Source organism: Dromiciops gliroides, chromosome 1 (genome assembly GCF_019393635.1).
Source record: "Dromiciops gliroides isolate mDroGli1 chromosome 1, mDroGli1.pri, whole genome shotgun sequence".
NCBI classification, from domain to species: domain Eukaryota; kingdom Metazoa; phylum Chordata; class Mammalia; order Microbiotheria; family Microbiotheriidae; genus Dromiciops; species Dromiciops gliroides.
Window position 1 is genome coordinate 491,758,486 of NC_057861.1, and position 144,179 is coordinate 491,902,664.

The following is a 144,179-nucleotide window of genomic DNA, read 5'->3' on the forward strand; positions in this document are numbered from 1 at the left end:
CCTTATTTTAATATATGGTGTAAGATGTTGGTCTATGCCTAGTTTCTGCCATAGTATCTTCCAGTTTTCCCAGCATTTTTTGTCAAATACCGAGTTCCTATCCCAGAAGCTGGAGTCTTTGGGTTTATCAAACACTACATTACTTGTGTCATTTACTACTGTGTTTCCTATGCCTTTCCTATTCCATTGATCTCCCACTCTATTTCTTAGCCACTACCAGATAGTTTTGATGACTACTGCTTTAAAGTAAAGCTCCAGGTTTGGTACCACAAATCCACCTTCCTATGCATTTTTTTCATTATTTCCCTTGATATTCTTGATTTTTTGTTTTTCCAGAAGAATATTGTTATTATTTTTTCTAGCTCTATAAAATAATTTTTAGATAGTCTGATTGGTATGGCACTGAATAAGTAAATTAATTTATGTAGTATTGTCATTTTTACTATACTAGCTCTGCTTATCCATGAGCAATTGATATATTTCCAATTATTTAGCTCTGATTTGATTTGTGTGAAGAGTGTTTGGTAATTGTGTCCATAGAGTTCCTGGGTTTATCTTGGCAAGTAGACTCCCAAGTATTTTATATTATCTACCATTACTTTAAATGGAATTTCTCTTTCTATCTCTTGCTGCTGGACTTTGTTGGTCATGTATAGAAATGCTGATGATTTATGTGGATTTATTGCTTTGCTAAAGTTGTTAATTGTTTCAAGTAATTTTTGTGTTGATTCTCTAGGATTCTCTAAGTATACCATCATATCATCTGCAAAGAATGATAGTTTTGTTTCCTCCTTGCCTATTCTAATTCCTTTAATTCCTTTCTCTTCTCTGATTGCTAAAGCTAACATTTCTAGTACAATATTAAATAATAGGGGTGATAATGGACATCCCTGTTTCACCCCTGATCTTATTGGGAAGGCCTCTAATTTATCTCTATTCCATATAATGCTTGCCGATGGTTTTAGGTTGATACTGTTTATTATTTTAAGGAAAGCTCCACCTATTCCTAAGCTCTCTAGTGTTTTTATTAGGAATGAGTGCTGTATTTTGTCAAAAGCTTTCTCTGCATCTATTGAGATAATCATATGATTTTGGTTAGTTATCTTATTGATGTGGTTGATTATGTTAATAGTTTTCCTAATGTTGAACCAGCCCTGCATTCCTGGTATAAATCCCACCTGGTCATAGTGTATTATCCTGGTGATCACTAGCTGGAATCTCCTTGCTAATATCTTATTTAAGATTTTAGCATCAATATTCATTAGGGAAATTGGTCTATAATTTTCTTTCTCTCTTTTTGCTTTGCCTGGTTTTGGTATCACCACCATATTTGTGGCATAAAACGAATTTGGTAGAACTCCTTCTTTACCTATTTTTCCAAATAATTTGTATAATATTGGAATTAATTGTTCTTTAAATGTTTGGTAGAATTCACCTGTAAATCCATCTGGCCCTTGGGATTTTTTCTTAGGGAGTTCATTAATGGCTTGTTCAATTTCTTTTTCTAATATGGGCTTATTTAAGATTTAATTTCCTCTTTAGTTAACCTGGGCATTTTGTATTTTTGTAAATATTCATGCATTTCATTTAGATTATCAAAATTATTGGCATGCATTTGGCCAAAATAATTCCTTATTATTGATTTAATTTCCACTTCATTGGTGGTAACATTACCCTTTTCATTTTTGATACTGGTAATTTGGTTATCTTCTTTCTTTTTTTTATCAAATTAACCAATATCAATTTTATTGGTTTTTTTTCATAAAACTAGCTCTTAGTTTTATTGATTAATTCTATAGTTTTCTTGCTTTCAATCTTATTAATTTCCCCTTTAATTTTCAGGATATGTAGTTTATTATCTAATTGGGGATTTCTAATTTGTTCTTTTTCTAGCTTTTTAAGTTGCATGCCCAATTCATTGATCTCCTCTCTCTCTTTTTTATTCGTGTAAGCATTTAGAGCTATAAAATTTCCCCTAACCACTGCTTTGGCTGCATCCCATAGATTTTGGTATGTTGTCTCATTATTGTCGTTCTCTTGGATATAGTTATTGATTGTTTCTATGATTTGTTGTTTGACCCATTCATTCTTTAGAATGAAATTATTTAGCTTCCAAATGATTTTCATTCTAATTTTCCATGGTTCTTTCTTACAGGTAATTTTTATTGCATCATGATATGAGAAGGATGCATTTACTATTTCTGCCTTGCTAAATTTGACTATGATGTTTTTGTGCCCTAATACATGGTCAATTTTTGAAAATGTGCCATGTACTGCTGAGAAAAAGGTATAATTCTTTCTATCCCCATTCAATTTTCTCCAGACATCTATCATGTCTACCTTTTATAGTAATCTATTCACCTCTTTCACTTCTTTCTTATTTTTTTTTCAGCTAGATTTATGTAATTCTGAGAGGGGAAGATTCAGACCCACCACTAGTATAGTATTACTGTTTAATTCCTCTTGTGACTCATTTAACTTCTCCTCTAAGAATTTGGATGCTATTCCACTTGGCACATACATATTTAATATTGATATTACTTCATTATCTATAGTACCTTTAAGCAAGATGTAGTTTCCTTCCTTATCTCTTTTAATGAGATATATTTTTGCTTGTGCTTTGTCTGAGATACGGATTTCTACCCCTGCTTTTTTTTACTTTAGCTGAAGCATAATATATTCTGCTCCAGCCTTTTACCTTTACTCTGTGTGTATCTCTCTGCTTCAAATCTGTTTCTTGTAGACAGCATATTGTAGGATTTTGTTTTTTGTTTTTTGTTTTTTTGGGGTGTGAGACAATTGGGGTCAAATGAACTGCCCAGAGTCACACAGCCAGTAAATGTTAAGTGTCTGAGGCAGGTCCTGAACTCAGGTCCTCCTGAATCCAGGGCCAGTGCTCTATCCACTGTGCCACCTAGCTGCCCCATAGGATTGTTTTCTAATCCACTCTGCAATTTGCTTCTGTTTTATAGCAGAGTTCATCCAATTCACATTCACCATTATTATTACTGTCTATTACCCTCCATTCTATTTACCTCCTTTGTACTTTTTCCCCCTTCTTTCACACTACTCCTCCTCACCAAAATTTTGCTTCTTACCCCTGCCTCCCCCAATCTGCCCTCCCTTCTTATTACCCCCTCTCTTTTCTTTACCCTTTTCTCCCTTGCTTTTGTCCTCCCTTCTATCAGCTCCCCCTTTCTCTTCCCATTTTACTTCCCTAAAGAATGAGCTAAGTTTCTTTATTCCAATGAATGTATATGCTATTCCCTCTTTGAATCAAATCTAATGAGAATAGGGTTGAAAGAATGTTCACCCATCCTTTCTTTCCCTCTATTGTGATAGATTTTTTTCACCTCTTCATATGATGTAATTCACCCCATTCTACCTCCCCTTTCCTCTCCTTCCCATAGACTCTCTTTTTAAGCCCTTAATTTTCTTTGTATCATCACATCAAAGACAATTTATATTTATACCCTCGGTGTAAAGTCCTTCTCTCTGCCCAAATACATTTACAATTCTTAAGAGTTATGAGTATTAGCTTCCGTGTAGGGATGTAAACAGTTTAACCTAATTGAGTAACTTTTTTTTTTGCTCTGTTTACCTTTTTAAACTTCTCTTGAGTCATATATGTTAAGATCGAATTTTCTATTCAGTTCTGGTCTTTTCATCAGGAAGCATTGAAAGTCCCCAATGACACTGAATGTCCATCTTTTCCCCTGAAAGAGAATGCTCAGTTTTGTTGGGTAATAGATTCTTTGCTGCAATCCAAGCTCCTTTGCCTTCAGGAATATTACATTCCAAGCCTTGCAGTCTTTTAATTTTGAAGCTGCCAGGTCCTGAGCAATCCTGACTGTGGCTTCATGACATTTAAATTGCTTCTTTCTGGCTGCTTGGAGTATTTTCTCCTTCACCTGATAATTCTGGAATTTGGCTACAATATTCCTTGGGGTTTTCCTTTTGGGGTCTCTTTCAGGAGGTGATTGGTGGATTCTTTCGATGATGATTTTATCCTCTGATTCTATGATATCAGGGCAGTTTTCCTTAATAATTTCCTGGAATATGGTGTATAGATTCTTTTTCTGATGATGGCTTTCAGGCAGTCCAATGATTCTCAAATTGTCTCTCCTGGATCTGTTTTCCAGGTCAGTTGTCTTTCCAATGAGATATTTCACATTTTCTTCTATTTTTCACTCTTTTGATTCTGCTTGACTGATTCCTGGTGTCTCATGGATTCCTTATCTTCCAACTGTCCAATTTTAATTTGTAAGGCATTGTTTTCTTCAATGAGATTATGCACCTTTTTTTCCATTTGGCCAAATGAATTTTTTATGGCATTGTTTCCTTCAGTGAGATTATGCACCTTTTTTTTTCCCATTTGGCCAGATGAATTTCTTAAGGCATTGTTTTCTTCAGTAAAATTATGCACCTTTTTTTCCATTTGGCCAGATGAATTTTTTAAGGAATTGTTTTCTGTAGTCAATCTTTGTGCTTCCTTTTCCAAGCTGCTGATTCTTTTTCATAGTTTTCTTGTTTTGCTTTCATTTCTCTCCCCATTTTTTCTTCTACCTCTCTCAATTGATCTTTTAAAATCCTTTTTGAACTCTTCCAGGAAGGCTTTTTGTTCTTGATACCAATTCACCTTCCCTCGTAAGGCTTCACATGTAGGCAATTTGAGGGTATTGTCCTCATCTGAGTTTGTGTTTGCTTCTTGCCTGTTGATACAGAAGCTCTCAATGGAGAGGGCTCTTTTCTGTTTCTTACTCATTATTGCAGCTTATTTATTTATTTTTTAAGTTGAGGTCTGCTCTGGGGGCACCAGGGTCCCTGTTTTGGGCTTCTTGTTCAGGGGTATAGGTGCTGTGTGACTGGCTTTTTACACTGAGGCCTTTATGGTGTGTGCAGTTCACCTGCCCTGCACTTCCTGTTTGAGTGCGCTAGGATCAATGTGCCTAGTAGCACCTATCCTGTTCATGGCCCTCCAGCTGTCAACTTACCCTCTCGGCTGGTGCAGGTAGGTTTTTCCACTGTCTTGCTGGGCCAGCAGATTTTTGAGCCAGGATCCAGGGGCCTCAGTTGTTCAGCTGTGGCCCACAGCTTTCTGCTGACTTGCCCCATCCCCTCAGTGCTGGGCTGCTGCACTGTGCTGGGCCTCCCTTTTGCCTGAGTCAGACCTACCTTTTCCTGAAGTCTTCTACATTATCTCTGGTTGGAAGACTGTGTGTCTCTGTCTCTTTGCAGGTTCTGTAGTTTCAGAATCTGTTCAGAGGCTTGATTTAATGTTCTTTTTGAGGGAACAAAAGGAGAGCTCAGGCAGGTTGCTAATTCCCCTCTGCCATCTTGGCTTTGCCCCCCTCCCCTTTTAAAGTAGATTTTCATTTTTTCCAATTACATGTAAAGATAATTTCCAACATTTGTTTTTGTAAGATTTTGATTTCCAAATTTTTCTCCCTCCCTCCCTTCCCTTACACCTCCTGAACCCAGCAAGCAATGATATGTTATGTATTACAATCATGTTAAACGTATTTCCACATTAGTCATGTTGTTAGAGAAGAATTTGAACAAAATGGAAATAAAACACAAGAAAGAAGAAACAAATAAGTGAACAACAACAACAACAAACAACAACAGTAAAGACGTGAAAATACAATGTTTCCATCTGCATTAAGACTCCCTTGTTCTTTTTCTGGATGTGGAGAGCAGTTTCAATTATGAGTCTTTTGGCATTGTCTTGCATCATTGTATCACTGAGAAGAGCAAAGTCTATCACAATTTATCATAACAAAATGTTACTGTGTACAATGTTCTTTTGGTTCTGCTCATGTCATTCAATATGAGTTCATGTAAGTCTTTCTAGTTTTTTTTTTCTGAAAGCTGCTGATTATTTCTTACAGCACAATTATAGTATCCCATGATATTAATATGCCACAACTTATTAAGCCATCCCCTAATTGATGGGAATCCCCTCAATTTCCAATTCTTTGCCATTACAAAAAAGAGCAGCTATAAATATTTTTGTACATGTATGTCCCTTTTCCCTTTTTATGATCTCTTTGGGTTACAGACACAGTAGTGGTATTGCCAGTTTAAAGAAAATGTAGTTTTATAGCCTTTTGAGCGTGGTTCCAAATTGCTCTTCAGATAGTTGGATCAGGTGGATTGCATGAATTCTCAAACTGTTCTCATATGATTTTCATTTCTTCCTCTGTCTCAATATTGTAGAAACATTCCATTACAAATAACTTAGAAATTGAAAGTATTTGAAATGGTGATATTAATTTTAAATTATTTTATTAATCCTCAAGATCAATGTTATATTTGAGTGTGAGCATTGGATAATGGATAGGGAATTGGTCTTGGAGACAGAAGGACCTTTTTCTTGAAATCCTATCTCACACACTAATTGTGTGATTGGAAAAATCTCTTAATATCTTTGTGACTTCATATTCTTATGTGGACTTTGTATTTTTTAAAATCTAAATCCTATCATCCTGTTCTCTCCCCACCCCCTACTCATCCACCTACAAAATTGTATGTATCAGTTCTGTCTCTGATAATTCTCTAGCACAAATTTCATGTATATATATATGAATAAACAGCAGTTACATTGTCATAATGCATTTGTGGCAACTGAAGGCCACATTCCTTTTGGTGTGGAGATTCATAGGAGAACTGAATTTTAGTTTTTCTGGAGGATAACCAAAGTGGGCAACAAAACAAAAAAAGAGCATTACTTTAGTGAAAAAATTCCAGATTGTACCTCTCTCTCTCTCTCTCTCTCTCTCTCTTTCTCTCTCTCTCTCTCTCTCTCTCTCTCTCTCTCTCTCTCTCTCTATATATATATATATATATATATATATACACACACACATACATATACATATATATACACACACGCACATATATATTCATATATATATATGAATTTAAAGAAAGTTATTATTACTCCAAGAATAAAATGTTTGTATTGCTAAATTTTAAATAATTAAAATTTAATTTGGCTTAACAAGGGGAAAAAATAGCTCTTGGGACAATTGACAGAGAGACAGGGGATTTCCATCAGTAGCTTTCAACATGGTATAGATGAATTTATTTTGACTGCCTTTCTCCTAATATCTAACTTGAAGTGTATGCAAAGGGGGCAGCTAGGTGGCGCAGTGGATAGAGCACCGGCCTTGGATTCAGGAGGACCTGAGTTCAAATCCAGTCTCAGACACTTAACACTTAGTAGCTGTGTGACCCTGGGCAAGTCACTTAACCCCAATTGCCTCACCAAAAAAAAAAAAAAAAAGAAGTGTATGCAAAGAAAGAGCATATGAGTTTTGTTGGGGAGAAAGGAATTGTGTGTTAGCATTTTGTAAAGTAAAGAATTGAATTGGGTATTTCAATAAAAGCTTTAGAAAGCCAACTAATGGCATGATCCCCAAAGACAAAGTCATGGAGAGCCAGGTGGTAGCCAGATGCAGAAGTAGGAATGGAGGTGGAGATAATTTACTTAATATTATCCCTAAGCTGTTTGTTTCTCTATAGAGCACTAATATTTTTCAGTCCTTGCCTCTCCTTCCATTTTTCCCCTATTTTGTCAAGGAGCAGAGGGGACAGTGTGACATGCTTGTGTGAACAAAAATGGTTATTCAATGTTGGATTCATAAATATCTAGATATACAGTAAAAATTTCTTTTTAATACAAGATGTATTTTTCCATATGTGACTATATGGTCTTGAGGGAATTATCTTAGAGACCACCTCTGACCTTTTATTCCTCTTATTTTTACTTTTATTTTATTTTTGAGGGTTGATTTTTTTTTTGTCAAAGTTAACAGCTAAGTCCTATAGTTCTTTGAGGTAATCTAACTTTTTCTGCTTTCAATATCAAATTGTCCCCATTTTAGTTAATATTTAGCAAGGAGATATTTCACTTACATTACTTCAGTCATTCCCTCTTCAGTTTTAATTGATTCTGAATATCATATGGTATTAGAATATCAATATAAATGTAACCCATGGCTTAAGAACACAGCTCTGATGAAATGCAAAATGGATGGTTTTGATTTTATTAAGTTAAAAAGGGGTTGTACAAACAGAAGTAATGAATCCAAAATTAGGAGGGAAGCATAAAGCTGGGAAACAATTTTTAAAGCCAGTATTTATGATAAAGGCCTCATTTCTTTTTTTCTTTTTTCTTTTTTTGGTGAGGCAATTGGGGTTAAGTGACTTGCCCAGGGTCATACAGCTAATAAGTGTTAAGTGTCTGAGGCCGGATTTGAACTCAGGTCTTCCTGACTCTAAGGGTCAGTGCTCTATCCACTGTGCCACCTAGCTGCCCCTAAAGGCCTCATTTCTAAAATGTGTAGGGAACTAAATCAAATTTATGAGAATGTAAGTTTTCCAATGAAGAAATCAAAGCTATCTATTGCCATATGAAAAAATGCTCTAAATCACTACTAATTAGAGAAATACAAATAAAAACAGCTCTGAGGTACCACCTCACACCTATGAGATTGACCAATATAACAGAAAAGGGAAAATAAATAATGTTGGAGAAGCTGTGGACAAATTGGAACACTAATGCATTGTTGGTGGAGCTGTCGACTGATCCAACCATTCTGGAGAGCAATTTGGAACTATGCCCAAAGGGCTATAAAACTGTGCATACCTTTTGACTGAGTAATACCACTACTAGGTCATTATTCCAAAGGGATCATAAAAAAGGGGAAAGGATCCACATATACAAAATATTTATAGCTGCTCTTTTTGTGATGGCAAAGAATTGGAAATTGTTGGGATGCCCACCAATTTTGGAATGGCTAAACAAATTGTGGTACATGCATATATTGATATACTTTTTTTGCTATAAGAAATGATGAGCAGAGTCTGGTCCCCTCCTTTTTGATAGAGGAGCTGAATTTCTGGCAGGCAGGATGGAGATGCTCTTTAGGAGATGCTGTTGGCCTTGGGACATTATCCAGTTGAGTCCACGATATGTTGGGGAAATGGCAAAGTGTGTCACCCACCCCTGCCTGGGGCTTGGATAAGGATTCTCTGCACAGCTGTTGGTGGGAGGAGAAGACAGGTACCTAAAGCAGTATCAAACAACATTGTGTGATTGATCAACTGTGATACATTTAACTCTTTTCAGCAATACAATGATCCAAGATAATTCTAAAGGACTGATGATGGAAAATGCTCTCCACGTCCAGAAAAAAGAACTATGGAATTTATATGCAGATTGAACCATAATGTTTCTACAGTGTTTTTTTTTTTGTTTGTTTGTTTATTTTTACGAGGTTTTTCCCTTTTGTTCTGATTCTTCTTTCACAGCATGACTAAAGTATAAATAAAAAACAACAACAAATTCAGCTCTAATTTCACGCAAAATTCACAAAAATTCTTACTCCTCATTATGCAACTTCTACCCAAGGTAAACCCATAACAACAACAACAACCAAAAAATTGACTCCTATCTCTACGAAGATACTTTCCCCTCTATCTGTGCCAATACTCCTGGCAGTGAAATTCATAAAAAGATTAAACAAAGATCAGGTTTATTTAAATAGTAACAGCAACTCAAACATTTCCTCCTTTTTTCTATGTAGAAACCTTCATTCTCTGAGATTCATAGTCCTGAAAGCTTCAAGCCCAGTACTTTTTCCAAATGAACTCAAAGTCTTTGGCTTCTTTCTGGGACTATACCTAGCATGCTTCAATTTGCATCCTGGTCAATGCTTTCCAGGCAGTGTCATTTATTTCACTGAGCTAGTGGCTGCTTTAGTAAATTTCACTGGGTAAGTTCCCAGCTGAGCTGTCCCCCTAGCCAGCAGCATTGTATCTGCCTCAGGCCAACTCTCATGTCTCATCATTTTAGTGAATTCCTCAGTAGTAAGAGAACTAGTACAAATTAAAGTAAAAATTTCTCTTTTCTTTTTGCTTTTTTGTGATAAAGATAATATAAAATATGTTTCACATGATTACCCATGCATAATGAATAACATATGGCTTCCCTTTTCAGGAGGTGAGGGAGGGGCTAAAGTGAGGGAGAGAATTTGGAACCCAACATTTCCAAAAATGTTTATTAAAAAATAATAGTTTAACATTACAAAAAGCAAAATAACAGTTTACTTGAAATTTTTGACGTGTCTAAACCCCAACCCCAACACACATACCATTCCTTCAAAAAATCTTTGTAGTTTCTTTTTTTTTTTGTATTGTAAAAATTAAAAATAGCTTGAGAGACAGTTTCTGGGTAATTTCATCATTTTATTAATCAGACCAGCAGGTTATTAATAAAAGGATGGCCATTTGGAATCTCTCTTAGAGATAAAAAATTTCTCCTAAGAACTGCTTTGGTTGCATCCCATAAGTTTTGGTATATGGTCCCATTATTGTCATACTCTTGAATGAACTTATTGATTGTTTCTGTTTTTTGTTTGACCCACTCATTCTTTAGAATGAGATTATTTAGTTTCCAATTAATTTTCAGTCTATCTTAACATGGCTTTTTATTCCATGTAATTTTAATTGCATCATGATATGAAAAGGATGCATTTACTATTTCTGCCTTTCTACACTTGACTATGAGAGTGTTTTGGTTTTTTTTTTTTTTTCCCTAATACATGGTCATTTTTTGCGTACATGCCATGTACTGCTGAGAAAAAAGATAAATTCCTTTCTATTCCATTCAATTTTTCCAGAGTCTGTCATATCTAATTTTTCTAAAATTCTATTCACCTCTTTAACTTTTTTTCTTATTTATTTTGTGGTTAGATTTATCTAGTTCTGAGAGGGGAAGGCTCAGATCCCCCATTAGTATAATTTTCCTATTTCCTTTTGTAACTCTTTTAACTTCTCTAAGAATTTGGATGCTATACCACGTTGTGCATATATGTTTAGTATTGATACTACTTCATTGTCTATGGTAACTTCTAGCAAGATGTATTTTCCTTTCTTATCTCTTTTAATTAGATCAATTTTTGGTTTGCTTTGTCTGAAATAAGGATTACTACAACTGCTTTTTTTTTTTTTACTTCAGATGAAGCATACTATATTCTGTTTCAACCTTTTACCTTTACTCTATGCGTATCTGTCTGCCTTAAACTTGACAAAGATTTTTCTTCACAGTAGCCCAGCAAAGGAAGTACCATACATTTTGCCATTATAATAAATCATCATAACTGTTTCCCTCCATCTTATTCCCTTCCCATGATATGTACTCTATTTTCAATCTTCTTTTACGCTATTCCTCCTCAAAAGTGTTTTGCTTCTGACTTCCCACTCCCCTACTCTGCCCTCCCTTCTTTCACCCTTCCCTTCTTATCCCCTTCCACTCCTACTTTCCTGCAGGATTAGGTAGATTACTCCCACCAATTAGGTGTGTGTGTTATTCTCTCCTTGAGCCAACTCTGATGAGGTTAAGGTTTTTGAGCTAATTCTGATGTGTATAAGGATCCTTCACTTCCCCTCACCTCCCCCATCTCTCCCCCCACTCCATACACCCTTTCCTGCTTCTTTCATGTGAGATTTCACCCCATTATGTCACTTATCTATCCCCTCCCCCAGTGTATTACTTTCCCCCCTAAAATTTATTGCAAAGATGTCATCATGGGGCAGCTAGGTGACAGAGTGGACAAAGCACCCACCCTAGACCCAGGAAGACCCAATGCCCAAATTTGGCCTCCATCATAAGACACTCATCAACCCTGACTGTCCCCCCTGCCCACCCCCCAAAAAAGAGGAAAAAAAATAAATGCCTTACCGATATCAATACCTCATAATCAATTCCCACCTGTGCCCTCTGTCTAAATTTATTCCTATTATCTGCCCTAATACTCAAAATGCTCTTATGATTTAGACTTATCATCTTCCCATGTAGGAATGTAAACAGTTTAAAATTTTAACATCTCTCAAAATTGTTATTCCTGTTTATCTTTTTATCTTTCTCTAGGGTCTTGCATTTAAAAGTCAAATTTTCTATTCATTTCAGGTCTTTTCATCACAAACATCTGAAAGTACTTTTTTTCATTAAAGTCATATCCCCCCCCCTCCCCCCGCCACCTCCCAAAAGATGATACTCAGTTTTGCTGGGTAGGCAATTTTTGGTTGTAAATCCAATTCCTTTTCCCTCTGGAATATCATATTCCATGCCTTTCAATCCTTTAATGAAGAAACTGCTAGATGTTGTGTTATCCTGACTGTGGCTCCACAGTACTTGAATTGTTTCTTTCTGGCTGCTTGTAATATTTTCTCCTTGACTTGGGAGCTCTGGCATTTGGCTATGTGGTAAAAATTATTTGTGATAAAGATTAATATTGAAAGTTTTAGCTGAATCATTTGAGAGGGGCCACACCTGGCCCACCCTGAGAGTGTGCATGTTTTTGAGGGACCTCCTCTTTTAGGGAAGAAAAAATGCCAGCTCCACAGGGAGGGATGCAATTTCTGGTGGGCGGGTTGTTAAAAAGGTCATGTACTTTGGTCTAGAGAAGAGTCTCTCGTGGTGCTCTGGTGAGGGGAGTTCGGGAAGCATGTGTTTGGTGTTCGGTCTTGCGTGTGCTGGTTCTTGGCCTGGCAGGCAGTTTGAGATTTGGTGAGTTTTATAAAGGAAAATCCTAAATTCCTTTAAACTAGCTTAATCTCTGGGATCGCATAGACTAAGCTTAGATCTAAGGCTATTCATATGTATTTCTACTTCCTTATTTCCCTAATTGGTTTCACCTTTGAGGTCTAATTAATTCCCAAGCATTAAAACCTGATCCTTTATGAACTAAAGTTCAGAGGCTCCTTTTCTTATTTGCCTGGGATATATATATATATATATATATATATATATATATATATATATATATATATATATATATATATGTGGGAAATTATAAAAGGGGGAAGATTAATGATTTATATATCCAATTTTGATTCTCACAGCTATAATATTCCTGGAAGTTTTCATTTTGGGACCTCTTTCAGGAGGTTATTGGTGGATTCTTTCCATTTCTATTTTACCTTCTTGAAGATGATGTCTAAACTCTTATTTTGGTCATGGTTTTCAGGTAGTCCAAGAATTTTCAAATTATCTCTCCTGGATCTATTTTCTAGGTCAACTGTTTTTCTAAGAAGATATTTCTCATTGCCCTCTATTTTTAAAAAATTCCTTTAGATTTGCATTACTGTGTATTGGTTTATCATAAAGTCACTAGCTTCCATTTGTTCAATCCTAATTATTAGGCAATTATTTTCTTCAGAGATTTTGTCTCCTTTTCCATTTGGCTTTTCAAGATTTTGACTTTTTTTCTCATGTCTTTCCTGCATCACCCTCATTTTTCTTTCCATTTTTTTTCTTCTACATCTCTAGCTTTATCTTCAAAGTCCTTTTTAAGAACCTCTATGGCCTGAGACCAATTCATATTTTTCTTGGAAGTTTTAGATGTAGGGGCCCTAACATTGCTATCCTCTTCTGAGGGTGCACCTCAATCCTCCTTGTCACTAAAGAAGCTTTCTATGGTTTGCAGCTTTCTCTGCCTGCTCATCCTGCCTGTCTTGCACTTGACTTTTAACTCCTTAATGTGGGGTCCTGATTCCAGGATATACTGCCCCAAACCTCAGGGTGTCCCAGGTGTTATGATTTAATGAGGGGCAGTTTCTTCACTCACATGGCTCTTTCTCTGGTCTGTAAGATAACCCCAGGCCAACTTGCCACTCCACCAGTCAGCAAAACTTTATGGTCTATAGTTGCTAGCTCTGATGAGCCTGCTCCCCTCCCCCAACTAGGCTGCTACCACTCAAGGTTTTTTTCCTGGTTCCCTGCTGGGGTAGGACATCCAAATCTCACCTTAGCTCCTGCATACACCCCGTATATCTCCCCACCCCCACCAGCCATTTAGGCCTCTCACCTGACCATGAGCTTAGTTCCATAAGATGTTGACACTGCAGCTGATTGGGAAGTTCAGGGGTAAGTTTCTCTGATGTAGCCTGTCTGGGTTTGTATCTGTATCTGTGCAATCATGGGGCTGGACTCTACACCCAGCCCTGCTCCCCCGTCTGCCAAACTTCCAAGGTATCATTGGCTGAAAAATAATCTCATCTGTCTTTTTTGTGGGTTCTGCTGCTACCAGATTTGTTTTCTGACTCTTCGGAGATTTTTTTGAGTAATTGTGTCAGGACATCTGAGTGTTTACTGCCTTTTCTCAGGCATATTGGCCCCCTTTTACTGCTCTAAAGGTTAGATTAAGTTTCTTTATCCAAATGAGTGCATATGTTATTCCTTCTTTGAACCAGATCATATGAGAGCAAGGTTGAAACGATGCTCACCCGTCCCTTCTTTCCCTCCATTGTAATAGTCTTTTTGTACCTTTTCATATGATGTAATTAATACCATTTCACTTCCCTTTTCCTCTTCTCCCCATATATTCCTTTAGTAACCCCTTAATTTTCTTATATCATCATGTCAATGTGAATTTATACCTCTGTCCTCAATTTATACTCCTTCTATCTGCTCAAATAGAGATACAGTTCTCAAGAACTATAAGCATTATCTTCCCCGGTTGGCAAGTAAAGAATTTAAACTGATTGAATAACATTTTACCTCCTATTTGCCTTTTTAAAGTTCTCTTGAGTCATATTTGAAGATCATATTTTCTGTTCACTTCTTGTCTTTTCATCAGGAAACCTTGAAAGTCCTCTATTTCCTTGGATGTCCATCTTTTCCCCTGAAAGAGAATGCCCAGTTTTTCTGTGTACTTGATTATTGTTTGCAATCCAAGCTCCTTTGCCTTCCTAAATATCATATCCCAAGCCCTCTGATCATTTAATGTTGAACCTTCCAGGTCCTGTGTAATCTTGACTGTGAATATATGATATGTAAATTGCTTCTTTCTGGCTGCTTATAGTATTTTCTCCTTCACCTCATAATTCTGGAATTTGGCTACAATATTCCTTGGAGTTTCCCTTTTGGAGTCTCATTCAGGAGGTGTTTGCTGGATTCTTTTAGAGACTATGCTATCTTGTGATTCTATAATATCAGGGCAGTTCTCCTTGAACATTTCCTGGAATATGTTTTTTCTTTTATCATGGTTTTCAGGTAGACAATAATTCTTAATCTATTTCTCCTGGATCTATTTTCCTGGTGAGTCATCTTTCTGATGAGTTATTTCATATTTTCTTCTATTTTTTCATTCTTTTGATTCTGATTGACTGACTCCTATCATCTCATGGAGTCATTAGCTTCCATATTCCCAATTCTAATTTATAAGGCATTATTTTCTTCAGTAAGCATTTGCACCTCCTTTTCTATTTGGTCATTTTCCACCAATCTGGCTATTTTTCTTTTTGTAAGGAATTTTTTTCTTCAGTCAGTTGTTGTTGTTGTATTTTTTTTTTTGCTTCCTTTTCAAAGCTGTTGACTCTTTTTTTCATATTTCCTTGTGTAACTCTCATTTCTCTCATTTCTTTTCCCACTTTTTTTCTTCTAACTTTCTCATTTGATTTTTTTCTTTTTTTTTGTGAGGCAATTAGGGTTAAGTGACTTGCCCAGGGTCACACAGCTAGTAAGTGTTAAGTGTCCGAGGCTGGATTTGAATTCATGTCCTCCTGAATCCAGGGCCGCTGCTCTATCCACTGTGCCATCTAGCTGCCCCCTCATTTGATTTTTAAAATACTTTTTGAGTTCTTCCAAGAAGGCTTTTTGGTCTTGAGACCAATTCTTTTTCCCCCTTGAGGTTTCACATGTAGGCATTTTGACAGTATCATCCTCATCTGAGTTTGTGTTTTGGTCTTCCCTGTTGCCAAAGAAGTTCTCAGTGGTAAGGGTCCTTTTCTGTTTCTTACTCATATTGTAGCCTATTTTGTGAATTTTAAAGTTGAGGTCTGCTCCTGGGGCACAGGGACCACTGTTGCCAGTTTCTTTTGCGGGGGGGGGGGGGAGGGTCAGAGCCTCTCTGTGGTTTGTGTATTCCTTAGTGCCCTGGGCATGCTCCCTGCTCTGGGATTTCTTGGGCTAGTAATGCCTTCATGGGTGCTTCTCTAGCTGTCTATTTGCCCTCTCATCTGTTGCTGAGGGTCTCTCACAACTGGATTGCTGCACCAATGGCCTGCTGAGGCAGGATCAAGGGTCCTTAGCTGTTAATCTGTGCTATGGCCAAGAGATTCCTGCTGACTTATCCAGACACCCTCTGTACTGTGTTGAGCTGTGATGCACTCACCTTTCTCCCAAGTGAGACAGACCTTTTCTCAAGTCTTCTAAATTATCTCAAGTTGGAAGACTGTGTATCTCTGCCTTTTTGTAGATTCTGTACTTCCAGAATCCATTTAGAAGCTTGATTTAATGTTATTTTTGAGGGAAATTCAGAAGAGCTCAGACAATTTCCTGGCTTCTTTCCATCATTTTGCCTCTGCCTCCCTGGAGTTTCTCTTAGACAAAAGACAATCATAGAGGGTGGGGCTCACAGTTTATAAAGCCTTCAAAGAATTCAATGAGAGGCTGATGTCACCCTTCATTAATTCACCCTTGGACAGAGAAAACTTCTCTATACCAGACTACTCCCATCCTATGGCTATCTAGACAAAAGGATTTGTTTCTACTCCAACTTGTGTAGAACACAATTGGCTTGCCCACCTTAGATTAAAATCATTGTAATGATGGGTGGGGGCAGACCAAGATGGAGAATTAATTCCCTCACATTATCAGTAATGTCCTTCATGAAACTGAACTTTTTAAAGTGAATAATTTGGAAGAAGGGGAGAGCTCTGAATCTCCCCAAATATTGGTTATTAATCATTACTTCTTTCAGTATCCTAGTAGAAGGTCTCTTTTTTTATTCTAATCTCCTGAGAGCCTAACACAATAACTAGCATATTTTATGCACTTAAAATTATTGTTAAATAAATGAATGAAGCAAGGGTAAAGGTCTGAGAGTCTTTATAGAAATTTTTAGGAATTCTAGCTTTTGATTGCTGGGTGCATTGATCTGACTATATCTGTCTTTAAATAAATGTTTAATGGCTGAACTGCATGAAGAGGGATTACTATATTAGTATTTTTGTGTGTTTGCCCTACAGTGATGGATGAATGAATTAGCAGCAGTAAAAATTAATCATGTAAAATTACTTGAAGGCCTGCATATGAAAGGTATTATGGAAGTGTCAAATACTAATATTTTTACAACATATCTCTCCATGATTATTAGATGACTTATAGGAACACAAACTTCTTGATTTACGAGGCTAGAGTTCATCACTAATGAAATTCCCTTGTGAGACCTTGACTTGTCACTTAATTTTGGAATGGGAATGTCAGTTTATAATCAATCTTCTTGTAGGTAAGCTTATTTCTGAAAGTTTGTGTTAAATAAACTGAGCAATCCCTCTGTTTCCAAACAGTAATTTCTGATCCTTTTTGTTGCATAATGAAAGATAAAAGGATGAGGGGAAGATGGAGAGGAGAGAATCTGGTTAGAAATGTAGAATTATCTCCTCATCTCTATCCCTAGCTTATCATTATGATTTCCTATTTTATGAATAAAAATAAGGTCCTCAGTGTTGTGAAAATATGTCTCTAGATAATCCACTTGAGACTAAATGAAAATCAAAAGTATTCTCTCATATTTCTTTTTAGTTTTTTTGTTTGTTCATTTGTTTTATTTAAAGTTTTGTTGGAAACATTGAAGGATTTCCTGATGGAAAAGAAAGCTGGCAATTATGAAAGCATGATTACGAACAATAAAAGATGACCTCAGCAAATACATAAAAAATGCAGATCTAACAGATTTGCTATAGGCCCACTGATTTCTTGTAAACTGTTAATATAATTTGAGTTACCTTCCATACCATAGTGCACTTGGAAGAAAATGGAGAGATATGACATATTGGGAAGCAGAGAATTTTAACTAATACTGAGAATATTTGTAATACTCTAATATAAGGTGATAAACTTGAAATATTATTGATGGGATTCTAAAATTTTTGAACAGAACTTCTTTGCAATAGATGCATTTTCTTTGAATATGTTATAGTCATTCTTAATGGAACTGTTTGTATTACCAGCCCACATTTGATTCACATATATTTTAAATTTTCTCATTTTGCAAAGGGCTGTCAGTCTGATAGAGGATAGATTGAGACTTCAAAAGGATTATGCCAGTTTCAGAACAATTGAAGGATTGTTTCTTTAAAATCTAGGGATGACTTGGCAGAAAGCCTTATTGTAGAATTGGCTCTCATTTATCCCCTATCAAGGCTTGTCGAGGCTTTGTCTCTGAAAGATGACTAGCACTGGTATGATATGAAAAGTTCTGAGAATTAGAGACATGTTCTATTCCCTCTTTGTTTTAAAGATTGTTTTAATTTCTCTTATCACTTTGGATTGGAGATAACTTGACAAAGGTGCTGGCACATATTACCATCATCACTCCTTTACGTATTTTATTCCATTAGTGCTCAACTCTGTTCCATTGCATATAGTTATTTGATTTTTTTAGTTTCTCTAAAATTTGAAGGAAATTATATTCTAGTTATATTTCTATTTATAATGACTTTTCAACATTGCCCTTCATCATATGACCAAATATTTTTATTGCCTAACACAGAATTGAACATTATCTGTCCCTAATATAAATTCTACTTCCAAGAAATGTTACCTTAGAATTACATGTTTTTAAATTTATGAGAACTTTTAAGATAATTTAGTTCAATACATATTTCTCCACAGGTGCCTTCTTCAGCATCACCAACAAGTACTCATGCAACTTTTGCTTAAAGATGGGGTTGGAAGGAAAAGAAGAAAGGAACACTCATTGTCTCCTTAGGCAACTCATTCAATTTTTGCATGGGCTTTAATTTTAGGAAACTTTTCATTATATCTTCTGAGCTTTAATTACTATGATAATAGACATAGTATGAATACCTTTTCCATTTATATTGCTTTATAATTTCCATAATTATTTTACATTTTTAAAATTTGCTGGGGAAGCATTATAGTATCTAGAGAGGTGGCCTTTGAGTCAAGAAGACTCTGGCACAATTCCTTTGATACATACAAGGTATGTGACCATGTATAAGTTAATTCACCACTCAATGCCCCAGATACATAAGTAACTCTCTAAGTCTTTAAGATTTTTAGATGAGGTTTCATCTACATCAATGAAGAGAGTATATCACTAGTAGTTCCTTACACTAGTGAAATTGGAAGTCTGAATATGTTGTTGCTTATTTGTTTTTCAATTTTGTTGGTTTGGAGAGCACTAACGACATCATATTTTAATGGCTTGACTTGTTCCTGAATTAGATGTAAGTAAGGCAGAACTACACAAAGTCATCAGTCTCACTCTCTCTTCCACAATCTTGGCAGTCCAGTGGCAAGATAACAATCAGCGTGACTGACAATGGCTTGGGATGCAGTGAATGACCTTGGTGTCTTCAGTATCTGACTAAGCTATAAGCATTCCACTGTACATTTGTTAGTTGCCTTTTTGGCCTCTGGGACAAATTATTCACACCTGCCCATTCAGTTGGAGGAAGTTTTCATATGCTTGGGGTAGACATCCCCCTAACTCACCAAAGAATGGGAGGCTTGTTGGTTGTCCTTATCCTGATTGAAAGGTGTACACCAATGATAGATTGTGGAGCCCTGAATAGGACTCAATAATCCCTTACATCAGAGGTGCTAATCCTCACTGAACACTCCATACACCTCAAGTCTAGACTATATCATCATAAAACCAAATGCTGTTATGATATGCATTTATGTATTCACCACCCTCCTTCTGACCAAAAGGAAACATCTTGACATATTTTATATCAATTCTTTAGGTATTCACAACTCTTAAATTATTGTGGTTGCATCTCATCTTTTCTGTGACACATTTTATTCTTTTGGCCATCTCCTCTCGTTTGCTTTTCAGTTATTTGGCATCTACATTTCTGTTATTCCAAAGTCTTCATCCTATAATCATGATTCTTTGTTCTTCTATTTAACATTTTCCTTTCTCAAAAGCTCTATTTTTTATGTCACACTTATTTGATAAGTTTTGGCTAGCTTCAAAAGCCTTTGGCTAAGTTGCTCTTGTCTTATATCTCATTTCCTTCCTTTGGACAAATGTTGCTTTTCTTTCCCTAGAAATTCCCATGTTTATCCCATTTTTAAATGTTTTTTATTCATTTCTTCAAATGTTCTTCCCCTGCTTTTATCCTGTGTGCATGTTGAAGTTACATTTTCTGAAATAACTATAGTCTGATTCAAGGGCTCATTCACTTCAATAAACATTTAGTAGGACTTGCTATATTAAAAAAGACACTTTCATCTCTTATCTCTACTAATGTACCTCTTGTTTATGTCTAGGAAAATTAAGTTATCTTTCATATCAATTTTCTATCAAATAAAACCTGCAATTTCTTCTTTTTATTTTCACTCTCTCCCCTTCTTCCTCCTTCCTCCACCCATCCACTTCAGAAGGTGTCTCTTTACCTTTCTATATTCACTTGGATGTACTTTAGCAATATAATCATTCTTCTTTCCCTTTAATTATGTTTCCTTAAAAATAGAAATAACTAGGCCAGGTTCAATAAAAGATGTCCTTGAACAGTTTCTAGAAACATGCTCTTTTTTAACCTGAAGGTTAGAGAAAATTAACTTTTGATAGTCGGTACTCTGTCCTTATTCCCTATTAATGACATAATGCACTTAATCCTTGAGCCGTGTGTGTGTGTGTGTGTGTGTGTGTGTGTGTGTGTGTGTAAACACTATATGTATCTATGAGTTTTAGGTAAAATGCATGTATAGTATTATGTAACTGGTGGTGTCTGAATACAGATTGAAGCATAATTTTTTTAGTTCCTTTTTCTAAAGTTTTTTATCTGTTTTCTTTTACAACCTGATCAATGTGGAAAAGTTTTGCATGACTACACATGTATAACTTATATTGAATTGCTTGTGTTCTTAAGGGGATGGGGAGGGAAGAAGGAAGAGAAATTGTAACACAAAGTTTTAAAAATCAATGTTAAAAATTGTTTTCAAATGTAATTTGGGGGAAAATGAAATTCTAAATAAATGGGAAAAAAGGAGTTGGAAGACATGAAGGAAAACATGAAGATCAAAATTCAAATTTGTCATGAAAATCTTGAGGGTATATGAATTTTAATTGAAACTGGAAAACCTTTAAAAACAGTGAATAACCTGGAGGAAGAAGAATGATTGTTAACATAGCTTTAACATTAAGTGAGAAAACAAAAAATAATAGAGTAAAAGATGGCAACTGTGAAACCTAACTATCTTGATGGAAGTAAACAGGGAAGAGAAATACACTATGAGAGAAGGAAAAGGAAGGATAAGGAAAATTATCTCACATAATCAGGGTGTGGCAAATAAAATTATATGTAGTCACCCGATTTCTGTCCCAAGTTTAGGGAAAATTAGTTGGGGTTTTTGTTGTTTAAAAATCTAAATATGGGGCAGCTAGATGGTGCAGTGGATAGAGCACCGGCCCTGGAGTCAGGAGTACCTGAGTTCAAATCCGGCCTCAGACACTTAACACTTACTAGCTGTGTGACCCTGGGCAAGTCACTTAACCCCTATTGCCTCACTAAAAAAAGCAAAAACAAAAACAAAAAACAAAAGCAAAAACAAAAATCTAAATATGGGTTCTAATCTGTTCCCCCCCAGTTTTGGGGGAAAAACTGGCTAATATCACTGATAAATTCACCAAGTTTAGGTTTTTAAGTGTTTATTAAAAGATATAAGATAGTAAAGACAGAGAAAGATTAAGAACAGATTCCTTATAGCATGGAAATCCTAGCCTTTCCTAATCACCCATGTGCAGTCCTGTCACCAAGCCCATGTCTCAAACTAAAGAGGCACATTCTGTTCACTAGCCTCAACTTGCTACTTCATCTCCTCCTCCCAGAAACGGGAGGCTCTTCAGGTTGATTGGCTGAGAGTGGTCACAGCCTCTGAGAACAGTCTGTCTCAGGTTTGACCAAATTAAAATTCAAGATCTAATCACCTCTAAGTGGGCACCCAGTAGTTCCTCATTCACATCCAATTCAAACACTACTAAGTCAATCAAGTCAGACCCCTGGGCATCTACCAAACTCCATTATTTTAACACAAGTTCTAATATCTTGCTACTTAGAAATTAGAGACTACTGCACCAGTTTGGGGCATTAAACATTTATTAAAGCATATTAAATATTAGTAAAGAGAGCCCACATGGCTTTGAAAGATAAGCAAGCCTAGCTAGGAAAGAGAAGAGAAAGCAAAATGGACACAACCTGCCTCCTTGAGTCTCCCAGAGCCAAGAGGGCAATCAGTGAGTGTAAGTTCCCTTAGGGAAGGACCAGAGGTGGCCCTTACATACTGCTTAAAGCTAATTGGCTAGCATCATTCAAATCTATTGGTTCACTGGATTTAAAGGTAGTTCACGCAGTGCATGCTTATGTCAGAGCCCAGAGAACAGATTCTCTGGCTGGAACAAGGCTTTCAGGTGTGTATGGTTCTGAGTGAGGTAAATTCCTGACTCTGGGCTGGCCTTAAGAAAGGTCAGGCCGGGGGGGAGGGGGGGGGAGGGAGGCTAGGTGGCGCAGGGGATAAAGCACTGACCCTGGATTCAGGAGTATCTGAGTTCAAATCCGGCCTCAGACACTTGACATTTACTAGCTGTGTGACCCTGGGCAAGTCACTTAACCCCCATTGCCCTGCAAAAAAACAAAAAAACAAAAAAAGAAAGGTCAGGCTAGGATCTCTGGGTTAGGCCCTCCAGTGGGGGCCTCTGGGAGACCCAAAACCCCATTATTGTCTCACAAGGGTACATGAATATATATGTGTATGTATGTGTGTGCATGTGTGTGTGTATGTATACACACACAGAAACACACACACAAAGCAGGAGTAAGGGGCAAAGGGAATATCTAACATTTAAACTACCTTCTCATATGAGCTAGTTAAAAGAAGGAAGAATCTACACACATTTGGGTAAAGAAATACACTTCACTCAATGGGGAAACAGGAGGGAATGGAGATAAGGGGTCAAGGAGAAGTAGAGGGCAGATTAATGGAGGGATTAATCCTAAGAACAATGAACTATGGAAATAATTTATAGCAATTTTTAAATTGGCAAAGAATGGGAATCTGAGGAAGAGTCCATAAAATGGGGAATGGATGAACGAACTATGATACCTACAAGTGTTGGAATATTTTTGTGCCAAACACTTAATCAGCATTAATTTGAACCAGTATTCCAGAGGACTAATAATGAAACATGTTACCCACCTCCTGATTGAGAAGTAAAGGACTCAGAATGCAGAATGAAACTTTTTTTTGACAAGATGAATGTGGAAATTCACTTTGTATTACTATACATGCTTGTAATGGTTTTTGTTTTGTTCTCTCTCTCTCTCTCTCTCTCTCTCTCTCTCTCTCTCTCTTTCTGTGTGTGTGTAGGAAAATGAGAAAGTGGCTCTTAGTTAAAAAAAAACCACATTATTACAAAGAAGTAAGCCTCATTTGACTTTTAAATAGTTACATGTAATAAAACAATAATCTGAAAACACACAAAAATGGGATTCAGCTAAAGCAAACCTAAAACAAAATGTGTAATTCTTAAATAATTAACAAAAGAAAATAAGACCAATAAATTAAGCATGCAACTATAAAAAACCTAGAAAACTACAAAATTAATAATTCCAAACAAATGTGAAAGTAGGAATTTTTAATATTAGAAAAGGGAAAAACAAAAAAGCTCAGTTGATAAAATTAAAAACTCCTTTAAAGATCAATAACATAAAACATTAGTTAATCAGTTTCCCCCAAAGACAAAAAATAAATAAAAAATATGAAGCACAAATTCACATTAAGAGGAAAGATAATTAATATTTTTCAAGATATTTTCCATAAATTTATATTCAAACACAACAGAAAACATTCATGAAATGGACAGATATTTTTTTCCAAAAAATCAAATACTCAGACTAACAAAGCAGCAATCAAAAGATCTAAGCAAATTCAAAAATAGAACTTAAGCAATCCAAAGATGAGATGCCAATGAAAATTTTGAATAGAAAGGGGAAAAAATACATGAATAACATGTATTTACAAATTAATTCTGTCAAACATTTAGAGATCAAATTACTTCTTTACCACATAAGCTACTCACAAAAAAGAGAAAGAACATTATCAGTTTTTTCTATGAAATAATTATAGTCCTAATAACCAAACAAGACAAAGAGAAATAAAATAATGTAAGCATAGTATAATATAACTAATTAAAAGGCAAAATATTCAATAAAATATTTGCAAAGTTGCTAAAGCAATATTTCAACAGTATTCTGTGACAGTTTGAATTAATAATGGCAATGAAATGATAAGTCAATACAAGGAAAAACTAAAAGCAAAGAAACATTAATTACATGTTTCTATCATTAAAAATTCTTGGAAATATGGTATTTATTAGTGTTTTTAAAAGGAAAATAGATAGAAATAATTGGACCCCTCCTAAATATGATCTAAAGCCTAGCTTCTTATACTGTTGGTCACAACCCCATATGGAATTGTATAACAATGTAGGGGTCGTGAAAAATCTGGCAAAAGCAAAAAGTTATATGTACTTATTTTATATACCTATATACCCAGGGTCATGTAAAACTTTCTCAGGTGACAAGGGATTGCAAGTAGTACCAGTTTACAAAGCCCTGCTCTAGAGTATCAAAAGAAAGTATTATTTGTTGAAGAGGAATCAGAGAGCTCTACAAATACTGTCTAAGGAAAAGAAATCAAATATGTATTATGTCTCCATTATTATTTTACATAGTATTAGAAATGGTAACAAAACAGGAAAAGAAAATTTCGTTGATAGAATAAACATAAAGAAAGGTAAATTATATCAATGGATACTATTTTTTTACTTAGTGATAGCAAATAAATGAAAAAAAATAAGTACAATTAATAACTTCAGAAAAACATTGCAATATGACACCCACAAAGCATCTGATTTTCTATATTAAAACTAACAAAAACCAGAATGCAGACATAGGAAGAAAAAATGTATTTAAGATAAAAACTAAAATTCATTAAATATCTCATTCTTCACCAACCAAGGAAGACAGGTCTTCTCTAACTATAGGTATGAAACATTTTTTTTACACAAAGAAAAGAAAATATAAATCATTGCAAATAAATTCCAATTAATTGCCTGGTTTGAACCAGTATAGTAAAAATAATGATCATATCTAACTTACTCTGAATATTTACTATTGTACCAAATTATGAAAATAATGTTATAGAATTAAACAAAATAATACCTAAAGGCCTCAGTAAGATTTCAAAATGTAGGAAAAACTCAATCTCAAATTGTACCAGAAGTAAACAATTATTGAGTATTATCTGGTACTTAACAAAAATTTGAAAAGTTCACCATTTATATATTTTATTTTAAGAAATTCTAAGGTGGGGACACCCAGAATTGTGGGCACCTTGAATTACAGCATGAGCTTAGTTGGGAGCCAGTTGTGTTTGCTATGTGATTAGGACCAGGGAGTGACAATAATCTTGTTAGGAATGTGGAATTTTTATTATTTATATATCCAAATAGCTAACATCATTTCCCAAATAGCTGTAACTCTTCAGTACTAAATTCCTGCCCCCTCCCCCACTCCCTTCTCTCCTCAATACAATTGTCATCTTCTTCTTTGTTTGGGGACTAGAAGTTTACAACTTCTTCTCCCAGCCATACCTCTGTATGCTGACTAATTAAGGAACCAGTTCCTGCCCAGGAGTTTAAGTCTAGGCTTCTTCTCCTGGCCATAATTCTGTATGCCAAATAATATGCCAAATAATAAAAACTTTTACTTTCAAAAAAGAAATTCTAAGCTGAAGAATGACCTACATTTTAAAATTCATACTATTAAAAAAATAAGAGAGAAGAAAATGTTTCTGAGAAGGTGAGAGTTGCTTGACTTATGTCGGTTAGACATTGCCTATAGTTCCTCAAGTGCCTGTGGGTATTTACCTCTGAGACACTTTCACAGAGAAGTGGAACAAAGAAGCAGAAAAGTAGAGGTGCACATTCAGCTGATGAAATACCAGTATAGAAGATTTGGGGGGTTTGAATTTTGGACTGTCCAAGTGTATAGCTGAATAATGCCTGGCAGCCAACACATCTTGAAGAGATGAATGAAAGGCAGTTTAGACTGAGATTAGAGGAAGACAGTATGTCCAGATTTGGGTGAAGCATGAGTAGGCTGAGCCCAGTCAGAGCAAGGGACTAAGACCCATGGAGACATGGGGCAGATGAAACGCACAAATACAGTTTATAAGATCTTACAAATTTCCCCTTTGGCTTTGGAGCAAGGGTTGAACTTTCTACCTATTTTTTCAATACTTATTTCATGCTTCTCCATCCTGGTCAGAGGAGAGGTGTGGACAGATTTCTGTGGAAAAATGTTTAAAAATTTGCTCTCTGAAAAAAAAAAGTATTCACAATATACTTGAAAATCTAATCTATAGAGAGATTTAGGGGCAGAGCCAAGGTGGTGGAAGAAAGGGAGTAATAGCTCAGCGCTCCTGACACAATTCCTCTGGAAAATTTCAAACACAGCAATAAGACAACTCCTGGAGCAGCAGAACCCAAAAAAGATGGGCTGAGATTATTTTCCAGCCAAAACCAGTTTATAAATTCAGCAGGAGGAGCATTTCATGTCTGGCTGGGAGTCAAGTGTAATTCCAAAATTTTGCTTGCACAGATCCAGCCCCAGGCAGGCTGCTCCAGAGAAAATTACCCCTGAGCCTCTGAATCAGATGCAGAGCCAGCTTCTTCTGGAACTAAGCTCACCGTCTGCTTAGAGGGCTGAACAGTTGGCCCAGGGTGGGGGGAATATAGGGGTGTCAGCAGGAACTGAAGAGGAAGTTGGCTGTCGTACCCCAGCAGGGAACCATGTAGAATTCTTGAGGAGTGGTTGCCCAGCTGGGGGAGGGGTTCTGGCTTGTCAGAAATAACAACCACAGCAAACAATAATTTTGGGGGGGCCTGGTTAATTATCAAGTTGGCCTGGGGTTATTTACAGACAACATCATAGGCCAGGCAAGTTAAGAACCTGCCCCTCCTTAAATCATACCACCTGGGATCCCCTGAAGCTTGGGATAGTGTAGCCTGGAAGCAGGGTCCCACATTGAGAAGGAGTTAAAATTCAAGTAAAGGACAGGCAAGATGAGCAGGCAGAGAAAGTTGCAAACTATATAAAGCATCTTTAGTGACAAGGAATATCAAGGTGCATACTCAGAAGAGAATAGCAACATCAGGGCTCCTACATCCAAAGCATCAAAAAAACAAAATATATGAATCTGTCTCAGGCCATAGAGGCACTCAAAAAGGACTTTGAACATAAAGTAAGATAGGTAAAGGAAAAAATGGAAGGAGAAATGAGAGTGATGCTGGAAAGTCAGGAGAAAAAAAATGAACAGCTTGAAAATTCATATGGAAAAAGGAGATACAAAAGCTCTCTGAAGAAAATAATTGTCTAAGATAATTCTTTGAACAAATGGAAGCAAGGGACTTTATGAGAAACCAAGACACACAAAAAAGCAAATCCAAATGAATAAAACATAGAGGGCAATGTGAAATATCATCTTGGAAAAACTGTTGATCTGGATAATAGATCCAGGAGAGATAATCTGAAAATTATTAGACTGCCTGAAAACCATGATCAAGGAAAGAGCTTACACATCATCTTCCAAGAAACTGTCAAGGAAAATTGCCCTGATATTCTAGAAGAAGAAGGTAAAATAGAAATGGAAAGAATCTACAAATCACCTGCTGAAAGAGATCCCAAAATGAAAACTTCCAGGAATATTATAGCCAAATGCCAGAGCTCCCACGTCAAGGAGAAAATATTGCAAGCAGTCAGAAAGAAACAATTCAAGTACTGTGGAGCCACAGTCAGGATAACATAAAATCTGGCAGCTTCTATGTCAAAGGATCAGAGAGTTCAAGGAATATGATATTCCAGAGGGCAAAGGGATTGGGATTACAACAAAGGATCACTTACCCAGCAAAACTGATTATGATCTTTGAGGGAAAAAATGGAACTTCAATGAAAAAGAGGACTTTCAGGTATTTGTGATAAAAAGACCTGTACTGAATACAAAATTTGACTTTCAAATGCAAGATCTTAGGAAAGCATAAAATGGTAAACAGGAAAAAGAAATCATAAGAGATATTAAAAGGTTAAACTGTTTACATTCCTACATGGGAAGATGATATGTCTAAATCATAAGAGCTTTCTGAGTATTAGGGCAGATGATAGGAATAAATTTAGACAGAGTGTACAGGTGTGAACTGATTATGAAGGGATGATATATGTAAAGCATTTTTTTGTTTATATATATATATATATATATATATATTCTTTGGGGGGGGAAGGTCAGTTTAGTGAGTGTCTTGTGTCAGATGCCAGATTTGGGCTCCGGTACTCCTGGGTCCAAGGCGGGTGATTTGTCTACTGTGTCACCTAGCTGTCCCATGATGACATCTTTAGGGGAAAATTGAAGGGGGGAGGGATGCACTGGGGGAGGAGAAAGGGGAGAGGTAGAATGGGGTGAAATATCATAGGAAAGAAACAGGAAAGTGCTTATGGAGTAGAGGTAGAGATGGGGGAGTGGTGGTGAAGTGAATGAGCCTTCCACTTACCAGAATTAGCTCAAAGACTTTAATCTCCTCACAGTTGGCTCAAGGAGGGAATAACATACACAATCAATTGGGTGGAGTAATTCTGCAGGAAAGTAGGAGGGGAAGGGGATAAGGAGGGAGGGGTGAAAGAAGGGAGGGCAGAGCAGGGGAGAGGGCATTCAGAAGTAAAACACTTTTGACGAGGCATGGGTTAAAAGAAGATAGAAAATAGAGTAAATATCCTGGGAAGGGAATAGGATGGAGGGAAACAGTTAACAATAGTAATTGTGGAAAAAAAAAATTGAAGCAGAAGCAAGAGTAATGGAAGAAGATGATGAGGAGGATTTATGATGATGTTGGATTGATGATGATTTGAGGAAGATGAGGATTGCTTGATGAGGATTGACTGAGAATGATGATGAGCATTGATGAATGATGATTCATTTATAATTTACTGATGATGATGACAAAACAAATGCTATGTCCTTTGCTCGGCTATTGTCAAGAAATTTTTGTCAAGTTTAAGGTACTATATAAAAGTTATCTATTACTGTTTTTGCAATAATCAAACACATGGGTTTATTGTATGGAAATCTCTCTTTAAAATACTTTATAAATATGTAGTTTACTATATAAATATGTAGTTTACTATAAAAAAATGATGGGTGGGATGAAGACCTGGAGGAACCTGCATGAACTGATTCAAAGTGAAATCTCCTGTATACAAAATAACAGTAATATTTTGTGATTGTCTACTTTGAATGACTTGATTATTTTCAGCAATGCAATGATCCAACACAACTCTGAAGATCTTATGAAAATTCCAATCCATAGAGAGAGAACTGATGGTATTGGAATACAGATTGAAACATAACATTTTTGCTAGTTACTGTATGTAAAAGAAAAAAATGATGAGCAGGATGCTATCAGAAAAAAAAAACAAAAACATGGAAAGACCTACATGAATTGATGCAGAGTGAAATGTACAGTACACAAAATGACAGCAATGGTGTAACATGATCTGTTGGTTATTTTCAGCAAAGCAATGATCTATGATAACTGAAGGACTTATGAAAATTGCAATCCATCTACAGAGAAAGAACTGATTGTATCTGACAACAGATTGAAGTATAATTTTTTGATAGTTCCTTAATTGGAAGTTTTGTTTTTGTCTGTTTTCTTTCACAACCTGGCTAATGTGAAAATGTTTTGAATGACTACTAACGTATAACTTATATTGAATTGCTTGAGTTTTTGAGGTGGGGTGGTTTGGGGAGGAAGGAAGAGAAGTTGGAATACAAAGTTTTTTAAAAAAGTGATGTCAAAATTTGGTTTTACAGGTAATTTAGAAAAATAAAATTCTAAATAAAAATAAATTTATTCTATCATATTAGCATTTTTCATTCTTTTCTTAAGTCTAGACTATCAACACCAAAAATAAAGGGCTGATTTATAGAGTTTTCTGATTTCTGTAGTAAAATTATTTAATGCTGAAAATTGAACAATTAGCTCTCCTGAATCAGCTCTACTACAGCCCTGGGTGTGTGTCTGGGGTTAGCTATTTATCCCCTCTAAGATAAAGTTAAAGCAGTTAGCATTTAGCAACCATATTCCTTTAATTGCTTATGATTTCTATGCCATTTTACTTACTATTTTTAAATGAATTTATTTTACTATGAATACACAAACTCAGTAGGAAGAGATTTTTTTTAAACTGTAGGTTAAGCAGGGGCCAAAGTCAGTAAAAGTTTTTGCTATGAATAATTATTTTCTGTAGTTCACACATGTTCTAATCGTACCCAGAGGTTTATGAAAAAAGAGCCAAAAAACTGTATAGTTTTAAAGTGTGTGTGTGTGTGTGTGTGTGTGTGTGTCTGTGTATTGTGGCATCTAAGGCACCACAGAGAAAGCAACCAATGCAGATTTAAATCTACAGGTGAGAAGGGAAGAAGAAAAAAATTCAATTACAATCACCTTGTGTTCAGTTTAGTATTCTGCCTCCTCCAGTATTCCATTGCCTACTATAACACCATATTCATATATCACACTAACCTTTTGCTTTATCATCCCCATTGTTTATCTCAGAGTTAATGGAATGGTAGTAGTTAGACACTGTACTGGTGTGGAGGTCAGGGTGGGGAGGGTTTAGAATTCTTCAGAACTTTCTTTACTATTTGTTCTCTTCATCATTTTTATTTTCCACTAGACTCAAGGAACAAATAACAATAATTTAAATAAAAAGTGCATTGTGCATTGGTTGTGGTTACAGGTAGAATAGAAATGAGAAAATGATATGTTGTGCAATTAAAATTACTCCAAACTGACTTAATTTTATAAGCATCTTATTCAGTAATAATGCTCTTTCTGATCCCTACTTTTACCCATATCTTACCCAAATGTGATCAGAACTCTCTCCTTCCTAAAAACAAAATAAAATAAAACAAACAAACAAAAAACCCTTTCTCTTGATGATATTACCTCACATCCAGCATGCCCTTCCCACCATGTATGGTCATATCCAACAGCTCTATCCTGGGACCTCTTCTCTTTTTATATGGGTTTTGGGACATTGTTCTTTTTCTTTTCTGTTTATTTCCTTAAGTTCCTCTGTTGTACTATAATCCAAGGCACTTTTTGAATGAAGGCATCAAAACAATTTATAATCATGTGGAAAATGCTCTATAACATTATTGATTAGAGAAATACAAATTAAAACAACCTTGTGACATTATTTTATACCTATCAGATTTGCTAAAACAATTGTAGGGAGGTGCAGCTAGGTGGTGCAGTGGATAGAACACTGGCCCTGGATTCAGGAGGACCTAAGTTCAAATCCAGCCTCAGACACTTAACAATTGCTAGCTGTGTGACCTTGGGCAAGTCACTTAACCCTAATTGCCTCACCAAAAATAATAATAAAAAAATAATAAAATAAAATGATTGTAGGGGAAAGTGATCACTCTTCTCCCTCCATATGAGAAAAGATACTATCTTCATCCAGAGACAGGACTGATAATTAGAGAAAGGAATTATAATACATACACATATATACATACATACATACTCACATACACATGCATTTATCCATGCACATGCACATACACACATAAATATATGTAAGTATATACATGCATATATACATAAATATAGAATTTCACACACAAACATATATAAGCATAAATGTGTACTTAAATATAAGTATCCACACATACATGACTATTTGTGTCTAATGGTAGCCATCTCTAGGGCAGGGGGAGTGAAGAAAAAATAAATTTACATGACAATTTTATTATATATTTGAAGGGAATAGCAAGTTGTACATAATAGATTTACAGTTTCATTTGCAATTATTTTTATATTATACTGTTATATAGAAATGTTATGGGCTAAGGATAAATCAGAAGAAGTTTCCGTGAGAAGCAACACCAAAGATGACCAGATAACTGGACAGACAAATCAAGGAATTAAGGGATTATTAAAGTTTTTATTGACCACCTAGATGTTAGGACAGACACACCTAGGAAATAAGGGGTGGTAAAATTTTATAGCCGGAAAGTCACTTAGGTGTGGCTACTATATGACTGGATCTAGGAGACAAAGATAACCCCAGAAGTCAGGAGCATCATTCAAAAAAAAAAAGTCTCCCTGACTTTCAGGAATATTACAGGTATCCAAGCTTTCCCCATCCCACCTCCAAAAGGAACTTTCCACTGTCAAATAATTACCCCATCTAACTTCTATAAGAGCTTTTTCCTTCCTTATGTTCTGGGAGGAGGATGGTTCTAAACCACCTTCTCCCCAGAGGTAAAGTCTTTGACATATCCCTTGGTTACTTTCTCTGATGCCAAATAAAAGACAACTTTAATTCTAATTGGAATTTGTGTGGGAGTGTAATTCTTTACAGAGGAATACCTAAGGACCTTCACATTTCCTCCCATGACAGTAATGCTTGTTTTAGCCCATAAGTTAAAAAATTTAAAAAATAAAAGATTCAATGATAATTTTTAGGAAATTTGGTCACAACTCCCCTTAGCTTCTTTCTATTGCCTCATATAAGAGCCTCTAATATATTTTTTCTTTTATTTCTACTGCATTATTGACTTCTCTTTCATATATAAATATTTACACACATAGGGCTTAGGGCAAAACTGACAAGAACTGTGCTTTATTATTATAAAAGATATATTATCTATTATTATAGAAGAATGAATAGATGGGAAGGGGCCAAGATTTTAAAAGCTTTAAATTCCATACAAAGGAATTTATATTTTATCCTAGTGGTGTGTCAAAAGATAAGTAACTTTGCAATTAATTAAAAACTTACACAGATTTTTGTGAACATAAAGGAAGTATCCCATCAAACTTCTATTAAACAAATATGGTTCTAATACTTAAACCACAGGGAAATAAAGCAGAGAAAGAACAATGTACATAAACAAGAGGTAAGAATGGGTGTATCTAGTATCTTATTAACTTTACTGTTGTTTACACCAGACAAAGTTTGAACATATTCACACACACAAAAGGATTTGGTAATTACAAAAACATCAGCAAAGTAGAGAAACAAGAGGCAGTAGGGAAGAAAATAATAATAAAGGCAGTTTATGATAATGATAGAGTTGCTTAGGTGAATAGTCACACACACAAAATAAAACAACTTTGATGACTGAAAATAAAGAAGTGAATTAAGGGAGAGCAAGTAAGAGAAAGAACCAGTGATCTGAGGCCAGGGTGGGTCAAAAAAAGAAAGTGCACAAAAATAGTACAACACCAGTTAAATTATAGATCATTAGCATTGATCCCCTTCCCTTTCTTTCCCTACTGTTTTGTATAGATGGTATGGGGAAGGGAGCATACAGAGAGAATGAGTTATAAAATGAGTCATTCTAGTTCATGCCAATATAAAAATACAATGATACCAATTAAAAGAATTAGCATCATATTAATCAAATGATAAAATAATAGAAAAATATTTGGGCAACATATTAATCTCAAAAAATCTCAAGAGAAACAGTGGGGGAAAATATAAAAATGAAGAGAGCATGGTCATATCAGATCTGAAATAATATTATAAAGTAGCAGTCAACAAAATTATTTGGTCCTGGCTCACACATTAAATATATTAATATATAGTAGCCATTGGAAAACACTGTAAATTTACATGGATCATTTTCATAAATTTGCCAATGTTTTAATTCCAGACATATTTTTTCTTCCATTTCCCCTAGTATTTATTTTTAAAACTCTCATTTATAAAAGTATTGATTTGGGACTTTTTGGCAGCCAAGGGAAATAGGCATACACCCCAAACCAAGTATATTGTCATCAATCATATATTTTAAAACTTCTTCCTGTAGTCCTACAATTCTTTGCTTCTAAAATGAATAAAACCTATCACTCAGGAACATGGTTTGTGTAAATGTCTCTTGAAGTTTGTCAATCACTTTCACAAAGGTAGGAATATGGCCACCAAGTGAGACAATATAAGTGTTCATTCAGTATTACTTTTTCTCAGTTCTCTGCTATTGTCCCAAAATAATTACTCAAAGTTTTCTAAAAGGTCTATATTTCCTTGATATATTCTATGCTTGACTTCAAGAAATTGGAACTAGAATAAAATGTTCAAATTACCTACTGTGTATACAAGGGCATCGTGAGATCTTGAAACCATTAACGGCCTATTTCTACCATAAGATAGTAGAAATAAAGTCAGAGAAGAATAAGAAATTCTTTCAAAATAGTTATTTCACACTTCTTTTATTCTTTATTTATGGTCAGCCTTTGGGCCTTTTGTGCCCTTTTAATTCTCTTTAAGAAAATTCAGCTTTCACATTTATCTCTTGGTTTTGTATATGCACAGGGAATAATTATCTCTGTCAATTTCCTACCTGAATTAGCACTATTAGACAATTTGGCACTTTTCACTCTTTACTTCGGGGTAAGAGAATAATTAAAGGCCATGTCATAGCTACCTTTATTTCTCATTTCTTAACATCTGGTGGAGACCATAGGCAAGGAGATAGGGCACATTTCAAATACACTGGGGAGGAGGTACAATGAATGAACAGGGAAGGGGGCATGAATGAAACTCTCCTTTTTAGATTTCAACAATAAATTCATTTTGTGGCTTAATAGAGGTCACCATTCTCTAAGGTTGTCAATTCAATGTCATTACTGAAGGCAAAATTCACTTAAAATGTTAAAAGAAAAAAAGAAGGAATAAAATTTCAGTCCCTAGTGTTAGTAGTACAAAATGCCAGATCCCCATCCAGTCTGAACCCTCTTTGACAGAAACACCAGTGACCTTTTTTCCAGCTTTCAGTTGAGTCATTATCTGCCTTTCAATTGACAAATTGGCTTCTTTGGAGCTCCTGACTGAAAATAGGGAAGTTGAAGAAAGTTCATGTAATCTTAGAAATTATGATCAGTGTCATTTCTATCCCTGTCAATTGACAATTTTCATTATTTCTAGAAATGTCACCAGTTCTGGCAAAAAAATCTGACTCTGGTTTGTGTGTGTGTGTGTGTGTGTGTGTATTTCTGGAGGTCAGGAAATTGCCATGTTTCAAATAAGACATCATAGTTTTCTCTCTTTTAAGATGCTGAAAAATTACAAATTTCATGAGGTCAGTGATATTGATCATTAACTACACTCTTGTATATGACTATTTTCTGAGCAGAAAAAGGATATGTTATTTATAAAATAAGGAAAGGTCCCCAAAATAATTTTCTTGATTATCTAACCTATTCTTTAATTATCTTTATACATTAAAGTAACAATTTTCTATTGGGGATAGGTAAATAAGTTTCCCCCACTATTTCCAAGATAATGCATACATGAATGCACACCTACACATACAATCCCAATTCATTGCTTTATCATGGCTTCCAAATGACCTCAGGTTGTGGATGATTGTGTCTGCAACCTCTGGTAGGCCTGATCATAGTCCCAGTGAATATAGTCCCAGTGAGTGTCTATTGCCCAAAGACCAGTATAGTCAGGCAGGGAAGGCATCATTCTTAGAAAGTTGGCTGGTAGAAGATGATGAAATTTTGCACATATCATCTCAAAAAGCATTCAGACAGGAATCCAAATGGCTTGTGGTTAGTATTATCCATCCAAGAGATGTTTGATACAAAAAATACAAAATAACCTTTTTCTGGGACAGATACTTTCCCCCTTTTTTTGATGAGGACCTACCATGAAGTAACAGAGCTAATATATATCAGAATCTTGGATGACATCCATTCCTTGAACCAAAATGTCCTAGATGTAATTATTTTGCTTTAGCTTAGAAAATTTGGGGGAAAAACCAACAAACAAAAAGAACATTCATTTTGCACCTGTGATCATTTTGCATTTTGGGTTCCTGTTTGCAAATAGCCTCTTGAAAAGTTATTTGGAAGACTGAAACTAGACATGATTTAGGCATATGTTAGAGATTCAAGTCTTATGGTTAGCAGTTTTCTTAATGTTGATATTAAGGTTCCATACAATTCAAGTATAATTAAATTATAATCAAGAGGACTCACCCCCATTGCCATTCCTACATTTATACTCATTGACTCTGTTGAGTATATATTCCTAGTAAATTGTCTGAAGCTGCTTCTATTCCAGTGAAACATTTGTTCTGGACATTTCCAGTGGGCCATGTATGCTGCTTCAGTGTTGAAAGATTTCATTCACTGGGATGACACAGGAAATCTTGGGTAGTTCTTTACAACAAATATAAATATGTGTGCATATGTTTCATGTACATGTGTATATGTGTATATGCATATATGGCATATAAGACACATAGAACAAGAGGGGAAGAGGGGATATGGCCTTCTTTATGCATGGTGTTATTCTTTAGTCTCTAATGAATGAAACTATAAGGCCAAAAATTTAGAACTAGACAGGTCCTTAGAGGACTTCCAATATAGCCTCCTCATTTTAGAGATGAGAAAATTGAGGTTTACAGTGGCTAAGTTCTTCACTAAAAATCATAGAGATAGCAAGTAGGAAAGTCAAATTTTGAACCCAACTTTCTCCCCCCTTTTCTACTATGACCTTTACTTTTTAAACTTATTTTATTCATTTCATTAAATATTTGTGAATTATATGTAAAACATTGAACAATAATGTTTAAGAAAAAATAATTGGGTTCCAAATTTTCATTTAATCAATCATCCCTCTCCTTTTCTTTTCTTTTCTTTCCTTTTTTTTTTTGTGGAGCAATGAGGGTTAAGTGACTTGCCCAGGGTCACATAGCTAGTAAGTGTCTAATGTCTGAGGCCAGATTTGCACTCAGGTCCTCTTGAATCCAGGGCCAGTGCTTTATTCTCTGAGCCACCTAGCTGCCCCCCACCTCCTCTCTTTGAGAAGACAAAGCACTTTGATTTTAATTATAGATGCAAAGTCATGAAAATTATATTTCTATATTAGCCATGTTGCAAAAGAAAATAAAAAGCCCCAATCAAATAAGGAATATAAAAGTTGGATTCAATCTGTGTCCAGAATTAATTAGCTTCCTCTCTAGAGGTAGGTAACACTTTTCATCACAGATTCTTTGGAATTATCTTAGATCATTATCTTGATCAGGGTAGCTAAGTGTTTCACAATTGATCATTCTGACAATATTTCTATTAACATATACAATGTTTTCTTGATTCTGCTCACTTCAATTTGCATGAGTTCATGTAAATTTTCACAGGTTTCTCTGAAAACATCCAGCTCATTTCTTATGGCATGATAATTCTCTGACATAATAACATACCACAACTTGTTCAATCATTCTCCTGCTAATGGCTCTCCCCTCAATTTCCAATTTTTTAATAAGACAAAAACACCTGTTATAAATATTTTTTTTTGGCAAAAATAGGTCCTTCCTCTTTTCTTTGTTCTCTTTGGGGTACAGACCTAGCAGTGGTATCACAGAGTCATAATGCATGAACAGTTTTATAGTTCGTTGGGGAAAGTTGTAAATTGTTCTACAGAATGGTTGGACTCATTTTTGGACTACTCCAAAAACAGTACATTACTATCGCACTTTTTACAATCCACTCTATTACTTGAAATTTTCCTTTTCTGTCATGTTAGTGAATCTAATAGGTGTGAGATGAAATCTCTGACAATTTTAATTTGCATTTTTCCAATTAGTATAGATATTGAACATTTTATATGACTACTGATAGCTTTGATTTCTTCTTCTAAAAACTGTTCATATATTGACCACTTCTCAATGAGGTAATGACCCTTATTTTTATATATTTGACTCAGTTCATTTTATATTTGACAAATGAGGCCCTTATCAGAGAAACTTTTTGAAAATATTTTGCCCACTTTCTTGTTTTCTTTTAAATTTTGGTTGAATTAATTCTGTTTGCATAAACAATTTTTAATTTCATGTAATCAAAATGACCTATTTTACTTCCCATAATCTCCTCTGTCTCTTGTTTGATTATAAATTCTTCCCTTAATTGTAGATCAGAGAGGCACATTTTTTAATGTAATCTTGTTTACTTAGGAATATCACCCTTTATGTCTAAATCATTTATCTGTTTTGACCTTGTTTTTTATATATTGTGAGACATAGGTCTGTGACTGATTTCTGCCAAACTGTTTTCCAGTTTTCCCATCAATTTTTGTGTAAATTTAGTTGTTACACAAAAGGCTTGAATTTGTGGATTTATCAGATACCAGATTACTATGATGATTTACTACTGTGTATTATTTACCTAATCTATTCTACTGATGCTCATTTCTATTTCATAGCCAGTACAAAGCTGTTTTGATGATTATCACTTTATAATATAATTTAAAATCTGGAACTACATTGCCGCCTTCCCTTACATATTTTTTTTTACTTATTCTCTTGATATTTTTTACCTTTTGTTTTTTCAGATCATTTTTGTTAATCATTTTTCTAACTCTATAAAATAAATATTTCATAGTTTGATTGGAGTGACACTGAACAAGTAAATTATGTTAGGTAAAACTGTCATTTTTATTATATTAGAACAGCATGTCCATGAACAATAAATATTTGTCTCTATATTTAGATTTGTATTTATTTGTGTAAAGTATATTTTATACATTTTCCAATTATTTTAAATGGAATTTCTCTTTCTACCTCTTCCTAACCAGATTTTGGTAATATATAGAACTGGGGATTATTGTGCGGATTTATTTTATATCTTGGAACTTTTTTGATATTTTTTCAACTTGTTTTTAGTTGATTCTCTAGAGTTTTCTGTTTCCTATCATATCATGTGCAAAGAGTGATAATTTTGTTTCCTCATTGGCTTATATCATTCTTTCAATTTATTTTCCTTGTCATTACAATAGCTAAAATTTGTTTTGGTGGCTCTTTTCTAGTTTTTGTTTAAGTGCATGTCCAATTTATTGATCTTCTCTTTTTCTTTTTTATTAATGTATGTATTTAGAAATATCCATTTTCTCCTAACTAATACTTTGGCTGCATCCTGCAAATTTTAGAATCATAGTGAGGAGACCAAATTTAATATGTAGATAGTTAATTGGGTGGCTCACTGTAATATTGGGGTTCAGAAAATAATGAGGGACCTCTAGGACTGAAACTCCCCCCCCCCAGAACTGCCTTTTTGGATATTTCTCCCAGGTCAATAAGAAAGGAGCTTAACAGCCTCTTTTCCACAAACAAATCAGGTTGTATTAATCGGAATAAAATACACAGCAAATTTGAAATTAATAAACTCAAAGATAAGGAAATAGGGAAAAAGAAAAATGGATAATCCCCCTAACTATAACAAAAATGCTATACAATCCCTAAGCTCACTTCTAGCTCAGATAATTTCAAAGAGCCAGGCTTATTAACTCATCACCTGGGGTCTGTAGCTTCAATGGGAAACAGCTACAAAGCCAGGGCCCACCAGAGAAACTGCCAGGAAAACCCTCTCTCTCATCTGCTTCCACCAGCTCACCTGACTCTGGAAAGAGACTGAGTTTCCCTCAATGAGCATTTACTCTCCCTCCCCCAGAAAGGGAGGTCCTTCAAACGGCTTGCGGAAAGTGGTTTCTCCTGCTGACATCAGCAGCATACATCACTCAGGAAAGGCCAGGTGTGGCCCATCCCAATCAGTCTGCCAAATTCCATTATTTTACCACAATATCTTATTTTTGTAATTCTCTTTAATGATATTTATTGCTTCTATGATAAATTATTTGATATTTAATTTTTACTTAGCTTTTCATCTTTGTTTTCACAGCTCTTTATTGTATATATTTCTTATTACATTATGGTTTAAAAGGATGAATTCAATATTTGTGCTAGTCTGCATTTACTTTTGCAGTTTCTATGCCCTAATATATTGTCATTTTTTGTGAAGGTGCCATATAAAGCTGAGAAAAGTTATTCTTTTCATTTCCATTCAATGTTCTCCAGAGGGTCGTCACATCACATCTTATTTTCCTAAGATACTATTCATATCATTGGCTTCCTTCTTGTTTATTTTGTGGGGAGATTTATCTAGCTCTCATAGGAGAAGGTTACGGAACTTCCCTAATTTACTGTTCCTATTTATTTCCTCCTGTATTTCAATTAACTGCCTTGAAGAATTTGGATGTTATGACATTTGATGCATATATATTTAGTATTGCTATTACTTCATTGTCTATGGTTCCTTTTAGTAACGTATAGTTTCCATGCTTATGCCTTTAATTAGATATCTTTTTGCTTTTTCTTTGTGTGAAATTGTGACCTCTTTTTATTTCAGCTAAAGCCTAATAAAATCTGGCCCAGCTCCTTACTTTTACTCTGTTTCTCTCTATTTCATGTCTGTTCTTGTAAACTGTTTCTGGTTTCCAATCTATTTTGCTATATACTTCTGTTTTATGGATGAGTTCATTCCATTCACATTCATAGTTATGAATGCTTCTTGTGCATTTCTCTTGGCATCTCTGTCCACTTTTGCTCTCTCTCTTTCTCTGTCTCTGTCTCTCTGTCTCTGTCTCTGTGTCCCTCTCTTGCACACACACACACACACACACACACACACACACACACACACACACACACACCTTGTGCTGTACCTTCTCTGAAATCAGTTTTCCTTTGGACCACCATCTTCTTTTATCTACCATTTATCACACTACACCTGTTTCTCTTTTTCCCTTCTCCTTCTATGTCTATATTGGGTAATATAGATTTCTGTTACCAATTGAATAGACTTATATTCCTATTTTGAAACAATTTAGATGTGTATAAAGTTCAGACATTGCCATTTCCCCTCCCCCTCTCCATTTTTCCTTCAATGTAAAAACCCTTCCTTGCTTACCTCTTTTATGTGAGATAATATTTGTTATTCCTCCTCTCCATTTCCCTTTGTTTCTGGGTATACTTTTTTCTTGCCTACTCATTTTCTCCCTTCATCCCAACATAATCAACTCTTTCCTACATTTTCTTTCTATGTAAAATCTTAATTCCCCTAATACTAATAACATTCTTAGAAGACATGTTTAGGGGGTAGCTAGGGGGTGCAGTGGATAAAGCACTGACCCTAGATTGAGGAGTACCTGAGTTCAAATCCAGCCTCAGACACTTGACAATTACTAGCTGTGTGACCCTGGGCAAGTCATTTAACCCCCCTTGCCCCGCAAAAACAAAACAAAACAAAACAAAAAAGAAGATATGTTTATCATATTCTCATATAGAAAAGTACACATTTTAAGCATATTGAGTCCCTTATGTTTTTTCTTTTATATTTAAAATTATTCTTTAATCTTGTATTTGAAAGACTTTTATTCATCTATCTTTTTATCAAGAGTGCTTGAAAGTTTTCTATTTCATTAAATATCAATTCCCCCCTCAGTTTTGTTAGGTAGGTTATTTCTGACTATCCTCTCAACTCTCTTGCCTTCTGGATTATTTTATGCCAAACTCTGTTCTTTTAACATGGCAGTTGCAAAATCTTGTGTGATTCTGATAACTCCACAGTATTTGAATGATTTCTTTCAGGCTTCTTCAAGTATTTTCTCATTGACCTGGGAGTTGTGGAATAATAATATTCATGGGAGGTTTTTTTTAAATTTGGGGATCTCTTTCAGGGGGTGATTCTTATCTTTTTTCCATAAAAGTATTTTATTATTTTCCAGTTACATGTAGAGATAATTTGCAACATTTGTTTTTATAAGATTTCTAGTTTCAATTTTTTCCCTCCCCCCTTCCCAAGACAGCAAGCAATCTGATATAGGTTATATAAGTACAATCACATTAAACATATTTCTGCATTAGCCATGCTGCACAAGAAGAATCAGAGCAAAAAGGAAAAAATACAAAAAAGAAAAAAATAGAGATAGTATGGTTCATTCTGCATCTAGAATGTAATCAAAATCATCCATTTTGCATTTCATAATATTCTCCATCTCTTGTTTAGTTGTAAACAGTTCTCTTTCCATAAATATGAGAGGTAAACTATTCCTTCCTCACCTAATTTACCTATGGTATCACCTTTTATGTCTAAACTATGTACCCATTTTGACATTATTTTAGTATAAGGTGTAAGATGTTGGTCCATGCCTAATTTCTGCCATACCATCCTCCATTTTTCCCTGCAGTTTCTGTCAAATATTGAGTTCTCTCCCAGAAGCTCGAGTCTTTGGGTTTATGAAACAGCAAATTACTAAAGTCATTTACTACTGTGTCTCTGGTGCCTAGCTTATTCCATAGATCCACTACTCTATTTCTTAGCTAGTACCAAATAATTTTGATGACTGCCACTTTATAGTAAAGCTTCAGATTTGGTACTGCTAACCCACCTTCCTGTGCAATTTTTTTTTCATTAGTTCCCCTGGTGTTCTTGAACATTTGTTTTTCCAGATGAATTTTGTTATTACTTTTTCTAATTCAATAAAATAATTTTTAGGTTCTCTGATTGGTATGTCACTGAACAAGTAAATTAATTTAGGTAGAATTCTCATTTTTATTATATTAGCTTGGTATATACATGAGCAATTGATATTTTCCAAATTATTTAGATCTGAGTTGATTTCTGTGGAAAGTGTTTTGTAATTGTGTTTAATAGAGTTCCTGGGTTTGTCTTGGCAAGTAGACTCTCAAGTATTTTATATTGTCTACCATTACATTAAATGGAATTTCTCTTTCTATCTCTTGCTGCTGGACTTTGTTGGTTATGTATAGAAATGCTGATAATTTGTGTAGATCTATTTTATATCCTGCAACTTTGCTAAAGTTGTTAATTGTTTGAAATACTTTTTTAGCTGATTCTCTAAGTATACCATAATATCATCTGTCAAGAGTGATAGTTTTGTTTCCTCCTTGCCTATTCTAATTCCATTAATTCCATGTTCTTCTCTTATTGCTAAAGCTAACATTTCTAGTACAATATTAAATAATAGAGGTGATAATGGACATGCCTGATTCACCTCTGATCTTATTGGGAATACCTCTAACTTACCTTCATGACATATAATAATTGCTGATGGTTTTAGATAGATACTGCTTATTATTTTATCCTCTGATTCTATATCAGGGCAGTTCTTCTTTATAATTTCCTGGAATATGGCATATAGACTCATTTTATGATCCTGGCTTTCAGGCAGTCCAATAATTCTCAAATTGTTTCTCCTGGATCTATTTTCCTGGTCAGTTGTCTTTCCAATGAGGTATTTCACATTTTCTTCTATTTTTTCATTCTTTTGATTCTGTTTGACTTATTCCTGGTGTCTCATGGAGTCATTATCTTCCAACTGTCCAATTTGAATTTTTAAGGCATTGTTTACTTCAGTGAGATTATGCACCTCCTTTTCCATTTGGCCAAATGAATTTTTTAAGGAATTGTTTTCTTCAGTCAATCTTTGTGCTTTCTTTGCCAAACTTCTGATTCTTTGTGCTTCCTTTTCCAAGCTACTGATTTTTTTCATAATTTTCTTGTGTTACTTTCATTTCTCTCCCCATTTTTTCTTCTACGTCTCTCAATTGATTTTTTTTTTGCAGGGCACTGGGGGTTAAGTGACTTGCCCAGGGTCACACAGCTAGTAAGTGTCAAGTTATTGAGGCCAGATTTGAACCCTGGTCCTCCTGAATCCAGGGCTGGTGCTTTATCTACTGCACCACCTTGCCACCCCTCTCAATTGATTTTTAAAATCCTTTTTGAGTTCTTCCAAGAAGGCTTTTTGGCTTGAGACCAATTCATCTTCCTTCTTGAGTCTTCATATATAGGCAATTTGAAAGTATTTTCCTCATCTGAGTTTGTGTTTAGCTATTCCCTGTCAACACAGGAGCTTTATTCAGCCCTCAGAAGTCCACTAGGACCTTTAATATTCCCATTTTATAAGAATATTTTCTGCTTTCCATGGTCACTTCCTTGATTCTCCCTTTGCCCCATCACTCTCCTACTTTGAGATTCACACTTTTAATTCTTTTTCATTCTATGCACATTATGGCAGCTATTTTCTACTGGGACCCAGGTTAATCTCCTTCCTCTTTTAAGTTTAGCATGAGTTTGTTGTTTTCCTCACCTCCTCAATTGCTACCCACATCATAGGGGATTTCAACATTCTTGTTCATTTTCCCTCAAACAATATTCTCAGTTCCTCAATTTCCTCAAATCCAATAACCTTTTCATCCACTCTATCTCAAGCCATGCATAGAAAAGATCAATCCTTTGATCTCACTATTATCCATACATTCCCTGATCAAAAACTCTTACTCTTCCTGATCATCCTCTTTTATCATTCCATCTCTGCCTTTGCTTCATGCCACCCATGCCTATTTTTTCTTTTACATTATAACTTATTAATCTCTCCATCTCTCAGTATGTTTATAGGTCTTCCCTCTGCTCTAACTTCAATTGCCTCCCAATATTACCCTTAAAATTAACAATTCAACCCTGTGCTGTCTTATACTGTCAAATTCTTTACCATTTTCTATTATTATCCCTCAGCACTAATCATATCCCAAACCTGGCTCGTTCCAGGGATCATCCTCCACTCCTCCAACTCACTTGCTGCTAGAAGAACTAGAAGAAGTCATTTCAACAAAGCAAACTGCATACACTACAGATTTATGTTACTTTCTCTCAACTGGGCCCTCATCATGGTAATGTGCCCCCCCCCGCCCCATTTTTCTAACTGATTCTTTATCCTTTTCCAGAAAGAAACTATTTGAAACCTTCTTTCTTTTTTCAATTCTCCTTTACTCTTGCCAACTCAACTAAGAATCTTGCCTTCTACTTACTAAGAAAATTAAGGCCATTTTCAGTGAAGTCCCTTTTTTTACCCATTTCTTCATTTTAGAATTCCTTGAAATTATCCCCCATTCTCTACTATTTAAATAAAGTCTTTGATAAGAAGGTGATATTTCTTCTTGTCAGGGACAATTGCTCTTCTTCATATGTACCTGATCCTAATACTCCTACATTTTGTCAGAATCATGCCCACTCAGTTATCTCCTGTCTCTTTCCTTCAACTCTCCAATCTCTTCACTCTACTAGTGCATATGGTGAAGCAGGGAAAAGTGCCAGGAACAGTTGCCTTAGAGATATGTGTCAATAACTTCTCTACTAGGAAGTGGGGGAATCCACTAGCTCCTTTTGCTGCTATTTCAGTAATTCTCTCTGGGTTGAAGTAGAATTATAGTGTTGTAGCAAAATTCATGATGAATTTTTCTTAAGTAGTCATGACTTCCATTATGATTCTCTGGTGATCCATAAAAGAGAAACCACACAAGCTCTAAACTGGTTTGAATTTCATAACAAAATTCAAAGCTTAACATTAAGAATGGAAAGTTATCTTTAAAAATAAAAAAGAATTGCTTTTAATTAACAACACATAACACAATCATATTATTAATTATGCTGTATATTTTTAATGCATTTCTCATTTATAAAATAAAATTAATTCACATTTACATAATGATTTAAGGTTTCCAAAGTGCTTCACATATATTATAGTACTTGATCTTAATGACTTTGTAAATGCCACAGATAACATCATCTACACTTAACAGATAAGAAAATAGCTTGGAATGTAGGAGTGGTTTTTCCAGGGTCACATAGCTTTTAGGTATCTTAGACAGGAGCAGGCTTCATAATATAATAAAAATTAAATATTGGTGTGCACAAAACATCATTTGCAAATATTGTTAACAGTGTGCTATAGATATTGGCAGGCAAAATGGAAGAGTAGCAAAAAGAAGTTTGGCAATCTTTCCCTACCAACAAGCTCCTCTGAACAGATTTAGGAAATGCACTAGACCGAATCCTTATGGAAAAATAAAAAACAATTCATTATCCAGCCTTGGTCTGTATAGGCATATAGACTGAGTGGTCTGTGGACACTAGAAACAGTATTTGGTAATGATCCAAGTAGTCATGGAGAGCCTATGAACCAGGTAAAGAAGAAGTATCCCACTCATATAGTAGAATCAAGTTCAGGGTACAGTAATAAGTGCCATCTGGGAGTTGGCTGTGTGGATAAGATCTCTATGTCTTATTTCCAGGTTTTAGCCCAATGTGAAGCCTTTGTGAAGTAAAAGGATTTATTCCTATGCTAAAAGGAAGTCTAGAGCTCTGTCACTATGAATTAGCTGAGCTTTACAGTTAACAGTGCCTGAGGTCAGCATCAGGGTAATGTTGCTCAGACATAAACCCTGTTCAGAATTTTGGAGAGGTCAAAACTTTCCTGAGTTGTGGGCAAGGAGTAACAGAAATAATGACTCTAAAATATATACAAGCACAACTTGAATTTCTAGAAGAGATTAAGTAATTATATGTAAAGAGTTATTTTTTAAACAAATGAAATGAGACTATTAAAAGAAAATCATTGAGAAAGAAATGACAACTTTGGAAGAAAGAATAGGAAATGGAATGAACTGGTTTGCACAAGAACCTTGTCCAAGAATTAAACACCATGAAAATTTAATATTTAAATTTCCTTGTTCTAAGAATTCTGGGAAGTTTTCTTTCAAGATTTCTTTAAGTAGCATGACAGGTCTGGTTTTGGTCATTGTTTTCAGGTAGCCAAAAAATTTATACACAAACCTATATAATACATGTATTTATATATCTACCAAGGAAGGGTAATACAATGCTTAGAATTTAGGCCTAATGTGATAGATTATCTTATACATGTATTTTTTGTATTTATTTTTGTTTTGGGAATGGATGTCAGGGTGAGAACATGAAGGGACTGGCTCCTTGCAAAGGCCCATCCATTCACATATACTGCTAAACTATGAAAGGTACAGTTTGGGTGACAAAGTCTACTTTGTATTTTTTTTTTCTTTTATACTGCCAGCCCTTGTTGAAGGTTCTTGATATCAAGCACAGATGGTTTTTGGAACTCGATAACCTCTTCCTTCCTTGACATGATGAATAAGAAATCCCTTGAGATATACACTGTGATTCTCTAAAGGACAACTAGAAAATTGCAAGAAATTTGTCTTGTAGTCTGATGAGCTAGTAAGAATACATATGAATGTATTGTGATGACAGTCCCAGTGAGAGAGGAAAAAAAATCTCTAACAGTGAATTAGGAAATAGGATCCCAGGTCTGAACTAGGAAAGCTCACAATAGTTTGTGTGGCTCCCTCCTAGAGTTGCTGTGCAACATACCTCATGCAGTGAACAAAAGAACACAAGGAAATGAAAAGGAAAGGTGTTTATGGGAAATAAGCTTAGATCATTTAGATATGGTTTTTTAACAAAACAATAACAGTAGCATTTATATAACACCACACTCTTTACATGAATTGGAGGTAGGTGCTATGAATACCCACATTTTCAATGGAAGAAACTGAGGTAGAGGTTTAATGAATTGCCCAAATTCTCACCACTTAGTAAATGTCTTAAGCTGGATTTGAATTTCCTGATTGCAGGTCCAGCACTATATCCACCTAGATGATCTGTAGAATATACCTAGTTGTACCCACCTTAAGAAAGGGTGGGGGTGGGGAAGGAGTATAAAAATCACATTTCTAAAAATCAGGTTTTTCCTTCTTGAATTTTTTTTCCATTATCAAAAACAAAACCCCAAACAAACAAAACAAAGAAACACAGCTTATATATTTCTAACTTTGTTTTTGCTTTGCTAGTGTCCCAGGAAGGAGTGGCTTATGATATCAAGGAATGTATGTGGGAAACCTTTACAATTTTCTCCTTTCTATGTTGTTTTTTCCCCCTCTGTCTTAAACAATCCTTAAAACTTCCACTGTAGGAAAAAAAATTCTGCCTTCTAGTTCTGGTTTCCTTCCTCTTCCTCTACTTGCCAAGTGGAAAGAACTATAATTACAAGGGTCTTGAACAACTTATAACACCCTAAAGTGGCAGCCAACCCAAGTTTTAACAGCAAGAAAGTGATATTTTAAAGGGTCCTAGAGCTTAGAGAAAAAGTTCTGAGAGTTTGCATTTCCCCCCATTATCACTAATGAAAGTTTCTTTATGAAATAATTCCAATCATTTTCCTCCTTTATTGTCCAGGAAGAGAATGTATCACTGCCACAAGGAAAAAAAAAGATGCAAAAAATCTTTAGGGACTAATGTCTTACCTCAATGTGAATGCCTAGTATCTCCCTACAGTTCATCAAAATATGAATAAATCTACAGGGAAATAGACATCAGAGGAAGCAGAAAGTATATTTTTATTTCCAGAATTAAGAAACAAGGTCATGTTTCATCCATGGCATTCTTTAGGAAAAGAAGCAATGAATAAGAGATGAAGAAGAGAATGGGAAGTTTGTAGCAAACAATATGATATATTTAGTACAAATCAAAAAAACATAGACATGGTCTTTTAAGGGAGTCATAAAGAAAAGTGGGGAGCAGGAAAACCCAGAATAAGATGGGATGAGATTATATTCCAGCCAAAGACAGATTAAAGGGGCCTGTGCTAGGCTGTAAGAGGAGCCCAACTCCTACATTGTGCCTACACAGAACCCAGGCAGGCTGAGTCAGAGCCTCCAAATCAGCTGCTGCACCAGTGTATCCTTGAACTAAGCTTATGGTAGGGTAGGAGGGCTGCAAGGCTGGAGGAGGTGGGGGGGGGGGGAATACCGGGTTGTCTGTGGGACCTAAGGAGGAATTCAGCAATCCCACCTGTTAAGCGTAAAATTCTAGCTAGTCTGTCTAAAATATCTAATGAGTGGTAGCCAACAAATTATAAGCAAGAGTTAGACTTTTAAGCATTTATTAAGGAGAATAAGATTTGGTAAAGAGAGAAAGAAAGGCCTACATTCATCTATCTATTAAAGGGAGAGTACATTTCTAGCTCCCTTCTCTGCCAGAGTCCTCAGGAAAGGGCCCCAGTCAGAGTGCCAGGCTCCCCCCCTTCTTCCTCCACCAGCAAACGTCACTTCCTGATGCCAAAGAAAAGACTCCTGGTCTTGCCCTCAAAGACCTTCACTTCATGGTGGAGCTTTTCTACAGTAAGTCTCCAGCTGGTGGCATCATTCCAATCATTACACACCCCAGCTGGGATTCAGGTAGAAATCTTGAGCAGTGAGAGGCCAAGGTGAGGAAGGGACACAGGCTTGACAGAGCTAAGAATTACCACAGCACACAAAGTTCTGCTGGTTGGTTAATTAGTAAGTTGGCTTGAAGTTATCTTTGGACCAGAAAAGAGGCTAGGCAAGAGAAAAACCTGCCCTCCCTCAAATCAAAACACCTAGGACCCTATGAATCTTGGGACAGTGTAGCTTGGAAGTAGGGTCCCACTGTAAGAGGGAGTTAAAAGTCAAGTGACAAATGGCAAGATGAGCAAGCAAAGAAAGTTGAGATATAGTGAAAGTTTCTGTAGTGACAAGGAAGATAGAGGTGCACCCTCAGAAGAGGATAACAACCTCAGGGCCTCTACATTCGACACTTCCAAGAAAAATTGAATTGGTCTCAGACCATGAAGTGCTCAAAAGGGACTTTGAAGAGAAAGTAGGAGAGATAGGAAGGAAGAATAAGAGAAGTGGAGGAAAGAATGGAAAGGTGAAATGGGAGTTATGCAGGCAAGTCATGAAAAAAAGTCAACACCTAGAAAAGGCAAATGGAAAAGGAGAGCTCTCTGAAGAAAATAATTACCTAAATTTAGGATTGAGCAAATGGAAGCTAGTGACTTTATGAGAAACCAAGACACAGTAGAGCAAATTCAAATGAATAAAAAAAAGGCAATATGAAACACTGCCTTAGAAAAACAGTGTCCTGGAAAATAGATTCCAGGAGAGATAATTTGAAAATCACTGACTACCTGAAAACCATGACCAAAATAAGAGTTTAGACAGCATCTTCCCAAGAGATTATCAGAGAAAATTGCCCTGATATTCTAGAAGCAGAAGGTAAAATAGAAATTGCAAGAATCCACCAATCATCTCCTGAAAGAGATCCTTAAAGAGAAAACCTCCAGGAATATTATAGCCAAATTCAGAGCTCCCAGGTCAAGGAGAAAATATTGCAAGCAGCTAGATAAAAGGAATTAAAATACTATTGAGCTACAGTAAGGATAAAAAAGATCTATCAGCATCTCATTAAAATATTGGAGGGCATGGATATGATATTCCAGAGGGCAAAGCTACTGGGACTACAACCAAGAATCATGTAGCTCAGCAAAACTGTATATAATTTTTCAGAAGAAAAAAATGGAACTTCGATGAAAAAGAGGACTTTCAGGCATTTGTGATAAAAAGACCTGAACTTAATAGAAAATTTGACTTTCAAATACAAGACCCTAGAGAAGCATAAAAAGGGAAACAAGAAAAAGAAATCATGAGGGATATTAAAAGATTAAAAACTTTTCATTCCTGCATGGGAAGATAATACTTTGAACTTATAAGAACTTTCTCAGTTTTAGGGGAGTTGAAAAGAACACACTTAGACCGAGGACACAGGTCTGAACTCAATATGAAGGAATGATATTTGTAAAGCATTTATTTTTGTTTACCCTTGGTTTTTGTGTGGCAGGCAGGTGGGGTGGCTTATGTCTGGGACCAGATTTGGGATTGGGGCCTCCTGGGTCCAGGGCTTGTGCTTTTTCCACTGTGGCACCTAGCTAATCCATGATGACATCTTTAAAATAGCATTTAGGGGTAGGAGGAATGCTCTGGAGGAGGGGGAAGGGGAGAGGTAGCTCACAAGAAGGAAACAAGAAAAAAGCTTATGGAGGGGAGGGGCTGTGGGGGGAAGGAGTGGGGGAGTGAGTGAACCTTATTATCATCAGAATTGGCTCAAGTGGGTATAGTGATATATTTTGCCCTGAGGGAGAGTGGGAGGAGAAGGACATAAGAGGGCTGGAGAATAGGAGAAGGAAGGAAGGGAAGATAGGGGGAGGGAGTAATAAAAAGCAAAACACTTTCTTTTTTGGGTGAGGCAATTGGGGTTAAATGACTTGCCCAGGGTCACACAGATAGCAAGTATCAATTGTCTGAGGCTGTATTTGAACTCAGGTTCTCCTGAATTCAGGGCTGGTGCTCCATCCACTGTGCCCCCCCAGCTCCCCCCCCCCAAAAAGCAACACTTTCAAGGAATATGAAGATGTTCTGTATAACTGCACATGTATGAGTTATATTGAATTGCTTGATTTCATAGGGAGAGCTGAGGAGGGAGGGAGGAAGAAAAATTTGGAACACAGAATTTGCTCAAAGACCTTAATCTCATCAGACTGGGCTCAAGGAGGGAATAACATACACACCCAATTGGGGGGAGTAATCTATTTAACCCTGCAGAAAAGTAGGAGAGGATAAGGAGAGAAGGGTAAAAGAAGAGAGGGCAGAGCAGGGGAGGGGGCAGTCAGAAGCAAAATATTTTTGAGGAGGAATAGGCCAAAAGGAGATAGAAAATAGAATAAATATCATGGGAAAGGAATAGAATGGAGGAAATAGCTATGATGATTGATTATAATGGCAAAATGCATGGTACTGTGACAATTGGAGTGATGCCCCCTGCTAGAGAGATACTGTAAGAAAGCTCTGCCATGAGGAGAAGGCATCTGAGGGGAAACCATGTGGCATAGAAGATCAGTTCCTTGGCATCAGGAAGTGATGTTTGCTTGTGGGTACTGTCGATCAAAGCTACCAGCCAATTAGCTTGGAGCTGTGTGTGTGTATGGATGGGATGTTTCTGGTTTTCAGAGGAGGCTTGTGGGACAACGAAGGGGCAAAATTCTCTCTCTCTCTCTCTCTCTCTCTCTCTCTCTCCTCTCTCTCTCTCTCTCTCTCTCTCTCTCTCTCTCTTTCTCTCTCTCTCTCTTTCCCTAGAACTTTGTGGGGAGTGGAGCTAGAAATGCTGGCTCCCTGACTTAGATAGATGTAGGTATCTAGGCCTCTTTTTCCTCACCAAACTCTTATGCTCCTTAATAAATGCTTAAACGTCTAAATTCTTGCTAAAGCTTCTAATTTATTGGCAACCACTCATTAGATTTTTAGACAGTATAGCTAGGATTTTAGCCACTTCACAGACAGCAAGAATTCAGGTTGTGACCACGCCCTATTCTGTACCTACTTTGTTGGGTTATTGTGAAAGAAAATTATTTGTCGAGTTTAAGGTATTATAAAAAGGTATGATGAACAGGATGCTATCAGAAAAACCTGGAAAGATCTACATGAACTGAAGCAGAGTGAAAGAACTGATGGTATCTGAAAACAGATTGAAGAACATATTTTTTGACAGTTCCTTATTCTGAAGTTTTGTTTTTAATCTGTTTTATTCATAACCTAGCTAATGTGGAGATGTTTCCATGACAACTCATGTATAACTTAAAAAAAAGGAAAAAAAAATAAAAGGTTATATTTTTATTTATGTGGATTCAGAAAAATATCATCAAATATGAACAGAAAACTAGGTGAAGGAAATATTTTTCATAGCATTATCTAAAAGCCATCAGTTAGCCTAGGGGACATTACACTTTCCCTTTTGTGGTGGGAGGGAGGATAGTTCAGTATCCATCCATTTGCCTATTTATTCATCATTTCACCCTTTCACTCATTTTTCATCAAATGCTGAAACATCTATTTTTGAAAAAAACATTGTGATTGAAATATAATTAAGAAATAAACACTGAATTTCAGCAAATACAGGACATTCCCTGTGATAATTTTTTCTCCCAAAAATCTAGTTAAGAAATGAGCAGGATAAGGGCAGCTGTGTGGCACAGTGGGTAAAGTGCTGTCTCTGGATTCATGATGACCTGAGTTCAAATCCAATCTCAGCACTTGACACTTACTAGCTGTGTGACACTGGGCAAGTCACTTAACCCTCATTGCGCCATAAAAAAACCAAAAACAAAAAGACTTCATATATATATATATACACACATGTATATGTATACGTATGTGTTTATGTATATATATGTATATATGTGTGTATATATGTATATTTATATATACACACATACATACACACACATACACATTTACACATACACACACATTATATATATATATATATATGAAATGACTAGGATTAGCACACATGAAAAGGTTGCAATTTGCTTCTGAATAAGGAAAGTTGGAATTACTGAGATCAAAAGCCTATCAAATCATGGAGATACTTTTCAAGTTATAGAAGTCCTGAAGTAGATTTTTTTATTATCCATTTCCCAGAAATACTTTCTCTATAAGTCACAGAAGGATCAAAAGAAGATTCTCTAGGGACTGGGAACATCGCTAAGAAGAAAATTTTCTTTTGAAATTATTATGTAGATTACTTAGTTGTAAGGGTTTTCTTTTTTCTTTTTTTTTTCTTTTGAGAATTACTAAGAGGCTGAGGCAAGATGGCAGAGGAAAGGGGGTGACTAGCCTGAGCTCTCCCCAAGGCCCCTCCAAATACCTTCAAATAATGCCATAAGACAATTCCTGGAGCACCAGAACCCACAAAAGGACCAGGTGAAATAACTTTCCAGTCAATGCCAATTTAGAAGGTCAGCAGGAAAGGTCTGTTCTACCAGAGTGAGTGTAGCACAACCCAGTGCAGGTCACAGACCCAACACCAACACTGGTCCAATCCCAGCGAACCAGGCTTTGGAGTCTCTGAAATAGCTGTGGCAGAAGCTGAGGGATGAGGCCTACTGGACAGTGAGGGGGTCCAGAGTTTGGCCAAGGGAAGATTACAGGGGTCTCTGCTGGTGCTGAGGTGGGACTCTGTTGTTTTACCGATGCTTGGATTCAGGTTTCAGTCTTTGGTGGAGGGCCTAGGCTGGGAAGGAATAGAAGCACACAAGGGCTTGCAGCCACAGTAAAGCAGTACTCTGTTTCAGATTCCAGTGCCGAGAAGGAGATTGAAGATGAGAGCACAGGCCAGGAGAGTTGTGAACATACTTCTCCTTAAATCACACCACCTTGGAAGAACTAAGGACTTATGAAGTCCTAGAATTATCTCAGAGAGCAGCTGCTCAAACCCTTTGAAGTTTGGGAGAGTGTGCCCTTCAACCTGGAATCAGTGCCCCACTTTAACAAAGAAAATTCAAGAAATAGGCTGAGAAAATGAGCAAACAGAGAATTACTGCTTTAGAAAAAAAATAAAGACCTTAATAATAACATTTTTCACTGTAGTACGAATTTGTAAAGCATTTTGCATACATCAACTCATTTGAAATTTGCAATAGACCTTTGAGGAAAAGAGTATGGGAATTATTATTATGATTGTCACCTATGTCTTGAAATTAAGGTGGATTGGCCATTTGTTGGGTATGCTATAGAGGGTATTCAGTATAAGCATAGGTTTGAGGAAATGCCTCATGAGCATCCTTCATTCACTGATATTTTGTGATTTTATAATTCTTTGCAGTACAGAAAATATTTTGTCCACTGTGCCCTTCTATTTGATGCCTCTACATTTCTAATACTATGTTTCCCTCAGGATGTCATTCCTAGTGCAGGAAGTCTCACTTTATTGCTTATTCAAAAGAATTTATCTCCATGATAGATACCAGATCATTGTTTTTTGTCCTACTGGCACTTATGGTTTTTATGCTACCTGTCCTCATTGATCCTACAATCTAGGAGGGATTTTGTCATTTTTAGTACGTTAATAACAACTATACATCTTCTTGTTGTACTTCCCTCTAAATTATATGGGATGTCTCAAAATTCTGTGTAGTTTTAATTTTAATAGCTTAAAATTGCACTAAGATTTTTGAGAAAACCTCTATAAAAGAGAGAATTTGACATTTCCATGCCATTATGTACTCCTTATAATGCATCTACTATTTTATGCCCTACAGGGTAATACTGTTGTTGCATTCCTTATGCAGAATCTCCTTCACAATTTGTTCTCCCCCAATTAGAACTGACACTCAGTTTGGGAGATTCAAAGCAGCTGACTACTATTTATCTCAGAGTTCAATAGGTAACCATAAGAGACTGTTTCTACTATTGTCTTCCACTAGTTTGTTCCTTGTTAAAAAAATAATCCATCTTGCCAGTCCAATTGTCCTCCACTAATGTGTTGTTCATTAAAAGTAATCCATTCATGGGGGCAGCTAGGTGGTGCAGTGGATAAAGCACTTGCCTTGGATTCAGGAGGACCTGAGTTCAAATCCATCCTCAAACACTTGACACTTAACTAGCTGTGTGACCCTGGGCAAGTCATTTAACCCTCATTGCCCTGCCAAAAAAAATAATCCATTCATAATCAATTAGTTTTCATTAAAAAAAGTTTTTGCTGAGAAGGTACGGTGGAATACTGATGAAATTCTTCTTATTTGTAGCTCTCTTCTGAGTAGGCCATTCACTTAGTGTCCTGGGATTCATGTCTTTCTAGAATCCATAGTCAGAAATCCTTTCCACCACAAGAAGCCAATATCCATTTGCATCCCTTTTCTTTAATCTTTTTCCCCACCCCTAATATAGCCACTAATGCTCTGGTATTTCCAATGTTATTGCTGAATGTCACAATTTGTGACATTCAGCTTCCACTACTAATGTCCCCTCTGGTAGAATCTTTGGATCTCCTGAACTCAAATGGTTAGCTGGAAATTACCATCTCAAAATACTTTTTTTGCCTAAGACAGAAAGAATAAGCAAAAAGGGGAAATAGTAGCCTTATGCTCATTGCAGACATGAGCAAATGAAAGAGAAGCCTGAGATTCCTCCTCCATTCAATTTTTCAGACAAATTCCTAGTTGGACTCCCTACAAGAGAAAAAGGAATGAAAAATGAACATGTAAGTCTCTTTAATTACAGATCACTAACTTTTAAGAACAAAGAGCATAAGTCGTGCATAGCCAGAAGCAGACCTACAGTTTCTGTTGTCCTCCCTTTCTATATGATACACTGAAATCAGGCAGAGAATATCAAAATATTTAAGCATGGTTTGTATCATCCTCTAGGGAGGGCATATTTGAATGTATTCCTTGACTCAGTTACATTTAGAATCATAGAATCACCATGGACATGGTGATCAGTCTGTATTGACTAGATGATCTACATGATTTTTAATCTGTAAATGAAGAAAAAGTTTTAAACAGCTTAAATGACCTGCTCAAGAGCAACACTATTAACCTGATAACTTTGGGAAGTTGTAAATCTGAATGCATTATGTTAAGTGGACACTCTTAAAAAACAATATTAGGCTATTTATTGTGGAACTGACTATTGTTCCACTACTGTGGATACTCTATTATTGTGAATGCATGAAGTGTGTTATAGGGTATATAAGGAGAAAGAGTGGACATTGATCAAGTAGTAACAGACTGGTAACTATTATGGAGTCTTATAGCAGCTTCAGTTTTTTGGATACAGGAACTCAGTGATTTTAGAGGTTTTAGGAGGAAGGTGACTTGATTTCCAGAGCCTTTCTAAACATAGGAATATGTCTATGTTTCTCTCCTAGAATTCAAATCCTAGAAATGGCCGTGAATGTTTTTTTTTCTTTTTATAAGGATTTTGTGTAATATGACTCCATTTTGTGCCTCCATGCTAAATGTAGGGGAGTAGATCTCAGGTCTCTAAAATTATGTAACTTTGTGATGATTTAAATTTCTGGAGATACTTTTGGATAAATCTTTAATAAAACACCTGTCTGAAAACCCTGTCCTACCTCTGTGATAGTTGGATAGTCAATGAAAATACCATGCAGAAAAGAAAATTCAAAGAAGAAGAGATTTAATACAACTAGTTGCTTTAAGGAAAGATTTTTTATTTTTTTGTGGGGCAATGAGGGTTAAGTGACTTGCCCAGGATCACACAGCTAATAAATGTCAAGTTTCTGATTCTGGATTTGAACTCATGTCCTCCTGAATCCAAGGCCAGTGTTTTATCCACTACGCCACCTAGTTGCCCCTAAGGAAAGACTTCTTAGAGGAGGTGGTGCTTGAACTGAGCCTTGAACAAAGTTATAGATTCCAAGAAGATGAGATGGTGTAATATATTCCAGGCATGGGACAGAGGAGATGAGCAAAAAAAAAAATAGAGATGGGAAATAAAAAGTAAAGTTTAGAAATTTCCTACTGTATCAATTTGACTGCAACATAGAGTAATTTAAGTAAAACAATATGAAATTTCTGGAAAGGTAGTTAGGAACAATATTGTGAAGTGCTTTTAATACTTTAGTAAGCACTTAACTCTCACTTGTGGCTCAAAAAAGCTGTAGTATGCACAGTGGCCACACCCTGGTAAAACATGGGCAGAAAGGCTAAATCAGGTGGAAGGTCACCAACAGGCATCAAACCCATTGGCAAGATAGATGGATATCTACCCCAAACATGTGAAAAATTATCCTTGTGGTATAGGTGGATGAGAACAATTTGTTTCAATAGTCATAAAGGTGGCTGAAGCAGGTTCTGTGGAGTGCTTAACATTTGGTCAGACATGAAAGATATCAATATCATCCATTGAATCCTGGGCCATCATGATCCATCTTGATTTTTGTCTTGCCACTGGGCTTCAATGACTCTGGAGGAGAGAATGAGGCTGACAACACTGTGCAGAGTTATGCCTCACTTAACTATAATTCATGGGCAAGTCAAGACATCATCTTATGATGTCATTGGTCCTCTTAGAAAACAAACAATAAACAACAACAACAAAATGCTTTATGAATAACAAAGGAGTTGTATTTTATTATACTCTCAAAAAAGTATCACTGACGTTTTTGAGACAGGAATGAGGTCAGACATGTTGTTTAGGAATGTGTGTTTGGCAATTGTGTGAAGGATTAGAGAGAAGAAAAACTAAGCTACTGCAATAGTCCAGACAACAAGTAAAACTGATTCTGTAAATGAAGAGAAAGGGGTAGATGGATGCCAAAGATATTATGGAAATAGGATATTTTGCTACCTATTGGTTCTGATGGGTGAGAGAAAGAGAGGAGGATATAAATTTCATGAGAGCTTGGACTGTATGATTTTTGTCTTTAAATCTTCAGCATGTGTCACTGTGCCTGTCATAGAATAGGTACTTAAAGGACCATAGGTTTAGAGCTAGAAGGAATCTGAGACCACCCTTACTTCACAGATGACAAAAATAAGCACAGAGAAGTCAAGTTACTCTCCCATATTCACATAACAAGTGCATGAGGCATGATTTCAACTCAGATTTCTTTACTTCAAATTCAGTTCCATATCCACTAAACCATACTTCTGAATAATATGATTCTGAGATTATGAACTTTGGTGACTAGAAAGATGGTAGTGTCCTCAAGGGTAATAGGGAAGTTGGGTAGAGAGTTAGGTTTAGGAGAAATGATAGCATTTTAGAGTCATTTGACATTTTTTTAAAAGTTAAAATTTTCAATTACATGTTAGTAATTACATTATGATAACTCTCCAGATAATTTTCTATGAATCTCCTTCATCTTTATTAGAAGTAAATTTTTGTTGAAAAACTAAAATAAAAAGATAACAGTTTTTTAATTAAAACAGTGCTGGTTTGTTATCTGTGAAAATCATGGGATTTATTTGAATTTCTTTAAAAACATAATCATAATCATTTTATACAGACAACAACAGAACAAGGAGAATTCTGTCCAAATCTAAAAAACAAATCATGATTTAAGATAATTCAAAAGCATCCAGGGATTTTTTTACTGTTCTATTTTTATTCAGAAACATTCTTTATTATTAATGGATCGTTTGTTAGCCAATTAGGTATTTTTCCCCTTGTAGATAATAAAAGTGGGTAAGCCTATTTTTAATTTGATTGGTATCCTCAATTCCCATATTTACTTAAATCCCCTCTGTGTTTTGTTCTATATATACATTCATGGTTCATCTTTTAGCTTTCTTAAAGATAATTGACTTAAAATATGACTTGAATGTTGTTGGGGGGATCATTGTTTCTTGGCCTTATAATTCATAAGGCAGTTTTATGATTGAAAAGGCTATTATGATAACAATGATGACAATTAATTTTAATTACATGGAATCATAGACTTTTTGAGAATTATTAATGTCTAGCCCAGTGCCTGGCATGTAGAAAGTACTTAATAAAAGTATGTTGAAATTAAATCTATATCCCAAAAGACTGTTGACTTTGAATACACTGATATCAAGTGATAAAAATAAAAACTTAAGATATTAAAATTTTACACCTGCAGAGTGGGTTTTTTCAATAAGCATTTCAGACTTTCATAGTGTTCTTTCTAATGGTAGATATCTAATTCTTAGGCAACAGAAGACACATAATAGTTGGAGCTGGGGTAAACTATTTACTGAATTCAATGAGTTGATTGTGACTAAGCAAAGCTTTTTATTCTGTGAATATTTTATTCAATCTTAGACTGCAGTCCTATCCCTAATTCCTAGTCTTCAAATGAGATACTTCTCAGGATAGATGTTCTTTTTAACCATTTTAAAAAAATTTTGAGGTCCAATTTTCCCCCTCCCTCCTGAGTCTACTCAGTCATTGAGAAAGTAAGTGATATGATACTTATTTTATATGTAAAGTCATAGAAAACATATTTCAACATTAACCGTGGGAGGGGAAAGCAAGAAAAATAATAAGCAAAAAATATGATTGACCCTGCGGTCATAATTTTTCAGTTTTCTTTCTGCAATATCATTTGTAACTGGGAGTTCTTTGGAATTGCCTTGGATCATTGTATGCAAAAGAGTAACAGGTCTTTCATAGTTGATTCTCATTACAATATTACTGCTACTGTCCAAAATTTTCTCCTGGTTCTGCTCACTTCAATTTGCACCAGTTTACATAAATCTTCCCAGGCTTTTCTAAATCCCTTTCCATTATTGTTTCTTACAGCACAAGAGTATTTTCTATCACAATAATATACCAAATTTGTTCAATTGATGAGCCTCCCCTCAATTTCCTTTTTTTTTTTGTAATCACAAAAAAGAGATGCCATAAATATTTTTGTACATAGGGGTTTTTCCCTTTTCTTTGATCCCTTTAGGATACAGATGTAGTAGTGGTATTATATTAAAAAAGGTATGCACAGATTTATAGTCCTTTTGATATATAAACTATGCTCTCCTGGACATAGTTTTAAATTTTTTGTGTCAGAATGGTTGAACCAGTTCACAATTGTACCTACAGTGCATTAGTTTACCTATTTTTCACATCCTCTCTATTGTTTGTTATTTGCCTTTTCTGTTATATTAGCCAATTTCAGAGGTGTGAGGTAGTATGCAGAATTATTTGAATTTACGTTTTTCCAACCAATAATGATTTAGAGAATTTTTATATGACTACTCATTGCTTTGATTTCTTCTTCCAAAAACTGCCTATTCATATCCTTTGATCATTTATTAATTGTGGAATAGCTCTTATTTTTATAAATGTGGATCAATTCCCTATATGATAAATAAGACCTTTATTAGAGAAAGAATACACATTTTTTGACCACAGGTTCCTGCATTCCTTTTAATTTTGGCTACATTGGTTTCATTGTACAAAACCATTTAATTTAATGAAATCAAAATTATCTATTTTAATCTCCTCTGGAACTCCCTATCTCTTTTTTGGTGATAAACTCTTCCTTTATCAATACAGCTGAAAGAATTTTTTTTCATAATATTACCCTGTTTTACTTATGATTGCACTTTTTATATCTAAATCATTAATTGTTGAAATGTCTGTTTTGTGTGAAGAGTATTTTGTAGTTATGTTCATATAGTTCCTGAATGTATCTTGGCAGGTAGAATACCAAGTATTTTATACACTTTGCAATTATTTTCATTGGAATTTTCTTTCTATCTCCTCCTGTTGGGTTTCTTTTCCTTTTCTTTTCTGTTTTTTTAAAATTTTTTTAGTATTATTTTTTTTTGCAGGGAAATGAGGGTTAAGTGACTTGCCCAGGGTCACATAGCTGGTAAGTGTCAAGTGTCTGAAGCCGCATTTGAACTCAGGTACTCCTGAATCCAGGGCCAGTGCTTTATCCACTCACTGTGTCACCCAGCCACCCGGGGTTTCTTGATAATATATAAAAATGCTTATGATTTATATGAGTGTATTTTTTTCCAATTGTGCAATTTTGGCAAAAATGTTAACTATTTCAACTTTTTTTTATTTGATTGTCTGTGGTTCTCTAGGTATATCATGATATCATCTGCTAAGAGTAATAGTTTTGTTTCCTCATTTCCTGTTCTTCTTCAATTTCTTTTTCTTCTCTTATTATTCTACCTAGCATTTCTAGAACAATATTGAACAATAATAGTGATACTGAATATCTTAGCTTCACATCTGATCTTATTGAGAAGGCTGCTCATTTATCTCCATTATAGATATTGTTTGCTCTTGGTTTTAGACAGATATTATTAATCATTTTGAGCAAAGCTTCATTTATTCCTTTGCCTTCTGGTGTTTTGAAATGAATGGTTGTGGTGCTTTGTCAAAAGTTTTTGCCTCATCTATTGGTGTGATCATGCGATTTTTGTTGTTTTCATTATTGATCAATTATGCTTATTGTTTTCTGAATAACATAACAGACCTGTATTCCTGGTATATAGGTTACTATATCATAGAGTATGATCTTTCTGATATATTAGTTTTTTCTCCTTGGTAGTTTTTAATTTAAAGATTTTTGTATTGATATTTATTAAGGAAATTTGTCTATCATTTTCATTGTTTTTGTTCTTTCTGGTTTAGATATCACAATGACATTTGAATTGTAAAATTAATTTGGTAAGAATCTTTACCCATTTTTTCCAATAGTTTATATCATTTTGCAATTAATTGTTACTTAAATATTATAGAGAATTTACTAGTAAATTCATTTGGTATTGTGGATTTTTACTTAGGAAGCTCAGTCTCTAAAATTAGGGAGTTTGTTCATTTTTTTCTAAGCTATGGTTACTTAAGGGTTCATTTCCTCTTATGTTAATCTGAATAATTTATTTTTTATAAATATTTAGTAACTTCATTTAGACTGTTCACATTATTGGTATATAATTTCCAAAAAAAGCCTTAATTTCATCTTTTTTGGTGATATAGTCACCATTTTCATTGGATTATTTTTTACATGAAATTAACCAGTGGCTTATTGATTTTTTAAAAATAAAACTAGTTCTTATTTTTATGTATTTGTTAAATACTTCTACATTTTTTATTTTATTCATTTCTACTTTGATTTAAAGATTTTCTATTTTAGAACTTAAATGTAGATTTTAAATTTGTTCTTTTTTCAAGGTTTTTTTAGTTGCATGCCCAATTCATTGATGTCCTCTTTTTCACAGATATGTGTTTGAAAATTAAAAAAAAAAATTGTCCTAAATATTACTTTCTCTTCATCTTACAAACTTTGTGATGTTGTCTTATTATTATAATTACCTTTAATGAAATTGTTTATTATTTCCATGATTCTTTTTTTTTTTGCTTTTTCATTTTTTATGATTACTTGGTTTTCAATTAAATCTAAATGCATGTTTCCAAATATTTGAATGTAATTGTTCTTGTGTTATCATCCCCAAAAGTGTATGCATTATTTTGATTTTCTGTAATTGTTTGTTACATTTTTACCTTCTAATATATGATCAATTTTTTGAAGATGCCATATACAGCTGAAAAAAAGGTTAAATTTTACAGTCTCTTCCTGATGATTTGGCTGACCCATTTAAAATATCTGGATTGAGAATGCCCATATTTGCTGCTGCCACTCTTGTGGCCATCTCTATGTCCACTTTTTGTGCTGTTGTAGGTCTCCAGGTTTTCCCCAACCCCAGTGTCACAGAAATATCTTGCCAAATTTTTTAATTATCTTAGGCTAGAAAATATATCACCATGACATTTTTTATTTTTTTTTATTTTATGCTTCAAAATTTGATTTGAAGTATTATTTTAAAATTGCTTGAAAAAAATAAAAAAAATAAAATTGTTTGAAGAAGAATGTTGGAAGACTTTGGCTTTGTTGTTGCCTCTTATCTGCCATCTCGACACCACCCTGCTCCTATGTAACATAAGTATTTTTCTTTGCAATTTTTACCCATTACTCTTACCTGAAGGGCCATGCAGAATAAATCCGGTCCTTTCTCTACATTATAGGATAAAAAATATTTAAGATGATGATTTCATTTCCCCTGAGTAGTCTCATCACTAAGCTAAGCATTCAGAATTCCTTCAACCAATTTTTATATGGCATGTTTCCCATTCCTTTCACAAGTCTAGTTTCCTAAGATTTAAATCACTTCCATTTTTTTTCTTTCCTAAATTCAGCACCCAAACCTGAACACAGGACTTCAGATGTGGTGTTAGGCTGCAACAGAGTATAGGAAAATTGTTCTATTGCTCATTCTAGGCACAATTATAATGCCACCCTATCATATCATTTGGGGTCCGTATTATTTTATTGATTCATTTTGATTAAAATCATGTAAAACCTAGTTCTTTTTAAAAATTCTTTTGTAGATTCTTGATGGAAAATGATCTTCACATCCGGGAAAAGAACTATGGATTCTGAATGAAGATAGAAACATGCTATTTTTACTATTTTTGTTTTTTTTTCTTTCTTGTGCTTTCCCCCTTCTGTTCTGATTCTTCTTTCACAAGATGACTAATGTGTAAATATGTTTAGCATGATTGAACTGTATAACCTTTATCAGACTGCATGTTGCCTTAGGGAGTGAGGAGGGAAGGAAAGGAAGGAGAAAAATTTAGAACTCAAAATTTTTAAAAAAATGAATATTGAAAACTATCTTTACATGTAATTTAAAAAAATAGTATTATGTTGGAAAACAAAAATGAAATAAACTAATTTTTTTCATTTCTTGTGTTTTTATGTTAAACTCATTTCTGAGTACATCTCCCACTTGTGCCATGCTTTAAATATTTTCTCATAAGAAAAATTTCAAAAGGAAATTAAAAAAATAAAGCCCAGCAAAAATAAAGAGCATAATACTTGTTTCTGAGAGTAGACGAAAATTTCCACAAACCTATCCCCTTACCTCTGAATTAAAGGAAGGAAGGAAGAGAAATGTATTTGTTTAGCTCTTCTCTATGACCAAGTTTGGTCATTATAATTGCATAGTTTTAAAAATTTGTTTTGTTATTTCTTTTTCAATTTATATTGCTTCTCTCTCTCTCTCTCTCTCTCTCTCTCTCTCTCTCTCTCTCTCTCTCTCTCTCTCTCTCTCTCTCTCCACAGACGTATATCTGATTCAGGGTGATGCATCAACTGCTTTATTATTTGCATTTTTTCTCTCTATTTCCTTTATTATTTGCTATGGTAATAAATAATTATTGTTCATGTACCATAGTTTGTCTAACCATTTTCTAATTAATGGACATTTACTTTTGTCAAATTTCAGTCCTTGCCATCAGAAAAAACAAAACAAAACACTGCTAATCCCCTCCCCCAAACCCAGATATGTTGGTTAATGGAGGGGGTTCTTCTCCCTCTTAGACCTCTTTGGGGGTCCATGTCAAACGGCAAGACCTCTAGGTAAAAGAATGTTGATAAACTTAGGGACATTTTCCTCCCTAAATCATAGTTGCTATTATATATTTGACTATAGTTTATTTTCTCTGCCTTTTTAAGGAATCCATAATGTGGTTTATGGTCTTTCTCTCCACCATAGCTTCTTTTCTTTGTTAAAAGAAATCAACATGTGTGTTAATATCTCCTCAAATGTTCTAGCTTCCCATTTCTTCAATTGACTTACTTCACTCCAACACAGCTATACAAAAAGCTATTCACACCATTTGTTTTGCCATTTCCTTCCATTGTTCTACTTCCAGGATCAAATTTTGAAATTCTTTTATTGAAATATAAGTTTCTAGGATTGTTATCTCAACCTAAATCTTATTCCTCCTAAATTTATTGTTTTCAGAGTGACCTCCAATTCTTTCATCTCACGATTTGTTTAGGTCATTACCTTTAGCTTTGTGTTCCTTTCTTCCCATTGTTGAACATCTCAACAATCATTTTAATTCTACATTTTTTTTACTTCTTGAATCTCCTGCTCCCCAGTCTTATCCTCTGTCATGCTTTGCTAAATCCAAACCCTGTATCATTCACATTTCCATCTGTAACTCTCCTCACATTCAGTTGAAAAGAAGTAAGAAAGTCACAGAAACTTGGTGACAAAGTCTATTAAATATTTATAGAATTCTTTTATTCCTCCCTAATTTATTTTCTATCCCACTCTCCCTAGAAGCTGTTCTAAATCCTTGTTTCTCTCCTCAATCCCCCTAACAGCTGAGGATCTAGATTTGTACTATATAAAGAAAAGAATCAATTTGCTAATATCCTTCTCATCACACAATCCCATTCAAATCATTCCACAATCTCTTCACTTTTACTCATCTCCTATCAAGAAAGAGCCCTTTTCCTTGCCAAAACCAATTCCTCTACATGTATCTTTGATCACCTCTACTCCTATATTCCCTAACATATTGCCCCCATAATCAGCCTTTTTTTCCCCTTTATCCTTAATACGCCCTATATGCTTCCTAAACACAAAAAATCTTTATTTCTCAGACAAGAGCCAAGGAAAAAACAAACAAAAATAAAAACAAAACCTGTCTTTATTCATTGCCCTCATTATTAAAAACTCTACAGTGTGACTTCTAATCTTACCACTAATTTGAAACTGCTCTTTTCAAGATTTCCAGTGTTTTTTGATTTTCTAAATCTGGTGGCTTTTTCTTAGTCCTTATGTTTTGACATCCCTACATCATTTGCTAGCGTTGAATTTCCTCTTTTTTCAGATAGTATCACCTTCTGAGTTTTTGTTACAGTGTTCTCTCAATTACTATCATTATAATATGTAGATAAACGTCATAGCTTTAAGCTAATTTTATTTACTACTTTACTGCTAAAGGGGAATCATGACCTACAAAGATAGATAAAATCCACACACCTAGAACCCTGCTGTAACTGCCACCTCTCCTCCCTTTCTAAGACATCAAGTAGCAAGATAGGCTAATTGCCCAGAGGTCTTGCTACACATCAGAAAATAAATGTAATTGTGTAGTTTTTTCTTAATCATTTACACATTTTTTTGGTGAGGCAATTGGTGTTAAGTGACTTGCCCAGGGTCATACAGCTAGTAAGTGTCAAGTGTCTGAGGCCGGATTTGAACTCAGGTCTTCCTGACTCCAGGGACAGTGTTCTAAACAATGCACCACCTAGCTGCCCCTAATAATTTACTTATTTACATGATTTTTATTCTTTTTATGGAATGTTTGCAAGTTGAATATTCTGCTCAACTCTGTTTTGTTTCTTCACTTTAAAAAAAAAATAGAAATGCCGCAAAATTCTCTTTGGTTGAAGAACAAACTAAACTTGGCTTTGAAAGATGTTATTTTTAGTTATACCATGATCTATTTTGCTTTTTGGTTAATACTATGTCATTCTCTTCTTTGAATTCTCATGACTACAGAATAGCCCCAAAGTACAAAAATTGGAACTATCAAATTAGCAAAAAGCATCTTTCCTGAATTATTGCCAAAGTATTATTTGACAATGAAACTGTAAAATGTAAACACCGTCTCACAGAGATTTAAGTACTTTTTTTTTTCTCTTACTGCAATCTATGAATTAGGTATATTAGTTCTTGGATTTCTTTATTCAATATTCTGGGTATTTTTCTTATTTTTTAAAAAATTTAATCAAAATTTTTATTAAGAAAGATAATAGGTTATTAATAAAAAGTTGGTCAATGGATTTTCTCTCTCAGCCACAAATTAAAATGGCAATGGACTCAGAGTTTATATACCCTTCTAACTGTTGAAGATCCATTATACAGCTTTCAAATCAATCAATCAATCTATCTATCTATGTATCTATGTATCTATCTATCCATTTACTTATTTATCTGTTTATTCATTCATTCATTTATTTATTTGTTTATCTGTTTATTTATTTATTCATTCATTTACTTGTTTATTTAATTATATGTGTTTTCATTCACCCATGCATTTATTTATTTGTTTGTTTTTTTATTTTTTATCTCTTTTATGGTACCAACCTACTTATGGTATTACTAGGTCAAAGACTATTCATGGTTTTACAGCCTTTTGGCCATAGTTCCAAATTGTTTTACATAATGTTTGAATTGGTTTACAACTTTACCAGGGATGTATTAATGTCTCATTTTCCTCATGTCCCCTACAACATTTGCCATTTTACTCTGATGTCCTAGTATTCAATCCAATAGTTATGAGGTAGTACCCAGAATTGTTTTGACCTGAATCTCTCCAATCAATAATGAGTTAGAGCCACAGGTAGCTTGGAGTATTTCATATGCAAACTTCATGTCTTTTGATCATCTCTCAATTAGGGAATGACTCTTATTTTAACAAATTTAATTCAGTTTTCTATGTGTTTGAGAACTGAGGCCTATCAGAAAATCTTGCTTCAATTTTTTTTTCTCCATTACTATTGCTAACTCTATTTCTCTCCATCCATTTCCCTTCCCATAATATTTACTCTATTTTGTATATTCTTTCACCCTATCTCTCCTCAAAAGTATTTTTCTTTTTACTGCCCCCTTTCCTAATTTGCCTTCCATTTCTTCACCTCTCCTCCCTTATCCCCTTCCCCTCCCACTTTCCTGAAGGGCAAGATATAATACTATACCTACTTGAGTGTGTATGTTATTCCCTCTTTGAGCCAATTCTAATGAGAGTAAGGATCACTCACTCCCGCACACCTCCCCTATCTTCCCCTCCACTCCATAAGCTTTTTCTTGATTTTTTTTTAATTAACATTTTTTTAAGTGAGGCAATTGGGGTTAAGTGACTTGCCCAGGGTCACACAGCTAGTAAGTGTTAAGTATCTGAGGCCGGATTTGAACTCAGGTACTCCTGACTCCAGGGCCGGTGCTCTATCCACTGCATCACCTAGCTGCCCCTTTTCTTGCTTCTTTTATGTGAGATATTTTGCCACATTCCACCTTTCACTTTCCCTTTCTCCCAGTCCATAAGTCTCACTCCTTAATTTTCTTTTTTAAAAGCCATCATCCTTTTGTATTCAACTCACACCTGTGTCCTCTGTCTAAATATACTCCATCCAGCTGCCCTAATAATGAGAAAGTTCTTATGAGTTACAAATATCATCTTACCATGTAGGAATGTATATAGTTTAACCTTTTAATATCCCTTATGATGTCTTTTTCCTGTTGACCTTTTTATGTTTCTCTAGGGTCTTGTATTTGAAAGCTGACTTCTCTGTTGAGCTCAGGTCTTGTCATCAAGAATGCCTGAAAGTTACCCTGAAAAATTATAATCAGTTTTTCTGGGTGATTATTGGTTGTAATCCCAGTTCCTTTGCCCTCTGGAATATCATATTCCAAACCATTTTATCCTTTAAAGTGGAAGTTACTAGATCTTGTGTTATTCTGACTGTGGCTCAACAGTATTTTAATTGTTTTTTTTTTTCCTGGCTGCTTGCAATATTTTCTCCTTGACCTGGGATCTCTGGAATTTGGCTATAATATTTCTGGTAGTTTTCATTTTGGGATCTCTTTCAGGAGGTGATCAGTGGATGTTTTCAATTTCGATTTTACCTTCTGCTTTGAGAATTTCGGGGCAATTTTCCCTGAAAACTTCTTGGAAGATGATGTCTAGGCTCTTTTTTTGACCATGGCTTTCAGGTAGTCCAGCAATTTTCAAATTATCTTTCCTGGAACTATTTTCCAGTTCAGTTGTTTTTCAAATGAGATATTTCACATTTCCTTCTATTTTTTCCTTCTTTTGGATTTGCTTTATTGTGTCTTGATTTCTCATAAAGTCACTAGCTTCTATTTGGTCAAACCTAATTCTTAAGCACTCATTTTCTTTATTGAGCTTCTGTACTTCCTTTTCTATTTGGCCAATTTAACTTTGCAAGCTGTTAAACTTTTTTCATGATTTTTATCGAATCACTCTCATTGCCCTTTCCATTTTTCCTCTACCTCTCTTACTTTATTTTCAAAGTCTTTTTTAACACTTCTATGACATGAGACCAATCCCTATTTTTCTTGGAAGCTTTGGATGTAGGAGCTTTTAATTTTTCATCTTCTCCTGAGGGTGTGTTTTGATCTTCCTTGTCACCACAGAAACTTTCTAGTGTCAGCATTTTGTTCTGTTTGCTCATTTTCCCAGCCTATTTCCTTACTTTTAACCCCTTCTTAAAGTGGGGCATTGCCTCCAGGGTACACTATCACAAGTTTTAAAGGGTCCAAAATGATATGATTTAAGGAGAGGCATGTTCACCACTCTGGTCTGCAAGCAACCACTGGTCTGCTTGTCTTATAAACCAGAACAGAATCCTGTTTCACTGTGTCTAAAAGTTCTGGTGGGTCTGTGCCCCTCCCCAACCTGGGACCACTACCCAAGACTGTGACACAGATCTGAGCATTGGCAAAACAATACAATGCTGTCTCAGGCCCAGGAGAGACCCACCTAATCTCTCTTTGAACAACTACTCAACCCCCTCATCATCTGTGGGCTGAGTTCCAGAAGCTGCTGCTGCTATGGCTGATTCAGAAGCTCCTGAGGCCTGATTCTCTGGGGCTGTATACTATTTTACGGGTCAATTGTTTTGACTTGTATCAAATTCATGTGTAACTTTAAAGTAAAAGAAATAGAAGTCAAACTCACTGGGCTACAATTTGGAGACTCCTTTCACCAGGTTCACCTAAAAAAAAAAACCTGGGAAAATACTGACCTTTCTTCAGCCTTTTAGCTCTTCTCACATTCTCTAACATTTTTCAAAGAACACACACAATAGCTCAGTGATGAAATCTTCCAGTCTTTTCATTTCCCTAGGATCAAGTTTACCTAGGTTGGTTAACTTAAAGTTGTTGAAACCAGCTGGATGCCACATGACCATCTGCTCACTTACCTTGATTTGTCACTTTCTGCTCAATAATTTATTTTGTATTTTCAGTTCAAATAGGAATATAAATTATTCCTGAAATAGAAAACAGAAGCAAAATTCAAGCTAAGTAGATCAATTTTGTTCCCACCTTCTTTACAATTACCCCAATCCATCCCCAAAATATATTTTTTTCTATATCCCAATGTATGGGGAAAACACCTTCTCTTCTTGTTGACTTAGCATACTTAAATATTCTAAAGATCCCTGTTACTATTTTGTATGAACCTCTCTGTTACTTGCCTTTGTTTCTGTCTTCTGTAGAAATAGTTTGATATTCAATGGATTTCTGTTCTTATAATATTAATAATAATAACTAGAATTTTTATAAAACTTCAAGGTTTGAAAAGTGATTTGCATACACTATGATTATTATCTCATTTGATCATAATGAGAACCCTGTTAAGTAGGTGCTATAATTATCCCCTTTTTGAGGAAAGAAGAAATGAAGTAGCTTAGGCTGGAATGTTTTAATGACTTTAATGTAGTCACAAAGATATAAGTAAGGATTTGAACTCAAACTGACTTCAAGCCCAACATTCTATCCACTATACTATATAGTACCTGCTTCCAAGTTCTCATCAAAGTGAATATTCTTTCTGATCAAATAAGTCTCATTTCATCCTTATCTTTGTAATAATTGGAATGACACCACCTACTGGAGACTTACTATAGGAAAGCTCCACCATGAGGAGAAGGTCTCTGAGGGCAAGCCATGCGGTCAAGTTCCTTGGTGTCAGGAAGTGATGTTTGCTGGTGGGTATCAAGGGTTTGCTGGTGTCTATCAAGGCTACCAGCCAATCAACTTGAGAAGCCTCCCATTTTCTGGGAGGGGACAGGAAGGAGGAAGGAGGGCCTGTGTGGAGAGGTCTATGTCTTTTGGGTTCCTAACTTGGTGGTGATGGCAGGAAAAGTCAGAGAGGAGCTGAGGAAAGATAGTATTGTGAGGTTGTAAGAATTCTGTTCTCAATCTTTCTCTTTCTATATTTCAATAAATCCTTAAAAATCTAAACTTGTTTTATCAGTGATTTTAGTCAGTTTCCCCCAATACTGGGGGAACAGATTAGAACCCACATTTAGAATTTTAAATTACACACCTTCACATCATAAATGCCTCTTGTTGACAAAATACAGCACCCATTCCTCTTTAAAACACTAGAGAACATAGGAATAAATGGAGATTTCCCTAAGATGATAAACAGGATCTATCTTAAAACATCATCATGCATTTTATTCAATTGAGATGTTACAAGCATTCCCAATTATATCAGGGGGGAAACAAGGATGTCCCTTATCACCACTATTATTCAATATTGTACTAGAAATGTTAGCCTTACCAATAAGAAAAGAAAAACAAATTGAAGGAAATAGAATAGGCAAGGAATAAAGGAAACTATCATTCTTTGCAGATGATATGATTCTTAGAGAATCATAAATAATCAACTAAAAAACTAATTGAAACAATTATCAACTTTAACAAAGTTTCAGGATATATAATTTTTATACTTTTATTTTTAAACATATTTTACATTAGTCATTTTGTAAGAGAAGAATCAGAACAAAAGGGAAAATGCAAAAAAGAATAAACAAAAACAACAACAAAAGTGAAAATACTATGCTTCAATCTGCATTCAGACTGCATAGTTCTTTTTCTGAATGTAGAGAGCATTTTCCATCAAAAGACTTTTTTATTGTATATTTATGTATGTATGTATGTATGTATGTATGTATGCATTTATTTATTTATTTATTTATTTATTTATCTAAACTCTTATTTTGGTCATGTTTTTCAGGTAGCCCAGTGACTTTCAAATTAACTCTCCTGGATCTATTTTCCAGGTCAGCTATTTTTCCAAGGATATATTTAATAGTGCCCTCTTTTTTTTTTTATTCATTTGGATTTCCTTTACTGTATCTTGGTTTCTCATAAAGTCACTAGCTTCCATTTGTTCAATCCTAATAATCCTAATAGGCAATTATTTTCTTCTGTGAGATTTTGGATCTCCTTTACCATTTGTCTTTTCAAGCTGTTGACTTTTCTCTTGACTGTTCTGCATTGCTCTCATTTCTCTTTCCATTCTTTCCTCAACCTCTCTAAATCTTCCTTCTATCTCTCCTACTTTTTCTTCAAAGTCCCTTTTGAGCACTTCCATAGCCTGAGACCAATTCAATTTTTTCTTAGAAGCTTTGGATGTAGATACCCTGAGGTTGCTATCCTCTTCTGAAGGTACACCTCTATTTTCCTTGTTGTTAAAGAAAATTTCTATAGTCCTCAATTTTCTTTGCTTGTTCATCTTGCTGTCTTTTACTTGACTTTTAACTCCCTCTTACAGTGGAGCTGTACTTCTAAGCTACACTGTCCCAAACTTCAGAGGGTGCCAGGTTTATTGGTTTGTTCTTTCATCAGAAGATAACCTCAAGCCAACTTGCTAATTAACCAGCCAGCAGAACTTGGTGTGTTGTGCTGGTTCTTATTTCCAACAAGCCTGTGCCCCTCCCCATCCTGGGCCTCCCACTACTCAAGATTTCTTCTTGGTTTCCCAGTGCAGTGGGATAGGTTAACTCCTCCTTAAGTCCCACAGACACCCATGTATTTTCCTCCACCACCCTGTCCTGCCCCCCCCCACCCCCTTGGCCAGCTGTTCAGCCCTCTCACCAGACCCTAAGCTTAGTTCCAGAAGACAGTGGTCCTGTAGCTGATTTGGAGGCTCCAGGATATGTTTCTCTAGTGTGACCTGCCTGGGGACTATGTTGTCATGATTGTGGGGTTAGATTCTTCTTTCAGCCCAGCACGACACCCTCTAAGCTATCTTTGACTGGAAAATAATCTCAGCCTGTATTTTTGTGGGTTTTACTGCTCCATGGGTTGTTTTATGACTGTTTGGGGGGTAATAGTCTTAGGAGCTCTGTGCATTTAATGTTTTTCCTCCACCATCTTGGCCTTGCCCCCTCAAGTTTTTGACTACTATTGCATATATATATATAAAGTATTTTATGTATTAAATCAGCATCTGTATGACTCAGCAGACTAAACAACTCCTCCCAAAACCCAAAACAAAACAAAACAAATCTGCTTTATATTTCCTGAATGTGTTGTTTCCTCCATTAAGATTTAACTTCCTTGAGGTCTAGGGCTATTTTAATTTTTCATTTGTATTTCCAGTTTTTAATTCAATACTTGGACCAGAGTAAGTGCTTAGAAATGCTTTTACTCAATTGCTCAATCACTCACTCTCTCACTTACTCATTAACTCAGTCGATCATTATTTCATTAAAAAATAAAAAAGATGTATGCTTCAAAGTATAAAGGTCAGTGGGCCAAGCATGGTAGCAGTTGCCTATTATCTTTGCTACTGGAGGCTGATGAGGCTGATGGATTGTTTCAGTATAATTCTGAGCTGTAGTAGAGATAAATATTGGCTATCTACACAAAGTCTAGAAGAAATTTGCCGAGGTCTGGGGAACAAACAACCATCAAGTTACCTAAGAATAGAGAACTCATCCAGGTTAGAAAAACAGAAAATTGAAACTTCTGTGGCAATCAATATTGGAATCAGGCTCATTAGTGGCCTCTCCACTTCCATTCTGGGCAGAGTAGGGAAATTCAATCTCATAAACAAACAAACAAAAAAGTACAGGTCAATGAATTTATGTTGGATTATTAAAGAGGTGGTTTATGAGCACTTAAAAAAGGAAGCTGTGGTCAGTAAGAGTAGATTCACTCAGGACAAATAAGGCCAGGAACAAAGAAACTTGTAAAAATATTTGGGGTATGTGTGTATGTGTGTGTGTGTGTGTCTGTGTGTGTATCACACATGTATACACATACACACAGATATACATACATAATATATATCCAATTTCTTTGACTTCTTTAGGGTGTAGATATGGTAGTTGTCCTTTGGATTGTGAGCTTCTAGAGGGCAATGACTGTCATTTGTCCTTTTGTATATGCAGTGCTTAGGAAAGTGCCTAGCACTGAGTAGATGCTTAATAAATGCTTATTGATTGAGTGACAAATCTCCTGTTTTGATCTGATTGCTAAATTGGGGGATCAGAAAAAATACTATAGATGTTACTTGGATTTCAGTGAGGCTTGTGATAGTCTCTTAAAACATCCTTTAGTAAGAGATAACATGGTATGATATATCCGTTTTACATTGGTGTAAGGAAGACCTAGATTAAAGTCTTGTGCTTGACAAACACTAAGGAATCATGTAAAAAGTATGTTGGTGGATTAGTCTCTTTTTATTTTTAATAATTTTGTTTAAATATTAAAATTAAATTTTAGGTTTTAATCAGTTTTGTAATGTTAATTTTCTAGCTTATTGTTAGTTGCATACTCAATTTATTGGTTCACTTTTTCATCTTTTATTGATGGAAGTGTTTAGAGATATAAATGTTCCACTAAGCATTTACTGAAATACAACAGAAAACCTCTGGTGTAGTAATCAATTGCTACAATCTACAACTCTTTGAAATAATTAGAGTGTACCCAAAATTTGTGAAGGCCACTGAATAAATGAGTAGTACAGCAACATAGTCAGTATACATCTGCAGTAGGATATGAATTCAGATATTTCTCACTGGGAGGCCTCATTTTGATTCATATTTTCTGGAACTTGAAATATGAGCTTGCTACTTTTGAATTGTGTCAAGATAGTGGAATGTGATAGATGAGATTTAGCAGATACTCATTGGCCCACCTGGAGACTGAGTTAAACTGATTGAATTGGATAAGGCAACTGACTGTTGACTGCTTACTAGATTGTAAGCAAATCTGACTGGTACTTAAGGGTAGTTAAGAAAGTAATTGTTCTCAGAAGCTAAAAAACTTTGAACTTTACATTGAAACCACCTTAGGGTCCAGTGAAACAATGAATTTGAATGACACTTAACCCTCATTGCCTCACAAAAAAAAAAAGTTAGGGTCTAGGAAATTTACTTTGGAAAGTGTGTGGAGGATATATTGGAGTGAGAAGAGACAAGGCAGGAAAAGAAAATAAGGGACTATTAAAATAAGAGAGAAGTAGACTAAGAAAGAAGAAGAATCCTAAGGGAAAGCTGTAATTGTACAGATCGAAAGGCCTTTGTTTTCTCTTTGCCAGCACTGAGGCTGGATCCTGTTGTTTTGCCCATATTTGTTAGGATCCAGATCACAGTCTTGGGTGGTGGTCCCAGGCAGGAGAGCAGCACAACCAACCCAGAGCTTGTGGCCACAGTGGAATGTGACTCTATTCATAGTTCCAGGGCAGAAAAATAAGCCTGCCACTGTTTACAGAGCAGAACACAGGCCAAGAGAGTAGTAAATATACTTCTTAAATCATACTACCTTGGAAGAACTGAAAATTGATAAATCCCTAGAAGTCTCTCTGAAAACAACTGCACAAACCCCTTGAAGCTTCGCACAGTGCACTCTCCACCCTGGAATCAGTCTCCCACTTTAACAAAGAGTTAAAAGTCTAGAAATAGGTTGGAAAAATAGTAAACAGGAAAAATATGCTGACCCTAGAAAGTTTCCATGGTGACAAGGAAGATCAAAGTACAACATGGGAAGAAGATAACAAAGTCAAAGCTACTACAGCCAAAGCTTCCAGGAAAAATACTAATTAGTCTCAAGCCTGAGATGTACTTAAAAATGACTTTGAAAATAAAGTAAGAGAGGTAGAGGAAAACATGGAAAGAGAAATGAGAGTGATGCAAGAAAATCATGAAAATAAAAGTCAACAGTTTGGTAAAGGAGATACACAAAAAAATACTCAAGAAAATACCTTAAAAAACTGACTTGGCCAAATGGTAAAAGAGGTACAAAAAGCTAATGAGGAAAAGAATGCCTTGAAAATCAGAATTGTCTAAATGGAAAAGGAGATACAAAAGCTCTCTGAAGAAAATAACTCCTTAAAAATTAGGATTAAACAAATAGAAGCTAATGAATTTATGAGAAATATGAGAAATCAATACACAATAAAGCAAAACCAAAAGAATGAAAAAAATAGAAAGCAATGAGAAATATCTCATTGGCAAAACAACTGACTTGGAAAATAGAACCAGGAGAGATAATTTGAAAATTATTGGACTACCTGAAATCCATGATGAAAAAAAGAACCTAAATATCATCTTCCAAGAAATTATCAGGGAAAATTGCCCTGATATTCTAGAAGCAGAAGGTAAAATAGAAATTGAAAGAATCCACCTATCACCTCCTGAAAGAGATCTCAAAAAGAAAACTCCCAGGAATATTATAGTCAAATACCAGAGCTCCCTGGTCAAGAAGAAAATAATGCAATCAGCAAGAAAGAAACAATTCAAGTATTGTACAGGCACAGTTGGGATAATACAAAATTTAGCAGCTTCTACATTAAAGGATTGTAGGATATGGAATATGATATTCCAGAGGGCAAAGGAACTGGGATTACAACCAAGAATCACCTACCCAGCAAAATTGAGTATAATCCTTCAGGGGAAAAGGTCAATGAAAAAGAGTATTTTCAGGCATTTTTAAAGAAAAGACCTGAGCTGAATAGAAAATTTGACTTTCAAATAGAAGACTCTAGAGAAGCATAAAAAGGTAAACAGGAAAAATTAATCATAAGGGATCTTAAAAGGTTAAACTGTTTACATCCCTACATGGGAAGATGATATTTGTAACTCAAGAACTTTTTCATTATTAGTGCAGATGGATGGAGTACATTTAGACAGAGGGCACAGGTGTGAGTTGAATATGAAAAGATGAAATACTTAAAAAAATATTAAGGGGTGAGAAAAAGGGAAAAGGAGAGGTGGAATGGGGCAAAGTATCTCACATAAAAGAAGCAAGAAAAAATTATCCAGTGTAGGGCAATATGGAGGAAATGCTGGGGAGTAAGTGAACCTTACTCTTATCAGAATTGGTTCTAAGAGGGAATAACATACACACTCAGTTGGGTATCTATCTTACCCTGCAGGCAAGTAGTAGGGGAAGGGGATAAGGGGTCATGTGATAGAAAGAAGGGCAGATTGGGGAAGGTGGCAGTCAGAAGCAAAATACTTTTAAGGAGGGATAGAGTGAAAGAAGATAGAGAATAGAATAAATATCATGGGAAGGGAATAGGATGGAGATATATATAGTTAGCAATCATAATTGTGAAAAACTTTTTGAAGCATGTTTTTCTGACAAAGGGCTCATTTCTCAAATACATAGATATGTGAGTAAAATCTATTAAAATAAGAGCCATTCCCCAATTGATAAATGTTAAAAAAGATATGAAGAGTTTTGAGATAAAATAATCAAAGCTATCTATAGCAATATTAAATAATGCTCTAACTCATTATTGATTAGAAAGATAAAAGTCAAAACAATTCTGGGGTATTACCTCATACCTATAGGATTGAATAATAGGAGAACAGAGGAAAATGACAAATGTTGTAGGTGATATGGGGGAAATGAGACGTTAATGCACCATTGGAGTCGTAAACTGAAAGAACAATTTGTAACTACGGCCAAAGGGCTATAAAACCATGCATACTCTTTGACCTAGCAATATCACTATTAAGTTGTATCCAAAAAAGAGATAAAAACACCCAAAAGTTAAAGGACCTATATGTACAAAAAATATTCATTCATGGCAGTCCTTTTCTAGTGCAAAGAATTTGAAATTGAGGAGATGCCCATCAATTGGGGAATGGCTGAACAAATTGTGGGATGAGATTATGATGGAAAACTTATGCTACAAAAATGATGAGCAGAATGTTCTCAGAAAACCTGGAATGACTAATATGAGCTGATGCAAAGTGAAATGTACTGTATACAAAGTAACAGCAATATTGCAAGATGATCTGCTGTGAATGACTTAGTTATTCTCAGCAACACAATGATGCAAGGCAACTTTGAAAAACTTATGAAAAACATGGTCCATCCCCAGAGAAAGAACTGATGGTGTTTGAATACAGATTGAAAGATATATTTTTTGTTTTTTCTTAAGTTTTTTTAAAATCTGTTTTCTTTCACAGCCTTACTAATATGGAAAGGTTTTGCATGACTATACATATATAACTTATATTGAATTGCTTGAGTTCTTAAAGGGGGGGTGGAAGGAGGGAGGAAGAAAATTTGGAACTGTGATAAAATAATGGGCTTTAGTAGAAACTCAAAGAACCACCTGGAGATTAATCTAAATTGATTGTATCAAGTGAGAGTGATTGACTGCTGATTAGTCTACTTCAAAGTTAACTAGATTGTAATCACACCTGGCTAGCCCTTAAGAAGGTATGGTTCTCAGAAGCTAGACCGAATTTAACTTGAGAACACCTTCAATTTCAGTGAACCAATGGATTTGGAGGACACCAACCAATCAGCTTGAAGCAGTGTGTAAGGACCGCCTCTGTTCAAGACCTATAAAAAGCTTCCACAATCAGTTTTCTAGTGAGTTTGTGGTTGAAGCAGGCTGGTGACTGAGGACTTGAGGAGGAACCAGACAAGGCTGGAACTCTAGACTAGGTAGGCTTTCTTTTTCTTTACTTTCTGAATTCCATGTGAATAGTATGCTTTTAATAAATGTTTAATGGCCAAAGACTGGTACTGAAGCTTTTTAATTTAAAGCAATCACAAAATTTAGATTTTAAACATCACAGAACACAACATTTTAAAAAAATTGATGTTAAATATTGTTTTTACATGTGATTGGGGAAAAATAAAATTCTAAAAATATGGGGGGGGGGAAAGTCCTTTGTTCTCTTTTGAAAAGACATTGCAAGATCATTACCCTTGCAATTACTAAGGATTTTCAAAATACAGAGAAATCCCATGTGACTCATGCCAATAGCTATTTTTATTACTTTGTATACCTTATTATTTGTATAATTTGTAAGGTATTTGTATACCTTTTTTATTATTTTGTAGAACTTTACACATATTTTTACCTTATATACAGAAAACTAACTTTGAAAGTTTCCCATTGTCTCCTAATTTAAAAGTTCAAAATTCTGTCACCCTAGGCATGAATAAAAACCACCTGAGATCACAGATAACAGACTTTCTATCTCTTTATTATTGGAACTTGAACACCAAGGGGATATGAGAAGTACAGTGCTATGCCCATTAATCCCAAATAATGAATTACAAAACTAAAAGATCCAAAAATGTAGATCTGAGTATGGATATAACTTGGAGTAAATTACAGGTGACAGGTAAAATATAATGCACCAAAGTTGTTATAGAATTCTGGAATCTTATTGACAAATAATACTTTTATTTTTTAAAATCTATATTGACTCTAAAGGAAACTGGTTTAAAGCATAAGGGCAGGTGTTTGGCTGTTGTTCAGTCCTTTCACCTGTGTCTGACTCTTTGTGACCCTACTGGGTTTTTCTTGGCAAAGATAAAAGAGTGGTTTCTCATTTCCTTCTCCAGCTCATTTTACAGATGAGGAGACAAAGGCAAACAAGGCTAAGTGACTTGCCCTGGGTCACACAATAAGTATCTGAGGCCAAATTTGAATTCAGGAACATGATTTTTCTCCACTCCAGCTCTAGCACTCTATCCATTGTGCCACCTAGATGTACCAGGTATTCAGTACAACTATGAAAAAAAAATTCAGTATTCTATGTAGGCACAATATTAGCATTTTATCTATAGTATACTCCCTCATATATCTTTTTAACTTATATGGGGATTCAAACCTTTCATTTCACTCAGATACATTTTTTTTCCTATCTCCATGCCTTTTCTCAGAGTGTTTCCATGGTTGAAATATATTCTCTCATCATCCCTCCTCTTAGATTCCCTAGTATCCTTTAAAGTTTAGTCAAATTCCACAGTCTTCATGAGTCTGTTACTAGTTCCCCTAACTGTGCCACATAAAATTTCTTCATATTTACTTGATTTATATTTTATATTGACTTTTGTATAATATTTTATCTACTCCTAATAAGAAATAGACTCCCCAAAGGCAGAATTTGTCCATTTGTGTCTCTGTACCCCTAACACCTAGCCTAGTGTCTGGCATTCAATAGTTCCTGATAAGTGTTTTTAAATAAATAATTTGATAGGTACTATGTATAAAGAATGAGTTGGGCCCAGAAATTAAAAGAAAAAAAGAAATGAAGGATATGAGGGATGGAAGGGGGGGGGAGAAGAGAGAGAGGGGAGGGAGAGGGGGAGAGGGGAAGAAAAGGAATGTTGCATTAATGTGATTTTGTAGCATTTTCAGTGATTGTAAACTTTTTCCTGAAACAAAAGTCCATTGTATTCAGTAACAACAAAATAATGTGCATGTGATTCACAGTTCAATATTATTTCAGGAACTTGAAACAAGACATAAAATTTTAAGGAAAATACTTAATTTTTAAAATAAAATTATTTGCCTTTGTTACAAATATTAATTCTATCCCAGCCAATGAAACCTTTATTTCTCATTTCTGCACAGTTCATTGGTCACACTAATTTCTTTAGTCAATTTGCAATAAAAGTCCCTGTGTTGGTTCTAACAGGGTCAGAACTTAATAACCAACATATGTCTTTATGTGTTTGACTACAAGTTTAAAAAAATCAAGTACAGAATATGCTTCTTGCACAGTAACAAAGGTTAGACATAAGAAATGAATACCCCTAATAAAATAAATCTATCTTTCAATTTCTGCTTGACCTAAAAGAAAATTATATCATAAAGATGTTAGCCATTCTTTGAAAACATAATGAAATACAGAATAATACTGTTCAAGGGATATATATTAAAATAGGTTTTAAATTTCAAAACATTAAATTATAATTCAATACAATTTGTAAACCATTTAAATTCTCATTTTGAACCAAATGAAATCAGTAGACAAATAATAATAATTCTAGGTTTTGAATAATAATGAATAATAGAACTGGGGCATGGGAATTTAGTATTTTTTTTAAAAAAATCAGTGTAGAAATGATGTTCACAAAAAAAGAGAAAAGACATTCATATGTTACTGCATTTGTTAGATAATCTTAACCAAACATTCCTAGTAAGTTCCAGGTCATAAGACAGTATTTTTAGAGGAAATCCAGATATTATGACTGCCCTTTTAACTTGAGTGCAAATTTTCTCCCAATCCAACAGGCAACTTAGTAGTTGACACTTGAAGGAATCTAATTCTGGATTAATTTTTATAACCATTAAGTAGAATGGGGAAGATAAATAAGCTGACCTGTCAATCATACTGACTGCATACCTGAGGAGTTTGCTTTCCTTCCTATTCCTATTCCTTTTGTATTAGAGAGAACTTATATAGCTTTCCAGTTCCTTCTAGAATATGCCTTTCCTTTTTCAACAATATGAGAAGGTTGCCTTCATGGAAGATTGGCTTTCTTATCAAGTCCAGTATGATCTGTGACACTGCTTCCTAGAGAAAAAGGAAACAAAAAAAGAATCACTGCCCTTTGCCTTGATTTTCTACCTCCATGACTAGGTTTATGTGTGTAGGGTGTAGCTAGTACCTATAGTTGTTCTTTCTTTCTCTAATAAATAAACTCCCATTTCAAACCACCAGCCAGTTTATACTAGTTGCTCAAAATTGGATTTATACACATTTCATAATTTAGATGTTCTTTCTGTTTACTTTCTAATCTCTTCAATAGTCAAAAGCAAATGGAATTGGCTTGGTTTAGACAGCTATTAGGTTAGATATAGATTCAAATCAATAACAAGAAACTCAAGAACTTCCACTTAAAAAAAAAAAGAGTTCATACATTAGACCCCTACTTTGTAGCTAAGGAAGGCCTTGCTTTACCTACCTTCTCATTCTCTCAGCATAAGTAAAAGGGGAAGTAATCAAAAGCAACTAAAAGACTAGTGACTTTCTCTGTCCTCTCAGGGTACCACATTCCATTTTCACCAGAGATCCCTGAATTTTACCATGTGGTGAGTGCCAGCAGGCCTTGGACTGTCCTTTTGCCACATTGAAATTTGGCCTGCACTTATGACTTCTCATACAGGGGAGTGAGGAGTTGCTCAGCCCACAGCTTTATCCCATTTTCAATGAGTATCAGTGTCCTTCTGGTCCACAGCTAACCCCGATCTCCACCATTCTTTACTATCTTCAAGGTCAAAATCTTTCTGGGGTTAGGAGGCAGGAATATCGCTATTCCATGCCCCCCACACAGACACACTTAAGTTGTCCAAGTTAAAAAATGTGTTTTCTAAATTTCCAATCTGCTGATCTTTGGGAGGAGAGTGGCTACATTCCTGAATATTTATTGAGTGTATTCCTGTGTGTGTGTGTGTGTGTGTGTGTGTGTGTGTATTTAGCACTCTCATTCCATACAAAAGCAGTAGCTGATATGGTCTCTGGTTTTAAAAATCTCATCAGGGAGACAAGGTACACACATGGGACAGTAAGTTTAGGGATGAAAGGAGACTGAAACAACCGTTGTGCTCTGAAGCTTTATAGTTGATTGCATTCTCTATTCTCTGATTCAGATCCTTAACACCTAGAACTTTCATTTGGTCTTAAAATAATGCACCTGTGTGCTTGTGACATTCACAGAGAGTTCATTTACCTTTGCATTCTAGCTAATTGAGCATGTTATTACCAAATTACAATTGTACATCAGTAACTACATGCACTATTATCCTATTTCAGCCTAGAGATGTCTCAATTTGGGAGCCAGAGGTTTTGTTTGCAGACATTCCTCTTCAGACAACCTAGAGGGAGAGGGCTTCGGCAATATCTTTTATTAAAAGGACTTTCCACAGTTTTTCTTTTTTCTCTCTTTTTTCTTTTTTCTGCCTCAAGAAAGCCCCAAACTTTAATGTCATTTAGTTTAATTAGACACATTCGCAGTTGAAAAGTCAGCTGAGTCGAGGCTTGAAATTCTTAACATCCTTATTAATGATGACTCCATAATCTAATCCTATTATTCTAAGCCTGCTGTAGGTAAAAACAGTAAATAATATCTAAATAAGTCCTTAAGTAATGGGTAAAAGGTCCCTCTGGGATTATATTTATTTTATAACTGAAAAACAAATTGTCTTTCTAGCTTTCTGTCTCTATGTCCCTGTCTCCTCTATCTCTCTGTCTCTGTCTCTCTGTCTCTCCTCCTCACCCCTCATCCTCTCCTTTACCTCCCTCTCTAGAACTTAAATTATTACCAGCATGACTCCTATAATGAGTTCAGAGTTGGAATACCTAGCATGACTAAAAGTATAACTGAAAAGGACTCATGTAGAGCTAATCAATTAATCAATTTTTTGAACCACCTATCCTTTCACCTAGGACAGAATACTTAAGCCTGGGGAAACAATCACAATTGGAGTCTGAGGGTAAATACCAGCTGCTTTTCATTCAAGAAGCATTTATTAAGGGTCTACATGTGATAGGCATTGAACTAAATGTCCAGTGCTGGAGATACAAAGCCAGAAGTTAAATAATCCCTGACCTCAAGGAGCTGGCTTTCTAATATAGGCAGCAGCATATGGATATATAGTATACATGGATACAAAATACAAGATAATTTGGTGGGAGGCCATTAGCATCTGGGGAGATTATGAAAGGCAATCCTTGAGTCCAATGAGACATCTAGAGAATAGTGTCTTCCTAGCTTTAATACCCTGCATTAAATTAATTTATTTTTATTTAGCTCCCTTTGTTTATTTCTATCTCTGAGGCCAAAATATTTCAGAAATTGATCTCTCATTACAATGATCAAGTGGAGATATAAAACAATCCTGAAGAAAAACTGTTTTCAGTTCAATTTGGCCTTAAGCTGCTATGTGTTTTGGAGAATACTTCTTTCTGGTTTTCCACACATCTATTGGCATTTGTAGAATCCCGGTACAAGTAATTGTTTGTGCATGTAGTCATAGGTTTTTTAAAAATTAAAGTAAATTGATAATATTTTAATGTTATTTCTTTTTTAATTTTAATTTTAATTAATGGAATAAAACATGCATTTCTATAACATAATACAATAAAAAAATGATTGCACATAAAACTGCAAATCTACTGTGCACAACTTACTATTCATTTAAAATAGACAACACAATTGTCATGTAACTTTTTTTCCCTCCCCCCAGCCCTACAGATGACCACCATTAGACACAAATAAGTGTGTGTATATATATACTCGCACATATATACATATGTAAAATTATTCTATACATACTTCTATTTAACAGTTCTTTCTCTGGATGTAGAAATTTCTGAATATTATTTCTGAGATTTTTAAAAAAGAGATTCTTAGTCTCTTCTAGTAATTGCTGCTTACTTCTACAATCTATTATCTTGTATATCACTCAAAAGGCAATGAAGAGTCTGGGGATGTGTGAACAGTAAAAACACAAATGATAATGAGTTTTGAAAAAGAACTAGAATAAGGAATCTTGTCAAGGTAAAAACATACAATCAAAAAAATGATGGGCTGGTCATGTAGTGAGGGTGAAGGATAACTGATGGATAGTCATGGTCTCCATTAATGTTAAAAGAAGTCCCCAGCATGATGGGTGGATCTCCTCTAGTGAACCAATAGAAGGACATAACAGACAGATATAGTTGGCTGTGATATGTATTACTGCAGGAAACCTCCACATAGATGAGATCACAGATTCATTCACTTGAGTATGTGGGGAAAGGACCATACTCTGTTATGTGCCCTGGGAACTATAAGAATACATGACTGGAAATATGGGCTTTTGCCCCCATTTTCCCCTTTCTGTGATCAGACCCTCCTTTCCTAAACCTCCTTCTTGTATTCCTTAACTCTGTCTCAGGAAAGTAACCTTATTTCAATACTCACACTCAGGCCTGAAGAGCAACTAGAATCATAACCAGCACATTTAGCTTTGGGCAAAAATATGATGGAAGATTGTTTTTCTTTTGTACTGATACCTGAAAAAATGAGATTACTATTTCATACCATTCATTAATAAAATATTTTGCTTTTAACATACCTTCTTCCAGTTTGGGATGGATGTGCTTTCACAAAATCCAGACTGATTCCAGAACAATACCTATCTTTTTAACACCAATAATCTTCTAAGTGGTGCTGTATGCCTATAAACCATGGAATGCCACAAATGCTGAAGAATTATATTGTAGGTGATGCAAAGGAAAATGAAGTATAATACAGCAGAGCTTTGAATTGCTGCAAACATTGTGGAAAGCAATTAAGAAAAATGCAAATAATGGGTCAGCTAGGTGGTGTAGCGAACAGAGCACCAGACCTGGAGTCAGGAGGATCTGAGTTCAAATTTGGCCTCTGACACTTACTAGCTGGGTGACCCTGGGCAAATCACTTAACCCCAGTTGCCTCATAAAAAAAGAATAATGCAAATAAAGTGGTAAAAATGTGCTACTCTTTTCCCCATAAATTCCACTACTTGAAATGATCAGGAGGAATGCATTGAAGTGTCAAAGAGTCGAATTAGGTTTGCTGTCGGAAAAAAAAGAATAAAAATATGAAAATTGTCCAAAAATTAGAATTGGTTGCTAAAATAGCAGTGGGTTTCCTCTCCTTGAAGGTTTTCAAGCAGAGTATAGAGGGCCCCTTGGTGATTATGTAATAGTGGGGAATCTTTTTAAGTGTTGGTTGAAGTAGTTTGGTAGTAAAGTCTCATTCACCTCTCAAATTCTGTGATTCCATGACTGGCTATCCTGTTCCCCTTTGGGACTTTCTCCTGTCATAACTCTAGGAAGAATAATGGATAGAGTTCTAGACTTGTAGTCAGACCTGTTCCTCAGATGCTTAGTAGTTATGATAACCTGGAAAAGTCACCAAAACTCCTGTCATCAGTTTCCTCATTTAAAAAATGGCAATAATAGGATGTAATTTGTAGGATTTGGGGATGGAGAATCAAATACGATTTATGTAAAGTGTTTTGGAAAACCTTAAAATATTATATGTGTAAATTTTATTATTGTTCTTGCTATTTTGATACTACTCTTTTTTTTTCTGTCTGATCCTTCTCATTACTCTTTGAAGGAACATCATCCATTAAATGCTGCAGAGTATCTTTAGATAGATAGATAGATATAGAGAAATATAGAGATAGAGGTAGATAGAGATATAGAGATATATAGACAGATCTATATAGAGATTGATCTCTATCTATATAGATATAGATATCTATAGAGAGATATAAATATATATCTAGATAGCTCTCTATCTCTCTACCATCATCCATCTATCTATCTATCTATCTATCTATCTATCTATCTATCTATCTATCTATCTATCTATCTATCTATCTATCTACTGGTTATGTTGACATACTATGGGGTTCACATAGCCTTCTTTTAGATATTATCCAGAGAATGCCCCAAAGACTGTATCTTAACCCTAAGCATCAAAGGTATAAACATTTTATTTCATGATAAACCCTTTTACAAAAGAATGTGAGATAATTATTTCTATAAGAAAAATAAATTCCCCAAACTGGTGCTGGCCTGAAAAAAAAGTTAATTAAAACCCCAAAATAACTTCTTTTTTTAACTGCCAAATTTTTTCATAGTGCTCCCATTTGAAATATGCATCTGAAAAGAATTCAAATAGAAGTAGACACATAGAATTGAATTTATGGAGGCCAATAGTTTGTCAAAAGTTTATATAAAGTCAAAAGGTTTTAAAAGAGGAATAAATGGAGGATGAAATGGGGATGACATAAACTAAAAACAAGGTGGAATTAATTATTTTTAGCTGACATTGTAGTGGGGCTGATCTTTCATCCTCAATAGAACATGCTAAGAATCTTCATTTCTGGTTCTTGGCAACCACATTGAAGTTATTAGGATCTTGTTCCCATTATGTGTGATTCATAGCAAATTGCTTAGGGATACAAAATTATTATAAGTCCCTTACTGCTTGCACAGTTAGAGGAGTTTACAACTCGGGCATTCCAGAAGGGAGGACCTCACCTCTCTTTTATATTCTAGATGAAGATTATATAGGAGTGTTTCAAGCTGTTTCTTGATGCTTTAGAAAAGGTCAATTGGCTCCATTCCTATGCCAGCTTCTCCAAAGCCATGAGTATATAGCATTTAATGTACATGTCCTGACTTGGCAAGCTTGAGATATTAGACAAATGAGTACCTCTCTTTAGATAGATGAATACAACACTGGAAATAACCTTGTGAATTGAAGAGGCCTTGAGTCCAATAAGAAAGGCAGTTTGTTTCAACAGCAAATAGAAGTATCATCAAAAAGGATGAAAAGTGACAAGATGACTGGTCTATGCTTGGCTATTTTAGAAGTCTACAAATATAAATATGTTTGTGTGTGTATACACACACACACTGTATATATATATATATATGTATGTATGTGTGTGTTTGTGTGTGTGTGTATATATATATATATATATGTACATATATATATATATAGAGAGAGAGAGAGAGAGAGAGAAAAGAGAAGAGAAAGAAGCTACTCCATGAAGGACATGTCCTATGATTTAAGGTGGAGAGGAGTGCTTCCAGGTCTTAGAAACACAATAAATATAAATATGTATAAATTAATGAATATATAAATATACATGTATATGTGTGTACTTGTATATGCACATGCATGCATACACATGCACTTACATACATATAGTGTTTGTAAGACCTGGGAGCACTCCTTTCCACTTTAAGTCATAGGACAAGTCCTTCATGGAGTGGCTATGCTAGGTTAAAGGTACTATGTGGGTCCATATAACCTAAAACCATATGAGCCTCCAAGGATGTATTTATTTTTCATAGTCTGTCTGAAGATACAATGAGTTCATAGCTAAGGTATTTAATGAAATGAAATAGAAAGGGCAGCAGCAATAAATCATTTCCTATAAAAACATGGGGCACAGGTTCCCACAAATATGCACAAAAATAATGGGAAGAGTGGACATACTTAGGGAGTTCTTTTTGAGAGATACAAGCAGATAATCCTTCTGGTAAAGACATATGTGTAGAGGAGCAATTCAGGGCTCTGAAACTACAGGGTTTCTAATGTTTTTTAGCTGCTGGTTTCCTTGTTTTCACTTGACATTATACAACCAGAATATCTTCTTTTAAATGGTATAGACACAGATGCATAGACTTCAGTAGGAGCTGTTCTCCAAGGAGTTATGTCACTGAGTACTACTTGATGGCAACTCTTCAGTTGTACTTTAGTCCCCACTCAGGGTATATCATCAACTGAAATCCTTGGTTGTTTCTTCAAGGAAAAAGTTTTCTTTGGGAAATGGCAGAAACCTATAAAGGGTACCCACAAAATGCTTTGCCTTGAGTTCCCCTTTCTTGCTTCCTCAGAGTCTTGACTACTGAAGGCTCTTATCTCTTCGGGAAACAACCATGACAAAAGTATCAAGCCCTTTGCAAAAAAGATCAAGTTCCTAAACAACACCCCTGGGTTTAGTCTTTTTTTCAGACTAGAATTTCTCAGTGAAGGGGCTTGGGTCATTTGCTCAGAGACCACACCCTAGGAGATATGAAAAATATGAACACTTCATACAATACCTCCCAATTTTCAGTCCTTGATATTTTCTTCTTAAGCTTGTTATAGTTACTGGACTATCAGCTTTTGTAAGTTCCTACTTTTCAAAGTTTGAGCCTTATTCCATGTAATAGGAGGGAGAATACACAGGGGTAATGCCACGCCCAGAGTCAAGGTTATTGTCTCCTCCATCCACTCAGGTGAATTCCTGGATTTCTTTTATATGGAGATGTAGCCTGCCAAAATCTGAAAGTGACTTTGGTACACCACTCACTTTTCCTTCTTAAACTTGACATAAATATAAAAGTCTATATTTTGTAAAACTAACCTTTTAATTTCATAAAAATAACCCTCTCAACAACATGATATTCTTGTAACCCATATTAAATCCAAATAGACAAAAGGGAAAGAAATAGTTTTCTTTTGTTTAAAGTATTACAGAGCAAAGAAATAACTGGGGATTTAGTTTAAAATCAAGAAAAAAACAAAAGGACAGGAGAAAAAAAATGCTTAAATTTGCAAGGTAGAGTACTGAACAAAGAAAGCACACTCCTTGAATTGAAAGTATACATTAGAATAAATGACTGAGATTGTGGGATCTATGGGGAATTTAACATGGAAGTCAAACTATATTCTCTAGTCACTGAATGAAATCAGAAAGGCATATACCTTTTTTCCATGGTGAATGCAAGTACCCACTGAGGTTGCTCTGAACTGCCTAAGAGACGTGCTGAAGTCTAAACATTTTTAGAAGAAAATAGAGGTCTTGCTTCATCTTGTTATCAGGGAGATGCCTGAGGCATCAGCTCTTGTTAACCCAGCTTCCCCCAAATAAATATAAAACAATTTAAATGGTTTATGTAGTAAATGCAAAGTACTGTTAGATTAGCTACATCATAGCCCACTGGGAGACAAGGTTGACGTAGGGCCCAAACCTAACTCGACTCTAATCATCTTTGCAGGATCCTATATAATATGTGACACCTTCCTCACACATATGTAGCCACAATCTCATCGTTTCCTTCCCCACTTTTGTCTCACTTAAATGTCCCATTTCCCTAGGAATTCAGATCTATGCAGTGTCTAGATAAACTGTGAGATGACCTATTTATATGAGTGATTTTTTTTAAGTGAGGCAATTGGGGTTAAGTGACTTGCCCAGGGTCACACAGCTAGTAAGTGTTAAGCGTCTGAGGCCGGATTTGAACTCAGGTACTCCTGACTCCAGGGCCGGTGCTCTATCCACTGCACCACCTAGCTGCCCCATGAGTGATTTTTAATATGGATTCATTATAAACAGGCATGAAGAAAAAGTATCAGCCATCTATATCTTGTTTCTTCAACATGCTTCACGTTGAAGACCCCAGGACTGTTTTTCCAATCTTTCAAAGTAGTTTTCTCTAATTTGATTTTAAAACTAAAAGGAGGGGGCAGTTAGGTGGTGCAGTGGATAAAGCATCAACCCTGGATTCAGGAGTTCCTGGGTTCAAATCCGGCATCAGACACTTGACACTTAATAGCTGTGTGACCCTGGGCAAGTCACTTAACCCCCATTGCCCCGCAAAACAAAACAAAATAAACAAACAAACAAAAAGTAATAAACATTTAAAAAAACCAAAAAACTAAAAGGAGTCCTGTTTGACTAAAAGGCCCTTTTTGGACTTCTGGTACCAAGATGGCAGAGTGAGGAAGGAACCTTCTGAAGCTCTGTTAAGGGCTAAAATTCTAGCTAAACTGTCTAAAATATCTAATGAGTGGTCGCCAATAAATTATAAGCTTTAGCAAGAGTTAGGCTTTTAAGCATTTATTAAGGAGAATAAGAATTTGGTAAAGAGAGAGAGAAAGGCCTAGATTCCTATCTATTAAAGGGAGAGCACATTTCTAGCTCCGTTCTCCACCAGAGTCCAAAGGAAAGAGCCTCAGAGTGAGCGCCAGTCTCTTCCTTCCTCCTCTCCCACTAGTCCGCGTCACTTCCTGACGCCAAAGAAAAGACTCCTGGTCTTGCCCTCAAAGACCTTTGTTTCATGGGCGGAACTCTTCTACAGTAAGTCTCCAGCAGGTGGTGTCATTCCAATCGTTACAGTTCCCTGCTTTGTTTCCTCAAGAAACGGTATGTTTCCTTGATGAAGCAGTCAAAAATAACAGAATATAATAACCTATGCTAACTAACAATATAGTAATAACAATATAGAAGAGGAAGAGAGGAAATTTTTGTCCAGGGGGGCGATTTTTTTTGTCCTCATGAACCGACGCTTTGACATTGGTCTTGCAAAGGGAGGGCCTCTGCAGAGAATACATGTTACAGATGGTGTATATTATAACAAAAAGAGAAAAGAGAAAAAAAAACAAAAACAAAAACAAAACAAAACTGTTAATTTAAAGTCTCTGAAAGTCTTTTCTCAGATGTCCTCTAGGTGTAATCGTGGAATGGAAGTCTTTTCAGGGGTTGATGTGTGGATGCTGGTAATCAGCCAGGAAAATTTCCTACAAAATTGAGTTTAACACAACTTTAAAATAGCTTTGTCAATAATCAAATCAAACAATGAAAGTTCTCAAAAACATGTCTAAGGGAATCCAGAATCTTAGTTGTTACACATGAAACATATAATAAAACAAAAATTGAACCATTCTTTAAAATTATATTATTATTATAGTCCCCCCTTATGGAGAATAATTGAGAAGACAATTACTGCGATATTAATTTTTAAAAATAATTTTTATCTTTGTTTCATCACTTTTTGCATCATCTGCCTAATTATCCTCATGCCATTATGAGAAATTAGAAAATCTAATATAATTGGTAACAGGTGTCAAGGCCAAATTCAACACTGTTATTTATCATGACACCTGAGATAATTATGGGGGTTACCATAAAAGAACAGAGAAATGATGGGATATGAGCATTCCCACACTTGAGCAATATGTACTGCCCATACAGTATGCCAGACTTAAAATAGGTGGATGGAATATATGTCCATGCCACCGAACATATTGGAGGAAACTGAGTCAGACTTAATCAGATGCATGGGATTGAGATGTCCATGGCATCAGGCACATAGGAGGGAGCATAGAAGCCAGGTGTAGGAGTGAGATGGGTGGGATGGATACTTCCAGCCATCTGTACAATATTGTGGGGAAAAATAAAATAAAATATTAAACCAAGAGAATCCAACCTCAACATTAGTCAAAAGCCGTTCCCTCGGCCATACCTTGACTTCATGCATGTCTCCCCTCATGTGACAGTTCAGTGTCTGCTCTTGCATGTATTCCTCTTGTGATTGGATAGCATCTTGGCCAACTGGCATCTGATAACTCAGAATAAAGGCAATTAATATCTTAAATGATAAGTTCCCATAATCCAAGTCTCATATGGATTTAAAAATTGAGGATAATAAATGATTGCAAAAAATGTGAATACATCTTGACTCAGAGTATAATATATAATTATGCAACAATTTCAAATAATACCCCTTTTTAAAAAACTTAGTATACAATTACTTTTGTGAAAAATCTGAATATATTTAAATACAAGTTACAGCACAACACAATCCTAAAGAAAACTTTTACAAATGTTCCCCTCTTTTTTTTTTTTTGAATATGCTTATCAAAAATAATACTTCTAGAATCAATTTACATTTGCCATGGCAAACAATTTGCCAGGGAAATGCTTTAAAGAGTTTGATCAAATAATCAGTTGAGAAAAAATAACAAAAACAAACAACTCAGAATATGGGAGCACAATACTCCTAGAATTAACATTGTATTATGAAATCAAAACCATCTTGCAATTTTTAAAAATTAGATAAATAAATAGAAGAAAATACACATGGAACAATAAAAGACAGTGAAATTCAAACTAAGGAAATCTAAATGAGCATGAACTTAATATTAATGAGTATTATAAAATATAAAATTGATCACATGACTATAAAAAAAACTTTTACAAATATTCTCCTTGTTTTAAAAACTAAGTATAAGACACAATCTCAAAAGCATGAAAATCTCTATGAAACTGCAGGAATTCTGCAGGAATCTCTTCAGGTTTCTCTGAAAAAGCATGGTTGGGAGAGGGGGAGATATTTCCTTGTGTGAGTAAGTTGCTGGCTCTTTTAACAAAAATAAAAATAAAAATAGAAAATCCACAAAAACAAAGCATTAACATGATCTTATCTCCCATTTGTCTGGTTAAATAGACTAAAATCAAAAATAGGGTAATTAGGGAGTTTAAAAGGTTCATTCGAAAAAATTTAAAGGGAAAACACAGCCAGTATGCCAGTACTTAGCAGTTAAAGGGAGAGGGTAGGGGAAATTTCTTACCCAACCAGAAGATCAGAAGACTGAGGTTTAGCTTTCCTCTTCGTGGTCAGCCATCTGTTAAGGGCTAAAATTCTAGCTAAACTGTTTAAAATATCTAATGAGTGGTCGCCAATAAATTATAAGCTTTAGCAAGAGTTAGGCTTTTAAGCATTTATTATGGAGAATAAGAATTTGGTAAAGAGAGAGAGAAAGGCCTAGATTCCTATCTATTAAAGGGAGAGCACATTTCTAGCTCCGTTCTCCACCAGAGTCCAAAGGAAAGAGCCTCAGAGTGAGCGCCAGTCTCTTCCTTCCTCCTCCCACTAGTCCGCGTCACTTCCTGACACCAAAGAAATGACTCCTGGTCTTGCCCTCAAAGACCTTTGTTTCATGGGCGGAACTCTTCTACAGTAAGTCTCCAGCAGGTGGCGTCATTCCAATCATTACAGCTATCCCAAATTTCCCCTCCAAACCAAAGTAAAACTGCTTCTGAATCATTCAAGGAGCAGGGAAACAGCCTACCAGCTCAGCAGGAAAGGTCTGTCTTACCTGGATGTGAGGGAAGTGAGGTCCCAGAGCACCAGAAGCAGCAGGAGCAGCAGCTTCTGGGCTCACAACAGGAAGCCTGAAGCAGGACTCTGAGCCTGGGGCAAATTACAAGTGAGGCCAGGCCTACCTGCAAACCAGCAGCCTCCTGGGCAATGGAGCCAACTGAGCTGTAGAGCAGGAATCGTCACCAGGCACTCTACACCTAGCACAGACCACCAGGGAAGACTTGACCCTGCTGCTGACCAGTAGTGAAGGCCCGCCCAAGATTGGTCGATAGCAAGTTCCTGCCCCAGTGGTCTACCATCAGAGACTCTTTTTCCATATTAAATGGGGAGGGGGGGGGAGGAGGCAACTCTCCTGCATATCTGCAATATTACCCCTCCAGGTAGCTGAGTGACTCTGTTACCACGTCAATCCAGCAGCAGGGCCCCCACAGTTTGCCAAATTTGCAACAAAATTACTCCTCCGGGGCCTGCTTAAAGAGAGGCCCTGGTAGTGGCAGCTAGGTGGCACAGTGGATAGCACACTGGCCCTGGAGTCAGGAGGACTTGAATTCAAATCCGGCCTCAGACACTTGACACTTAATAGCTGTATGACCCTGGGCAAGTGACTTAACCACAATTCCTTCACAAAAAAAAAAAAAAAAAAGAGGCCCTGTTAATACAGCAACCCCTCCTTCAGGGCCAGCCACCAGAAAGATTCTATTAACTTTAGCAATCCAGAAGTAGGATACCACCCCTGAAGAAGGCAAGCCAATACCTGGGGAAGGCCAAAAGGGAGGACTAACCCCCCAAAACCAGTTAGAAGAGAAGCTTACTCTACAGAGAAAGCAAGTAACTAAGTCCTGAAGCCTAGTGAAAGGCACTGTAAGACCCAGAGCCCCTGCACAAAATCTTGGGACAGTGCAGGAATAGAACTCAACTTTCTCATAAAAACACCAAGTCATGAAAAAGGCACAAAAATGAGGCAAAAACCCAAAACAAAACAAAAAGCTTAACTATTGAGAGTTACTATAGTGATAGGGAAGATCAAGGCATAAACTTAGAAGAGGACAATAGTAACACAATGGATACAAGTGAAGCTTCAAAGAAAAATGTGAATTGGTCTCAGGCCCAAAAATAATTCCTGGAAGAGCTTTAAAAGGACTTTGAAAAGCAAATTCGTGAAGTAGAATGAAAATTGGGGAAAGAAATAAAAGTAATGTAAGAGAACCATGAAAAAGATATACAAAACAACTCATAGAAAATCTCTGAGATAGTCTTTCATGTGGGGTATCTGTGGAAAAATGAGTTCAAGCTTATGGAGCACTTGAGGCAAAGATATATTCACGAAGTTTACCTTAGTTATGGTGAAGATTTTATGCTGGGTTTCTTATAAAATCTTGTAGCTTTCTTTCTTCAGTTGTAAGTTTGTCCCAAACTCCTAATGCACACACATGCACAGACATGCACACACACACACACACACACACACACACACACACACTATCAGCTGTTTTGAGGATGCAGCTAAAACTAGGATGTCAATGTGAAGTCAAAAATCTTCTGAAGTCCCCTCCCCCCAGCTTCATAACATCCTTCTCTGCCCAAGGTGGTAAATAGGATACTGTGATTAAGTCTGAGGCTAAGTTCCTAACTCTTCTTCCCCTAGTTGATTTCTTTTAAGATGCACAGTTGGAAACTTCAAGCACTGTTACAATTTTTTGAATACCTAAGTTTCAATATGGTCTGATATTTTATAAAATGTCATAAAGATATGCCTGAGTCTCCTCAGGCAAAAGTAACACTCTTCCTGTGTAGTGTCATTTCACTTCATCTGAATGCTTTCATGGACTTCAACATTGAAAAATTACTTTTTGTATTTAGTCTAAAGCTTGTACTTAAATCAACTAGAAGTATCTAGGCCTTGTCCTCACCTGATATACACATCTGATTGATTATTCTCACTTAAAAAAGGTTTCAAGGCATAGAATTTTGTTATTTACTTTAAGTTGGATGAAACTATTGATTTAACTAACATTCTCCTTATATATAACTAGATGAATTTTATTAAATAAAAAAAAACACAAAGCATATCTCCAGAAAATTTCATTGGATCATCATTGCCAAAGTCCTTAGTTCAAAGTCCTCATTTTGGCAGACAAGATATGTCACAATTTGTCCTTAACCTATCCTTATGGGTTGATTTCCTACTACTGCCCTTCATGTAATCTATACTCTAGAAATGTTAGCTATAGAAATAAGAAAAGACAGAGTAATTAAAGGAATTAGAATAGTCAATGAGGAAACAAAACTATCACTCTATGCAAATGATATGTTGGCATGTTTAGAGGACCCTATACCATCAACTAACAGTCTATTTGGTTTCTCTCTTTTTTAACGCTTAAAAAATCTATGTAAATTAATTGAGATCCCAAAATGCTTTGTAGCACTGAATGTTTCAATATGATCCATCCTATCTTTTTTGCCCTTGAAATTGTTTCTTTACATTTTTATTTTTCCCATTTTAAGATAAATAATATAACTTTCAATGATTCTTTAAAATATCAAGTTGTTCTCAAATGAGGCATTCATAGAGATGTTAGCCTTTATTTAAACTGCATATAAACCCTTGTAATCTGTTATCTAGAATCCTATTGTGCAGTAGGCTGGATAGTACACATGATCATGTTAGATTATCCTCCCTGCTTAATATAACCTTTCTTTTATTTTTTTACAAACATTGTCCTGGGTTCTTTCCCCTTTAGGAAGAAAGGGATTTAAATCTGGAGAACTGGCCTTTGTGTTTTCTGGTCTTCCTCTTTGGGGAAAGAGAGATCTAAATTCCATTGAGAGAGATTTTGCCTCAGTTTAAAATGGTTATGTATAAGAATTTAAAAAGTCATTAGTGGGGCAGCTAGGTGGCGCAGTGGATAGAGCACCAGCCCTGGAGTCAGGAGTACCTGAGTTCAAATCCGGCCTCAGACACTTAACACTTACTAGCTGTGTGACCCTGGGCAAGCCACTTAACCCCAATTGCCTCCCTAAAAAAAAACAAAACAAAACAAAACAAAACAAAACAACCAAACAAAAAATGTCATTAGTGTGAGTGGCAGCTTGGTTGTATAAGAACCACACTGTGTGGTTCTCATATTTTGTGAGTGAATGTTTTTATAGGGAGAAAATGTATGACCTGGGGGTGGGGTCTCAAAATACGAAATGGTGAATATAGAAGTATATTTCCCCTCAACAGTATCATCCCTCAGACCCTAAAAGCGTTGTTCTACCTTGTTCTAGATTTACTTTGATAAATTGACTACTAGCTCCCTTCAGGGGACTCTTTCTTGTTCACCTTTGTAACTACATTATTCTTAGATATGAGGTGCTACAAAACTGAAAATTTTTTTTTTACATTTTCTCTGTTAAAAAGAAAAAAAAGGTAAATTTAGAGTAATAGGAAAAACTCACAAAAGAAAAATGAGTTAAATCAATATTCTTATCATAAGGATGATTAATATACTCTGGACTAGTTTGCTAAGGTAAGCAATTTGAATTCCTTTAGATACTAAAAGGAGTACAACATAGATTAGTAAGAAATATTCTACTGGGTGATTTTGATCTTCATTCTGTGCAAGTCTGAAATTCTGTGAAATCATAATATAATCTTGCTAAAGAAATACATCATGGAAAATTAATAGTGATGAACTGATAAAATATTTAAGAGCTTCAGTATGTTTTTCCTTAATAAAACAGAAAGAGGTTCTGACCCTACATTCCCTTGTGGAGAGGGGGAAAATGAAATTTCTTGTTAAGATAAATATAGGCCATAAGAGCCCTCACCTCTGCTCTTCTTAGAGAATAGTAATGCAAGATGTCAACTCAGGTGGTTAATTTGAGGGACTTAACTAGTGACATATGTCTTAACATATGCTATTAATGTAGAATTTTATTTCAGTATGGAAAATAGGTTTCTAAGGGCACATGGAGAAATATCCAGCTTCATCTAAATGACCCCTTTGGAAGGTACTGAATATATGGCTAGGGAGACATTGAATTGTTAATTATGAAACCAAATGGAGATGAAGGTATGAAAATCATGCACCATTCAACTGTTAAGAAGTCATTTCCTTAACAATTAAAATAGGCCTTGTAGGTGTATTCTCTAGAGCCCAGAGTGATAGACAGCTGATATATTTCTGTGTATATGTGTAAATTTGTATGTGTTTGTGAGAGAGGGAAAAAAATAGCAAATGCTATATGTTCCTAACATTTCAAATATTAATATTTTCATAATAGGAAATACTTTTAAATCCTGTCATAAAAATGAAATATGAGCCTGAGTCCAGAAGATGGACTTCTTAATATCATAAAAATGAGTCTTTTGAAATGTTACATGCATATGATCTATATTAACAGAAACATATTACAAAACAATTTTGAAAATGTGGTCATAAACTATATTTAACAATTTTGTAGACAGAATAAGTTTTTTTTAATAAATCAGTAACAGAAATGAGGATGGAAAACTTGCAAAGAAATCTAGGAGAGGAATATGTCTAGAAAAGTTTTATGTGTGCTTGATCCTGTAGCTTTAGTGCATTTAAGAATAATGCAGAAGATGGGAGCATAGCATGAGCTGCTTGTGTAAAATAATGATTGTGGAACAGCTCCACTGGGAGCATGATATTAGGTTATAATTTGCTGATGTATTTCATTAGAATCACTTTGAATCACCACTGAAATCCCTTTGGAATGAGAATGTCTTTATCTGTCATTTTGCCAGAGGAAAGTTGTGATGTTTCTCAATTTTAGATGTGGTACGCAAAATTTTCAAGGCTTTCTACTAATCCAATTAAAAAATTTCAAAGCATAATGCTCAGAATTTGGATAGATTGTACATGTATCCTCATTAAGATCTAGGCAGTGTTTTCCTTCTGTTTTAAAAAATTGTTTCTTTAACCTATGGATCAGGGACCAGGCCAGTGTAAACATGTAAAAGAAAGCTCTGTGCTGGTATGTATAGGAGAATGACGTAAAAGTGTAATGACATTACAAAGTAACAAAATTTTAGGAACACAGCCATGAATAGGGAATCCCATTTTATAGATGGCAGAAATGGCAAATATAAATATGTCCTCTGAGTTTCCTAAGTTGCTTTCATAGATGTGGCTACTTGGCAATGGGAGATAGAATACTACACTTGAAAATCAGGAAGAGCTGTATTTTAATTCTGCTTGTGTCACTTAACACCTGTGATGTTGGGCAGGAAAGTTAATTAACTTCTTAGCCTTAGCTTCTTCATATGTAAAATGGGGAGAGCAAATCCAAATTTACAAAATGGTTCTGAGAATCAATTGGGATAATAGATATGGTGTTTTTCTCATTGATGATGCTTATAATTATTATATTTTTTGAGAAAGATGGTCTGGAAAACTGAGTTTTCCAGTTAAAATCTCAGGTACTTTTCACAAGCAAGGATTAATCTAGATACTAGAGAAGAACTACTAGAGAGTTGAAGAACATGTTTTCTCCTACCAGAACATTTATAACACATGGCAAAGAGACCAAATAGAGGCCAAAATTAGTTTGTTTTTTAAAGTAAGAGAACAAAAATCACAAAAACATGAAAAAATAACTGTAAGAAGTTTTTTGCCTAAGGCTATGTAATAGTAGTTATCTCAAAATACTACTCATCAGGGCAGAGCCAAGATGGCAGAGGAAAGGCATTAAGTGCTCAGAGCTCCTGACACAATTACTCCAAAAAGCTCCAAACACAGGCATAAGACAGCTCCTGGAGCAGCAGAACTCACAGAAAGATGGACTGAGATTATTTTCCAGCCCAAACATTGCTTAGAAGTTCTGCTGGAGGGGCTGCCAGGCTAGGAGTTGCGTCCAACCCCATGATCACACTGACAAAGATCCAGCACCAGGTAGGCTGCACCAGAGAAACTTCCCCCGGAACCTCTGAATCAGCTTCAGCACCAGCATATTCTGAAACTAAGCTCATGGTTCAGGTGAGAGGGCTGAACAGCTGTCCAGGGGTGTCTGCAGGAACTGAGGAGGAATTTGGTAGTCCTACCCCAGCATGAAAACAGGAAGAAATCTTGAGTGCAGAGGCACAGGCTGGTTTCGAGCTAACAATCTCAGCACACAAAGTTTTGCTGCCTGGTTAATTATCAAGTTGGCCTGTGTTTATCTACAGACCAGAGAACAGGCCAGGGGAGTGAAAAACCTGCCCTTACTTAAATTGTTAACACCTGTGACACCCTGAAGATTGGGACAGTATAGCTTGGAAGCAATGATGAGGACTGAGTGAGGATAATGATGAAGATTGGTGGATGATGCTTGATTGATGATATATTGATGATGATGATGATGAAGACAAAACATATGGTACTTATTTTGCTGTGCTATTGTGAAGAAAATTCTTTGTCAAGTTTAAGGTACTATATAAAAGTCATCTATTACAGTTGTTACAATAATAAACTTTATGGGTTCATTTTAAGGAAATCTCACTTTAAAGCACTATATAAATATAGTTTACTATTAAAAATGATGAATAAGATACTATAAGAAAGACCTGGAAGGACATAAATGAACTGATGCAAAGTGAAATCCACTGTATACAAAATAATAGTAATATTGTGAGATGTTCTGTTGTGAATGACAGTTATTTTCACCAATGCAATGATCCAAGACAACTCAAAGGTCTTATAAAAAATGCAATCCATCCACAGAGAGAGAACTGATGGCATTAGAATACAGATTGAGACATAATTATTTTTGTTAGTTACTTTTATCAGAAACAAACAAAAAAAAATGATGAGCAGGATGCTATCAGAAAAACCTGGAAAGACCTACATGAACTGATGCAGAGTGATATATACTGAAGACAAATCACAGCAACAGTATAATATGATCTACTGTGAATGACTTGGTTGATTTCAGAAGATAATAATCCAAGATAACTGAAAGATTTATGTAATCCATCTACAGAGAAAGAACTGATGGTATCAGAAAACAGATTGAAGAATATTTTTTTTTGATAGTTCCTTAATCTAAAGTTCTGTTTTTGTCTGTTTTCTTTCACAACCTGGCTAATGTGTAGATGTACATGACTAATCATGTATAACTTTTTTTTTTTTTTGGTGAGGCAATTGGGGTTAAGTGACTTGCCTAGGGTCACACAGCTAGTAAGTATCAAGTGTCTGAGGACAGATTTGAACTCAGGTCCTCCTAAATCCAGGTCTTACCCTCAGAGACTTTCACCTCATGGTGGAGCTTTTCTACAGTAAGTCTCCAGCAGGTGGCGTCATTCCAATTGTTAAATAATGACTCTATGAGCCATCAAGAAACAATAACACAAAATCAAAATAATCAAAAAATAGAGGAAAATGTGAAAAAACAACTGTTCTGGAAAATAAATTTAGTAAAAATAAAAATAAGAATGAAGAGACTACCTAGAATCTATGATTAGAAAAAGTACCTAGATATAATATTTCAAGAATTTTTCAAGGAAAACTAGTCTGATTTCTTAGACCAAGAGAAATAGAAATAAAAATTCCAGAAATAGAAATTGAAAGAATAAAAATGTAGGCTGAGAGAATCCACAATCCCCTCTTAAAACAGATCTATGAATGAAACCTCCCAGGAATATAACATACAATTTTGCCCAATTATAGGCCAATAAATGTAACAATCTAAGTGAAATGGATGAATATTTATAAAAAAATTTGCCTAGGTTAACAGAAAAATAAATAGAATACTTAAATAATTTTATTTTAGAAAAAGAAATTAAACAAACCATTTATGAGGTCCCTAAGAAAAATTTCCCAGGAGCCAAAGTATTGACAAGAAAATTTTACCAAACTTTCAATAAACAACTAATTCCCATACTATATGAACTATTTGAAAAAATAAGCAAAGAAGGAAACCTACTAAATTCCTTTTACAAGACAATTATGGTGCTGATACCTAAACTAGGAAGAGTAAAAACAGAAAAAGAAAATTATAGAACAATCTACCTAAGGAATACTGAAGCAAAACATTTAAATTGAATATTAGCAAGTATTTATAGGAATATATGCCAAAGGTCATACCTTATGACCAGGAGGGATTTATACCAGGAATGGACTGATTCAATATTAGGCAAACCATTAGCATGATGGCCATATTAGTAACAGAAAACAAATAAATATCATTTGATTATCTAAATAGTTGTAGAAAATTTTGGGACAAAATAAAACACTAATTTCTATTGAAGACTCTAAAAAGCATCGGTATAAATGGAGTTTTCCTTAAAATAATAAGTAGTGTCTGCCTAAAGCCATCAGTAAGCATTATATATAATAGCGCTAAGCTATAAGCCTTCTCCATATTATCTATATTATTCAATATGATATGCTAGCTATAGCAATAGGAGTAGGAAAAGAAATTCAAGGAATTAGAATAGGAAATGAAGAAATAAAACTGTCCTTGTTTTTTTTTTTTTTCCTGGGAGGCAATTGTGGTTAAGTGACTTGCCTAGGGTCACACAGCTAGTAAGTGTTAAGTGTCTGAGGTCAGATTTGAACTCAGGTCCTCCTGACTCCAGGGCTGGTGCTCTATCCACTGCACCACCTAGCTGCCCCTGTCATTGTTTTTTAGATTATATTCTGGTATACTTGGAGAAGCCTAGATAATCAACCCCAAAACTTGTTGAAATGACTAATAACTTCCTCAAAGTTTTAGGAAATAAAATAAGTCCATATAACTCTTTAATATTTTTATATATTACCAATGAAGTCCAGCAGGAAGTGATAGAAAGATGAATTCCATTTAAAAGAACTGTAGACAATATAAAATATCTGGGAGTCTACCTAGAAGTTATGAAAAACAGCAAGGAACTATATGATCAAAATTGCAAAATACTTTTCAAACAATTAAAGTCAGATATAAATAATTGAAAACATTAATTGCTCATGGGCAGACAATGAAAATAACAAAAATGACAATTCTAACTAAATTAATTTACTTATTTAGTGTCATACTAATCAAATTATTAAACATATTTTTAGAACTAGAAAAAATAATAACAAAATTCATCTGGGATAGTAAAACGTCAAGCATATCAAGGTAATTAATGGGGAAAACTAATGAAAGAAGTTGGTCTTGCCATACTAGTTCTCAAACCATACTATAATCTAGTAATCATCAGAAAAATCTGTTACCATCTAAGAGATAAATTGATGGATCAGTGGAATAGACTGAGTACTGATTTAACAGTAGGTAATGACCATAATAATCTAGTATCTGGTAATTACAAAGATTCAAAATTTTGAAACAAGAAATCATTTGGCAAACTGCTCTCCATAATGGTTGGATCAGTTCACAGCTCCACCAACAATGCATTAGTGTTCCAATTTTTCCACAGCTTCTCCAATATATCATGATAGAAAATGCTCTACAAATCCAGAAAAAAAAGAACTATTGAATCTGGATGCAGATCAAACCATACTATTTCTGTTGTTTTTGTTGTTGTCGTTTTTCTTTTTTGAGGTTTTTCTTTTTGCTCTGATTCTTCTCTCATAACACGGCTAATTCAGAAATTTGTTTAATGTGATTGTACATATATAACCTATATCAGATTACTTGCTGTCTTGGGGGGCAAGACAGGTGGGTAAGGATGGAGAAAAATTTGAAACTAGAAATTTTATAAAAACAAATGTTGAAAATTTTCTCTAAATGTAACTGGAAAATAATGAAATATTTATATGGGAAAAAATGAGTGGGAGGATTCTGTCATAAAAATATGGGAAGACTCACATGAATTAACGCAAAGTGAAATGAACAGAACTAGAGCAATATACACAATCATAGCAATAATGTATTATAATAAACTGTGAATCACTTATCTATTCTCATCAATATGAAGATTCAAGATAATTCTGAAGGATTTATGATTGAAAAATGTTATCTACATCCTGAGAAAGAACTGATTTAGTCTGAATGTAGATTGAAGCATACAATTTTATACATTTTTTTGTGTATGTTTTTTGTCTCTGTGTTCTTTCCAAACATGACTAATGTGAAAATGTTTTGTATAACAACACAAGTATAGCCTATATTAAACTGTTTGCCTTCTAAATAAGGGGGATGGAAGAGAGGAAGATAATTTGAAACTCAACATTTAAAAAAAGAACATGTTATAATTATTTTTATATGTAATAGAAAAAATAAAATATTTTTAAAAGAAAGTAATAAAAGCAGGATTGAAACACAAGTCTTCAGGCCTTGTATTATCTATTGTGTCTCTAGGCATCTATCTATGTGTATGTATGTGTGCATGTATGTGCATGCATATGTGTGTATATGCATATGCATGTATACATGTGTGTATGTATGTGTGTTCCAGAACTTAGCAAAATATTTTGCACAGAGTAGGTACTTAATATGTTTAATGATTATTTATTGGTTGCTATGTACATATGTATATATGTGTGCATTATATGTAGCATGAGAAACAATGGTTAAATGTATATGAATGTATATGCAGAAATATGCAAGTAATTACACATAGACATATGCATATATTTCATATATATGGATATGCATTGCTTTCTATTTAAATCTCCAATCAGTGCTCTTGTGATTTATCTGATAAATGAAACTCCACCTATACAGAGCATATAGAACATTGTTTAAAATGTATAGAAATGCATATTCATATTGTTTTTGTGTGTATATATAATTTAAATATACATGTCTATATACACATACACATAGATTTATAAATTCATGAATATATTGAAATATTCATACATGTATATATATGCATTTCTACAGATATCTCTATAAACATTCATTTCCATTTTATATATGTCCCACATGTCCTAGATTAGAACCCTTTTTTATATCTAAAAAATGACAAGGGTTTTCATCAGAGAAGATGTAAAGAGCAGAATTATTTGCCTTTTAATGATCTATGTGTTTCTAACAGATAAGTGATAGTGTTTTATTTTGTATCATTATATAAGTACCCTCTTCAACATTATTATATACTCATCATTTTAGGTAAACAACACTCTGGATTTTTAAATGAAATACATTAAATATCTATATTCACATAACATATACTAATGGTCCTTGTGTGACTCCCATTATTCCCTATGTCAGATTTTTCATGAATCTATGTCATACTTGTGTCATCTTTTCCTTATACTTTAAAAATATAATTCCTTTGAATACCATGTTTCATTTTCCTCTTGTTGACTCATAAACTGACAAAACATGCAATTGAAAGTGGTGGATATAATTTCATCAATTTTGATCTGCAGCCTGATTGCCTGACTCTAGTGTCTTATGTCAATATTCTATTCCTTTTTAAAATAAAAGTATTCTATTATTTTCCAGTTACATGTAAAGATAGCTTTCAGCATTTGTTTACATAAGATTTCCAATTTCAAATTTTTCTCCCTCCTTTCCCTCCCTCCTCCCTCCCCCAGACAGCAGGCAATCCAATATAGGTTACATATATATGTGTGTGTGTGTGTGTGTGTGTATACACATATACAGATATATAACAACATCAAATATATTTCTGCATCAGTCATGCTATAAGAGAAGAATCAGAGCAATAAGGAAAAACCTCAAAATAGAAAAATAGCACCAAAAACAAAAGAAGTAGTATGGTTCAATCAGCATCCATATTCCACAGTCCTTTTTTTTTTTCTGGATTTGGAGAGCTTTTTCCATGATGAGTACCCTGGAACTTTCTTGTACCATTGTATTGGTGAGAAGAATCCAATCTATCACAGTTGATCAACACATAATGTTGATGATACTGTGTATAATGTTCTTCTGGTTCTGCTTATCTCACTCATCATCAGTTCATGCAAGTCCTTCCAGGTTTCTCTGAACTTCTCCTGCTCATCATTTCTTGCAGCACAGTAGAATTCTATTACATTTGTATACCACAACTGGTTCAGCCATTCCCCAACTGATGGGCAACCCCTCAATTTCCAATTCCTTGCCACCACAAAAAGAGCAGCTATAAATATTTTGAACGTGTGGGTCCCTTTCCCTTTTCTATGATCTCCTTGGGGAAAATGAAAAAAGGGCTATTTGATGTCTGAAGAAAAACTTAGATGTGATGTTCTTGATTTTGTTGGTTGCTCATCTAGTATCTTTATCTAGGTTCATTTAGAGTAACTGTGGCTTGATTTATGCGAGAGTAACACAGTCAGTTTGATTTACAATCTGGTTGTACTGAGTCAAATCTTGGCAAATTTGAGAAGTAGTTAGAGTTTATGGTCATTGTCTTCAATTTTGGAATTTTTTCTAATTTCCCACTTTGCTGGCACACAGAACCACAGAATTTCAGAACTAGAAGTAACCTCCCAAAATATATGTCCAAATTATATCTTTAAAAAAGAAAAAAAAAGAAAACAGAACAAAAACACCCTATGGTCTTCCTGCTTGCACTAAAAACTTTTCAGGGATAAGGAACCTCCTATTTATTGTGGTACCCCATTATATATACACACAGCCCTGTAAATATATAATCTGAGGAAATGGAAAAGGTATAGAATTAACTTCCACCTGTCTTTATAAATGGTGGTACTTAGTTTTGCTTATTTGGAGCATGCTAGCCCATTCTACTCTTCTCTGTCTCAGGCTATATTCAATAAGCATTTATACAGTGCATATAATTCTGCACATCCATTCTATGTCTATACTCATTCAGTAAGGGCTCTGTCAATTAATATCTGTGTCCACTTTGTTTTTTCCTGTCCCAATTCTTACCACATGGCAGAAAAAGCAAAATTTCATAATTAGTTTTTCATCTTCCTCTTCCAATGGAAATCTGTATCTGAGTTCCTTCTAGGGAAGGGGAATTAGAACCTCGCCCCCAAATCCTTCCTCATTATAGGATATTGACCAGCTAATGTCTTAAACCTAAAATCATTTACTATATACTAGCAATATTTAGGAGAGGTTGAGGAGGTGGAAGGGAATAAAAATATATAATTCTTACTTGGTACTCCCACTCCAAGGGAGAATTTGCTTGCTACCTGGAAAAATAAAGCAAGTCACCCTTGTGCCCCCAGTCTTCTATACCCCCCTAAATAGAATATATAGTCTTGTTACCAAGGAATAAAGTTTCATGCAAAACTCAGGCTTGTACCTTAGATAAAATACCAATCACAATTTCTCAGGTTAAACTAAAGAGAGTTCTTCTGAATGAGATGACCACAACTATCATAAATAGATTCTAAAGATAGGACACTCTCTAGTGAATATCAGCAATGTGTTCAACTCTTCTTCCATTAACCTATATTTATTAAGCCTCTACTATGTGCATAACACTAAACTGAATGCTATTATTTAATAACTTTTCCATGTGTAAGAATATAATGGGTTTTGGAATGCCCAAAAGCCCCAGATTGATTTGGACTGATTGGATTGACTGAGAGTGATTGACTTTGTTGATTAACCCACTTAATGTTAATTCAATTGAAGCCACACCTGCCTAACTCTGAAGAGGGTATTGTTCTCAGCTAACCTCAACATGGGAGCACCCTCAAGTCCAGTGAACCAATGGATTTGGGTGATGCTAGCCAATTAGCTTGAAGCAGTGTGTAACGACTTTCTCTTCCCAGGATGCAGGAAGAGCTTCCTCTCTCAGTTGGTGGTTAGAATGGGCACTTGGTAGCAGAGGACTTGGGAGAAGAACCAGGCCAGGCTGAACTCTTATCTTTCCTCTAGGGTAGATAGGTTTCCTAACTTTCTGAACTCCATGTGTTCTCTTTTTACTCTTTAATAAATGCTTAATGCCCCAAAACTGGTATTAAAGCTTCTAATTTATAAGTAAACCCTAGCTAGTTTTCCCTACACTGGGGACAGGAGTAAGGTGACCACACATTTAGTTTTACTCACCACACAAGATAAGTCTGTAATGCTAACTTATCTAATCCTACAACATTCTCTTATTCTAGAGTTCTTTAAAATATCCAAACAAAACAATGCAATGTTGAATCCATTATCATAAAATAACCAGGCAGTGAATATTAGTATTAATTAGAAGAAATTATTTCTCTAGGATCTCACATTCAAAAAAGAATAAATTTGTCAATTTGTTTCACACATTGCCCAAACTTTTTAGTTAACTTTTCAGTCCTCTATTTACCCCTTCTGGAATCACATGGTAAAAGGCTCCTTTGAGTAGACACCGCCAATTAGAAATGACAAAACTACAAATGTCACTTTGCCCTTCATCAGTAAAGTCAGCTCTGACCACAACCTTCAATAATATCCTTAAGACCTGAGGCAGGTGGTATAGCACAGTGGAAAAGCATTGACTCTGGATTCAGGAGGAGCTGAGTTCAAATCTGGCCTCAAACACATGACACTTACTAGCTTTGAGACCCTGGGAAAGTCACTTAACCCTCATTGTCCCACAAAAAAATATCCTTAAGACCTAGAATTTATACAGTCTGTAGGAATGTTCAACTACATAAAGGATCTGAGATTTCATCAACCCATCTATAAAACTGAGGAACATAAAATTAAGTAATTTGTTCAGAACCACACAACTAGTAAGTATCAGAGGTACATCATATTTGCTGCCCAGACTCTGTTTATTATCACAAATATCCATTTGAATTTAAGTCCTTAGGGGAAAGTAGCCATATATACATACATACATACATACATACATACATACATATACATATATATATATATATAGTAAGAATTATCTGGTATCATGTGTTAGATGATGTGATGCAATGAAATATGATAAATATGACATGTTTGATGAAAGAATTATATTTACTTTCCACATACTAATTATGTAAGAATAAGAAGTTGTATTATATAAAGAAAACAAGGGCAACATTAGTTTTCCATTGCAGAAAGACTAAAATTGTTTTCCCAGAGGCTTTTAAAGATAATTTTTGCAGCAAAAATGATTTCCCAAGAAAAACAACTTTTTTCTCTTTGCTCCCCAAGAAAATCTGAATTAAATATCAGATGCCTTGTTATTCACATGTAAGACATACTTTCTCATTCATAAAACACTTAATGATCTCACACATGTCAAACTCCAGATTATATATAAAGATTTTAATTTGCTAAGCAAACTAATTAAATGGATATAGTATTGTATCTGGATAGAAGTACAATTAAATTAACTGAACTATTTATTTACTGTTATTTGTTGTGAAGAGTCTAATTGACTTTAAAGTTTCTGTTTCTGTTTTTGAAAATGAATTAGCACGATTTAGTAATAGCCTGTACTTATGTCATTAGTAGATTCATAATTCCTTAACCACTAACTCTACAAATATATCACCATAGATTGCATAAAGAAGCAAGAACATACATCTATTATAATTGCACAAAGGAAGGAGCACTGACTTGGAATCAGAGGACCTGAATTCAAATAATACCTCTCCAATTAGTACCTGAGTAATTTGGGAAGGTCATTTAAAGCCTCTGTATTTTGGTTTCCTCATCTATAAAACAAGAAAAGGGTGAACTAGATCTTCAAGATTCTATTTACTTCTGCATTTATAGCTATATATGAATTACTTAGGACATGCAAAAATTGTATTTTGTGACAAGAATTATTGTATGGATAGACTTCTACTGACATGAGGCTGACTCAATCTCTGATGAAACCAGAGCAAACTGACTTCTCCACCTTTACCTAGTTCTGTAGCATTTGAGTATTATATTTTATGTCATATTCATGTGTTTAATCACTACTTTGGGTTTTTATTTTAGCCTTCTCTTTTTTTTTCTTTTCTTTTTTTTTTTTTTTTTTTGCGGGGCAATGGGGGTTAAGTGATTTGCCCAGGGTCACACAACTAGTAAGTGTCAAGTGTCTGAGGACAGATTTGATCTCAGGTACTCCTGAATCCAGGGTCAGTGCTTTATCCACTGTGCCACCTAGCTGCCCCCTCTTTAGTCTTCTAATAGGTCTCCCTACCTCAACTCTCTCCCCATTCCAATCTATCCTTTACTCAGCTATCCAATGTGCTTTTTTAAAAGTGTAGATCTGACCACATCACTCCCTGGTTCAGTGAGCTTCAGAGGCTCTTTCTAGAGGATCAAATATAAATTCCCCATTTGATATCAAAAGGTCTTTATAACCTACCCTTTCCTACCTCTCATCCTTCTTATGCTTACTTCCCTCAGTGTCCTGTACAATTCAGTTACTATACCTTATTTGTAATCCTTTGAAAATGACCCTATTTTCCATCTATCTGTCTTTGCTCTGGCTGTCCCATGTAACTTAAATATTCTCCCCAATCACCTCTGTCTCTTAGTTTTCCTGGCTTTATTTAAGATTCTATTAAATCCTTCCTTATACCACCACTCTTTCCCACTTCCCCTGTAGACCTCCCATTTTTAGATTGCCTTTATTCTTCTCTTTACATATCTTTCATCTGGTAAATACATAACAAGTAGCTCTGGGAATGAGGGTGGAGAAATTTGTGTACAACACACTTTGAAATTTAAAGTGTATGGGGGCAGGTGGGTGACACAGTGGATAAAGCACCGGCCCTGGATTTAGGAGTCCCAGAGTTCAAATCTGTCCTCAGACACGTAACACTTACTAGCTGTGTGACCCTGGGCAAGTCACTTAACCCCAACTGCCTCACCAAAAAAAAAAAAAAAAAGAAATGAGGCCTTTATCAGAAATACTGGCTGTAAAAATTGTTTCCCAGCTTTATGCTTCCCTCCTAATTTAGAATAGAAAATAAAAATAAAAAGGTGCAATAAAAAATTAAAGTGAAAGATATCAATGAGATACAAACACCACAATTTATGACATACATTGAAAGCAAGAAAAAGGTACATTTCCAAATGTTTACATGCACCAAAGAGATAAAGAACCATCCAGTTTTCTTCAGATATCACAATCATGCCTCAGTTGTCTTTTTCATCTGCCCCATGGACTCCTTATCCTATTGGTTAGTTATTACTAGAACTTCCATTTTACAGAAAAGCTCATCCTGTATACATTTGTCAATCTAAAGATTTTGCTACCATTCCTCTGAAAACATATCTCCTCCCCCTACCTCCATTTCTAGTTTTAAAACTCCTTTTTATTTATTATCTTCCTCCATTGGAATATGAATGCCTTGAAGAGTGGAACTGCTTTTATTTTTCTGTCCCCAGTGCTTAGTATGGTGTTTGGCAGAGGATACATGCTTAATAAATGATTGTTGTTTTGCCTGTTTACCTATAATTGCTTTAAAATGATGAGTAGTAGGGGGCAGCTAGGTGGCACAGTGGATAAAGCACTGGCCCTGGATTCAGGAGCACCTGAGTTCAAATCCAGCCTCAGACACTTGACTCTTCCTACTGTGTGATCTTGGGCAAGTCACTTAACCTTCATAGCCCCCCACACAAAATAAAATAAAATTATGAGTAATATTTTATTTATTCCAAATTACATATAAAAATTTTGACATCAATTTTTAAAACTTTGTCTCCCAATTTCTCTTCCTCCCTCCATCCCCACCCTACCCCCCAAGAACTCAAGAAATTCAATATAAGTAATACATGAGTAGACATGCAAAACATCTCCATATTAGTCAGTTTGTGAAAGAAAACTGACAAAAACAAAACTTCAGATTAAGGATCTATCAAAAAATATGCTTCGATCTATTTTCAGATACCATCAGTTCTTTCTCTGGAGATGGATTGCAATTTTCATAAGTCTTTCAGAGTTATCTTGAATCATTGTATTGTCATTCACAGCAGATCATCACGCAATATAACTGTTATTTTGTATACAGTAGATTACACTTTACATCAGCTTATGCAGGTCCTTCCAGGTCTTTCTGATAGTATCCTGCTCATTGCTCATCATGTTTTATAGGAAAATACATTTATATAATACTTTAAAGAGAGATTTCCTTACAATGAACCCATAAGGTTGATTATTGTAATAACAATAATATGTAACTTTTATATAGTACCTTACTCTTGACAAAGAATTTTCTTTACAATAGCTTAGCAAAATAAGTACCATACATATTGCCCTCGTCATCATCAATAAAGCATCAATCAGTCATCATTCATTAATCCTCAACATTATCCTCAGTCAATCCTCATCATTGTCAATCAATTCTCATCTTCTTCATTCAGTCCTCTTCATCATCAATCAGTCCTCCTCACCAATCAATCTTCATCTTCCTCTAATCATCATCAACCCATCAATCCATCCATCATCATGATCATCTTACATCACTCTTCTCTGCTTCAAAATTTTTCGCAATTATTATTTTTAACTGTTTCTCTCCATCCTATCCCCTTCCCATGATATGTACTCATCAGAGAATGTCTCATTCCCTTCACCACTCCTCCCCCATCTCTCCCCCACCCCACTGAAAAATATTGAGGGGTGGAGGTCTCAGGCAAATGATGGTAAAAAGGGGGCAGCTACATGGCACAGTGGATAAAGCACCGTCCCTATATTCAGGAGGACCTGAGTTAAATTCGACCTCAAACACTTGACACTTACTAGCTGTGTGACATTGGGCAAGTCACATAACCTTAATTGACCCACCAAAAAATTCAAAAACAAAAAAAAGAGAAAAAGATGGTAAAGAACAGGTCTAGAAGGGATGATATGGAGTGGAATGACTGAAGGATAAGCTCAGAGAGATTTCTTAGCTTATCATGGTGCTTGCATAGTAAGTGCTTAACAAATAATTATTGAGTAATTAATTTCAAATTAAGGAAGTGAAATAGTTTTGCATAATAACAAGATTTACTGCATGACTTTTCCTAGATATTGCTGAGGTGGAGTGAAAGAACAAGTTATAGGACTTATAATGGCAAAGAAAATCAGAAGGTAGGAAGTTTATAGAGTAAATGGAGTGAACTTTAAAGATACAGTGATTATTGATTTATAGCAGCAAATAGAAAATTGGGAAGCTGCAAGGACTATTCCAGCTTCCCATTCAGGGTCAATATAATAGAGTATGAGAAAAAGTACAACCAATCTGTAGATAATAGCTGGGGATGTGGTTTGGAAGAAAGGTATATCATTGTGAGGGCTAATAGATGTACTGAGTTAAAGAGGTTGAGGATGAAGAAGTGTTTATTCATTATATAATGAAAATTGAATTCCATTGGGTAAAATTGAAGTTGCAATCAGGGTTGAATTGGGATGTGAGTAGGATGAATAGAATGGTATTATAAATATGATCCATGTTCAGGATATAACTCTCCATTCCCCATAGTCACTGTTTAATTACTGCAGGAATAGGGAAACAGTTCATAGAGGTAATAGCTGTGGCAGATGGGGAAAGGAGATCTCAATCTTTAGGAGTGTTTTAAGCACAATTGGATTGGGCTAAATTTTCCTCTGGAAGACTGATGGAAGGGAGTGACGTGAGGGTTTATAGTTGGACCAGGGTCAGATTTCTGTTATCCTGCTTTCCTCTTCTTAGGTAGCTAGAGGAGGTTTAGGATATGTTGTGTTAGGGGAGTGTGACTGAAAAAAAAGACCTCTATCTCTTGTTGGGTTTAGACAAATTAAAATATTTTGCTTATATTAATTTTTATTTATTCATCCATTTGCCCATTTAATCAATTGACATTTATTAATTTCCAACTATGTGCAATGCACTGGAGGCTAGAAACATGAGACAAGATAAATAAGAAATAGTTCCTTTGACTCAATAAAAACAAAAAAAAGTTTTAACAATAAAAGTTGTCAAAAAGACAATGGACTGCCTAAGGGGGTAGTGAAGTTTTTATGACAGACATTTACAGACAGAGGCATGGTAATCACTTGTTGTGAATGTTGAACTACTTAAGTTCTGACAAGATAATCTATAAATTCCCTTCTAGATATATGATTCTGAGAAACTCCCCTCAAGAACTTCATAATCTTTTAATAGTGATTTATTCCTATAAATAAATAAAATGTAAATTCAAGAATTAGAGTTACATATGAGTGGGCAGCTAAGTGGTACAGTAGATAGAGCACTGGATCTGAAATCAGGAAGACTCATCTTCATGAGTTCAAATCTTTCTTAGCCACTTCCTAGCTGTGTAACCCTGGGCAATTCTCAACCCTGTTTGCCAAAGTTTCATAATCTTTAAAATGATCTGGAGAAGGAAATGGTAAACTGCTCTGGTATCTCTTCTAATATAACCCAAATGGAGTCATGAAGAGTCAGACCCGACCAAAAAATGACTTGAACAACAAGTACATATGAAAAGGTTATTTTTAAAGTGTTATGGTATCAAATGAGAGATACCCACTTATAGGGGACTGAGAAAGGTTTTATAGAAGCAGTGGAATTTGAGTTTAGATTTGAAGAATTGATAAGATTTATTCAGGCAACAAATGGAGATGGGGAAGAGGGTCTACTAGAAGGAATGGTTAAAGTGGGGGGTAAATTTGAGAGACGTTATAAATAAAACTCATAGAATTTGGCTATTGATTAGGGTTCTGTGTGTGAATGTGTGATGTGTGTGTGTGTGTGTGTGTGTATGAGGTTTGAAAGAGAACAGAGATAGAAAGAAACAGAAACACAGAGAGAGTCAGAGAGAGAGAGACAGAAACTGAGATAGAGAGCATGCCCTGAAAAATGTAACAATTTTGCATGGCAAAGTATATGAACAGACAGTTTCCTGATGAAAAAATCAAAGCTATCTATTTCCATATGAAAAAATGCACTAAATCACTATTAATCAGAGAAATGCAAATTAAAACAACTCTGAAGTACCACCTGACACCTATCAGATTGGCTAATATGACAAAAAAGGAAAATAATAAATGTTGTAGAAGTTGTGGAAAAATTGGAACACTAATGCATTGTTGGAGCTGTGCACTGATCCAACCATTCTGGAGAGCAATTTGGAACTATGCCCAAAGGGCTATAAAGCTGTACATACCCTTTGACCCAGTGGTACCACTGCCAGGTCTGTATCCCAAAGAGATCATAGAAGAGGGAAAAGGACCCACATGTACAAAATATTTATAGCACTCTCTTTGTGGTGACAAAAAACTGGAAATTGAGGGAATCCCAATCAAGTGGGAAATGGCTAAACAAGTCGTGCTATATGAATATAATTGAATACTCTGGTTCTGTAAGAAACTATGAGCAGGAGGACTTCAGAGAAACCTGAAAGGACTTACATGAACTGATGCAGACTGAGAGGAGCAGAAACAGAACATTGTACACAGTAGCAGAAACATTGTGTGATGAACAATGGTGATAGACTTGGCTCTTCTCTGCAGTGTAATAATCCAAAACAGTTTCAAAGAACTCATGATAGGAAATGTCCAGAAAAAAGAACTGTGGATGGATTATGAATGCAGATTGAACCATACTGTTACTACTTTTGGACTATTTTTTCCTTCTTTTTTGAGTTTTTTCTCTTGTGCTCTGATTCTTATTTCACAAGATGACAATTGCAGAAATATGTTTAATGTGATTGTACATATACAACCTATGTCAGACTGCTTTCTCTGTTGGGGAGGAGGGAGGAAAGGGAGGTTTGGAGAACAATTTGGAACTAAAAATCCTATGAAAACAAATGTTGAAAACCATCCTTATATATAACTGGAAAATAATAAAATACTTTTATTTATTAAAAAAACCATTTTGAACATGGAAATATATTTTAACATTTGTATAAAACACTATGATTTACATACTATAATTTACCTTTTCTTATTTTTGTTTTTCACCTGTGATTTTATTGAAGTAGAGAACCTCTGGTGTAGGAATAAACTGATACAAATCAACAACTTTGTGAACCATTAAAAAGTATTTAAAAATTGAGGAGTTAAGTGACTAGCCCATGATTACACAATCAGAAGCAAGGCATGAATACAGGTCGTTCAGGTTCTAAGGCCAGCCATCACTACATTGCTGGGTTTTGTTTTTTTTCCTGCCACCTAAAATATGAGCTTGTTTAACTCATTTTACTTTCTCTCTTAACTAAACTGATCATTAATAGATTAGAAGATGTGGTAGACCTGTATTCCATTCATAATTTTTGGTTCAGCCATACATATCTATTTTGTTCTATGAGATCAGATTGACTTTGCTATATTTGTGATGCTTTGCATGACATCATTCTCATTTTCTTTTGTGTATCACTATACCATGGAAGGAAACAAAATATGACAGGGAAAGAAGTCTTCAGACAATCTTTAGAAAAAGTGTGTCCACCCATCCATGCCTCCATCCATGAAAGTCTAACAACTTACGTTATTACTTTTTTGAAGTATTTCTCATGCCATGATGAAGAAGAGCAAGAAAAAGAAAGAAATGTAATAGGAAGAGGTAATCAGAGGTAAAACATTTCAGAAAATAAAGATTAGTCCAGCCAAGAATGAATTGAAGAGGGAAGAAGTGATCAAGTGTAACCATGATGTTAAGATAAATATTTTCTCATGTCACAGGATATGTGCTCAATAAACACTTGTCAGGTTTAATTGAATTTTATGGTGCAAGAGAATTTGCCCTTTTCTTTCAATTTAATTATAACATTATTTATTTTTATTCTGGACTATGATGTTTCTGAATTAGGAAACATCATACATGTCAGTTCTTCCATATTTATACCATTCAGCTATATTCTAGGAATCATATTTATTTCACTTATTCATGGAGAGTAAGATATAGTATAAAGAGACAGACAGACTTTTGTCATTAAGACCTGAGTTCAGATCTGAGCACTAACACCCACTGTCACTGTGACCCAGGATAAGTTGTTTATCTCCACAATGCCTCAGGATATTTTCTATGGCCAAAAGTTTCTGATCAGATTTCAATATGTATCAGTGAAATGGAAATCTCCTGGGAGTCTACTGCACAGATTTATTCTTAAGTCCAGAAACCTTTTTCTCCTAATTCACAAAATATCTTTGAAATAATGTACTCAATGCTAGACAGAGATGAAGTCCAGAAACACATACACACATTTCATACAAATACATACATATATACAAATATGTATTTATGTATGCAAGTGGATATTTGTATATTGTATAAAAGTGTATACATATGCATATATGTTTGTGTGTGTACATATATATGTGTGTATATGTATATATATATATATACACATATACACACACTCATTTTAAAATTGTTTTAGCTTCTCTTTTTAATATAAGACAACTTTAATAGCCAGAAAGATTTGTTAAGATACATAAAATTGGGGCAGCTAGGTGGTGTGGTGGATAAAGCACCAGCCCTGGATTCAGGAGGACCTGAGTTCAAATCCGGCCTCAGGCACTTGACACTTACTAGCTGTGTGACCCTGGGCAAGTCACTTAACCCCCACTGCCCTGCAAAACACACACACACACACACAGACACACACACACACACACACACACACACACACATGCAAAGATACATAAAATCAAAGGCTATGATAGAAATAGGAGTTGTGACCTCTTATTTTTTGTTGTTTTTGGTTTTCCAGGGAAATGAGGGTTAAGTGACTTGCCCAGGGTCACACAGCTAGTAAGTGTCAAGTGTCTGAGGCCAGATTTGAACTCAGGTCTTCCTGAATCCAGTGTCAGTGCTTTATCCACTGTGCCAACTAGCTGCCCAGTGACCTATTTTTTAAATTGTTTTTCCATATAAATATTTTATTATTTTCCAGTTACATTTAGAGATAGTTTTCAACATTTGTTTTTATAAGATTTCTAGTTTCAAATTTTTCTCCCTCTCTCCCCTCCCTCCCCCCTCCTCAAGAGAGCAAGTAATCTGGTATAGGTTATACTTGTACAATCACATTAAATATATCTCTGCATAAGTCATGTTATGAGAGAAGAATCAGAGCAAAAAGGAAAACCTCAAAAAAGAAAAACAACAACAACAAAAGTAATAGAAATAGTATGGTTCAATCTGCATCCAGATTCAACAGGTTTTTTTTTTTTCTGGATTTGGAGAGAATTTTCCATCATGAGTCCTTTGGAACTATCTTGGACCATTGTATTGCTGAGAAGAATCAAGTCTATCACAGTTGATCAACACACAATGTTGTTGATACTGTGTACAGTGTTCTCCTGGTTCTGCTCATCTCACTCATCATCAGTTCATGCAAGTCCTTCCAGGTTTCTCTGAAATCTGCCTGCTCATCATTTCTTACAGCACAATAGTATTCCATTACATTTGTATACCACAGTTTGTTCAGCCATTCCCCAATTGATGGGCAACCCCTCAGTTTCTGATTCCTTGCTACCACAAAAAGAGCAGCTATAAATTATTTTTGTATACGGGGGTCCTCTTCCCTTTTTTATGATCTCTTTGGGAAAAAGACCTAATAGAGATATTTCTGGGTCAAAGGGTATGCAAAGTTTTATAGCCCTTTGGGCATAGTTCCAAACTCTTCTCTAGAATGGCTGGATCAGTTCACAGCTCCACCAACAATGCATTAGTGTTCCAATTTTTCCACAGCTTCTCCAACATTTATTATTTTCCTTTTTTGTAATTTTAGCCAATCTGATAGGTGTCAGGTGGTACCTCAGAGTTGTTTTAATTTACATCTCTCTAATCATATATTTTTCATATGGCAATAGATAGCTTTGATTTCTTCATCAGTAAACTGTGTATTCATATCCTTTGACCATTTCTCAATTGGGGAATGACTTGGATTCTTATAAATTTGATTTAGTTCTCAATATATTTTAGAAATGAGGCCTTTATCAGAAGTACTGGCTATAAAAATTGTTTCCCAGTTTTCTGTCTCCCTTCTAATTTTGGATGCATTGCTTCTCTTTGTACAAAACCTTTTTAATTTAATATAATCAAAATCATCCATTTAGTATTTCATAATAATCTCTCTTATTTGGTCATAAACTCTTCTCCTTTCCACAGATCTGAGAGGTGAACTATTCTTTACTCTCCTAATTTACCTATGGTATCACCTTTTATTTCTAAATCATGTACCCATTTTGACCTTATTTTAGTATAAGTTGTAAGATATTGGTCTATGCCTACTTTTTGCCATAATCTCTTCCAGTCTTCCCAGCAGCTTTTGCATGACCTCTTATTTTACAAAAGACCATTCCATAATATCTAGATCTGTTTTTTTAGGAAATAGGAGAATTGGTCAGAGCCAAGATGGCAGAGGAAAGGCAGTAACTTTTCCAGAGCTCCCCACATGAACCATCCATGTGTTTCCAAATAATTCCATGACAATTCCTCAAGCAGCAGAACCCACAAAATAACAGAGTGAGATCATTTTTCAGCCAAAGTGAGCTTAAAAGGGCAGTAAGGAAGGTCTGCTATATCAAGGTGAAAGGGGAATGTAGCCTCTCAGTGGAGATCCAGCCTCAGGCAGGCTGTGACTCCAGAGCCTTGGAATTATCACCGTCAGCAGCTACTTTGGGAACTCAACTCATGGACCAGTGAGGGGGGTCTAGTGGTTGGCCGGGGCAAGATAGAAGGGGTCTCTGCTGAAGCTGAGGCAGAGCACTGTTGTGTTGCCTGTGTTCAGAACCAGGAAGGAGACTTAAGTGACAGGGGTCCAGTGGGGGAGGGTCTCAGACATACAGAGCTTGCAAGCACAGTGAATCAAATTTTTGCTTCTGGGTTAAAAAGCAAGCAGGCTCATGGTTACTTACAGACAAGAACACAGGCCAGGCAAATGAAGAATGTGCCTCTCCTTATATTATACCACCTGGGACCCCCTGAAGCTTGGAACAGTGCATCCTGGAAGCAGTGCCCCACTTTAATAAGGAATTAAAAGCTGAGAAATAGGCTAGATAAGGAGCAGAGAGAAAAATATGTGGACCATCAAAAGTACTTTTGGTGACAAGGTAGATCAAAGTACACCCTCAGAAGAAGATAACAAAGTCAAAGCTCCTACATCCAAAGCTTCCAAAAAAATATGAATTGATCTCAGGCCATAGAAGCACTCAAAAAGGACTTTGAAGACAAAGTGAAAGAGCTACCTCTTTTACTTTTTTTTTTTTTTTACTTTGGAAAAAGAAATGAGAGTGATGCAGGAGGGTCATAAAAAAGTCAACAGTTTGAAAAGCCAAATTGGCCAAATGGAAAAGGAGGTGTAAAAGCTCTCTGAAGAAAATAACTGCTTAAGAATTAGTATTGAGCAAATGGAAGCCAATGACTTTATGAGCAATCAAGACACAATAAAGTAAATCCAAATGAATGAAAAAATAGAGGGCAATGTGAAATATCTCCTTGGAAAAACAGCTGACCTGAAAAATAGAAAATAGGAAAATTGAAATGTGGAGATTGTTTTTTTTTAAATCTCAAAACATAGGGAAAAAATGAAAACCAAAGAATAGGGTGTGGAATATTTTTGATGACTGGGCCTAATTCAGAGGGCTAATCTGACTGGGGCACTAATTCTGGGACTTTTGACTATTTGGCTATCTGACTGCTATTAATTTAATGTGGGCCGTTTATAAAGTTCCACCACACTGCTCCCAAATTGATAAACTAAAGATTAAGAAGACTCTTAACTAAATAATCAAAGCAGAGTTTATTTATGAGATACTATTAAAAATTAAGAATACAGGGAAATAAAATGTACAACCTGACTGCTTTGCTGTACTTCTCTTTCCACTTTGTCTCTTTGGAACACAATAAGCCGCCACTTGCCTTAGGGCACTCTGGTACTTTATTCTAACTCCCAGCCCCTTTCACTTTGTAAATCCCCCTGCTTCTAACTTTCCTCTCCTTACTGCCACTGCTGAACCCCTGTGTTTCTCTCTCACTGACCTGTCTGTCTGCTCCATCAGTCTGCCCTCTGCTGCCTTTGCCACTCCTCTAATCTTGTCTGCCTCTCTTAATCTTGTCCGCTGGCCTTTCCTCCTTGCTCCTGCTCCTGCATTACTGTTCGTCTAGTCGCCTGTCTCCTTGTCCAAACCTCTTCTCAGCCTCTCTCGTCCGTCCTTCTCCGACTGAACCCCCAGGTCTATATATACCTTTTCTTATATCCACTCAAATCTCAGGGCTTCTTGTGCCCCCACAGACCAAGCTAATCTGACAGCCAAGGCTGTGGCTGGTGGGTGCACTTCAGCCTCACGTGCCTCAGCACAGGCTATCTGGGATCTTTCGAATAGCTCTCCTCAGGTCGGAGGGAGCTGGGGGCTTTTTTTCCCAGCTGTCTAAGCTGGCATCTTGTACAGCCCACGAGGCTTTATGGCTCAGTTGAAGCAGAGGGGGAGGGGCACCAGCACCTCCCACACAGAAGAGACCCTGAGGGCCTAAGGCTTTCTAATCTCAGCATAAAGGTAGGGTCCCCAAATCAAAATAAATTTCCACAAGGGCAAGGAAAGAACTAAGTCTTAAAGTTGAAATATGTTAGTAAATGAATAAGAGTTTATTCATTCTTGGCTCACAAAGATAATTTTTTTTTGTGAGGCAATTGGGGTTAAGTGACTTGCCCAGGGTCACACAGCTAGTAAGTGTCAAGTGTCTGAAGCTGGATTTGAACTCAGGTCCTACTAAATCCAGGGCCAGTGCTTTATCCACTGCATCACCTAGCTGCTCCACAAAAGTAAATTCTTGAAAAATATATATATCCAACTGGCAGACCATATCTCTCACGTATGCTATATGAGAAATGAGGTCCTAGAGTGTGGGACATAGTCATAGCTACAGCAGGCTTAGAAGCTAAAAAGCATTTAAAAATAATATACTGGGTATCATCTTTCAAAACAAACCATACAAATTGAACCAACTTCCAAATCCTAAGACTGAAGAAAAATGAATCCAAGTCATGGAAGCCATGGCTCACAGTTTTGCTCTTATAACCCCTTAGGCATTTGAGACTTACCACCATAAAGTTTACTCTTTCACATGTCAATCACCGAAAGGAATAAACACAGCTGTCCAATAACCAATTGAAGTAAACAATGATCAGCATGTGTTAGTTAATCACCTGTCAATTCAGAAAGTTTGGTCAGCCTGGGTTTATTATACTGGGAAGTTTTCAGATGCTATCTGCAGATATCAATCTATTAGCCAGCTGCAGCCTAGATTGATAGTAGTATGAAAAGGATTCTGGCTCAACCTACTTTCAAAATTTGGGCAAGTAACACAGTCTCTTTACTAGTCAGTAACCTTATCAGTAAAGAGTGGATAATAATCAGGCTACTATTAACTCACAGGGGTATTATGAGAATAAAGTGAAATAATAAGTGTAAATAATTTATAATTAAGAGGAGCTAATCTATGTGAATTATTAATTCTTATTATTGACATATATTTAAAGGATAGTGGTGCTTTTTTTGTTTGTTGTTTGGTTATCTGCCCCTTTGGACTTCTCTATTCTGGCCTTTTATTCATTATTATGAACTCCATCCCAAATACTGTTCTTAACTCTTCTCTCATCTTTTTCTATTTTGATTCTCTAAACTTTCTCAGATTTTTTTTATATACTTATCTTGTTTCCATTTTTGTAGACACATTTGTCTACACACAGAGATAACCTTTATTTATCAAGACAATATATAATGTTTAAAATATATTATATATAATCTATAAACTATGTAAATAATTTGTGTACATATAAAATTAAATACATTAGCTATATATGTATATATATGCACACATATTTCTATTTATATATATGATCTATCTTATTGATCTATATCCCTATCATGTATATTTCTTACCTATTTGTTAATCTGACTGATTCCTGAATTGAATAGTCAATTATTTCACACTTTACTTTTGACAATCCTGACTCCTGGCACTTTAACTATAATTAACATGGACACTGCAGCTCAGCAAGGTCTCATCCAATCAATGAATTATGTCCTATTCATCAGCCAATTAGGACTTTGTCAATCTAGGGTAGGCAAGAAGTACCTAAATGAATGTCCCATTAAGTACCCTCTACTTTTAAATTCAAGAGTTGTAAGGATGCAAATTATGATAGCTGAGTCTGCACTAGTTAGATTTAAAAAAATAAAAAGGAATGCAGTCCTCACCATTCTAGATACTAGCAAAATGATTTTGATTCTTTCAGACTCATTCATATAACTATGATGAGGGTCTGGGGAAAATAAATTTGGTTAATAAATATATATCTTTTAAACTAGACAGCTCTTTGGAAAATCTTCAATGTCTTTGTAATCAAGAAATGTGAATTTCTTACACTCATGGGATTTGGAGAATGAGTTATTGAAATCAGAACTTTAACTCACTTTCTTTTGTTCATTGATATTATTGCTTGATCTGTTTTCCTTGGCAATTTCAAGGGAATGGGGAGGGGACAGTGAGAGGCTAATACTTTGGGCTTCGAATGCTTCTCTCCTACTGATTGAGGCTACAGGAGCTTAATATGAGAAAGAAGGTTTTGTTATCTGGAAAGGGATTAGGATTTTTGCCACTGGGGCCTGGTTAAAAGTGAAACACCAGTGTCCTCATTTTTTAAAACCAGTTTGTGTTGCAGCTAAGCAGCAGGTAAGGAATTTTAAAAAAATTGGTATTTCATGAAAGAATAGAGTCTCCCTAGTGGAATGTATTACAGAACCCCATTCTAGCTAATGTTTAAAATCATATTCAGCTCTAAAGGGAGGGAAAAGTGTTCTTCTAAAGATTTGGAGAAAAAAATATCTTTAGAAAATGAAAAATAATGAGGGATTACTTTGGGCTTGACGTCCCCATGAGTTGCAGAACCAAATCAATGGCATCTGATGGGCACATGCTCCAGAAAAATTTTACAGTTTAATTGACAGCCAGGAGGGTTAGAGAAAATTATGGGCTTCTCCAAACACAGATATACAGATTTTTCTGCAAATCTGTCTTCTCAAGAAACAATATTTTTGACAAATAGTCTGTGCTTAATAGTCAGACATCATAATAATGGATTATTTATGAAACTGGAGAAGGATGAATGAAAAGAAGAAATCAAATCAAATTCTATCACTATATTGACAGATTTTTTATTTATAGAATGAAAATGCAATTTCCTTATATCTATGCTAGCTGGGATCTCAGAATGAAATATTCTTATTGTAACCTGAAAATACTGTGCCCTGAAAATTAGTGATCCTTAAAAAGTGTCATTTTAATGACAAAACTATACATGAAGAATGTATGAATTACTTAAGTTAGTTTTAGACTATCTATATTTTGAAATGTAGTAAATAATTCTGCTCAATATATGTATAATCCCTAATATTTTGATAGTGTCATTGAAGCAATGGATATAAGGTTTTAAAGATTTCAGGAGATAGTGGAGGAGAGAAGGGTCTGGTCCATGGGGTCATGAAAAGTCCCACACAACTGAACAACTGAAGAACAACTGCAATCTAGTATTTTGTTACCACTCATTTATTAATTTATTCACTCAACTAAAAGACTTAAAAAAGACTTTAAAGACTTAAAAGGTGAAGACTTGGATTCAAGCACTGCCTCTGCCACATATTTACTGTGTACCCAAGGCAAGCAGGCAACAGGAAACACAAAACATTCATTAAGACAGGCAACATGAAAATATTAAGCAATTACTCTGTGTCAGGCATTGTGATAAGTCTCAGAGGTACAAATACAAGCAAAAAGAAAGACAATCTCTGCTCTTAAGCAGTTTACATTCTAATGGGGGAAGACAACACATGAGAAGGAATTAAAAAGGAAAACTGGAAGAAGTCCCATATAGGAGCATGGTGGTAAAGTTCACAGAGTTAGTAGTATATCCATAAGGGGAATGAAGTATGGCTGTCTTGTGATTGGACCAAAACTAGAGACCCTAGAAGGTACTTAGCCATGGAAAATATGGGTGCAGTATAGCAGAAAGAATATAAATGAATCATGTGTACAAAATAAGGAGAGTCAGAAATCTCTTACACATTTGTATGAATTTGGGCAAGTCTCCTCAATTCTCTGGCCTGGCAGCTGTAGTTCACAACTTTGAAGGACTAGTGCCACTGGACTTTACCTGTTGGCAGGCTTTTGTTCCTGAAAGTCTATAGTCAAGCTGGCTATGAAGGCTTCAGCAATTTCTTTTTGTTTGTTTGTTTTTTTTTTTATTCTGAATAGAATTTTATTTTCCAAAATATATATAAAAACAAAATTTTAACATCAATTTTTTAAAAACTTTGGGTTCCAACTTCTCTTCCCCCCTCCATCCTCACCCCCCACCCACAAGAACTCAATAAATTCAAAATAAGTTATGAGTAGTCATGGAAAAATTCCCATATTAGCTAGTTGTGAGAGAAAACAGTCAAAAAACCCCAAACTTCAGATTAAGGAATTGTCAAAGAGGAAATGAAAAAAAAAATTTTTAAATGTGTTTCCATCTGTTTTCAGATACTATCAGTTCTTTCTCTGCAGATGGGCTGCAATCTTCATAAGTCCCTCAGGGTTACATTGGATCATTGCCTTGCTGAAAACAACCACATGCTTCCCAGCAGATCATCTCCCACTATTGCTGTTATTTTGTATACAGTACATTTCACTCTGCTTCAACTCATGTAGGTCTCTCCAGGTTTCCCCGATAGCATCTTGTTCATCACAACCTCTATATAATACCTTAAGCTTGACAGAGAATCTTCTTTACAAAAGCCCAGCAAAGTAGGTACCATACATTTTGCCATTATAATCAATCATCATAACTATTTCCCTCCATTCCACTCCCTTCCCATGACATTTACTCTATCTTCTTTTTACCTATTCCTCCTCAGAGTTGCCTTACTTCTGACTATTCTCTCCCTCACTCTGCACTCTTTTTTCAGCCTTCCTTCCTTCTTCACTTCCCCTCCTATTTTCCTGAAGGTTTAAATAGATTTCTCCTCTCAATTGGGTATGAAAGCTGTTCTCTCCATGAGCCCACTCCAATGAGATCAGGGTCCCTGAGCTAATTCTGTGTTCTAAATTTTTTCTTTCTCCCTCCTCAACCTTCCTTATGAGATCAAGCAATTCAATATGTGATACTGGTGCAGTAACGCAGAACATCTTCATCTTCCTTGAAAGTGTTTTGCTTTTTACTGCTCTCTCCCCCAATCTGCCCTTTCCTCCTTCCCTTCTTCCCCCACCCTTTTCTCCCCCACCCAGGGCAAAAGTATATTACTATACCTACTTGAGTATGTATGTTAGTCCTTCTTTGAGCAAATTCTGATGATATTGAGGTTCACTCACTCCCCAACTCCTTCCCCCTCTTCTATTCTCCTCCATAAGCTTTCTTCTTGTTTCCTTCATGTGAAATACCTCTCCCCAGATCATCTCTCCCCTTCTCCCTCCCCAAGTTTATTCTTCCTACACCTCAACCCTATTTTAATGATGTCATCATGGATTAGCTAGGTGGCACAGTGGACAAAGCACCAGCCCTGGACCCAGGAGGCCCCCCAAGCCCAAATCCAGGCCCGGACAGAAGACACCCCTCCCCATCTGCCCTACAAACAACAAAACATAAGTGCTTTACAGATATCATCCCTTCATATTCAGTTCAGCCCTGTCTTTTGTGAATTTCTTGTGAAGAATTTTCATTTTGTTTTCTTTTTTGGTGAGGCAACCGGGGCCAAGCAACTTGCCCAGGGTCACACAGCCATCAATTGTCAAGTGTCCGAGGTCACAACTGAACCCAGGTTCTCCTGAGTCCATGGTTGGCACTCCATCCACTGCACCACCCAGCTGCCCCTGAATTTCTTACTGAAATAGTTCTTATGATTTCAAAGTATTATCTTCTCATGTAGGAATGTAAACAGTTTGATCTTTTAATATCTCTCATGAAGTCTTTTTCCTGTTTACCTTTTTATGCTTCTCCAGGATCTTGTATTTGAAAGTCAAATTTTCTATTCAGTTCATGTCTTTTCATCACAAATGCTTGAAAGACCTCTTTCTCATCGAAATCCCATTTTTGCCTCTGAAAGATGATGATAAGTTTTGCTGGGTACATGATTTTTGGCTGACATCCCAGTTCCTTTGCCTTCTGGAATATCATATTCCATGTCCTTCGATCCTTTAATGTAAAAGCTGCTAGATCTTGCTTTATCCTTACTGGAGCTTGACAGTATTTGAATTCCTTTTTTCTAGCTGCTTGCAGTATTTTCTCCCTGACCTGGGAGTTCTGGAATTTGGCTATAATATTCCTGGAGGTTTTCCTTTTGGGATCTCTTTCATGAGGTGATCGGTGGATTCTTTCAATTTCTATTTTAGCTTCTGCTTCTAGAATATCAGGGCAATTTTCCCTCACAATCTCTTGGAGGATGATGTCTAAGCTTTTGTTTTGGTCATGGTTTTCAGATAGTAGAATGATTTTCAAATGATCTCTCCTAGATTTATTTTCTAGGTCAGCTGTTTTTCTAAGGAGATATTTCACACTGCCCTCTATTTTTTCATTCAATTGGATTTGCTTTACTGTGTCTTGGTTTCTCATAAAGTCACTAGCTTCCATTTGTTCAATCCTGATACTTAGGCAGTTATTTTCATCACACAGTTTTTTAATCTCCTTTTCCATTTGGCTTTTCAAACTGTTGACTTTTTTCTCATGACTCTCCTGCATTGCTCTCATTTCCCTTTCCATTCTTTCCTCCTTTTCTCTACATCTTCTTTCTATTTCTTCTACTTTCTCTTCAAAGTCCCTTTTGAGAGCTTCCATGGCCTGAGACCAGTTCATATTTTTCTTGGAAGCTTTGGATGTTGGAGCTTTGACCCTGTTATTATCTTCTTCTTCTGAGGTTGTATTGTGGTCTACCTTTCCCCCAAAGAAGTTTTCGATGGTCTTCTGCTTTCTCTGCCTGCTCATCCTGGCTTACTATTTCTTTTCTTTTAACTCCTTCTTTAAGTATGGCCCTGCTTCCAGGACACAGTGTTCAAGGTACAGCGTGGCCTGGGGGATGGTTGGACTTCTTCTCAGCCTGCCTGGTCTTGCTTTCATTTGATTTTAAACTCTCCAGTGTGTGTGTGTGTGTGTGTGTGTGTGTGTGTGTGTGTGTGTGAGCCTGCTTCTCGGCTCCACTCCTGTCCTCAGCTTCAGAGGGTCCCAGGTGTTTTGGGTTGGGGGGGTGGGGGAAGAGCAGGCTTTAATCTCACCTGGTCTGGTCTCAGGTCCAGAGATAACCTCAGGCCTATTTACTAAGAAACCAACCAGCAAAGCTTTCTATGGTGTGGTTCTCAGTTTCCAATGAGACTTCTCCCCTGCTCCCCTCCCCCATCTGGGTCTCCCACCGCTCAGGATTTCTTCCTGGTTGCCTGCTGGGGTGGGACAGTTGAATCCTTTCCCCCAATCCACTGGTACCCCTGCACTCCACCCCCCCACCCCCCCTCGCCCCCCAGCCGTTCAGTAGGACCTTGTGCTTGGTTCCAGAAGACGCCAGTGCTGCAGCTGATTCAGAGGCACTGGGGCAAATTCCTCTGGCAGGTGTCTGGTGTGTCGGCCCGATTGCGGGGATAGGCTTTATTCATGGCCCAGCATAGCCCCCTGAAATCTATCTATAGCTGGAGAAAACTCTCAGCCCATATTTTTGTGTGTTTTTCTGCCCCAAGGGTTCTTTTATTGCTATTTTGGGGGTTATTGTATCAGGAGCCCTGTGAGCTTAATGTCTTTCCTCCGCCATCTTGCGCTTCAGCAATTTCTACAGCATAGATTCAGGGTTTCTGTGGCATTGGGAAAAGAGAGGTGGGACCAGGGCATAGGGTGGGGTTTTGTTGTAAGCCTGTGTCATGTCTTTGGGTCTGCTAGTTCAACCTCACTGCTGGTAGCATAGGAGTTGGGAGAAGGATGCTGAATGAATTCAGGGTAAGTTTCAATTCATGTTTTTGTTTTCACCTTTTGGATTTTGGGTATCCTATGCCATAGAGACAGTTTTAAATTGCTTTATCTTTGGCACATAATGTCCATTTTGGAGCGTTTGAGAGGTTGTAGGATCAGAGAGAATATTTAGTTCTCCATCTTATTATTCACAGGACCTGGAAATCGACATTTTTCAAATGTCTTTCTTACACTTCAATCCTACTAAATAACTCTATCATAATGTGTAGTTATAGACCATGGATCAATCTCCAGGCCTTTCCAACTTGGGAGAACATTCTAGAATTTGTACTTCATTATTATAGCCTTTAAAGATCAAGCCAGGGTCATCTCCAGTCATATATATTTTGCCACTGGAACCAGATGACTGCAAGAGAGAGTGATGTTGGTGACCTTGCACAGCCCTCCCTCACTTACATTCAATTCAGTGTAAGTCATTACATCAGCTTGACATCATGGTCCTCTTCAAGAATGAAGAACAAACAACAACAACAACAATTTTCACCAACTAGATAAAGGAGGAAGAAATGGAATAATATATTCTAAGAGCAAGGTAGCTCAGGATGCAGACTAGGGTGACCTATGCAGCAAATCTGAACTTATCCATAGAGAAAAAAAAAAGATGGATACTCTCTATATTTAATAATAAAGAAGAGTTTGAAACATTTTTAGAAAGAAAACCAAAATTGAAGAGATTATTTACTTCTCACCCCCCCCCAAACAACAGAAATATAGAAGGAATGTATAAAAACTGTAGCTAAGAATAGCAATAAAAGTAACAACAGTGAGAACAGTAAACCATTTCTTCCTAAATGTAGAAAAGGAAACACATGAAGGGGGAAAAAATCTAGTATAGATAACAATGCAAAAGCAGATGGAGGCATTATAGGCAGAATCTGGAGACACCTCACCTGCAGGTAAATCCATACTTTTATTCTGATGAGGAGAGGGACTACATTATATCACAGAAAGGTACATAAAATGGGGAAAGGGAGAAGGGAGACAGAGAGGAATGTGTGATCCTGTTGGTATAAGGGGCTAGCAATGAGGGAAAGGTAATGCCTGTGGTATCAGAAACAGAAAACCTACAGAGTAGGGGTGAAGAAAAGGAGGGGGGAATTGAAAAGGGGAAGAGAAGGAAAGACACCTTACTTTGAAGGTTGGAGGGAACTCACAGTGCTGAATGTTCCTATGGCTGAAAAAATATGATTAGTGAAAGGAGATGAGGACTATATTTAGGGTGAGACCTGGTGGATTTGGTGCTTGAAAAGTGGGAGGAGAAAAATTAGAATCCCTGGGGGCCATGGGCACCTGAAGGATAGCATGGTCTTTTTTTTTTTTTTTAGTGAGGCAATTGGGGTTAAGTGACTTGCCTAGGGTCACACAGCTAGTAAGTGTTAAGTGTCTGAGGCCGGATTTGAACTCAGGTACTCCTGAATCCAGGGCCGGTGCTCTATCCACTGCGCCACCTAGCTGCCCCTAGCATGGTCTTAAAGAAGAAATTTCCAAAGAAATGTAGAAAAAATAAAGGTTGACAAGGGAAGGTATATATCACTAGTGGGCTGCATAATCAGGGACATGGTGGGAGTGGGGTCCTGTGATGGGGTAGTGTTCTCTCTGACAACTGCACTAATTATCATTGTACTGAAAGTGAGGACCAATGGAAAAGGGGAATCCATGGGGCAAGCCCTGCAAGGCATTTGCACAAAAACCTAGAGGGGAGAGTCTAGAATGTATACATTGGAATATTTGATTGAATGAAGAATACAGAGAAAAGAGAGAGAACAGATTATTATAGAGGTCATGAATCAGAGAATGAGGGTCTAGAATAAAGAGAGAGAGAAGATGGGTAATAAAGGAAAGAGAAATCCTTACTGGAAAGGGGCAAAAAATTTAAAAAAAATTTAACAAAACTAGTTGAGAAAGAACACAACAAACTTATTGAGGAGGAGAGGAAGGGGAAATCTACTTGACTAACTGAGAGGAAAAAAGAGGGGGAAGAAATACATAACCAGATAAAATCAGAAACTAGCAGAAATGAGAAAAATTAGCAGAAATGAGAAATTAACAGAACTCTTAATAAAATAAACATAATAAACATAATCTTAAAGAGAAAGTAACAGACGAGAAAAGGGACAGGGTTAAGTAGAAAAGAGTCACTGAAAGGAAGGCTACTTTAAAATAAGATTAAGGTAAAAAGTAACATGATGCTGCATTTACAGCAGAGGAGGGAAAATCATAACTTGAAAGAGAAATCAATTTTACAAACAGATGGAGGAAAATATAAATGTAATTATTTTGTGTGCGTGTGGGGCGGGGGGGGCAATGGGGGTTAAGTGACTTGCCCAATGGTGTCACACAGCTAATGAGTGTCAAGTGTCTGAGTCCAGATTTGAACTTAGGTCCTCCTGAATCCAGGGCCAGTGCTTTATCCACTGTGGCACCTAGCTGCCTCCCTGTAATTCTTATAATTTTAAATGTGAATGATTAAACAATCAAATAATATGAAAAAAGTGACACATGGGAAAGGCAATAAAAACTTACAAAATGTTGCTTAAAAGAAACACACTTAAAGACCATACAGAAAGCAAAACTGAGAGGATTAAAAAATTTTCATGTATCAAGTGAATAAAAACAAAAAACAGCCCTGGAATTTCCATAATGCTATGAAAGCAAAAAGAAACCTTAAAAAAATTTAAAAAGATAAACAAGGAGACTATACTATGATTAAAGAAACCAAATACAACAGATCAATATTGGTAATAATATATATATACACACACACACACACACACACACATACACATACTCCAAATACCTTAGCAGTGAAATTGAAAAAAGAAACATCTAAAATTCAAGAAGACATAGACAATAATACAACAGTAACAGGAGACTTTTTTCCCTCCATCAGTTTTTGAAAGATCTAACAGAATGATAAACAAAAGTGAAAATATGGAACTGACCATCTGGACAAAAAGCTATGTAAGTATTTACATTCCTACATATGCATTCTCATATATACATAAATGGTTGCATACATATGTGGTATAGACAATAAATTTTGTTAGGGTTAAAATTTGCATGTGTATACAATATACACATGCATATATATGTTGCTTTCAAATTAATCATAAAGTTATAGTAAAGGTTCAAAATATTGAAAAGGAAAAAGGGCAGGAGAGGGACTTGAACTTAAGGAGAATAGAAAGAATTATGAGGGACATTTGAGTGTTTGGGGCTGTGAAGACCAACAAATGAATTTGGAGAATAGAAATTCAAGAAGACTTGAAAAGGAAAAAAAAAAACCTTTTAGAAAGAGAAGAGGGGCAGCTAGGTGGCACAGTGGATAGAGCACCGGCCCTGGAGTCAGGAGTACCTGAGTTCAAATCCGGCCTCAGACACTTAACACTTAGTAGCTGTGTGACCCTGGCCAAGTCATTTAAACCCAATTGCCTCACTAAAAAAAAAAAAAGAGAGAGAGAGAGAGAGAGAGAGAGAGAGAGAGAGAGAGAGAGAGAGAGAGAGAGAGAGAAGAGATAGATAGAGCTGAAGTGGAACTATAACCACTAGGTCATATGTTGCATTATTATTAATATATTATTTTTTTGCTGGTCAATAAGGGTTAAGAGACTTGCCCAGGGTCACACAGCTAGTAAGTGTCAAGTGTCTGAGGCAGGATTTGAACTCAGGTCCTCCTGAATCCAGGCCTGGTGCCTTATCCACTGGATATTAGTGTTCTTTTTAATGTTTTTAATGGGGTTCCAATAGAGATTGTCTTGAAGCAAGTCATTATTCTGTTAATTTTTCAGATTTGATGTATTCTGGACTATTGTACAAAGGTATTTAAAACAAAACTGATATTGTAGTTTCATAAAAGTATTAATATATGAGGACATCTGGAAAAGTACTGTATCTTTGATACAAGTAGATGATGCATAGGATAGAGTGCTGGGCCAGGAGTCAGGAGGACCTGAGTTCAAATCCAGCTGTAGACACTAGCTATGTGACCCTGAGTAAGTCACTTAATCTCAATTTCCTCACCTCCCAAATTGGATTATAATAGCACCTACCTTTCAAGGTTGCTGTAAGGATCAAATAGGGTCATATTTTTATATATCAGTGCCTGGTACATAATAAATATAATAAAATATTATCTATTTTTTATTATCACTCTAGAAGCCAATAGAACAATATGATATGCATTTCATCTTGTGACATTACATTGATTGTAGCAGCATCTATTTAAAATAAACATTTCTTTTAGAATTTATAAAAATATGAATAGATATTATATCAAGATAATTGCTGGCAACAGATTGATTAGTCTATGAAAATGGTTCAATTCTAGTAGAGTTTCTATGTAATTCTGTGAATAAGGTTTGGATGAGGCTTGTATTTGAGAGGAAGCTGATAAAGAGCTATGCTAAAAACTCATGGGTCATAATGAAATATTTGAATAAATGATTAGGAAGTTTTAACTTTATTTTGCAGAAAAGGTAAATTCAGCCACCTCCTTTGACATATTTACCCTACTTATAAAACTGTGTATACTCCTTAACCTGTCAATACCACTACTAGGTCTGTATCCCAAAGAGATTAAAGAAAAAAGAAAAGGACTTACATGTTTGCAAACGATATTTATAGTAACTTTTTGTGCTGGCAAAAATTTGGAAATGAATGCAATGCTCATCAATTGGGCAGTGGCGGAACAAGTTGTGGTATAAGTAATTAAATACTATTGTGCTATAAAAAAATGACAAGTAGGATGATCGCAGAATATCCCGGGAAGACATGAATTGATGCAAAATGAAGTGAGCAGAACCAGGAGAACACCATGCATAGTAACAATAAAATTATCAACTGTTAATAACTTAGATCTTCTCAACAATACAATGACCAAAGACAATTTATAATTTAAAAAACACTATCCACCACCAGAGAAAGTACTAATGGGGTCTAAATGCAGATCAAAAATATTTTAACTTCCTTTTTCTTTTTTTTTTTTTGGTCTGTTTTCTTTTATAAAATGGCTAACTTGAAAATATTGTGACTACATATGGATAATCTACATCAAATTGCTTGCTTTCTCAAGAAGGAGGTAAGGGAGGAAGGCAGAAAGTAAAATACTTTGTAACTCTAAAAACCCCCAGTAAAATGGTTTTTAAATATAATGGAGAAAAATAAATTTTAAAAGAAAAAAAAACAAAAACAAAAAAATACATATTTGTTCTATCATTCAGTTTATCAATGATGCAAACTTTCCATTTCTTTATAGATCCAGCTTCCATTTTTGTTGTGGTGAATTTCTTGTGATCATATAGAAAACCAGAAATTTTTTTCATCTTCTTTCAGATGTTATTCTTTCCTTCTAATATATTTTCTTCTCCAAACTGTGTAGGAAAAGAAGAGAAAAAAGATCAATGTTGACTTGTTCAATTTATTCTTTGTGGCATGTTGATTCCTTTCATTGTCTCAATCTTTTGATTTTTTGTTTCAATTGCTGATTGTGTGAATACAGATTTTCTTATGCTTATATTTTCTAGATTTCTTTCTGAATGCCACCTCTTTAAAAAAAATGTAGACAATGTATATTGGAAATGGACTATTTCAAGTATAAGATAAATACTGATCTATTCTTCCAAATGGTTTCCACAGATCTACAGTTATCTCCTATTGTTTTTGTCATGATAGTGTTCATTGCCTGTCTATGTGAAGGTCATGAAATGTTTTTATACTTTCTGTCAAATTTGTAAAAGAATGCTTAACAAATATAATCAGTTTTAAATGATAGTAAAGTGATATATGATTATTCTGCAAATTAGGAGCAAATTTATGTAATAAATATCTGATTTTAAGCTATGAAAGGAATTCAAACAAATACCTAAAATCAAAATAAATTTCTGACTGATCAGTGGTGAAAGGGGAAGAAGCCATAAAAGCAATCAAAAACAATATGAAAAAAGTGAACAAAATAACTCATAATGAGAGAAATATAAAGTAAAATAATTCTGATAGTCTACTTCATATCCACAATATTGATAAACATGTCAAAAACAGACATTGACAATTTTTGGAAAGACCGTGGGATAATACTTTAGTGCAGTTTTTGGAGTTCTATTTCTACAATTGATTAGGTTAGCACATTGACCAGTGTGTTTTGACTTTTACTAAGAATCTAAGTAATAGAAGAGGATAAGAAATGAGATAGCTAGGTGGCACACTAGATAGAGGTTTAGACCTGTAGTAAGGAAAACATGAGTTTGAATCCTGCTTCTAACATATATTAGCTGTGTGAACTTTGGCAGCTCACAACTTCTGTGTACCTTATTTCAACAAAGGAGATAATGGCATCTACTTCCTAGGGTATTTCTGAGGATAAAAGGGGAAAATATTTGTAAAACACTTTGCAAGTCTTAAAGTATCATATAAATGATAGTTATTATTAGTAGGAGTAGTAGCAGTAGCAGTTGTAATAGGAGAAGGAATAGGGGGAGGAGAGAGAGGAGGGTGAGGATAGGTAGAAAGTTTGTACACTGGACTTACTTGGAATGTTTGGGGCGATTAGCCTGACACAAAGGATAGAAGTATGAGTGGAGTTTAAAACTCAAATGTAAATCTCTCTACTTCCCTTTCTACTATACCATACTGTCTTTGTCCTAGCTGCTAACTCTAAGGAAACTCAAAATTTTATATTGTCATGGGGAAAACAGGGTAGGGTATTTGGGTAGGGGGTTAGGGGTTTGGGGAAGGGGTAGGGGTTTGAGGTCCTTAGGAATTCCTCTTTAAAGAATTACACCCTCTTACACACAAAAGCAGTTAGAATAAGATAGTAGTTTATTTAGGGGGAAGGGAAGTGAATGGAAACTATGAGAGAAATCCTTGGACTTCTTATGGGGAGAAAGACATGGCACAGAGATGGCTCTGAGATACCAATCTCCTCGAGCAGGAGACAGGCAGGTATTTTTATAGAGGACTGATGGGGGTGACCATCTGACTGGAAAGTTCCCTTAGTGAGGGAGGACCATCCCCCACTGGTGGTGGCTGGAGGAGTTGGGTGAGGGGTGGCTGCAGATCTCTCAAGCCATCTCCTCAGGACACAAAGGCAGCAGCCACACCTTATCTTATCTCCCCAGGGTTGAGGGAGTGGAGATCTGGAAGCTAGCTCTGGTTCCACTTATCTCTCTAGGTTTGTCTGTCCTTTGGTTTAGCTTCTCAAGGAGAAGGTTCCTTGATGTGCCCCAGAGAGTTTCTGGGTTGCTCTGGGCCCATAACAACATTCCATTCTATTTAAGAGTGATTTGATAGAATACAAGATCAGTCTCAGAAAATAATTTAGCATTATTTCAAAATAACAGTATATACCTTTGCACCTCCAATATCACACAACCTTTTGCAGTGAAGAATTTCTACTTTCTACATACACAGAATTACTATACTTGAGATCAGCCTGTAGTTAGGAAAACAGTGGAATAGAATAGATTAAGTAGTAGAATTACAGTACTGTAGGCCCAAGTTCAAATCTTTTCTCTGATCTTCCTAGCTATATGACTATGTACAAATCACTGTCTTGGAGCCCCAGTTCTCTCGTCCATAAAAATGTGTATACTAATACTCATGATGCCTTCCCTACATGGTTGTTGTGATGTTCTAAAGAAATAATGTAAATTCATTACACATTTTAAAGTACTATGGAATTCATTCAGCTGTACCTCACAAAGAGTGCTCCCCACTTCTATTGTGGAACACAGTGGATTTTTCAGCCTGAGGCTACTGTGTAGTGTAGTCAAGGAATTAGAGAGATGCTTTCTTCTCTCTATTTTTCTCTTTTGGGCACTCCGTTGGGACTTTGTTATTCAGAGGTAAATTCATCCAGTCATTGGTATTATTATTCCCTGAACTATTGTTGCTGTTTTTATCCAATGATCTCAAAGAGCTTTGAAAGAGGTCTGGCAGCCATTGCTTCTTTTCTCAATTGAATGCTCAGTTTATCTCTATTTTGGACCCGTTTCAGCAAACCGTTTTCTATTTACATTTTTTTTTTTTGCCTTGCAAAATGCTAATGTGAAGACTATTGTTCAACTTTTGGTAAACAATATGTCATACAGAAATGCTTCTTTGACATTCTTTGAGAGACAACTACAAAAGGGGGGGGTTAATTTAAAATCACCTATCTACAGAAATGCTGATGTGCTCTAGAAGCAACACTGTTTAACATTTATAATGCATAATTCACACCATAGCAGTACTGGTTGTTAACACAAGATAAGAAGCCTGGCTTCTTTAGTGTGTAAACCAGTCTAGAGTCTTTCTGTGAATTATGAAACAGAAAGTGCCAACTCTTGGATGAATGGATGTGCTATTAAGTTCAAGAAATCAATAATACTACATTTAAGTAATGAGAGAAACAGAGGCATTGAAAAGAATAGAATTTGAGCCTGGTCTTTTAATATATGCAAATGAAGTTCACTAAGATTATACTGACCTTTGTATTCAAAGGCTTAAACATTAATAGGTTATTAGAGTCATAGACCCTTAAAGTCAGGGCTTCTTAAACTTTTCCCATTCCAGACCCTTTTTCACCCAAGAAATTTTTATGTTACCCTAGTGTATAAAATAGGTATACAAAATGAACATTTACAGCCAAATTTTTGTGACCCTCCACATTTAGTTACTCAGGTCACCTAACTGAATATGGGGCTCGTGAAAAGTTTGGCAACAGTAAAATGTTCTGTATAGCTATTTTATTTATTTATTTATTTATTTATTTATTTATTGCAGGGCAATGAGGGTTAAGCGACTTTCCCAGGGTCACACAACTAGTAAGTGTTAATTATCTGAGCCCGGATTTGAACTCATCTTATCTTGAATCCAGGGCCTGTGCTTTATCCACTGGGCCACCTAGCGTCCTATGTATAGCTATTTTATATACCTTTATACCAGGGGTTGAGTAAAAATTTCTTGGGGATAAAGGGGTCTTGAATGGAAAAAGTTTAAGCCTTGATCTAGCACAACACTTTAAGTTTATTGATGAAGATATTGAGGCACAGATACTCCATACTACTGATTTACCATTTGGGGAGTATTACTTATAACTGCTTTTTTTCACTAATAACTCTCATTCAGTTCACAATCAATAATCTACACTCTCACTATTTTATTTTATAAGGACAGTGAATAAACCACCTGGAATGCAATCAGAAATATCTGAGTTCAGATTTAACATCTTTTCCTTATTAATTGTGTGACTCATGTCAAGTCACTCAACCCCTGGTTGCTTCCTTTTCCTCATTTGTAAAATGAGTGTGGCAGTTGGAAGATCTATATGCATATAAAAAGCTTGAACAGCAATCTCTCTCCCCTCCCCTTCTTGCCTTTTTCCCTTCCTTCCTTCTCTCCCATCACCTCTCCTCTTTCCATTGGACTTCAAACAAAGGTGGGGATAGTTCTTTCCAGTCCCCCATCCTGCAGCACTTAAGTCTATAAATATGCAGTAGCAATAATATATGCTTGTCTAAAAAGCTTGAGTCCCTGGCAGTTTTCTTGTGCTTTCTTTTCTGATCACAGGCCACTGACCAGTCATTCTCTGAAATGGACATTTTCATATTTGGCTGCTACACAATAAGTTTAAGAGTTCTGGAGTCAGATTGTGGTCATCTTGATGGAAGTGACTTTAAAAACATCATTGCTTCTTAGAAGAAAAAAGAAATACCACCAGGTAAAATTTGTGAGATAGACTAATGTTTTCCCTCCTGTATATGTTAACACACAATTTCTCTTCCTTGGAAGGAGAAAATAATAATAATAATAATAATAATTTTATGTATATATATATATATATATATATATATACATAGATACATATTGTAGGGCCAAAATAAAATCATAGCTATACTGTCTAAAATATCAAATGAGTGGTTGCCAATAAATTATAAGATTTAGCAAGAGTATTTGTGTTTAAGTATTTATTAAAGAGCAATAGGATCTAATGATCAGATAGAAAGGTAAAAATCTAACTATTTCTAAGAGACCCCATCATCTGACCTGCCATGGCAAGGTCAGGAACCAAAAAGACCCAATGTTTCCTTCTTCCTCCCAGAAGCCTCCTGTGAAACTGGGAACATCCCATCCACACGCACACACACAGCTCCAAGTTAATTGGCTGGTAGTTTTGATAGACAGTACCCATGAGCAAACGTCACTTTCTGATGCCAAGGAAAAGCCGCATGGCTTGCCCTCAGACGCCTTCTCCTCATGGCAGAGCTTTAGGTGGTGTCACTCCAATTGTTATTATATGTGTGTGTGTGTGTGTGTGTGTGTGTGTGTGTGTGTTTTATTCCTAATACCTGACATTATCCACTGTGTAACTTTTCTAGGAGACCTATTAACCCACTCTTGGGAACATTGTATACATGAGTAAACCTTAAGAATTTTACTCAAGAAATCTGGAGTACCTAGGGTAATGAATAACAGAGGGAGAATAGCCTGGCTTGCTTCTGCCTTTGGTAGTTGGAAACATTAATTTAGATCCACCTGAGCTTGGAATCAGAGCCCTTTAAGGGAAGAGATTCCCTGGGATACTTGCAAGATATAAATAATAATTTAAACAACCACTTGTAGTAACTATTAACAGTGAAGGGAAGATAATTTGTGAGTTCTTTTAAACATAACACTACTTATTGTCATTAGACTAAATAATTCTCAGTAGCATAAGAATGATAATAATTTAAAATTAAGAATACAAAAATTGAAACTTACAAAGAAAGTGACTAACTTTTGTTTATAAAATTTTATTGCATGATTCCACCACTGGGTACATAACTCAAGAAAATCAAATAGAGAAACAAATGTACAATACATACCAAAATATTTATAGCAGGACTCTGCACTCCAGTACAGGAATGGAAAGAAAATGAGTGTCTATTGATTGGAAAGGAGTTAGATAACATGTAGTATATGAATAAAATGGAATAGCCCTGTGTAATAATACATTATAAAATATGAAAATTTATGAGAAACAAGGAAAATTTGAATGAAATGGTACAATATTAAATCAGAACAAAAAGAATATAAGAAAATAACAATGTTTTTTTAAAAATCTCTAAAAGAAAGCCAGAATGTGAGTAACTGAAAAAGCAATAATGGTCCTGGAAGAGTTAATGAAATGGAAGTACCTCCTTTAATAGATATGCAGCAGACTACTAGGACAGAGTATTGGATTTTGTATAATATAAAACTTTATGTGATATATATATATGTTGTATATGATGTATAATTTAAATGATGACATATACTGTTGTGGCATTTTTTTTTTTGCTATTTTTTTTGACTGCTGTCGCAAGGAAGCATTCAATTTTTAGGTAGAGGATGAAGTGGTGGGCATATATTTCCAGAAAGGATTATATAAAAACAAAGTAATAATAAAGTGTACTCAAAAGATATTGTTTGAAAGAAAAAAAAATTAAAAAGAAGAAAAGAGGAGAGGAAACAACAGGGAAGTGAGGGAAGTGATGAGAAATTCCATATTAAGGGAAATAATTAAAATAACTATATTTTGATCACCAATCAATAAAAAATTATTCACAGATCTGAGCACTTTTCTTACTTCTACATTACTTACTTTTCAAGCTATCAAGCTTTTATTTAATAGATTTAAATGAATTCCTATATAAGCATAACTATTATTTAAATTATGAGTTTACTAAAAAATAAAAATAAATAATTGACTGTCTTCTTTTTTTGTTTTTTTTTATCCTATCAATTATCTAGATAGAAAAGTAAAATCAAAATATTCCAGGATTTAATAAGGATGTAATGTGCCAAATTACTTAGGAGATAAATTTTCCCTTCATCTAAAATTATCTAAGTTTCAAGTAAGCACTTGAGAATAAATAGGGGTTTGGTAAAAACAAATGGTGTTTCTAATACCATAGAGAAAGACTTAAGTACCTACAAATTCAGTGTCTTCTCTAGTAGTTTTATCACAATTCTTATTACACTATAATCAAGGGCAATACTTGAGTGTGTAACCTAGAAGCTGATAAACAAGAATTATAATAGTAATAATAATAGACCTGAGAAAAATACAGTTGAGCATTTTTCAATATTGCTTGAATGAGATATCTTAGTCCCAAAAGTATGGGACCTAAGATTACATAAGGTTCCCTAAAGAGAATTTCTACCTTTCACTCGAAGATATCAGCACACATTTAATGAATTGAGAGTGTCCCTGAACCATAGAATACTAGAAATAGAAGGGATGTCACAAAGCATTTAGTCTGATTTTAACATTCACAATAATCCTTTCTACAATACCCTGAGAGTGGAGTCTTTCCCTAAAGATCTCCTAAGAAGGGAAGCCCACTTTCTACTGAGGCAGCTCATTTTCCTTTAAATAGTTCTTAGTATTAGAAAATGTTTCATTATGTTAAATGTAGGCATTTGCCTCTTTCCTACCTCCAATCTTTCCTCTAAGTTATATCCTTTCCATATATACTAAACAAGTTTAGTCCCTCTTCCATGCAATAATCCTTCAAATTATTGAAGACAGATATCTAGGGTTGGTGCTCTATCCAGTACACCACCTAGCCGCCCCCCGCCCCCATTCTTTTTTTTTTTTAAGGTTTTTTTTTTTTTTTTGGTAAGGCAATTGGGGTTAAGTGACTCGACCAGGGTCACACAGCTAGTAAGTGTTAAGTGTCCGAGGCCGGATTTGAACTCAGGTCTTCCTGACTCCAGGGCTGGTGCTCTATCCACTGCGCCACCAAAACTCTTTTGCTTTTTCTCTAAGATCATGATTGCTATCCCTGCTTTTTTTTAAAACTTTAGCTGAAGTATAATAGATTCTGCTTCAGTCCCTTATTTTAACTCTATTTGTTTTTCTCAATGTATTGTTAGGTTTTGATTACTAATTCATTCTGGAATCTGCTTTTGTTTTTTTGGGTGAGGTCATCTCAGTCACATTCCTACTTATGATTGCTTATGGTATTTCCATCTATCTTACTTTCTTCTGTTTATCTTTAGCTCTCTCTTTTTATAACATCCCTCCTTTAAAGTCTATTTTCATTCTGACCATTGCCTTTCTTTATCTGTTTTCCTCCTTATCATCCCCTTTCTCTTATTATTCCCCCCCCCCTTTTCCCTGTTGAATAAGATAGATTTCTTTGCCTAATTTAATAGACAGATAGATACTGAACATGAGCTCTGTAATGACTGTTCTGATTAACTATGGTAAAGCTTCCATTTTTTACAGGGGAATGAGACAATGAGATGTAGCATAACAATTAGCCAGTCAGGAGGACTGGCAAAGCCAGCACTCCTTGACATACTAGGGATCCATTGCAAGTAAATTTTATCTGAACTTGGAATTATCTGCAGTTGCTTAAACCAACCTTGACCAGTTCAGAAAGAGTAACAAATATGCTGCTTCCAAACTTATCTACTGAAAAGTAGACATCTTGGTTTCTGACTTATCTAAAGATCAGAAAACATATTTTTTTCCGATTTCTTGTTTTTGCAGATGTCTTCTCCCTGGACCCCCAATCTCCTGACTTTCCAATCTATTTTACTTCTCTGCTACCCCCCCTCCCCCACTTAGCCAGGAATACCTTAAATGGTTATAAATTACTTAAATATATACAAATACTTCACCCTTTTCCCCACTCCCTGTGGAGCAGCTGAGGACTTTGTCTTACTGCTCCAACTTGCAAGCTTCTTTCCCAGACAATAAATCCTATTATAATCATTGTAAACCATGATAGAATTCTGACTCATTCCAGGTCCCCCTTTAGGACCTGGGGTTCCTTCCATTTTAGCAGTTAACAGAGGAATCTCTCTCTCTATTTGTGTATGTGTATGTATATATGCATATAGACACATATATGTATATATATATACACATATGTACACATACACATAAATATGTGTATAACATAAATGCAAATATAAATATATATGCATATTTTCCCTTCACTTTAAACTAATTTAAATGAGAGTGAGATTCAAGTGTTGCATGCCCTCTACCATTTTTCCCATCCACTGTCAAAGTTCTTCCTTGTATACCTCTTTTTTGTCAGATAATTTCCTCCATTTTTTCCTCTCCCTTTTCTTAAAGGCATTTCTCTTTCTCACTCACAAATTGATAATATCATCCCAAAATAGTCAACTCACACCTGGAACCTCTGCCAGTCAGTATAGAATGCTTCTTATTGCTTTTGTTAAGGGCTAAAATTCTAGCTAGTCTGTCTAAAATATTTAATGAGTGGTCGCCAATAAATTATAAGCTTTAGCAAGAGTTAGACTTTTAAGCATTTATTAAGGAGAATAAGAATTTGGTAAAGAGAGAGAAAGGCCTAGATTCCTATCTATTAAAGGGAGAGCACATTTCTAGCTCCCTTCTCCACCAGCGTCCTCCGGAAAGAGCCCCAGACTGAGCGCCGGTCTCTTCCTTCCTCCTCCCACTAGTCCGCGTCATGTCCTGATACCAAAGAAAAGACTCCTGGTCTTGCCCTCAAAGACCTTCGCTTCATGGGCAGAACTCTTCTACAGTTAGTATCCAGCAGGTGGCGTTATTCCAATCGTTACACTTTGATAATGATAAAGTCCTTAGAAGTTACATACATTAATCTCCCTTATAGGAAATTAATCAGTTTAACTTTATTATGTCCCTTATGATTTCTTTTTCATGTTTACCATTTTGTGCATCTTTTCAGTCTTGTATTCTTAAATTATTTCTCCTAAACATATTTTCTAGTTTAGTTGTTTTTCCAATTATAAATGTCTTGTTTTTTCATTGTTTTGACTTTGTTTTATTGTTTCTAGGTATCTTATCAATTCATTAGCTTCCACTTGGCCAATTCTTTTTTATTGGAATTTTCTTCTTTGAGCTTCAGTAATTTTTTTCATTTGGTCATTTCTGATTTTTAAGAAATTATTTTCATCAGTGAAGTTTTGTACCTCTTTTTATATTTGGGCAATTTTTTTTTTTTTAGTGAGGCAATTGGGGTTAAGTGACTTGCCCAGGGTCACACAGCTAGTTAAGTGTTAAGTGTCTGAGGCCGGATTTGAACTCAGGTACTCCTGATTCCAGGGCCGGTGCTCTATCCACTGTGCCATCTAGCTGCCCAATTTTGTTTTTTAAGGTGTTATTTTCTTCAGTCTTTGTCATTCTTTTAACAAGTTGTTAATTGTCTTTTCATGATTTTTTCCCTCCACTCTCATTTCCTTACCAAAATTGCTTTTTGTTTTTTTCCTTTAAGGCTTTGTTTGTAGTTGTTTGGACTTCATTGTCTTCTTCAGAATTTGTGTCTTGATTTGTCCCATCATCATAGTAGTTTTTATGGCCAGGGTATTTAAAAAAATATGGTATTTGACCTTTCCAGCCCATTTTTCTAATTTTAAAATTCGTGTTTAAATTTAGCTTTGTTCCCAGTGTGGATGGCATAGGGGCCCTGACTTAAGCATCAGGTATTTTTTAACTGTAATTTTCAAAGCTAATATTTGGGTTTTGGAATTTTTCCATTTCTTCTAAGTTGGAGTGATCTGGGGAGAAATGTGGTCACTATTTTCCTGGTCTGGGCTTTGGCCCTTACCCAGTAAGTGCTCCTCATTTTTTGAGATTGCAATTGGTACTATTTATAATAAAGATCTCTGCTCCCTTATGACAGGAAGTGATATTGCTCCTCTGGGCCCCTGATCTCTCTTGACCAAAAGTACTCCTCTTTGTCATTAATCTGTGTGATACAGAAGTGGGTATAAATAATAAGTTTCTAAACACTGCGGGGTTCTGCATCCAGTGATGGAATAGGGATCCCTTATAATCTCTTTCTGACCTGGAAGGACTTATATGAACTAATGTTAAGTGAGATGAGCAGAACCAGGAGAACATTCTACACAATAACAGCAACATTGTGTGAGCATCAACAGTGATAGCCTTGGCTTTTCTCAGTAGTGCAATGATCCAAGACGATTTCAAAAAACTCATTATAGACAATATTCTCCACACCCAGAAAAAAAGAACTGTGGATTCTGAATGCAGATTGAATAATACTGTTTCTTTTTGGCTGTTGTTTTTTTTTTTCTTTTTTGAGGTTTCCTCCTTGTGTTCTGAGTCTTCTTTCACTATATGACTAATGCAGAAATGTGTTTATTGTAATTGTACATATATAACCTATATCAGATTGCTTTCTGTCTTGGGAAGAGGGGAGGGAAGGGAGGAAAGGGGAATAATTTGGAACTAAAAATCTTATGAGAAAAAAATGTTGAAAACTATCTTTACATATAAATGAAAAACAATAAAATACTTTTATGATTTAACAAAAAATCTTTCTGACCATTTGCCAAATCCCCTTACTATATCTAGTTTGAGAACTCCAGAACCAGCTATTGCTTCTATTGCCACCG